Genomic DNA, 144,179 nt, shown 5'->3' with positions numbered 1-144,179 from the left:
CTGTCCATCACCAGGACTTACTGATGAATCACTGAGTAAAAAAATATATATATATAGGCTGGTTTCATACTAGGAGTACCTAGACAGAGAAAATTAATGGAAATAGCACAATTGTCCAACACTTCACCCAGATTCATTCCCTTCTATTTCTCTCACCTCTCAGAGCAAATGTGCTTACCACGCCCCAGCAGCATGGTGTCCATTCCTAGGGTAGGGCCGCAGCATCTGTGACTGCCCACCCGAGTCCCAGAGTGTCAGACGACTGCTGAACCACAGCAGCTTGCTCTCTCTCTCATTTCCTTGCCCCTACCCAAGTGGCAGATTTCTCTGTGATTCTCCTCACTCATTCAAGCTAGTTTAATCCCATGGTCCAGTACCCCAAATAACACCACACTGTTAACATATCTGTCCACAGCCTGCTAGGTGCAGCATGGAAGCCTCTGAGGTCTGACTTCCATCTCTGCAGGAAAGATGAGCCACCTCCCCTCTTAGCATTATGGACGTATGATCGGTGTCACGTATGGTCTCCAACCAGAACTCTACCTAGAGATCTGCATGCTTGGTGGAGGGTCTGGGGTACATGGCCAGGGCTCCAGGGTGCATGGGATGCATGGTCACATATTCTGACAGTTGGTCCCTCTGAATTCCAAGCTCCAGGTGCCTGTCTTCATGAGAATTTACAATACCAGCTTCCCCCCTCAGAAAATGTGTCCCCTTTCCTCCCAAGTGTCCTATTATAGGACCATAGAAGTAGAGGAAAAGGGTGTCTATCTAGTCTAGTGATAATCCCAGGGGCTGATTTCAGGAAGTTTGTCAACCTTAAAATAACTTATTTTCCCCATCACTAGCTCACAAGTGCTATGAACTGGGGTGGGGGCGGGGGAGAGGTGCAAAGAAGAAGGAGGTAGTCAATTAATCAGTAATGGAAAAGTGCTAAAGTAAGCTTCTTTTGCTGCACAAACTGATATTTACCTAAGTACCTTTCCCCAGCAGCCACAGGAAGAACTGTTGCTATCTTAAAAGAGAGAAAAGGACCCAAGTGTTCTGGTTATAGGATGAAAAGGAGAAATCATGTGGGGAGGGGGGGGAGAGGGGACGGAAACATAAACCCAATGGAACATACTGAGTACTCGCTGCATAGTCTGGAGCAGAAGATAGAGCCACCTACGCATCATAAACCTGTAGTTTATAAGAGGAAGGATTTGCAGACCAACCAGTAACTAAGTAGAGCTGCTTGGCCAATGCAAGCAGCTGACTTCTGTGTGTTACAGAGTCATCCATGCAGCGGGGCCCATGCCCAAGAATGCTGTATGAGTCCCTCCAGTGCAGTGGGACACAAGTTCCATGAAATACCTGAAATAATATCTGGAAAGATCCACACTGACCTGTGACTGCAGTTACCTTTGGGAGTGAAGCTGAGAAGATAGGAATAGAGATGGGTGATTAATGGGAACATTAACCTATAATACTTTTATTTTGCAAAGAGAATGTATTCATTTATCATGTGTAATTTTAAAAATACATTAAAATATGTTACCAAAAAACAGTAGGAGGAGCATGAGCATAAGTTGCACACCTAGGTTCAGGTGTCAGCTCTATTTATAGTTTACTAGTGTCCAGCTTTGGGTAAGTCACTAAAATGCTTGAGTCTCGGTTTCCTTGTCTGTAAAACGGAAGCATTAAAACCTAATAACAGGGTTGTTGTGTTGACTGAGATTGTAATAGGATGTACTTGAAATTCAGTTGGTCCTAAATAAATGAGAAAATAGATTATTGCTGAGACCAGAGGTAATGCAGGTTTGTGAGGATGGTGGCAAACAAGACGAAAAAGGAGAAAGATAGGGGAAACATTTCAAAGACATTGACAGAAAATAAGACGATTTGCCCACAAAGCTGAGGCTTACAACCCGAAGCCTCCTTCCCTGCACCCCTCACCGTCCCCGGCCGTCCTTTTGTTCTGCTTTTCTCCTCCCAGGAGGCCAGAATGTTGCTGTTGTTTGAGAATATCAAGGACAAGGTAGAAAAGATTATGGCAGTCCTGCCATCTCTAAGAGACTATATCTTGGAACATATTTCTACCTAATATTATAGGGTACAGAGGTTTGTGGAATTTTACTTATATTGTTGCCTTTGCTAAATATTTTGGATCCTGTTTATAATTTATCTGATATTTTGAACAGAAGCAAGCTCTCAATTATAATGCTGGGTTTATTTTTGTAATGGTGTCTTGATAGGAAATTATAATCCATTTAACCATACACCATGACACATCATCGTTTCCAAAGGGAATATTTGTGTCAACAGAAGAAGCCTGTTGTATACATTTTTAAACAATCACACTCAATCTATTGGAGGGATGGATGGATGGGCAAATAGGTAACTAAATGAATAAATGTTCTTACTATCTATTATTAGGTATAATTCACAGGCGACACCTAGGAAATTAAGTGGCAGGTGTATGTCTTTTGGCAATTAAGGATGTTGGACATTGTCCCTATTCTAATAATAGGCCTATGGGTGGGTCTGAATCTTGTGTTGTAAGCACACTTCCCCAAGGGCTTATTGACGCTTTCATTAGACTCTCCACTTTCTCTCTAGTGACACATTTGAACAACATGGTGCCCTTGCTGATAGAGGCCAACGACCACGCTGATGTCTGTAATAACAAAAAAAATCTCTGGTGGTAGATGCATTTCCTTGGTCCCTCTTTTCTTAGGGATTATGACATGTATAGGTTGCTACTCAAGAGTCAGAGTATAGGCCAGCCAGTGTGGTTCAGTGGTTGAGCATCAACCCATGAACCAAGAGGTCAACAGTTCAATTCCTGGTCAGGGCACGTGCAGGAGGCAGCCAATAGATGTTTCTCTCTCATCAATGTTTCTATCCCTCTCCCTTCCTCTTTCTCTAAAATAAATAAAACATTTTTTAAAGATAGCTCTCTCTCCAGGGAGTAAGCCAGTGCCTTTCTCTCCCCCTGTCCCTGCTCCCCTCCCCCTGCTCTTCCCCTCCCCGCTCCAGCTCCAGAAAAAAGAGTTAAAGTGTTTTTTCTTTTTTCACAATATCCCATAAATGAATAAACAAACAAATAAACAAATATAGAAGTGCAGATACCATACACACTTTGCACCGCTTACAAAGTCAGTAAAAATTTTAAGGTATTAAGAGCAGTGACACATTGTCAGTATTTCTAGGAGGAAATTTTCAATCTAGAAGGACTTTTTAAAGCAGTTTTCTATTTTTCCCTAACAAATTAACATAATAAAATAGCTGTTGTTTTATTATTTAAGTATTCCCAAATGATATATAAAGCCCAATTGACAAAAGCGAATTCTAATATCCAGGCTGAGAAACTCCATGGCATACGCTTCCTCTCTTCCCCATTCAGCAGAAGATCTCCATTGTCAACACTACCCTGTGATCCTTGCTTTAGTGGCCACTTCCTGCAGCTGCCACGTGGCTGATTAGAAGGGGCAAAGGCCTGTGGTGACAAACCCCGAGGGCATTACTCCAACCCTTTAGGAAACGGAAGGAAATGCTTGGGATTCTAACTAGAGACCTGGGAACCACTAATAGATAGTTCCAGCAGCCTTCAAGAGAAGAGGGTATGTCTGGGAGCAGCTCATCCCTTCATGTGTCATATTCCACACTCTCCGTGAGTGTCCTCCTTCCACTTCAGAATAGTCTCTGTGCTTTATTGTTTGTCTCAATTACAAATCTGAGTGTTCAACCAGGACCCCATTATTAACAGCTAAGAATTTCCCCTGTGCATTGGGCCTATTATGCCACCAGGATGGAGTTAAATTCTGGGAACTCAAGGCAAATAAGGTAAAATCTTGTCCTAAAAGTGTTTGAAACAGTCAATTTGATACTCCCCACTGCCTCATATTTTTCTTTATTTTTTTCTTCCTTCCTTCCTCCTTTTTGAGTTTTTCATCATATAGCCCAGGGGTGCAGAGTGCAGTCTCTGAGTCCACACTAGATTGAAATCCTAACTCTACTTTTTTTTAGTATGTGATTTAGACAAGTTATTCAACATCACTGGGCCTCAGTTTCCTTATCTGCAAAGTAGGGGAAATGATAGCTCTTGCTTTGTAGAGGTGCTTAGAAGATGTTAAACGAATAGGACATGTTAGCTATTATTAATGATACATCATTTTCTCTTGTACTGTCAACAGTGGCATTATCTTGTCTTTCATCTCCATAAAAAATTACAACTGAGATCAGAAAGGCAACACTGGAACTGTCAATCAATGTCAGAAGGTAGCTGAAACATATTAATTGGAGTTCTCATTATTGCTTTAATTAATAGAGAAGTTGAATGTTTCTTTATACATTTATCACCCCTTGTGTTAGGGGGGTACTCAGAGTCCCTGGATGTGGGTGTTCCTTATCATACATTTGGGGGCATCCAGGCAACTTCATTTTGTCTTTTTTAGAGAAAAGGAAGTTTGCATTTTCTTTGAAAATGGAATTACTTTCATTGTTCCCTCTGATTAAAAGGGGTTAGTCATTTTCAGTACAAAATTTTGGGAAAATTATAGCCAATTACAGTAAAGTATAGCCAAGAAAAAAAAATCACTGAAAATCTCAACTGAAATAACAACTGGGAGCATTTTCATATATATCCCTCATATATATGTGTGAATTTTTATGCACATATTTTTAATAAAATAGTAAAGATAAAAGTTAACAATGGTGAGAACTTATCTTAGGCCAGACACTATTCCATAAAGTGCTATACATGTACTACCTTAATTTTCACAATAACCCTGTGAGATGGGCTACCAATAGTATTTCATTTTACAACAAAAGAGACCAAGCCACAGAAGAAAATACTGTAAGTAAAATGCCAGATCAGAGTACTCACTTTTTAATACTTTTAATGTTTGGTGCCAAGTTGCCCTCCAGAGACCTCCATCCATTAGGGTATGAGAGTGTTTCCCCCACACTTTTGCCAAAACTGATAAAATTTTCATCAGTCTGAGAAGTGAAAATATCATTGTTTTTTCACATTTCTATTTCTTTGATTAGTAGTTGAATATTTATTACTTAATTACCTTTTATAATACTTTTAAAATAGCCTTATCCTGCTTTTTTCTAATGGAGTTTTTAAATTTCTCTTATTATAATTTTGATTTGTGTATTAAAATTAACCTTTTTATGTCTGATATTAGATGTTGAACATTTTCCTTAGTATTTAATGAACTTGTCAAAGAAGGGTTCTTTTTTCTCCTTCTCGATACCAAAATTATATATTTCCTTAAAAAAAAAACTACGATTTTTATGCAACCACTGTGATGGGGAACATAAGACATTTTTGGGTGCTAGCAATCTGAATTTGTTCCAGTAACCTGCCTTCTACTGCACACTCTTGCTAGCCGATAATTAACTCCATTTGTAAAAGAATGTAGGAGACTAGCAGCCAGTCTCTGTACCTAGTTAATCAGTGTCCAAATGCACATTTCTGATAGCCTATAATGAAGTCACTGTCCCTTCCCTAATTATCTGGTTTTGCAAGAGCTATTTACCTAAACACTCCCAATTTACCTGGGCCATAAACCAAGGATGTAACAGCTTAACTAGAGGGAGGTCATTGGCACCATGCAGGACGGACATTAGATACAATCTGAATTAACCATTCTAACTGACTCAAGGCGGGCTGTGAGAGTCCAGCACAGAAGCTTGGTAGTTAGGAAACAAACTCAGAAATAAATAAAAGGAAAGTCTCATTGTCTAAGTTGTTCAGGATCTGGATCTTAGAGTCCCCTGAACCAGCAGCGCTGCTTTGAATAAAGGCTTTTCGTGAACCTCCCGAGTGTTCAACTGTCGTCTTCCATGCCAATTCCATAACACCTGTTAGGTCTGATCAAATAATTGAATTGATACCCCCTACCCTGGGAACTGACCTTAGGCCACTTCACAATGGACATTCCACTTGCTTAGACCACATTGCACCTGCTAAGTCCATTATCACTCCCCTCTGGAGTTTCCCAGAATCTGGACCTGCACAGAGAATTCTCCGCCCAGAAAAACCTTACTTAGAGTCCTTTAAAAACCTCTGACGCCCCGTCTTTGGGTGCTGGCGCCATTTTGGAGCTCAGCCCATCTGGTATCCAGATGACCCGATATAAATTTATAATTCCTTACCACTTTGGCCTCGTGCGTTCCTCCTTCGGCGATCCTAACAACCACCACTTTATGGATACCAATAATGCAAAGAAGACATTCTCTAACCCAACCAGAAAAAAAAAAAAAAAAAAAAAAAGGAAAAAACAAAAAACTACTAAGCTGAAAACTTGGGTTTATAATAGCTTTAAAGACAGGGAAAGGGCATTTACCAGACTAATAGAGAAACGACTTCACAGATGAGTGGGAGGTTGAGATATTGCATGACTTGGCCAGAGTCACAGTAGAGGCAGAGAGGTTACAGGAGTCTCCCGGCTCCATGCTCCATTGTCCCATCAGACTCCACTTAAAACACACAAATTGAAAGATAAATCAGAACTGCAAGAGGGTGACTAAAAAAATTGAGATGTGGGGTGCGCTTCTGGGTGTGGGCCTGGTGTGAGAGCACTGGTGGCTCACCCAGGCAGCCAGCCCTGCCCTGGCTCCTCTTTCTCAGTCGGAGCTCCCCTCCCGCCCTGAGCAGTGGTCTGGGCCCACTGAGCCACATTTATCTTTCTTCCTCCTCTCCTCACCACCCCAGCCCACTACCACTAAGCTGGCTGAGATAAGCACAGGCCGCCACAAGGAAAGACAAGCTGCCCTTCTGTGGGAGGTCCGCAGCGAGAGCACCAGAAGTTCATTCCACTTAATTACCGGGAGGAATTCTCCAGGATTGCTTTGACACTATTCCCAGAACCAATAAGCAGGAACCTTTCATTTGCATGCAACGTGAAGATGCAAAAACAAATAACTGTGGTATTGTATTTTAACAGCTTAAACAGTTCTGTTTGTTAGTTTACACAGATGAATGGCTTTCTAGAAATACACAGAAGAGCACTCCAGGGCCTGACAAACACATAACAATGACAGCTGCAAAGTCACAGAGGAAATACCATTTAGGCGGCATTTGTTAATGAGTTGTATTTTGGGAGAGAAAGAAAAAAAGTTGTAAAAATAATGAAAGGGCTGCCGAAACCGGTTTGGCTCAGTGGATAGAGCGTCAGCCTGAGGACTGAAGGGTCCCGGGTTCGATTCCGGTCAAGGGCATGTACCTTGGTTGCGGGCACATCCCCAGTGGGAGGTGTGCAGGAGGCAGCTGATCGATGTTTCTCTCTCATCGATGTTTCTAGCTCTCTATCCCTCTCCCTTCCTCTCTGTAAAATATCAATAAAATATATTTAAAAAAATAAAATAAAATAATGAAAGGCAAAGCCAAAATAAAAACCTCCTCCTTATCTAATTTATTTTATAAACTAACCGCTGGGTTAATTGTTTGAAATATGATCTAGTTGGCAACAGCAAGTAGCAGATTTTAGCATTTAATAAGGGAAGGCTCTGTCTCAGGACTTTTTTTTACTTCACTAAATAAAAACCATACCCACGAGGTACTGTTATATTGTAAATTAGAAGATGCCTTAATCAATAAGCCAAATTTATTTGGAGTCCTGTTCATTTTGCTAGCGCTAGTGGGCCCAGAGGAAATCTTGCTTCTCAAATTCTGGGGCCTAATATGGTGGAAGTCTTTTCTATTTATATGTTTTTCAGCTCTTTGTTTTCCAAATTTGGAATGAGACTTCCCGACCTTCTGAGAAAAAGGCCTGTGTGCTGGGACAGGGCGGTGAGACCATATCTAAAGGCCTGGCCTGGGGCCAGCACTGACAACTCTGTCTGGGGCATAGTTTATGGCCTCTCTGGACTGGGGAGTAGTTTTATTTTTCCCTATTATTTAAGCAAGCAAACGTTTACAGAAGCCAGAATAGCAGGGTTAAATTTTAAACAGCAGTTTTTACCCACAATGGAGGTTATTATGCTTCAGTAATTTTTCAATTGTGTGAATATAACATTTGCTTTTTCTTTCATAAAGATATGTGTTAACAATGAGATAAATACATATGCCTAACAGTCATATCTAGAAAGGAGAATTTCTACAAATAGGCAGGTGAGTTTTGCAATTCCAGGGAATTCCATCATCCTTACTCTGTTCATGTCTAACTACCTACCACAAAAGCAGTGCTGAAAAATATGAAACTAATTTTCAAATATTTTCTTCAATTTTAAAGTTATTCAAAACAAGTTAACAAAAGAGTTTCATGAACTTTGAATTCAAGCAAAGATTCTTTTGTTTTGTTAATCCTCACTCAAGGATATTTTTCCATTGATTTTTTTTAAAGAATAATTTTTTAAATTTCTTTATTGATTAAGGTATTATATATGTGTCCTTATCCCCCCATTGCCCCCTTCCCACCCCCACCCCCCCACTCATGCCCTCACCTCCCTGGTGTCTGTGTCCATTGGTTAGGCTTATATGAATGCATACAAGTCCCTTGGTTGATCTCTCCCCTTACCCCCACCCTCCCCTACCTTCCTTCTGAGGTTTGACAGTCTGACCGATGCTTCTCTGACTCTGGATCTGTTTTTGTTCATCAGTTTATGTTGTTCATTATATTCCATAAATGAGTGAGATCATGTGATATTTATCTTTCTCTGACTTGCTTATTTCACTTAGCATAATGCTCTCCAGTTCCATCCATGCTATTGCAAATGGTAAGAATTCATTCTTTTTTACTGCAGCGTAGTATTCCATTGTGTAGATGTATCACAGTTTTTTAATCTACTCATCTGCTGATGGGCACTTAGGCTGTTTCCAAATCTTAGCTATGGTGAATTGTGCCACTATGAACATAGGGTTGCATATATCCTTTCTGATTGGTGTTTCTAGTTTCTTGGGATATATTCCTAGAAGTGGGATCACTGGGTCAAATGGGAGCTCCATTTTTAGTTTCTTGAGGAAACTCCATACTGTTTTCCACAGTGGCTGCACAAGTCTGCATTCCCACCAGCAGTGCATGAGGGTTCCTTTTTCTCCACATCCTCACCAACGCTTTTGTTGATTTGTTGATGATTGCCATTCTGACAGGTGTGAGATGGTACCGCACTGTCGTTTTGATTTGCATCTCTTGGATAATTAGTGACTTTGAGCATGTTTTCATATGTCTCTTGGCCTTCCTTCTGTCTTCTTTCGAAAAGTATTTAAGTCCGTTGCCCATTTTTTGATTGGGTTGTTTATCTTCCTTTTGTTAAGTTGTATGAGTTCCCTGTAAATGTTGGAGATTAAACCCTTATCAGTGATAACATTGGCAAATATGTTCTCCCATACAGTGGGCTTTCTTGTTGTTTTGTTGATGGTTTCTTTTGCTATACAGAAGTTTTTATTTTGATGTAGTCCATTTGTTTAGTTTCTCTTTAGTTTCCATTGCCCTAGGAGCAGTATCAGTGAAGAAATTGTTTCGGCATATGTCTGAGACTTTGCTGCCTGTGGATTCCTCTTGTATTTTTATGCTTTCCCATCTTATGTTTAAGTCCTTGATCCATTTTGAGTTTATTTTTGTGTATGGTGTAAGTTGGTGGTCTAGTTTCATTTTTTAGCATGTATCTGTCCAATTTTCCCAACACCATTTGTTGAAGAGACTGTCTTGACTCCATTGTATGTTCATGCCTCCTTTGTCAAATATTAATTGAGCATAGTAATTTGGTTCGACTTCTGGGTTCTCTATAGTACTGGAAGTACTAGGCATTGCGATTAGACAAGAACCATGGTCGGCAAACTGCGGCTCGCGAGCCACATGCGGCTCTTTGGCCCCTTGAGTGTGGCTCTTCCACAAAATACTACGGCCTGGGCGAGTCTATTTTGAAGAAGTGGCGTTAGAAGAAGTTTAAGTTTAAAAAATTGGCTCTCAAAAATAAATTTCAATCGTTGTACTGTTGATATTTGGCTCTGTTGACTAATGAGTTTGCTGACCACTGGACAAGAAGAAGAAATAAAAGGCATCCAAATTGGAAGAGAAGAAGTAAAACTGTCCTTATTCGCAGATGACATGATACTGTACATAGAAAACCCTAAAGACTCCATCAAAAAATTATTAGACTTAATAAATGAATTTGGCAATGTAGCAGGATACAAAATTAACACCAAGAAATCAATGGCATTTTTATATACCAATAGTGAACTTACAGAAAGAGAGACTAAAAAAGCAATCCCATTTACCATCACACCAAAAAATTAAGATACCTATGAATAAACTTAACTAAGGAGGTAAAAGACCTATATGTGAAAAACTACAGGACACTGAAAAAAGAGATAGAGGAAGACATAAACAGATGGAAGAACATACCGTGTTCATGGATTGGTAGAATCAACATCATTAAAATGTCCATACTACCCAAAGCAATCTATAGGTTCAATGCACTCCCCATTAAAATACCAACGGCATATTTCACAGACCTAGAAAGAACTCTCCAAAAATTCACCTGGAACAAAAAAAGACCCCGAATAGCTGCAGCAATCCTGAGAAAGAAGAACAAAGTAGGTGGGATCTCAATACCAGATATCACGCTGTATTACAAAGCCACTGTTCTCAAAACAGCCTGGAACTGGCACAAGAACGGACATATAGACCAATGGAATAGAATAAAGAATCATTCTTTATTGTTGAAAGTATTACATATGTCCCCTTTTTTCCCCCATTGACTCCTTCCAGCCAGCCCCAGGCCCTCATGGCCCCATTGTCTGTGGCCATGGGGCCATGAATATATGCTTACAAGGTTCTTGGTTGATTACTACCCCCCTCCCGATCCCTCATGGAACACAGTCCATTGATTTTTAAAGAGAGTGGAAGGGAGCAGGAGAGAGAGAGAGAAAGAGAGAGAGAGAGAGGGAGAGAGAGAGAGAGAAACATGGATGTGAAAGAGATACATCAATTTGTTTCCTCCAGCTCCTGCCCCGACCCAGGCCAAGGATTAAACCTGCCCCACGTACATGCCCTTGACCAGAATCAAACACGGACCCTTCAGTCCTGGAGCTGATGCTCTATCCGCTGAGCCAAACCAGCTAGGGCTTAAGCAAAGATTTTTAAAATTAATTGTATTTCTTTCTTTTCATCTATTCATTCAAAGATGGTTTTTAAAAATTAGCTTAACTGCTTTTCCACCTTAACAAGCTAATCTTAACATGGATAATTTTTAATTTTGTTGATAATAGTGTAATCCTGATAGCAAACATGTCCTGAATTTATACAGACCTATCAATTTAATCTGTCTTATCAAATTAATAGACTGATCAGAGAGATAGCCTATTTCTGAATGACACTCAAAATGTTCATGTTTATTACACACAAAATACAGACCCTTGGTAGTTTTGAAAGTGCTGAGAGTATACTCTGGTTGAAAGATAACTGAACTGTGTTATCCCAGGTCTGTGGACATTTGTATTTAATTTGAGGAGAGTACGGTAAGCAACATCTGCTGCTAAAACAGTGCTAATGACAGAAACCAGTGACACAGAGTCAACCTGCCCACTATTTATCCTAAATACTCTTATTCTCCCAAACTGTCTTTCCTATCTTCTCATCTTGACCTGTTTTATAAACCTCACATTCTAGTTTTAATTCCTTTCTTAACTGAAACCCTGAATAAAATTCAGCTTATCCAATACACACAAGTCAATAACCCTGGGTTCTAAAACCGTGTGCTCGTGCTGATGAGTCAGTGTCTAATTTATAACGCAGAGGGGCAGCCACAGCCAAACCTGAATTAACTCCGTTGTGTCCTTTCAGTGCTTCCCTGGTTTCCTACTTGACTGGTGCTGCCTTCTTCCTGCTCACTGCCCTCCCTACACCCTTCTCCCAACCTTGTCATCCCAAACCTTCAAAAAGACTTGCTTTGGTTTTGTACCAACTTTTTCATTTTGAGAACCTATCCAAATGGTCCTCAAAATGGGCACAGGTAGTTTTATGGAAATCAATCCCAAGAGCCTCAGCATCTATATGGGTTTTCCCCAAAAACCATTTTACCTGAGAAAGAGTCTGTGGTCCAGGTGTTCTGTTGGTTTTCTGTTTCCATCTCCCCTTACACAGGCACCTCTGTCACCTAAAAAAGTGAAGGCACATCAGGACTCATCACTTAGGACAGTGGTCGGCAAACTATGGCTCTGTTGACTAATGAGTTTGCCGACCACTGACCTAGACTCTCAATTCCAATAATTACAGGCTGTTGTTCCTTGTGATTAAGCCCCTATCCCAGTGGTTAGTCAACAGAGCGGCAAACCGCGGCTCGCGAGCCGCATGTGGACTTAAAACTGACTTAGGACTTAAAACCCTCTGAGGCATCCAAGATAGAATCAATTTTAAATAGTGGGGCTGGTGTTGGTATTGAGACCATGAATGACTCTAATGACTGGCTAACAAGTCCTTCTGCAAGTCAAGTGGCTTCTGGTTCTTTTTTTTTTTAAGAGCTGATAAAACATTAGAAATAATTTTTCATCATAGATTACTATGTAACTTTGTTAGAATGTATCTTGGAGAAGCAAATGGCCTTCCTACACCATTAAAACTCTTTCCATTAATTACCATCTACTTATTTAGTGAATAAAATTTCTCAACACATCTATAAAAAGGACAAATATTAATAATGAGAATTGGATCTAAAATTGTCTTTTCTAACCATAATTAATATTCATCAATGAATACATGAAATAACTTTTAAATACCTCATCTATCTCATTAAGAAATTCAGTTCTAATATAATAGTATTTTTATATTTAGTAACATATTAACATTCCTAGCATAATGATGCTGAGGACCCACTGAGTACTAATAATAATTGTAATGATAATTTGATTCCAAAGAAAAATCTTTAAACACTTGTGCCACACCAGCACAGCCAGGTTCAGTGAGCCTGAGAGTGGGCAGTGAAGGATTAAGAAAAGACAAGAGAAGAAAGCTGGGGCTAGGTGGGACGCTGTCCTCTCTGATGGAGAGGCAGCGCCACGGCCTGCAAACCGAATCTTTATTTTATAGCCAGATTCCACGAGGCAAAGTAAGGGCATGGTCAAGATGTTTACAACATTCTAGTGGGTTTCTAATTTACTCAATTACATGCACATGATCAAGCTTTGTTTACTTGCTGCACCTCAGGCAACCTGTATCACTTAGCCACGTGGGATCACAGGTTCAGACCATAACCTGTCCAAACACTGTAGCTGCTCTCCACAAACACTTAGGTCCTGTAGTAAAAAAATTAATTTCAACTGGTATGCATATTATGTTTCAGAAAAATAATTCAAACTTTCAAGCATAGAAAACACTGGGATAAAATTTCTATAGGGGAATGGAATAGAAATATTATTTCAAAGAGGTTATGGGAAGAAGAGGATGATATAAAATTTCCCCCTCATGTTTGCCCATGTCTTCCTTATTATTATGGGATTTAGGCTCTGTTGACTACATTAATAATTACATACCAATTTTATTTTAAATAAAATAAAAGTGGAAATTACATCATTTACAACTACACAAACTCAAGTTCAAAGTTTTTAGATATCAACCTACACACGTGCAAAGAATCAAAGAATACATAGCTTTTGAAAATTATCTTTGAGGAGATATAAGCAAAAAAGTTTGAAGACTACTGGTCTACCACATTCTACTCTACACCTTTTAACCCCCTCCCTGAGTCCCCCCCCCCCCACCCCAGCATTACCATCCAGAATGTTCTGCTTTCAGCTATGGTGCAGTGGTCAAGAGCATATGCTTTGGAGTTAGGAGGACCTATGCATAATAATGGGGGCTAGAGTGAGGCAGGCAAGGAACCCAGGGGGCAAAACTTGAGACACTCCCAGGTTCATTCAAGCACCAACCTGCTCTTGCACAAACCTGAGAGTTTGCCTCCTTAAATTTTGCCCTCTAGGAGCCTCTCTTGCCTCACCCTGGTATTTTCCACTTATTATTGAGTGATCTCAATAAATTATTTAGCTTCTCTGTGCCTCAGTGTCCCCAATAATAAACAGGGAAAATAACACTGCTTTACAGAGTTGCACTAGGATTGAAGTAGAGAACAGGCAAAGTATTTAGCAAAGTGCTGCCTGTTATCACCAATCAATAAATGTCTCTGCTATATTCCGACACTGATAAACCAATTCATAACGAGGTGATAATCACTGAAAGGCTTAAAGGATTATCGTTCCCAGATGGTCTGATTTTAGAGACTGACATGTGCCCTCTCTGGGCTCAGGACTGTCTCTGTTTTTCAAAACAAACCTGAAAAGGACTTGGGCTTGGCCTTCCCTCTGCAATAAGCATAGATATAAGCACTTAGTCCGCATAATACTTTAAAGATAATATAATATAACCTAACCACATGGTCTCCAAAATGTCATTATTAGTGAAAATATTAAAATGTGCAGGGAGGGTTGGTTTCCACACGGGTGCGATGGATAATTTTGTGGTAAGCCTAGTGAAGATTTGGTAAGTCTCCTTTCATCCCCTGCCTGTCTTCGTCCACTTGTGCTGTCTGAACAAAAAATACCACAGACCAGGTGGCTTACAAAGAGTAGACATTTATTTCTCACGGTTCTGGAGGCTGGGAAGTGCAAGATCAAGGCACCAGCAGATTCCGTGTCTTCCTTATTATTATGGGAAAGCCTGCTTCCTTGTTCACAGACTGCATCTTCTTGGTGGAAGGGGACAAGGGAGCTCTCTGGGGTCTCTTTAGTAAGGGCACTAATCTCATTCATGAGGGCTGCACCTCATGACATAAACACCTTCCAAAGCCCCCACCTCCTCATACCATCACATCAGGCATTAGGTTTCAACATATAAATTCTGGGGGACACATACTCTCAGACCCTCGCACTGCCCACTGTTAGGGTCTGCCTGCAGGACCTGGTTCCTCCCTCAACATCTGGTTACCAACACTGAGTGTGAATTATGCAGGACACAGTTCTGGGGCTGGATAGGATGCAGAGGTGAGTAAGCACAACCCTCACCTTTGATTAGCTTAAAATTGAAAGGCTGTATTTTATTTCTTCTCTTTGCTGATTATTTTCTAGCCTTGCAACACCAAAACTGATATTTTTGTTTGTTTGCAAACAAACAATAATATACGGAGTCATGCCGAGAGTCACAGAGATACTAAATGTTCACTCAAATATTTATTCATCAATAAATTTGGACTGCCTGGTGTATGCCAGGCAACTGTGTGGCTGCAGAGGCTGCAGCAGAAACAAAGTATATTAAAAAATCCCTGCTCTCAAGATATATTTTTTTGAGGGAGAGAAGTGAGATAAAGGAGGTGTCTCTCTTAATAAATTAAAGCACAAACCCTTAAGGTTCAGGAAGCCAGGGACAACCCAGCCTCCCTCTTCAGCTAGCTGTACCTAATGCTCCATTTATATTATTGTTTACAGATGGCTCTGTAGATATTCTCCTGGAGGATATATAAATTACCTGAGGAAATCACACCAAATGAGCGACATAATCTGAGGACAACATGGGAAAAGTCCATAAATAAGCATAGGTATGAATGTAGCTACTGAGAGCTGTGGGACCAAAGTGTGGTCAGAGGAGCAGGACGAAGAGGCAGGGAAGGCCTCTTCGAGGGAGTGGAACTTGGACCGATGTGGGATAAAAACTGACAGGGAAGATCGTATAACTAAAAACCTCCACTGCTACCTTGCCCAATCCTAGTTGCTCCCTCTCCATTATCTTCTCCCCTGTACATTATCTCCATATCAGCAGCCACCACAGCAGGTGACTGGGGGCCTGGCCACAGCCTCTGATGCATTGATGGTTGTGTTTAATAGAAAGAAAGAAAAAGAATTTGAAGAGATCTTAACTCTGTAGAAAAAATTAGGCTTTGGGTGATCACCCTTTCATTCCCATTTTATTGGTAAAACACCCACTGAAAATAAAGCAATAGTAAATAGCAACTCTAAGGGGCTTTCGTTCACCTAGGCAAAGTGAATTTTTGTAATTGTAAGGTAGCTGTTTAGTACAGATATTGATTTCCACAAAAGGTACAAAATTTCTTCAGTATTGCATGTTTCCACCCCCCCACCCAATAACTGTTTTTTAACTCAATGATTTTCCTTTGTCATGAGATCATGGGATAAATATTCTTTTCCTTTTAAGTTGATCTAGACTTTGATGTAGAATAACAATGAAGAGGCTTATTAATAAAGACAAGTTTCACCATTTGCCTCTGTATTGTTATCTTCTATACTTATGTTTCTGAGGAAAAGAGATGAGGTCAAAAACATAACTAGCACTTACTTGACTTCAAAGGAACAAAATCTTTGTTTCTGTGAGATTGGTGGGCCGCTGCTCAGCAGTGATTTCATTCTAATGGACACTCTGTGTTCTGTTTTGCAATTTACATATGAATTCCAAATATTTTGCTTTGATGCATTTCCAAAGAAAGGGTCAGACAAACGTCTTTTTTTTTTTCTTTTAAGGGTAATATTAACATCTCATTCTATACCACTTCTCCAGCTGCCTCACTGAATTTTTTAAGTCATCACCTTTGTTCTATCCGTGGAGGTTTAGTGGAGCGGGGAGGTTAGAACAAGATGAAGATGTTTTCATCAGAGGAGAATTGTTCCAGGATGAAAAGCTCTCAGGAATATGTAATGTGTTTCAGAGGAATTAAGGAGGAAAAAGCAAAGGTAGGGAGGAATCTGATGCTGTGGGTGTCAGACCCACTAGAGAGACTGCTCACACATGACATGTTTCAGATCATTTGACACGGTCATGCAAGCAACAGAAAGTTATATGGTTTTTAGTCTTCAGGTAGCAGTGAAATGACAATGTGGGTGGATCAGGAGAAAAATGAACTTCTCATTTTTTTTATTAAAATTACTTTTGAGCTAGTTCTATCTAGACTGTGGAGGAGTTGATAAGCCACCAAGTTCAAACACACATATACTTCCCTCCACCTCCACAGCCACAGCACAGTTTTCTGCAGACTTGCTCTGGCCAACTCATCACTCACTCACATTGCACTCACGGAGGGACTGGTGCATGTGCTATGCCCTAGGAAAACAGATGAAAGAACACATTTCCTGCCTCTCATGTAAATGTCAGACAGGTAGACAAATAATCACAACACAGAGCGGGAAGTCTACTGGTATGAGCAGAATGCTATGAGCCAGGTACCCAACCCAACTGGGGATGAGGTATGGAGGGTGGAAGCCTTCCCAGAGGGTCTGACAGTTGGCTGTATTTTGAAATATGGACAGAAATTGTTCAGGGAAGAGGAAGGACATTCCTGACAATCCCAGCTGCATAATTCCAGGACAAAGAGATGGGATGGAGCCCTAGCTGGTTTGGCTCAGTGGGTAGAAAGTCAACCTGCGGACTGAAGGGTCCCGGGTTTGATCCTGGCAAGAGCACATGCCCTCAGTAGGTGGGCGCGCAGGAGGCAGTCGATCAATGATTCTGGCTCATCGTTGATGTTTCTATCTCTCTCTCCCTCTCCCTGCCTCTCTGAAATCAATAAAAATATATATTTTTTAAAAAGCAAAGCTAGCCCTGACCGGTTTGGCTCAGTGGATAGAGCTTTGACCTGCAGACTGAAGGGTCCCAGGTTCGATTTCGGTCAAGGGCATGTACCTTGGTTGCAGGCACATCCCCAGTAGGGGGTGTGCAGGAGGCAGCTGATTGATGTTTCTCTCATCGATGTTTCTCTTTATCCCTCTCTGTAAAAAATCAATAAAAGATATTAAAATAAAATACTTTAAAAAATAAAAAGCAAAGCTAAATGGAAAAATATCCTTGGGTGAGGATTAAAATTTTTTTTTAAACATATGGAATGGAAAAGTTAAGTTTGGAAAAGAAAGCAGGGGCAATCACAAATGTCTTTGAGGCTATACCAGTGGTCAGCAAACTCATTAGTCAACAGAGCCAAATATCAACAGTACAACGATTGAAATTTCTTTTGAGAGCCAAATTTTTTAAACTTAAACTTCTTCTAACGCCACTTCTTCAAAATAGACTCGCCCAGGCCGTGGTATTTTGTGGAAGAGCCACACTCAAGGGGCCAAAGAGCCGCATGTGGCTCGCCGCTCTGTTGACTAATGAGTTTGCCGACCACTGGGCTATACTAACAGTTTGAACTTCATTCTGAAGTAGATGGGATTACTAGGATTTTTAAGAAGGGAAAAACCAGATTCACATTCACAGCATCAGTAATGGGCCTCAGGTGTCACCTCCTATCTAAATGACTCAGATCAGGAAAACCAACAAGGATAAAAGCAGGGCAAGAGCAATGGGCATGAAGACAAAGAAACACACGTGACTCAAGAGTATTTGTAAGAAAGAAGTATACCAAATGTGTTGATGGATTGAATGCCAGTATAGAGTGAGATGTGAGGCAAAAGCATAGATGGTACAATCCAGGGCTCAGGAATAAGGGACCTCATTAAGGAGGAGGAAGTAGAGGAAGTGGCAGTAGTAGGCACAGTTGATTGAGATGAGTTTAATCAATGGAAACATCCCATGGGCAATTAATATAGGGATCTAATACTCAGGAGCCAGGGCAGGGTAGAAAGATACACTAGGATACCATTCAAGGGGTAGGAGAAGTCACAGCTGGGGATGAGATGGTCGAGGAGAGACAGGGAGCCCTGGGGAATACCTGCATTTAAGGGACACTGAGAAAGAGACTGAGAAGAAAGGGCAGTTGGACAGAATTAAAACCTTAAGAGCCACGTAAACGTAAAGGAGAGGAATGTTTTTTAGAGGCAGAGTGATCAAATGCCACCGAAAAGTTATATGATCTAGCTAAAGAACGGACTTGGGTTTTGAAACCATGACATCCTTGAAGATCTCAGTGAAGAGTTTGAATGAAGTGGTCGGAGGATAACCCAGATCTCAGGAACTGAAGACTAAATGGGAGAAGGGAAAGCAGAAACAGCAGCACACACTCGAATTTCAGGAGGCTTGACATCGAAGCAAGTAGAAGGGACAGAAAATAGAAGGTCAAAGGCGTGTGTGTGTGTGTGTGTGTGTGTGTGTGTGTGAGAGAGAGAGAGAGAGAGAGAGAGAGAGAGAGAGAGAGAGAGAGAGAGAGAGGATCTTGAGCTTTGCTTTAAGAATGTGCCATCTCCTTTAATTTCCTGCCTGGTGAGAACTCTAGTACAATTCTCAGGTTTGAAATAAAAGAAGACTGGTGCAGGAATTCATAAAACAGTTACCACATGTCAGAAGCTTTATGTATTTTTTTCTCTTTTATCACCCCAGCAGTTTTACAACATGGACATTATTATGTTGTCTCCCTTTGAACTCATGAGGAAACTGAGTCAGAAAGGTTGACAGCATGTAAACAATAGAGCTAGAATTTGGTTCCAGATCTATTGAATGTAACGCCCGGAGGCTGGGAGTGAGAGGGTCAGCCACTCTCTAGTAGTTTCACCTCTAGAAGCCTGTAGTGTTCCTCGTGAAAAGAAAGCTTTGGACTTGCTTAATTCTCTCTGGTGCACTTCGCAGTCCAAACCCAAGTGTTCCAATTAAGGAGCAAACGATTGGTAAGCAAACCATGTGAAAATCTATCTATTTATTTTCTTGCCACCTTAACTCCCATCAACACACCTGAGCACACAATTCTATTATTTTCAAACTCTATTTTAAGTATAGGAGGAATCAGATTAGTTTTAGCACCTTAATGGCTGGCTCAGCGCGATGAAGGCCCATTACACTAAACACAAATGCGCTTCCCAGCTAATTTCAGAAGACCTAGTTTGGTAAGGAGATCTTTCTCCTTTATACCAGGTTGCTTAATACATATTTTTAAATTTTAACTGATATGTAATATACATTCACAATGTGTACAACCCCTACGTATTTAGCTTGCTGAATTTTTACCATCCATGTAATCAGCACCCAGATGGTTGACTCTTTTTGAAAATTATTTGCTCTTTGTTTTCACAGTTATAAAGCTTACTTGGTAATTCAACTCTACCTCACAGTGAATTGAGAAGGGCTAGCTAATTATAGCTTTAACTGTAAAACACTTTGACAAACTTGAAGTAGAGAGCTGCTTAAATTGATTATACTGTCACATGGTTCCTACTTGAAGTATTTCACCTGAGAGAATGTCAAACTGTCCTCATTAACAGATCATGAGAGAGAGATGTTTGAAATTCAATTTAAGGGAGACTTGTGAATTTTTTTTTCAGCTCTTATTTATTTTATTTTTTCAGTGATCATGATAAATGAGAGACTAGAGCAAAGCCAAACAGCTATAAGTTTCAAATAAACATTTTTTAAAATATACTATACATTAGTTATAAAATACAATGTTTTAATGTCAGAATTTACCTTTCAAAAATAAATACATCAAAATTAAAGACAAGTTGAATTTTAAGAAATTATTAATCTCTTGCCAAACTAATCTTATTAGCATAGGCTATAATGTAAAATAATAGCTAAGATAATTAGTTATTATTCTGTATGTAATTATTCTAATTACATCAGTGCTCTGTGCTATTTTATTTTTATTTTATTTATTAAGGTATTACATATGTGTCCTTATCCCCCTAGTGCTCCCCCCAGTCATGCCCTCCCCCCCCTGGTGTCCGTGTCCACTGGTTAGGCTTATATGCATGCATACAAGTCCTTTGGTTGACTTCTCCCTCTTACCTCCACCCTTCCCTACCTTCCCTCTGAGGTTTGAAGGTCTGATCAATGGAGACTTGTGAATTCTTTAAACTACTGACAGATTGTAACCTGAAATTTTCCTATTTACATTCTCTGAGTCAGCCTCCTTCCCTTCCCATAACTCTTTCTACATTCCTTCTGTAGCAATGGGAAATTTTGTGCTTGAAAGTAACGGTGGTCACCAAAACCTCCATGTATTACACGTTTGTCATATGATTGACTATCCCTGCTTCTCAGCCTCAATTCCTAGTTTGCAAGCATTGTTAATGATGCTTTGTACAAAGCAACATTCAGATTCCAACCTTCTCCAGACATGGGCCATCTTTCAGAGTCTCATCTTATTCTAGGTCATTTCTAATCTGAAAGACCATGGTTTAAAACGGTTCAAGTGCCTGGCCAGTCTGGCTCAGAAGTTGAGCATCAACCTATGAACCAGGAGGTCACAGTCCAATTCCCAGTCAGGGGAATGCACAGGTTGCGGGCTCGATCCCCAATGTGGGGTGTGCAGGAGGCAGCGGGTCAATGATTCTCTATCATCATTGATGTTTCTATCTCCCTCTCCCTCTCCCTTCCTCTCTGAAATCAATAAAAATCTATTTTAAAAAAACTAAAACAGTTCAAGTGGACTCATCTCAATGTAGGAGTGAGTAGGAAAGCTGCTGCCTCTTTTGAGGATTATGTTTCTACTTCTGCAAGGGGAAGTGGGCGGGGTGGGGGGGAGAGAACCTTCTATGTAACAAGGACTTTGATGGTGAAAGAAGAGCAAGAAAAAATGAAGAGCAAGAAAAAAAGTTGACTAAAATGTGCAAGATTTTGATCCCAGAAGGTCTATATGTTACTCCACAATGACACGAACCAAAGAATAATAATGCCTCTTGTAGCACGTGAAAGGTATCTCATTAATATGACCTGTATTTACTCATGCTTTGTGTCCAGTCATTCCAGCATGGCTGGGAATTGCTGAAATCATTGCTCTCCTTTCCAATAATTATTTTAATAAATCTAGTCGTTGTATATCATTTCTGGGAAATGAGTTTTTTTTCTACTTACTGCAAGATCTGGTTCACAATCTAGATTTGTACTAGCTGTATGTAGACAGACAGTTTCACTCCCAAATTATATACTTCCAATCTTCCAGGCTTAGAGACTTACCAAGAGAGTAAAATTTAGCCCAGCTTTGGTGGTTACTAACTTTATTCTGTTTTGGAGCAAACATCTATAGTTTGCAAATTAAAGGTCTGTGTTTTGTTTTTGTTTGTTTATTTTTTTGCTTTTGGCATGGGCTTTTGGTACTACTTAATTTTGTTTTGTCATAAAAGTTGTATAAATTCAAAAATTCTCTTTTGAAACTTAAACCAATGTTGCAGATAATAGACAAATCAGCCATTTGATAAGGTTGAGTATCACTCAGAGAGAGAAACACCTTTTCTTTGATAATTCTAATAATAGCTTTACGTGAAGACGAATCATAATCCATCTTAGAAAAGGTAAGGCTTTTTCCCCAGGAGCAGCTAACAAAACCATCACAAATGCTTCCCTACAAATTGTTTCAAATTATATTCTTATTATTGGCTTTTCTCAATTTGTACAGTCTCTGGAAAACATCATTTTACATATCTGACAATGAAAATTATTCTCTCAGCAAAATGCAGCACCCCTGTTAAGCAAATCCATAAGAATGACATGAATAGAAGGAAATGAAAAAGATTCTTGGGATGACTGTAAATGAACACTATAGGGATTTCATTGACCTTCTCAGAGAAGATAGTCTGTATACTACTTAAATAGTGGTATTTATTAAGTATTTCACATGCAAAATGTGAATATATCTATTTTGCTAATTAAGATGTCTTTTCAACACAAGTAGGTAATTACCTAGTAGGTATATTGCACTTCTGTGTTGTATATTAGAAGTGCTCTATCAGAAGCAATTTTAGCCTGCTTCGGAATGTTTGTTAATTAAAAGATTTGGAGATTTAAATGGAATACCTCCAGCTTTGGGAAAAATCCTCGAAGTTGAGCCAATGAAAACTACAGCTCTTACTGTTCATCCAGAACTAACAGCATGTTCGAGCAGGCATTTGAATGCACCCTCAGCCATACAGAAGTAGCCCCACGGAATAGGCCACTTTTAGAAAGCCGTCTTTACTGCCCTTCCAGGGCTGGACTCTTCCTACTTGTCCAGCTTAGCTAGTCTCCCCAAGGATCTTTTTTCTGAATCTAAAAACAAAACAAAGCTTTTTTCTCTAACTGTCCAGCTTACCTGACAATGACTTGCCCAGGTTTGAGGATAACATAATTTGCAAGTAACAGATTAATGGTCAACATAATAAAAAGAGAAGGAGAATTAACTGAATATCCATTTTAATATTTTGACAACAATATAATAGCAGGAAATTCAGGAGGGATTTTCAATACATCATCTTTTTTCAAGGCCTACTATTAAAGGGCCAGTGAATTCCTTTATTATGAATGTTTCTTTGATTTTCATGAAGAGTGAGTTTTTGAAATTTAGCTTTAAAAAATAGTTTCAATAAGCCAAAACCCATTTCAAGTGCACCAGAACAGATTCATGCATTGAGCAAGCACTTACTAAATGACTACTAGGTGCTAGAAATCAGTTATGAGGAGCATAAAGATGAACAAATATAAATAAAGCTACAACACAGGACGTTAACAGGTGTTGAAGTAGACCCTTCTAGGCTAGGTTTGAGGAAGTTGGACAGGCTCCTCACATATGGTAACTTTCTACCTAAATGAACTGTATTTCAAATACTTCTGTAGAGCAAAACATTTATTTCTTTTGTTAGTGTCATTGACACATATTAAGCTTTAAAAAATTACCTGAGGAATACTCATCATTGTTAAAATAAAACAAAAAACCTTATTCCTGAAGCTCTTTGATTACCCCAATTTTTAAGGAGAAAAACTGAGGCCACCCTGCCTAATAATGGGGACCTGCTGCCACACACATATTCATGGCTTACAGTTCTTTATACAACCCTTTATCTTCCTGCTAACACAACTGGAGGACTTGCTAATTAAATCTGGTTTCTATTTCAGCAATTAGTCAACTGTCTTCTAAAGGGAAAAAAAACTGCCTTATTTTTCTTATTGAAACATTAAACTTAAGAATACGCCTAGATCCAGAACTTCTATTGGAGTCTAATATAATTCCTCCCATCATGTGCACTTTTCCCCTTGCATTGAGTCTGTGACTACATATTTTCTTTTTATCATTGTGTTTTAATCTGAGGTTCCCTTGACTTTGACAGATTGTGTTTGCACCGGATACATACCCCACAGCACTGGTGCCCCTACAATGTACCTTAGACTTCTTCAGGGTCACTGATTCACTCCCAACACCAGCAAACTCTTCAGTTGTCCTTAAAAATGATTCCTTTCTCAACAGTAAGAAAACAAACAACCCCATTAAAAAATGGCCCAAATATCTTAATCGACACCTTACCAAAGAAGATATACAGATGGAAAATAAGCATATGAAAAGATGCTCTGCATCAAATGTCAAAAGGGAAATACAAATTAAAACAACAATATGATACCACTACACACCTATTATAATGGCCAAAATGCAACATAGACAATTCAGCAGTTCATTATCAAACTAAACATATTCTTACCACACAATTCAGCAATCACACTCCTTGGTATTTACCCAGCGAGGTTGAAAACTTGGTTCCATACAAAAACCTGCAGGCAGGTTATTATAACCTCTTTATTCATAACTAGAGGCCCAGTGCACGAAATTCGTGCACTGCAGGGGCGGGGCCCTCAGCCCGGCCTGCACCCTCTCACAGTCCAGGACCCCCTGTGGGGAGCGGGCCTAAGCTGGCAGTCAGACATCCCTCTCACAGTCTGGGACCCTTCGCTTCTTACTGCCTGCCTGCTCACTGCTCCTTACCCTTGGCTTGCTGCTCCTTAGCCCTGCCGTGGAGGTGGGAGAGGCTCCTGCCACTGCCGTGGTGCTCACCAGCTGTGAGCCCGGCTTCTCCTGCATTGAGCATCTGTCCCCTGGTGGTCAGTGCACATCATAGTGACCAGTCGTTCTGGTCGTTCCCACCATAACGGTCACTTAGGTTTTTATTATATAGATTGGCAAAACTTGGAAGCAACCAAAATGTCCTTCAGTGGGTGAATGGATAAATTGTGGTGCATCCAGGTAATGGAATACCATTCAAAACTAAAAAATGCATTATCAAGCCATGAAAAGACTTGAAAACTTACATGTATATTACTAAGTAAAAGAAGGCAATCTAAAAGTTACCTGCTATATGATTTTAACTATATGACATTCAGGAAAAGACAAACTATGGAGACAGTAAAAAGATCAGTAGTTGCCATGGGTGGAGGTAGGGAATGAGAGGGAAAGGGATGAATAATAAGAGCACAGAGGATTTTTTGGGCAGTGAACATAACCTGTATGATACCATAATAATGGATAGATATTATTAGATATTTATTCAAACTCAGAATGTATAACACCAAAAGTAAACCCTAATGTAATCTATGTACTTTGGGTAATAATGATGTGTCAATATAGGCTGTAACAAATGTACCATCTGGTGGGGGGTAGTGGGAGCAGCTATGCCTGTGTGGGGGCAGGATGAATATAGAAAAATCTCTGTACCTTCCTCTCAATTTTGCTGTGAACCTCAAATTGCCCTAAAAAGTAGGATTTTGTTTTGTTTTGTTTTGTTTTGTTTTTTAGACAAGGGGGATACCTCCCTGGTTTCTGCTCATTCACCCTCTGCTATGGCTCCTTCTCCTCTCACTCGTTTCACTTTCTTGCTATCTCTTTTGCTTAATGTTATCTTTGGATATTGATCAGCTCCTCTAAGATAACTCAATGCTAACCTAGTAGCTGCTAACTGTTCTGTTCAGACCCACATTTCCCCAAGTTCTGCATGACTGGTAACCCAGGATGTCCCCTATTACGGGGCCCTGTTAGGGAAAATGCTGGCCTCCACTGGGCTCAGTCTAGTCATTTCCTAATTATTAGTTATATTGATTACCACACCCAGAGGGATGACAGAAATCCTGGCTCAGATATTAACTCCACAATACAGAACAAATTTGTTCACCTGCCAGGAGCTCTTTCAAATTCTGTTCAAAAGATTAAAGAAAGGCCAGGACAATTTCACCCTTTATTTTTTGTCTGACCTATTTTCTCCCTTCCCTGTCTGAATTGTTAACAATGTTCTATATTATTTTTCAAGACAAGCATCCTAGCCAAAAAAAAAAAATTTCTTTATGAACATTTTTATTGGATTGAGCTACAGCAAGTCTCCTAAAATTTGACTGCACTGAGCCTTGGGGCGCCAAGTGTGCTTGGCCAAGCTCTCCTTACTGAGTAGACTTCCTAACAGCCTGCACCGAGCCATCCTGCCTCCCTGCCTTTGCAGAGACTGCACAGCTGATCCCTTATCCAGCAGATTCAATTTACAGCATTTTATTTTACAAGAATGGCACTATAGGGAAATCAGGCTAACCTATCAGGCCATCTTAAAAGGACGTTATAACCCAATGTAGTTTCCAATTGAATGAGAAAACTGAAGTTGTGCTTTGATTTCACGACTTGGCTTTCTTTTGCCAATCAGCAAGTACTATTGAGTGGTAAACAATGTTGGAGGCACAGCATTGGGCAGGGGGAAGTAGGAAAGCAGATAAGGCAGTGGAATGCCTGCCTCTGTGTGGTGAACTGTCCAGGCTACTATCTCCCTTTCTGCAATCATCTCTCCATATGGTTATGGAATTAGAGGGGATGATATTTGCTTACAAAGTCATTCATCAAATACAAAAGGTAGTACCATCCTATGATTACAGCAGTGCTCTGGAAGGCTTAAGTAATACTAGGCAAAGTTAATTTCCTTTTATACTATTGCAATGACAGTAAGTGCCTACAGAAATGGCCGCTTACCAAGTCGATAATAACATTTATAAAATATATTGCAGATTTTGGAAGACAGCCACTAGGTGAATTGCAAACGTAAACCTCTTCCCTATTTGCCTACCCAATTCATTTGAAAATTGAACATCATTTCTTAAAAATAGGGACCTAACAATTGGAACTGGGTTGCTTATTATGGGGTGCTTTAAGGGTAACTGGGCACAGAAATTGTTGATTAGAAAGAATGGTAGCCCTCTGGAGAATTGGGCAATCAGTGTGAAAGCATTCCACACACAGCCAGGAATTTTGAATTTCAGTCATGACCTGTGTAACTCCTACTCAGCCAAGGTAAGGGTTCTCTCCAGCAGAGATTTATAACTGGTGGCATTTTATTAAATCACACAATAGATTAACACCCTATTGCATGGAAAGCCGGCCCCAAGAGCAACAGCACCTCTCATTTATTGAAAGATCTTGATACAAGGGAACACACACACACACACACACACACACACCACATATGAATGAAGCCAAATAGCCAAATATGAAGCGAGAAGTTTAGGCCACTGTCCAGATATCTCTAAATTAGGTACTGTGCATCAAGGTACAAAAACATCAAGATGAATGGGAGTTTAAAATTTTTCAACCTGGTGTTTTGGCATGAAATGTTTAGAATCAAAGGTTCTCTCTTCCATCACATCAAAAGAAAAGGTTGATCTAGAGGCAGGAATGGATCAAACACATTTGGAATTACATCACGTGGAGGGACAATATCAAAGGCATGCCCTTTGCTAATAAGTAATGATTCTTTCTGTTGCATCAAGTTTATTTCATGGATTATTTTCAAAATATATCACTGAGGTGACTCTATTATTACAATCTTGCAAGCTTCAAAGATCTACCAAATCATTTTATGATAAAGAAGGGACTTGAGAAAAATGATGGTTTCTATCCTTTTCTTTTCGTTCTTTCTTTTTTTTTTTTTTAATCATCACCCGAGGCTATTTTTCCATTGGTTTTTAGAGAGAGTGGAAAGAGAGAGGGAAAAACAGAGAGAAATATCTATGTGCGAAACACATCAATTGGGCTGGGGAGGAGCCTGCAACTGAGGTACATCAGTGCCCTTGACCAGAATAGAACCCAGGACCCTTCACTCCTCAGTCCAACGCTCTATCCACTGAGCCAAACTGACTAGGGCTATCCTTTTTTTGTGTGTGTTCTAAAATATTTTCTGCAGTGAAATAAAAGAAACAAATGACAAATGGATGTTATTAAGACAGCTAGTGAATTTATTGATTTTGCTTTTTTTAATATAGTTTATATATTCAATGGACTCTCAGCATAAACCACAAACTAGTTTTTGAGTTCTGCTATAGAATATTGTTATTCATTGAAACTCAATCAGCTGTTAATGAAATAAGTGAAAAGGCTGAATAATCATAGCTTACTCTTATATAGAGTACTGTCCTTTTAACAGCTCTGTAAATTAAAGGTAAAATTATGTAGCTGTACAGGGAGTACAGAGCCTTGGGCATTTCTGATCACTAGCTTGGTATAGGTCGGGATGAGGGAGGGAAAGAGTAGAAGAAAGAGGGCAGGAAGAGGCCCTCAAAATCACTCTTTCTCTGGTGTATGTTTTGATCTGAATACTAGCTAAGCTACCAAAATACAAAAAGCCCCAAGTACAACAGCTCAACACAAAAAGCTCATTCTCTCTCACAAGAGTCTGAAAGTAGGGATGGGGCTGGAATGGTAGAAAGCCTCACTCCCCAGTTTCTTCAGGGCCCCAGGTTCCTTTTACTTTTTACAAACAGTTTTATTAAGATACTAGAGGCCCGGTGCACAAAATTTGTGCACTGGGGGTGGGGGGTCCCCTCAGCCCAGCCTGCACCCTCTTCCAGTCTGGGACCCCTGGGGGGATGTCTGCCTGCCAGCTTAGGCCCACTCCCCATGAGGATCAGGCCTAAGCTGGCAGTCAAACATCCCTCTTGCAGTCCGGGACCCCTCGTTCCTTACTGCCAGCCTGCTTCTTGCTCCTTACCACTTGGCTCACTGCTCCTTAGCGCTGCCACAGAGGTGGAGAGGCTCCCGCCACCGCCGCTGTGCTTGCCAGCCGTGAGCTGGGCTTCTGGCTGAGCAGCGCTCCCCCTGTGGGAGCACACTGACCACCAGGGGGCAGCTCCTGCATTGAACATCTGCCCCCTGGTGGCCAGTGCACATCATAGCAACTGGTCATTCTGGTCATTCTGCCATAATGGTCGCTTAGGCTTTTATTATATAGATAATTTATATACCACACAATTCATTCCTTTAAAGTGTACAATTCAGTGGACTGTGGTACATTATATTATCAGTTTTAAAAATTGGTGTAAAATACGTTGGTATGGACTGAATGTGTCCCCCTGAATTTTGTATGTTGAGACCTAACTCCTAATGAGGTAGTGCTTGAAAGTGGGGCTTTTGGAAGGAGATTCAATTTGGATGAGGTCATGGTGGTGGAGGCCAATGTAAGGGAAGGAAAAGCCCAGAGCTTTCTCTTGGCCATGTAAGGACATAGTGAGAAGGTAACTATAAGACAGGAAGTGGGTCCTTAACCAGAACCCAACCTTGCTGGCACCCTGATCTTGGACTTCCAGCCTCCAGGCCTATGAGAAATAAATGTTTGTTGTTTAAGCCACCTCCATAGAATTTAGTTATGGCAGCCTGAGCAGACTAAGACATTTATACAACATAAATTTTCCATTTTAACCATTTTAAGTGTACAATTCAATAGCACTAATTATATTCACAATATTATGCAATCATAACTGCCATTTCCAAGACTTTTTTATCGACAAGCAAGTTTTTTTAAACAAGTGATATATGGGCCTTGTCCACATCTGTTCCATTTGCCTTCCATTGGCTGCAGCCACCTACAGGAGACTTGGGAGTGTAGCCTGAGGTCAGAAGCCAGGTGCCGGCTGCAGAACATGCACTCTAGTGCTAAAAGGAGGACGGGAGAAGGTATGCCTGGGGAAAACTGCAGTGCCCACCAAATATATGTGCCTAAAAATCTCTCGTACTCACTTTGGGTTGCTATAACAAAATACCACAGACTGTGTGGCTTACATATAACAGACATTTATTTCTCACAAACCCGGAGTCTGGAAATCCAAGGTCAAGGTGCCAGCAGATCCCAGGCCTGGTGAGGGCCAGCTTCCTGGTTTTCAGATGATCATCTTCTTTTTGTATCCTCATGTGGCAGAGAGCAGAGGGAAGAGGCAAGCCCACAGGTCTCGTCATGTAAAGGGAACTAACTCCATTTATGGGGGCTTCCCCCTCATAACCTATTACCTCCCAAAGGCACCATCATCAAATACCATCACTTTGGGGGTTAGGATTTCAACATATGAATTTTGGGGGGAATACAAACATCCTATCTAGGAACTGGTGAAGACGTCTGCTCTTTTGCTTTATAGAACAGTATGATCACCCCTCCAGTTATTTCTTGAGTAAAATATTGAAAAAATAAGGAACTGGGGGGCTTAAATCTACAGTAAGGGTGACTTCGGGAAAGGGGACTATTCTGAGTAGGAGGGGGGCCCACCACATAGCAGCAGCCAGGGTCCAAGGAGAGAGAGAAAAGCTCAGAGACTCCTAGAGCAGGACTTGATATGGACTTTCAAGAAAAAACATATGCAACTTGAGTCTTACCAAAGTATCTTTGCACTTCATTGGCTATGACCAGGTCCCATGACTATGCCTGAACTAATTGAGTTTCCAATTGGAGGAAACCCTTTGATTGGATTGGCTGGAGTCAAACACTGATGGTAGAAGGATGGAGTCAACACCATCAGAACACATGAACTCAGAAATGGGGAGGGGATAGTTCCCCATAGGGGGTCTGGGACTCCATTTTACTAGTTGTGCATCCTGCTATTCTATGTTCTACTCTATTCTGTTCACAGGCTCTATTCTGAACCCTGCCATTTTATCTCGGGAGCAGGACAACACAGATACAGAGAGGAATACACGCAGAATCAGGCATACTTGTTATGTATGTAAGGGGTGGGGCCCAGGGGCAGAGAGTGGCCAGGGAGAGGGAACAGTTTCAGCAGATACTGTGATGAAGTCCAGCCTGGCTGACCTGAAATGATATCTAGAGATGGAGGCAACAGGTGAGTCAGGTCAGCAGTCATCACTAGAGGTTAACATGAAACCTATGGGTATCATAGCAGGTAGTTGGAACATGGTAAAAAAAAAAAATCCAGAAGATATTTCTGTTATGCAGAAATGTAGCACCCCAAGACAGAGAAGCGGGGGGTATACTAATGACAACCGCCATGGCACACCCAGCTCAGTGTGCATTGGCTCCTGCTCACAATGCACTGGACTCAAAAGTTGCCCACACTCACAGGCATATGTCACCATGCTCGATGCAGGAGTGGCCACCACTGAGCATGAGATGTGAGAGGGCAGGAGTTACAAGAAGGGCCAGTAGCTTTGGGTGCTTGTATTTCCTTTTGGAAATTTCCTTAGGAATGTCTAGCTTCCCTTCACAACTTTTGTCTTTACAGAAATCAAGCTGGCTTTTCAAAAGTGTTCAATCAGGACTTCTAGTTTCAGCTTCACCATGCAATGAGCTTAGAAGTTGTTACTCCCATTCTTACAAGAAGAAAAAGATAAACAGAAAATCAGCAACTTTTCTAGGACCTACCAGAGAAAGGGGCAACATTCCCTCCCCTTGCCCCCCACCACCTCTGCCAAATCTGGATAGACAGGTGAATCCAGAAAGTTACAGCAAGACCTCCTTACCTGGGGCAGAAGCCACCAGAGCTATACATTGGTATAAACACTTAAATGGCAGATTTGATAAATTTCTGGAGGCTGAATATGGACTATCACGAGAGTGAGAAACTCCTGGGAAAGCCCACTTTTTCACAGAATGACTTCCAGGAAACCTTGGCATTCTGGGAAAGAGTCATCATTATGAAATACTAGACGCCCGGTGCACAAATTTGTGCACAGGCAGGTTCCTGCTGGCCCATGACAACTGGGCTGGGCTGGCTGCGGGGAGGAGCCTCGGGCAGTTGGCTGGCTGGCCCCGGTCACTGGTTGAACTCCCGGTCGAGGGGACAATTTGCATATTAGTCTTTTATTATATAGGATACTGAGAGGGTTCTCCATGAGAAGAACTACTCTCTAGGGCAGGGGTCCTCAAGCTTTTTAAACAGGGGGCCAGTTCACTGTCCCTCAGACCATTGTAGGGCTGGACTATAGTTTAAAAAAAAAACTATGAACAAATTCCTATGCACACTGTGGGCCCGGGACGAGTCGGCTGCTAAGCAGGACAGGCAGTGGCATCCGGCGGGCTGGATAAATGTCCTCGGTGGGCCGGATGTGGCCCGCGGGCTGTAGTTTGAGGACCCCTGTTCTAGGGGAAAAGACTTCCCAGGGCCTTATCCCACCCTGGGGAAAGGGCATTTCTCCCACTCTATACCCCTCTGGCTTTCCTGTCTCATCTAAGGGGAGAAAAAGGCTAAGAAACACTTGTGAACGTCACAGCCCAGGGACACAGGCTAAAAGACTGAGAAATAATAATATATTGTAGAACCCTTCCCCTCCCCTACTCCCAGCACACCAACAAAGCTCCAGTAGAGTGGCCCACCCCCCCTTCATGTGGCCCCGCCCCCCCTTCATGGGCCCACTTACAGCCGTTCATCCGGCTCCACCAGCTTGTTCACGTGGTCCTGCCCCCTGTTCATGTGGCCACACACCGCCAATCATGCGACCCCACCCCCTAGATCAGAAGCCCAATTCCAGCAGAAGTCGTGGCCCCAACCCCTTGTTCAAGTGCCCTCTTACCCCTGACCACGTGGCCCCACCCCCTTGAGACCTCAGTTGGTCTGTTTCTGGGGTGCCATCTCCCTGGTTGGCTGTCTGGCCCTGCTCTCCCCACCTGTCAACAGTCCCTTTGCCAAAGTTGTTTGCAGAAAATGGTTTGTGCGTGCCCTCTCTTTCCTGCTGGGTCTGTGACAGCTGGGATTGACAAGGAGACAGGACAGCAAAGTCCTGTCCAGAGTCCATGCAAGAGGTCCAGAAGGGACTGTGCAGTCCCTGCATGGCTGGGGGAGAGAAGGGTGGTGAGGCAGGGGTGTTGACTAGGAAGCGGAATGCCCTCAGGGCAAGTGCTGCACACACACAATCACCCCACACTCCTGGGAGGAGCAGTTGTGGCCCATTGTCCAAGTGACAGCTACTGCAGCTCAGAGAGGGCAAGTGACTTCCTCCAGAGCACAGAGCAGTTAAGGGCAGAGCTAAAAATAGAACCGAGTGGATTACAGCTCAAGGAGATGCAGGGTAACCAACCAAACAGGAGTTCTTAAAGAGGCCCAAACTTCTTGGTTCTGTTTCTCTGGAAAACTCTGATACAGTGCCTGGACACATTTGTTGACAGGGAGGAGTTAATCTTTTCACAGTAAATACAAAGCCCCAATTTTAATGAAAAGGGATTTTTTTTTTCAGTGAAAGATAATCATTCTATCCATTTACCTGACAGTGGTATTAACAAATATATATACTTCATTCAACTTTGCTGCTTTTCACTAATTCTCATTAATTAATTTCATTAAATAACATAAATGCTTATTCTCAAAGAAGTCATTATAACCCTAGCCAACCATTTCTAACTGCAGTCATATGAGGGCTCCTACATCTTAACCATCTTCTAGAGGTGCCTATGGAAATGAACAATTGCCATGAAAACTAGTAAACCAGGACCAATCACAAACTACAATCACACTTGCTCACCTGCTTGTCGAGCCAAACGGATGGAGCTAAAACTCCATTTCTGCCTCTGCTTTTTGTTTTGTTTAGATTTTGGAAAATAAAGAAAAATATAGGATGCCACCATGTGAGAGTCTCGGGTACATACTGGCTTTTAGTGTCTAAGTCCCTCTCCTGGATGGGGCTGACCGGAAGACTCTGCTATTGCGTCTCAAACTCCACTTTAACTGAAGTCAGCTGTGGATGGCTTTCATTCTGCAGCATGAGGCAGTATTTTATTTTACTTTATAATGGTTTTCTTGGCTGGAAAACGAGAGTGTTTTTGTTGTGTTAACCCAAACCAACATGCTAATTTTGGAAGTTCCCAAGGGAGTGGCCCCTACATACCAGATGCTAGACACCACGCATTGAAGGCAAACACAAGCTACACAGCAACAATAGAACAGCAATGTGTCTCCAACAAGTTTCTAACAATATGTCTTTTAGCAGATAGACTCAGACTTTATTTCAACAAATGTAAGATAGAAAAATATCAAGTGAATATAGCAGTTGCTCTTTCTGTAACAAGGTTTGGAATGTGCAATGCGATTTGCAAGGACTAGCTTAATAGGAAGGTTTTACTTCTGTTTGGGCTTCTTAATGCTGAATTCTATTTCAGCCATTGCATTTGCTTGAAAGAATATTGGACACAGTAAAACTGGTATTTAAAAAGGTCATGGCATTCAATAATAAATATTACAAAGCAGTGAACCAAAACAACTTTTAAAATATTTTTTAGTAATTACTAAAAGTCAACATTAAACTTGATGATTAAAGCTAAGAACTCATATTTTCAAAATAGCTTTGACATTTCTTACCAACGTAGAATAGAATAGTAGAACTCTTATTTTTTATAAACAAGTAAATTAGAGTAAACATGATATTTCAGACGACTATAAACCGTAAACATCAATTCAGTGTATTTATATATCTTTTCAATAATATACTCTTTGCCCAACTGGCCATAAAAAACTGTAGTTCTATCATCAAAAATGTGCCCTTGGATGTAATCTTTGAGCTGATTACCTGATGCCATCATGTCTACACTCCATCTTTGAAGGGGGTGGTTGAGGGACTGAGTACATGCAGATATTTGGTTATGGTTATAATGTCAAAAAAAAATGTGCCAAGAGTCTGCAGCTGAACCCGCTGTCTTATTTTGTTAAGCACCTTCATATTCTTTTGTCTTTGTTATGCCTCAGGTAAACTGACGCTAAATAATTCACACAGGTGCTCATTTTGTTGCTGTCAGTCTGGTTCAGATTCTTTCTTTGCTTCCCTTCCCCGCTCCTCAAAGAATAAAACTGGGCAGCCCCTCATTAAAATATGTTGTCTCTAACATATGAAATAAGTATCTATGTACATATATACATACATGCGTTTCCTTTTCAAGGACTGGGTAACTCCTCATTTTCTATCAAATAATCCTTCTTCATATACTTGGTTCCCCTGACTAGCCTCCACACTACTAGGTAAGCATCCTTCAGTGACCTCCTGCTGGCTTCTTCAGGGCTGTCTGCAATCTGCCAGGTACTAGCCGCCAGCGGGACTCCTCTGGGGCTGCCCCTCACCCCTTGCCCCCTTTGCTGAGCGGAGCCACCTGCTACCTTTCCACCTTCTGCCCCGCCAGCTACCTCCTCCGGCAGCTCCTCCATGACAAAAGGCAGCTGGTCTCCACCTGGCTGCGCCTCCTCCCCCTGCGGCTGCGTCTCCAGGTCCTCGTAGTTGCTTTGCTTTCTGGTCTCCAAGAATTTGACCACACAGTAAATGATGGAACCCAGGGTGTTCACCACGACGCCGGCAATGAAGAGGGAGGTGGGCGCCACGTCGCTGAAGGCCACCATGCCCACCGTGATGGTGGCGATGCTCTTCACCACGCCCACGAAGCTGGTGGTCACGGCCGAGTTGATGTAGGTGCAGTGCAGCGTGGTGAAGTTCATGGCGCAGCCGATCAGGACGCAGGCCACGAAGATGCAGACCATCGTGGGGTCCTTCCAGCCGGGGAAGGCCCAGACTTGGATCGCGTCGGTGCTGGCGAAGGAGAGGACGACCAGCAGCGGGGTGGCGGAGATGGCGATGGCGTACTGCGCGGTGAGCGGCCCGTGCTGGGTGTCCGCGCTCGCCTTCTGGATGAGCACCAGGTAGGCGGCGTGCACCAGCACCGCCAGCACGCCCGTCACGTAGCCCATGGGGTCGCCCGTCAGGTCGCCGGCTCCTGAGGCGCAGGAAGAGGGCCGCAGAGCCAGGAGAGAGAAAGACAAGACACCAGGTTGGCGCGGGTGGCTCTCTACGGGGGAGACGCGTCGGGTTGGAAAGCAGACGGGGTTCCTGCCCCACCTCTGCCCATGGGTATAAAATGGTCAGTGCCCAATGCGGGGCAGGAGGAGAGGCGCCTTCCCTGCCACGTCCCCAGGGCATCATGTCTATCTCCGTCCCCGACAGAGGTCCCGGAGAGGCAGATGCCCTCGGGTAGGCGGTGGCGCTGAGCCGACGCGGAGGTGGCCAGGTGTTTGGTATCCTTGCCCTCCGTGGGGTGCCAGAGGGAAAGGGATCCCCAACTAGTAGCTTCTAACTCCCGCGGGCTGGGCGCGGGGCAAAGAAAGGCCCTCTCACCCCAAAAGCTTTCCCACTCCCGCCGGCTCCCGTCTCATTCAGTCGGCCAAGCCCACGCGGTCTCAACGCAGCCCCTTCTGCCCCGCGCCCGCAGCCCCCCGCGCGGCGCCGCCGGAGCCCTCCAACTAGCCCGGGCGGCCCAGGCTTCGCTGCCATCGCCCCCACCCCCACTCCAGCCCCGCGTGACCCAAGGAAGTTCACGGCCCCCTCCTTCCGGCGTGGTCTGGGATTCCAGCTCCGGGCTCAGGCGGCTCTCCCACCCCTCCCGGAGGAAGGAAGGGGTGAAGGGGGACGGGGTGGCGGGAAGGACGATACGGGGTGAGGCAGGGGCGGGGGTCGAAAGCCAGGACGGGGGGTGGGAGCTCTGAAAGGGGAGGCCGGAGCTCTGGGGAAGGCTCCTCTGGGTCTCAGAAGTCGCGCTTTTGAGCCGAGCGACACGTTCCAACTCTCCGCCTGTCTCAGTCGCCCCATCTGGAAGTGAGGACGCGGCACTAGTCATCCCTGCGGTCTCTGCCCGAGGGATGGGGTGGGGTGGGGTGGGATGGGGTCGGCGCGCGTCCGCTCACCTGCCAGAGCAGCGCCGCAGGTGGTGATGAGCACGGCGGCGAGCACCCCCGGCGAGGGCGCGCCGTTCTTGAGCACCAGGACGCCGATGAGCATGGTGACCAGGGGCAGGCAGCGCTTGAAGACCACGTACATGGGCAGGCTGAGGCCGCGCAGCGACCAGAGCGTGAGGCTGGACTGCAGCGTGGAGAGCACTGTGACCCCCGCGAAGGAGCGCGCCAGGCTCAGGCCGAAGGGGGGCACCGCGATCAGCCCGAGGCGCCGCAGCAGCTCCAGGCTCAGCGCCGCCGTGGAGCTGGTCAGGCACTGCACCAGGGTCAGGAAGGAGAACTGGTAGCGGCTGAGGAGGAACTTGAGGAGGATGTTGAGGGAGCCCGAGAAGACCCCGTGCGCGATGGCCACCGAGATGCCCAGCAGGCGGCCCCGGCACAGCTGCCGCATCGCGCCCGCTCCGCCGCACCCGGCGGTGGAGGACCTGCGGGAGGAGAGCGGGGAGGAGAGCCGGGAGGAGCGCGGCGAGGGCGGCGCGGGTACCAGCCCAGCGCCGTGGGCGAAGGGCAGGGGGCCCCGCGGCAGGGGGCGCCGGCTCCGCCGCGGAGGGCAGCTCCAGCCAGGCGTCCTCGCGGCTCGGTGGCTCCGCGTCCGACTGCCCGTACTCGGCAGTGACGGGGGCGGAGGACTCCGAAAAGTGGCAGGGTGGGGGGGCTGGTCTGAGAGGAGTGGCGGGAATCCTAGCGACAGCAGTTCGTAAGTAGGTGACGAGCTGCAATGGGTTGTGTCCCGCGCGGGTTCACCATCAGGGAGAACACTGAGGCTGGAAACCCGGGCAGCTGCCACCGCAAGCGGACGGGACCCGCGCCCCTCCGGCACCCAGCGCCCACGCCAGCGGGCTCTCAGGGTGCTGTCCCCTCTCCCCCAGCAGGGTCAGCTGTTCCGGCTTGCCCCTTCTTCCCTGCTCCGAGTCAAGGGGGATCCTGGCACAGCTAAAGATTTTAGAGACCACAGCGCCCCAGGGTCCAACACCCGTTATTAGCTGCAACAAGTGACAGCGCCCCAGCCTCCTTGCCCCACCCCACCCCCCACCCCCCCGCGCTGCATGGCTTTCCCCCCACGGTCCCTGCCCGCGCAGCCGCGGGATCTTGTCCCGCTGCCGACCAGGGAGGTCTGTGCCAGCGGGCGGCGGAATTCCCTGATGCTCTAGATTCGGGCGCTGACGCCCCGACATTGAAGGAACCCGAGGCCCAGGACGCCGCGCCAGCATGCTTTAGGACGGGAAGGCTGGCCCCGTCCGGTCCCCGGCACCCCGCACCCTGAGCGCGCGCCTTCCAGGGAGGGACCTGGAATTACGCGCACGGCTCTGGGGGGGGGGGGGGGGGAAGCTTCCGGGGTCGCAGTGGCCTCGCGCGGCTGTGGAGCCTGGGGCGGGGGCGGGGGCAAGTGTTCCGAGTGGAGCAAAGACGTGATATTAGAGAAAGAGCAGAAACTAAGTCTGTGGAGAGAGTAGCTGTATGGGTTCCAGAGGAGCGCCTGGGCGCCGGTGCCCCAGGGGTGGGCTGCGAGCGACTGACCGCGCCGGGGAGTGGGGTGGGTGGGCGCGGAGGTGGGAAGGAACGGCGTGGCGGGCTGGAACTGGGACCGTGACCCAGCTGAGAGCAGGTGTTAGCTTTCTGTGGATCCCGGGAACCCTCTGCAGCCTGCGGGCTGTGGTGAGCCGCTCTTGGTGAGCAGGACAACCCCCACCTCCTATCCACTGGGCCAGCACCTCCGTGTCCCGCAGGACTTGGGAACTGTTTACTTCCCACTCGGCTAAGAGAAAAAGAAAACTCTTATGTTCTGAAGCGCCAGACTTCTGTGACCCTTTTATCTGAACTTCCGTCCCTGGAAAGTAACGCCCGGATCCCATCATTCGCTCACACGAGGTCACGGTTAAGAGCCAGACACAGTTTAGTTGTCGCGCTCCTTGGACATGGTCAGGGTTTGGGTGCCAGGGAGAGAGCTCGAGATGCGCTCACCTCTGCTTTCGTTCCTTTCTCTAATCCAGCCACACCGCCCGCCCCTCCCTCCCCTTGGCCCCCCGCAGGCGCATCCCAAACTCCTAACGTTTAAATCCATCTCTCTGGTGGTTCTTTTTTGTCCTCCATATTTCCACCTTTGTGCCGAACGCGACTCTGCCAGCCCAGATGGAAACCGCGATTACCACCGCAGCAGAAAAATAAGTTACATCTGGGAAAATTACATCTGGGATTGGCAGCATCACGGGTCCAGCTTTATAGGTGCTGGGAGCTCACTTTGGTGAGAGAGAATTGGCTCTCAAACTAACCTCCAGCGCCCTTGCTGAGCGCCTAGGAGGGAACCTCTCTGCCTCGGACAGGTGGGCATTCAAGAAAATGCGAATGACCCACCACTATGCCAACTTTCCAGGAATAACACTGGAAAGCATTATGGGAAACCCGTGCTCCCTGGTGCCCCAGGGAACGCTTGGTTTTGTTAACAGCTCTGGTTACATGGCTATTTCAAGGACTCTGCTTTTTTTTAAGTGACACTGTTCCTTCTTTAGGAGATAATGAAGTCTGAAGCAACAGTTCAAATTATGTGTGTGTGTAAGCATATATTCAAATACACTCAGAAAAGAAAAAACTCTCTGAAAATTAACTTTTAAAGCCATCAGCAAATAACAGATCTCTGCTTTTGGGGAGCATTGCAATTAAAGGATGGCTGCTTTAAACCATCTTAAGTGAACACAATAAAGAATTGTCTGCACAGACCTAGTTTTGGAATGATTCATTTCTGCCAGCAATTATAACTGCTTCCATTTGTGATATGAACATTAGGTAAAAGATTTGGGGCTGATTCAGCTCTCTTACCCTTCTCATTTAGGCAAGAGTATTTAGCTTAGTATTTGAAGCCTACATTGGCATGAAACAGAGTACATTTTCTCTACTTTATTGCATATAATTCTTTTCCATTAGGGCTCTCATTTTAAAAAATTAACACCATCTCCCACACCAGTTACTAGATAGGATCCCAAAGAAAAATGAGAGAAATAAGAATATTGTGTTTAGCAAGATAATTGAACAAGAATGGGGATCTGAAGGTCAAAAAGCTATCAAGGTAGCAAGGATTCAAGCTCTATTATCTTTGGAGCTACTCAATAAATATTGGAGGCATGCACAAACTCATTCAACAAACATACAGAGCAAGTATGTTGTGTGCTATGCAGTATTAGCTACAGAGGATTCAACGATGAGCACTCATCCTAGTCCTTAAGATTCACAGGTGGAGGTGAAGCAGCACAAAGAGGCTCATGCAACAGGGGGGTCTTGTGGCAGAAACCGGAGAGCACTGAGGAGGGCGATACAGTCCAGCTCCACAGGGGTATCAGTAAGGCCCCCTGCAGAAGGAAACAGGGTCTTATTTCATTCTTTTTAACAAAAAAATAACATGTGCTCCTTATAGCATATAAAAGGAAAACAAACTTTATAAATAAGTGAACACTTTTTTTAATGAACATGCTGTTTTCAATATCCCCCATCCCCAACCCCACACCAATCCCACTACACAGAGCTGGCTAATGTTACGAGTTTGGTGTGAGCCATTCAATTATTTCTTGTATATATATTTATACATAAATCCCCTTTAAAAAATAAAATTAAAGTACAATACACATTTGCATATACTTTGCTATTTTTAAAGGCAGAGTGTGGTAACCACCCTCCAAGATAATCCCCAAAGATCTGCTTCCTGTTATTCACATCCTTGGTTAACCCCTTGCACATTGTACCAGGGTTGGTCTGTATAACCAACAGAATACAGCAGAAGTGATGGTGTCACTCCTGAGATTAGGTTATAAAGAACTGAGGCATTCATCTTGGACTTTTTTTTCCTCTCAGAAGACAGCTTTATTCTTTTTTTTAATTATTGTTTGAAGTATTACAAATAGTAGCACATGTCTCCTTTTTTTCCCCCCATTGACCTCCCCCCAGCCTCCTCTACCCCCCAGTACATGCCTTTACCTGCCCCTCCCTCCCCCCGCCCCAGTGTCTTGTATCCATTGGTTATGCTTATATGCATGCGTACAAGTCCTTCCGTTGATCTCTTACAGCCCACCCCCAACCTCCCCTGCCTTCCTGCTGTAGTTTGACAGTCTGTTCAATGCTTCTTTGCCTCTATATCTATTTTTTCCCCATTTCTTTCCTTTAAAAAATCTTGCCTCTGCAGATAGAAATAAACATATAATAACAAAAAATGTTTGAGTCCCAATTTCAATGTCCAACAGTTCTGAGTCCCTGTTTCAATGTCAAACAGTTCCTTATGAGTACATGTCAGCAATGATATCTGGATGGTGGGCACATGGTGGCAATGCAGGTCCGACCCTCTCTGGTTTGGTCCTAGGCAACCTGCTGCGACGCACAGCTGCTGACTGCTAGCGTGGCAAGGCGTCGTCAGCGTCTTCCATCTCTGGACTGTTTCTCCTCTTGTCTTCGTGGTTGGAGCAGACCTGTCAATTCCTCTCTGTTGTAGGAATCCACATGGTCTTGGAGTTGTTTTTTGAAAATATACAAACATATTCTCGACCAAAAGTTAATAAAGGAATCTTTTCTATATAATTGATTTGGGATCCTTTTTATTTTTGCCCAAACGATTTTCCTTTGTCTTATTTAGACATCATGTGTGTTTTTCATGGGTGTCTTGCTGTTAGCATTACAAATGAAAATTAATTTTGTAAAGTAAAAATTTTCTAGATGTAATTTACTTATAGGATATTTTTCCTTACATGATATTACCCTACTATCCCCGCTTTTTTTGATTAATGGAGGCTTTTGTAAATTTTATAATGCAGTCTTGATAACTTTAAATTTTAATTTTTTGCACAAAAATATGACTGCTTTAGGTTCATTGCATGTTCAGGAATTTTACCATGAGATGGACTACCAATAGAAATTTTAGTTACCACTTTAGGAACAGCTTTTTGTCCAGTACAATTAAATTTTCTTGAATATTCACTTATTTCAATTAGCCTACTTAAATTAATCTGAAAACTTGATTATTATTTTACTGTCAAATTTAATACTCTACCAACAATCTTAGTTTACCCTGAAAATATTAGTGGAAAGGATTTATTTGCATTCTTGAGTAGGCCCTGAGCATTCCTGGTGCTAGGCTGGATTTAGATATAGGGCAGCTGCTGTCAGCCAAGTCTCTGTCTGTTATCTGGGTCCCAATCTGAGCTGGGCCAAGTCACTGTCTGTCACCTGTGTCCCGATCTGAGCTGGGTGTGGGAAGCAAAGCAGCCATGGGGGCAGGAGACCTCCCTCAGATGGGGTGAGGGTTTTTTTTTTTTTTCTTGTATCACTCATTCTGGGAGAAGCCAGATGCCATGTTGCCGGGACACTCAGCCAATGGAGGGTCCCACAGGGTAAGTATGTGAGGCCTGCTGACAACCATGTGAGTGACTTTGAAAGCTGATTCTTTAGCCCCAGTTGAACTTCAGATGTCTGTAGACCCAGGTGACAGCTTATCTGCAATGTCATGAGAAAACCTTAGCCAGAACAACTCAGCTAAGCCACTACTGGATTCCTGACCTATAGAAACTGTAAGATAAAGAAATGTTTAAGGGGCTAAATTTTGGAATGATTTGTTATATAGAAATAGATAACTATATACCTATCAATAGGAATGTATTTTTCCATGTCAGGCAACATAGTTCTACCTTATACTTTTAAATGACTGCTCTATAGTATAACCTTTCTTCTGTAGACAGGTATCTAGGTTTTACCAAACAAAGATGTAGTGAATATTTTTGGAAATTTGTACTTATGTACTTCTGTAATTATTTGTAGGGGTAGAGTGGGGAATGAGAGGAGGAAGGGAGGGCAGCAGAGGCAGGGAATCCTAAAAATGGAACTGTTGGGTCACCTGGTAATTTTAAATTTTATATCACATTGCCTTGCAAACAAGTATATAACAGTGCTTTTACTTTAACCACTATTGATATTATCAGTATTTTACATTTGCCAAACTGATAAAATGGGATTTTAATTTGCATTTCTTGGTCAGCAGTAAAAGTCTGAGTATTTCTTTGAAGTTATTAGACATTTGCATTTCTACATATGTGAATCGTTTGTTGATAAAAGTGGGCAATCTTCTTAGTGACTGTGAAGAGCTCTTTATCAATTCTACATAACCATTAGCTACACTGCAAATATATTCTTCCAATATGTCTTCTGTCTTTAAGCTTTGCTAATGGTGTATGTGAATATTTTAATTTTTGTATGTTGTCAATCTTTTTCTTTAGTCATTTCACATGACTTTCAAATAATGGGTAAGAATTTGCCAAACCAAAAAACAAGACAATCCAAGCACATGGACTGCCTTGAGCAAAGAGAGAAATGGAAACCTGCATCATTTACACAAGGAGTTTGTGAGCATGCTGGAGTTGCTGAAGCAGTGTGTGACAATGTGGAGAGAAGCGATGCTGCAGAGAGGGGCAGGGGCTGGCCCTGAAGGACCTTAGCTGTCTGCTTAGTGAGCTTGAACTTTCTCTTCTGTAAGAAGAGAATGGTTTGACACTGAAATTGGGGTAATCAGATTGCATTTTAGAGATCAGTCTCTGGCAGCTCTGTTGAAGAGGATGGCTCTGAGGGGACAGAACGAGAAACAGATGCATCACTTAGGAAACTGCTTCGATCGCCTAGAGAAGAACTAATGGTGGCCTGAACTGGGGCAGTGGTGGTTGAATGGTGGGGAAAAGACAGAATGGAGAAGTATTTAGGGGGCTAAAGAGACAGGACTTAGTGACCTATTTGATGTGTCTTGAAGTGGAGAAGTGGGAAAAAGGAAAGGAACAAAGATGGTATTTAGGTCTTTAGCTTGAGTACCCAGGTGGACAGTATTGGCAAAAGAAAAAGCATGTGCAGGAAAAGCTGGTTTAGAGAGCAAGGTGAGTTTGGTTGGAAGAACATGAGTGCAAAGGTTGTGGGAGGCCCAGGTGGGGAAGGCAGGGGATACAGATTTGGAAGTACCCAGTAATAGATGGAAGTAAAAAAATGTTTAAGTAGATTATTTCATTCAAAAAGAGGCCTGTTAAGTAAGAAATGAATGAGTTCATTTTTGGAAAAGCCAAGTCATAATAGCTAAGTTTTGCAGTTTAAAAATGCCGAAGCAGGTGACAGACCTTGGGAAAGTCATTCCAGACCCAGGGTCAGCTTCTTAGCTCTTTCATCTTGGAAACACAACTTTGTCAGTTCTCTCAGGAATGATCAGGATCTAGTCACCCGAGGTCCACATCTTTACTGCTTCTCAGTGGGCCAATTTCTGCTATTCTGAGGAAAAGGAGGCCATGTGGCAGAACCATAGGTTTGGATCCAGTTATAGTAGATTTCAAATTCCAGCTCCACACTTCCTGGGTATTATGACTCCCGAGAGCCATCATTTCCTTGTCTGGAAAACTGGCAGGGCTTCCTTGCAGGGATGTTATGAAGACGAAAAGGGATAACATACAGAAAGCATCTCACATAGTGCCCAGATCACAGAAATGCTCCGGGACCCATGTTCCCTTTCCCTGCACTCACTCTGGAGTGCTGTGCTGTCACTGCAGGTGCAAGAGGAACTTGGGGAGGCAGACAGGGTGAAAGCTAAGAGCTCAGTAGCCAGAAAACAAATGCATTTTCCCAGCCTGGAGGGAATGACTCTTGTCCTCTTAAAATTCAGAAGCTGCTTGTCTTGTGGACTACCAAGAATTCAAAAATCTTGCCCATTCTCTTTTCAGAGAGAATCCAAGCTCCTTTCCTTTTAGTTTCCCAATCTAGTTTTTCCAATCCCATCTCTAGGGAACCCACTGGGCAAATGTTCACTCACACTCGTTTATATGGAGAGTCTCCAAAAACCTGAGTTAAGTATTATGAAGTTAGTATTCTAAACATCTCTAACATGTTATAGAGGGGGAAAATAAATATTTAGAAAGATGTTAGTTTCTAAATCACAAATATTTGTCTCAAAAGATACACAGTAGATTATTTTAATAAAAGTTTCTTGTAAAAGGAAATTAAGTAATTTCAATTAATATAAGTATGATCTGGGTTAGGTATTTGTACAGGTCTATTATAAATTCTGCTGACACAGACAACACCCACAGTGAACCTGCTCTTAGTGAACTGCACTTGGTGTGATGCCATTAGTTCCTGTGGAGGGAAGCAACAAGAAACAGCTCTATGAATCTCACCGTCGTGACAGCTCTAAGGCTGTTTGAGCGCCTGGTTCCTTACCATATATTCATGTTAAGCAGTGTCCTCTTTACGGGGCTTCTCGAAAACAATTAGTATTGATTTGTCTAAGCACTAAAAAGAGCTGTACTTTCCCTGAGTCCTTTCATTCATTTAACGGATATTGAGCACCGTCTATGTGCTAGGCACGATGCTAGGCCAAGCCCGGGACTAGGACAAAGTTCTTGCCCTCAGGCCTTGGGTACTGAACTGTGTACTTGACCAGGCTTCCCATTTATGCTGCCAGTTGCAACTTTCTAGGACTCTGAGACATATATTTTCAAGCCCTGCTCCTGGTTCTACTTTGTCTCCTTTTGTTCTGTTTTTTTATGTGATCTCATTTTTTCCTTTACTTTGTAAGCTGCCTTAACTTTTTTCTGGAATAAGTAAAGAAAGATATGTAAATTAGACAATATGCATATATTTTAATTTATTTTGGTTCTGATTACTACAACTGTATTTTGCTCTTTAAAAATCCTCAAAAGCTTGTTAAAAATTGAATGACAATTTTTGCCATTTATAACACATTTTTTAAATTTTATATAAAAATATAAATGTTATGCAAAGTTGTTTGCTTTACTACTTTTTCCCTTTTAACCTACTTTTTTACAGGTCATCAACACCTAGAGATTTTTCAAGGACACTTAGGGAGGTAGTGAGGAAGTTTTACATCATTATTTAGGGTTTGTTTCCAGGGTAATTGCTTGAAACCATAGTAGGATCTAAGACATTTTGCCCAGTAACCAGTTGCTGTTTTTTTCTTTTTTAAACATTTGCTAGTAGAGAAGTAGGAAGAGAGAAATATCTAAAAAGATTTGCAGAACTATAAAAAAAGAAAAGCTCAATTCACAGCATTCCATATTCTTAAAGCATGGAAACAATCCTTGAGAGAACTATTCGGTCTATGTGTCAAGCACATAGTAGATGCATAATAAATAACTGCTAAATAAATTAAATCTGCATTAGAGCCCTGCTACTAAAGCAAGATATAGCTACCTTATATATAGTATTGTATTCATATGTACACTATATTAGAAAAGGCAATCTTGTTGGGAATGTCATAAAATGGTAAGTGATCAAGAGATGCAATTTATTTTTATCAACAGCAGTGATTATATTTCACATCAAAAATGACAAATTCAAAATAAAATATATCCCTACCTATATAACCTATATGAATCAAATTTCATCCATTTTATAACACAGAGTTTACATTTTAACATACTGTAAGATATACCATAACATCAATTATTCCTTAGAATTTTAAGAAATATGGCTTATGTGTCAGGCTTAAAGGGTGAGCCAAAGTCTGTATTAGCTGCCTCTAAACTGATTCAGGGTAAGTTTTTAACATTTGAAATCTGAATAGCATATAAAAGCATAATGACTATGTTATCAATAGTTAATTTATTTCCTGGTAAGTAGTTCTTCAGCCAATGTTCTTTGTTTCTGACCAGAGTAGTGTGTCTCAAGCAGGCACAGTAAGGCAAACAGGATCGTATATCTTTATTGTTTCATCCCAAGCACAGTCAGCCACCTAGAAAACAAGAAGAAAGTAAGAGGAAACATAATTTATAGAAATTCAAAACTGATAGCAAAAGCCTAAGTCATTTAGAGAGTAGCAGATCATCCAACAGTAAACATATCTTTACACATGGTATGTTTTTGATCGAAGGTCTATTTTACCTTTCGAAGACACACTCAGGGATTGTTTCCAATGGACTAAAGTTGCCTGTAAGGATTTTCCCCTCCCCCACCACAGAGCTACGTAATTCCCTATACCTCCTGAGATAAATGTTGGAAAGATGTACTCCTCAACTGTGAACAAAGGCACTGTGCTAGGTATTGTGGGAATGGAATGGAGATAAAGCATAGCTCTGGACTTCAAAGAATAGCTCGTTCAAGACTGAAAGTGATAAATACTCTAATAGAGACTTTCCTAGGAGGAACTATTTTAATCCAACTGTGAAGTCAGAAGACTTCACAAATGCCTGGGCATTCACACTGGCCCTCTTTTGGGGCAGACCTGAGAGACAAGGACATTCAAATCCAAAAAGCCATATTAAAACATGAAGGGAAGACAGTCCATGGTGCTTAGGAACTGTGTGTTAAAAACTTGGTGAATGTAATAATGTGTCAGGGTATAAGATTAATATATAAAATCAATTGTATTTCTATATACTAGTAGAAAAAAAGTTAAAAATAAATTTAAAAATCTATGTAAAATAGCACCAAATAACAAAATACTTAATAACACATTTAACAAAAGACATACAAATTCTCCACATTAAAAACTAAAACATTGCTGAGAGAAATTTTAAAAGGTCTAAATGGGGAAATATATATACATACACACACACACACACACACACACACACACACACACACCATATTTATGGGTTCAGTATTGTTAAGAACTTAATTCTCCCCCAAAGTAATTTATAATTCATAATCCTAGCAGGCTTTTTAATAAAAATGAACAAGGTGATTTTTAAAGTTATGTAGAAATGCAGAGGGAGAAACCAAGATGGTGGCATAAGGTACACACCTGTACATGCTGCCTCTCACAACCACTGAAGGGAGCGGTTATAGGGTTAAGCATCAGACTGACCTGCTGGGAAAGCCGCAAACTAGTCCCAGCTTAGAGGTCACAGCCCTCTTAGCATAATTAAGCTTGATCTTGTGACTGCTCCCTAGATCTTTCCTGGAACAAGTGAAATTTACAGAACATTGTAAATTACCTTGTTTACCTCTGACTATAAAATAAACCATCAGCTTGCAGTCTGGATCTGTTCTGTGGTCTCAGTCACACACAGAAGATCCACCTAGACCCAGCTTATTCTCTTTATCTGTCTTTTCTTCAGCCTTCGCCGGCCCTCCCTCAGGCTCGCAGAACCCTTGGCTGTGCTGGCGCGGCACAAGTGGTGCCCAACACGGGGCTGAATTCGGCCCAAGTGGCACTTAATGTGGACCTGAGTGTGAGGGAACTGCAATTGTCAGGTGAAAGGAGGACCCAAGGCGTGTGCATGCAGTAAGTAAGGTAGGGGTGTAGTACTAGCTAGGTGTAAAACATGGGAAATTCAGGATCGCAGGGAAAGAATGTATGCGTACCCATGCTTAAGGCTATGCTCCAAGCAAGGGGCTGTTCTGTGAGGTATGAACAGCTTTTCGATTTTTTGGATTTTGTGAGTAAAACCTGCCCACGGTTTTCTGAGGAAGAAAAGGTAAATATAGAGGCATGGGAGAAGGTAGGAAAACAACTTCACGATCATTATATAGCTGAAGGTCCAGAGGAAATGCCTGCCTCTACTTTCAGTCTGTGGTCCCTGATTCGGGACTGCCTAGAGCCCACTCCAGAAGGGGAGTAGAGGAATGTGGCAGGGGAATCAAGAGAGATGGGGGAAGGTTGCCAAAGGCTTCCGACTCCACCATCAGCATCTCCACTGCCTCCTCCAGTCCCTGGGGCTACAGCTCCTGTGGGAGAGAGCCCTCCGGACAATGCGCTTTCTCCCAAATATGAGCAAGGATTGGAGGAAGCAAAGGAACAGCGCAGATGGGTTAGGGATGATGGGGATGGAAATATGCTAAAGTATTGCCTCAGGGCATGGCCAACAGTGGTACCTTATGTCAGGATTTTGTGGTTGTAACCATACATCCTATAAGGAAAAAATATCCCGAGGCTTCTATTATTCATTATATAGATGACATTCTCTTAGCTCATAAAAATGAAACGCATCTAAATAATATCTATATAGATTTGCAGGATTCCCTGCATTGTGGATTATGCATAGCACCCGAAAAAGTTCAAAGGACATTTCCTTTTTCTTATCTTGGCAGCATTAATGAGGGGAAAACAATAAAACCTCAGAAAATTCAAATTTGGACTGACACTTTACTTACATTAAATGACTTCCAAAAATTATTAGGTAATAGTGGAAAGAGCAAATCGTACTCTTAAAATGCAATTACTAAAACAGAAAGGGGGAGACAAATGTTATGTGTCACCTCAAAACAAACTCAGTCATGTTCTTTATAGTTTACATTTTTTGAATTGCGATGCAGAGGGTCATACAGCAGCCAAAAGGCATCGGGCCTCCTGTACAACAGCCTCCACGGGGTTAGCTTGATGGAAGGATGCACAAACTGGACAATGGTTTGGACCAGATCCAGTAATGATGTGGGGAAGAAGTTGTGTTTGTATCTTCCCAGAAGGAGCAGCGCAGCCAATTTGGGTGCCAGAGCATTATGTACGTCACCACAATGGACCCAGAGAAGCTCCTTGTTCCATTGTTCAAAAGACTGAGAGTTGCCCCGATGACAACAAAGCAGAAAAGGAAGATGACGAAGGCTATACAAAAGACCGAGGTGCCAACATGGGGTCAGCTGAAGAATTTAACAACTGAGGCCCAGCTGATGGCAGAAAAGCAAGAAGTGGAAGCTACTTCCTCAATCATGTTTCTGGCCACGCTAGCATTGGTTAGCTGCCAGTCTTCTGCAAACTCTTGTGCAGCCAAGTCCAAGGACTCTTGAGTAAATCAGCAAAAGAAACTTTCATTTAGTAGAAAAATGTTACTGTAGTTTGATTTCTCTATTATTGTTGTGTTGCATTGGCACTGTTTTATTAATAGCCATGTCTGGGTTTTGCATTGGCATTGTTTTGTTACTGGGTTTTGCATTGGCATTGTTTTGTTAATATTTTAATAGTCAGAACTTTGTTCTTCAGGTTTAAGTTTTACTTCCATTATTAATAGCTTAAAATTAAAAGAAGGGCGAGATGTAAGGAGCGGTTATAGGGTTAAGCCTCAGACTGACCTGCTGGCAAAGCCGCAAACAAGTCCCAGCTTAAAGGGCACAGCCCTCTTAGCATAATTAAGCTTGATCTTGTGACTGCTCCCTAGATCTTTCCTGGGTAGCAAATGGGCTGTGGGAGGTGCAGCAAGTGCTGCCAAAACAAGTGAAACTTACAAGAATATTGTAAATTACCTTGTTTACCTCTGACTATAAAATAAACCATCAGCTTGCAGTCTGGATCTGTTCTGTGGTCTCAGTCACACACAGAAGATCCACCTAGACCCAGCTTATTCTCTTTGTCTGTCTTTTCTTCATCCTTCGCCAGACCTCCCTCAGGCTCGCAGAACCCTTGGCTGTGCTGGCGCGGCACAAACCACACCAAAACTACAACTGAAAGACAAAACGACTATCACCCAGAACCACGGGAAAGCTGGTGGAGTAGAAGTTCTACAACTAGAAGGAAAGAAAGAAGCTCATTGAGACTGTGTAGGAGGTGCAGAGGCTCAGAAAAGCAGAGGTACAGAGGTGCGTGCAAATCAGGCTGGCGACTGGGTGCGCTGTCTTTTCCAATTGGAAGGGAGATACAAGCTCCCAACTCCTCTGAACTCCAGTTTCGGGTGAGACTCTGGGGACCCAGACTCATACGGGGAGAAAGTGGACTGTCTGGCATCGGGTCGGAAAGTGAGGGTGGCTTTCTTGCAGAGGTGTGCACAGGAATCATTGTCTACTGGCAGGGGCGTGGGATGCGGGATGCGGAAACGCGGAGACCCAGAGAGGGCTGACTGGCAGCCATCGCTGTTTGCCACACCCTAGTGATTCCCTGAGACCCCACCCCACCCAATTTACAAACCCGCTGAGCTGTGCGCAGCGGCTTTTGCATATGAATGGTTTACCCTTTCTCAGCTTAAGCTAACAAATTGCAAATGGGTAAGACAGCTCCAAAACTTTCAAACCGCAAGCAAAGAGGAAAAATCTGCAGATCTCCCTGTAGCTCCTGCTGGGTGGCCTCAGACAGTAGCTGAGTTGAACCTCCTTGGAGATCCAGGAACCAGTGTACCTAGAGGTCAGTGTGAGACGACACCAGATTTCAACTCCTCACATCCGTAAGTGACACACTCAAGAGGCAGACTCAGTGAGCACCAAAGCCCCACTGAAGCAAGTCCTGCCCCATAAGGGTGTCTCCAGCACAGCAGTTCTTCCCATTATAGACAGCTGATCCTCACAGCCAATTGGCCTGGAGGTCAATTCCTTCCAGTGTACCAACAGCAATCAAGACTTAACTACAACAAGACTGTGCACTCAGCCCACAAAGAGGTGCACCAAGAATGTCTACCTTAGGTGATTGGGGAGGCTGAGCCACTGGGCCCTATAGTCACCTACCACACAAAGCCACTCCATCAACACAGGGAAGCAACCAAAATGCAGAGACAAAGAAACGTGTCACGAATGAAAGAAATGGAGGAAAGCAAACTACTGGCTATAGAGTTCAAAACCACATTTATAAGGTTACTCAAGAATCTTCTAGAAACCGCCAAGAAACTTAGTGAGACCTCTGAGGAACTTAGTGAGACCTTCAAGGATCTTATGAGAATGCCAAACAAATGGAAAAAGACCAGTCAGAAATTAAGCATACACTGTCTGAAATAAAGAATAATATACAGAAATCCAATAGTAGACTAGAGGACCCCAAGAATCAAACCAAAGATTTGAAATACAAAGAAGCAAAAAAACACCCAACCGGAAAAACAAAAAGAAAAAAGAATCCAAAAATATGAAGATAGTGTAAGGAGCCTCTGGGACAACTTTAAGCGTACCAACATCCGAATTATGGGGGTGCCAGAAGAAGAGAGAGAGAAAAATATTGAAAACCTATTAGAAGAAATAATGACAGAAAACTTTCCCTACCTGATGAAAGAAATAGACTTACAAGTCCAGGAAGCGCAGAGAACCCCAAACAAAAGGAATCCAAAGAGGACCACACCAAGACACATCATAATTAAAATGCCAAGGGCAAAAGACAAAGAGAGAATCTTGAAAGCACAAGAGAAAAACAGTTAGTTACCTACAAGGGAGTACCCATACGACTGTCAGCTGATTTCTCAACAGAAACTATGCAGGCCAGAAGGGAGTGGCAAGAAATATTCAAAGTGATGAACAGCAAGAACCTACAACCAAGATTACTCTACCCAGCAAAGCTATCATTCAGAATTGAAGGTCAGATAAAGAGCTTCACAGACAAGAAAAAGCTAAAGGAGTTCATCACCACCAAACCAGGATTATATGAAATGCTGAAGGGTATTCTTTAAGAAGAGAAGAAGAAAAAGGTAAAGATAAGAAGTATGAACAACAAAGTGACAACAAATACATATCTATCAACAAGTGAATCTAAAAATCAAGTGAATAAAAAATCTTATGAACAGAATAAACTGGTGAATATAATAGAATCAGGAGCATAGAAAGGGAATGGACTGACAATTCTCAGGGGGAAGGGGGCGTGAGGGGTGTGGGAAGAGATTGGACAAAAATCTTACACCTATGGATGAGGACAGTGGTGGGGGGTAAGGGCATGGGGTGGGGGAGAATCAGGTGGAGGGGAGCTATGGGGGGGAAAAGAGGAACATCTGTAATAATCTGAACAATAAAGATTTATTTAAAAAATGCAAAGGACTTAGAATAGCCAAAAGATTCTTGAAAAGTAACAAGAAAGGTGTACTTATACTACCCTTCTCAAGACTTACTACAGTAATCAAGACAGTGCAACAATGATATAAGGATATACAAGTAGATCAAAGAAATAGAACAGAATTCAGGAATAAACCCTACACTTGGCCAACCGCTTTTCAACAAATGTGCCAAAACAACTCAAAGGGCAAAAAAATGTATTTTCAACAAATGGTGCTAGAATTGGAGATCCATATGGGAAAAAATGAACCTCAACTCCAACTTTACACCATAAATAAAAATTAATTTGAGGTGGATGGACCATAGTCCTAAATATATAAAATAAAGATACAAAGCTTATAGAAGAAAACATAGAAGAATATATTCTCAATCTAAAAGTATGTTAAGATTTCTTAAGACAGCACACAGAAAGCTATAACCAAAAATTTTGATAACTTAGACTCAATCAAAAGTAAATCTTTCGCTCACCAAAAGATAATGTTTAGAAAATGAATAGGTAAGCCACAGAGTGGTAGAAAATATTCACAAAACGAACTGACAAATATCTAGACTATATGATGAACTACTATAACTCAATAATCCAAAGACAACCCTATTAGAAATGGGCAAGAGACTTTCTAGTAGTTATAATACTCAGCTATACTTATTTACTGCACGCGTGTCTCAGCTCTTTGAGGGCATGGACTATGTCTTTCTATAACATAACAATGTCTCAATAAATAATATCTCACAGAATGTATTTTATAGGTTAAGACCTCACAGATTAACTTTTTCTCATGGTCACGCTAGAACCTACATTTGTTGAATCTGTCTTCTAAAATAGTACCTCATAAAAGGCAAGCTAACATTCATTATTTGCCTAATCCTGCAGTTAGGATTATATCCTGAAGTTTTAAGTACTTATGCCATGGACCACAAAGATCATTATATAATTTACCCCTATTTCATATATGTTTATTTTTTCAAATGCTGGGCTTCTCTATATATTAAGTGTCAACTATTATGGAGAAGAGAACCAGAGAAGAAAGACTTAGGTTTCTAATATAAAATATTCATAAAATTATGTTTCTGAATCCTTATTCAGCACTCTTCAGTCCAGCTTCTTATTTACTCAGAACTTATAACTAACAAATATCAAGGCCACTGAATCAGTAAATGTACATAACTCTACACTTATATTAATTAGTAATACAAGAAAGACCTAAAAATGAACTGTGAATAGAGTCATTAAAATGAATGCAAATAATATTTCTCCATTAATTAATTATTAATTAATTAAACTCCATCAAATTCTAAACATTTTTAAAAGCTTACAATAAAAATAACGATAAGGTAAGAATAAAAGCACTTTACTAAACTAACAAAGAGTCTCCAGCTTCTCCAAGGTAGGCACTGTAGCAACCATATGGTAAGAAAAGATGACCTTGTGGTCCTCAGGGGTAGGAGGAGGGCTCTCATTAATTACCATCAACCAAATGGCCTCTGGAGGCACTGCTTCCCACTTCATTCTATGACTGAGACTAAGCACAGGGCTTCTTTTCTTCTTCATGTCCTTTTCTATGCATCTGAGACCAGCCTGAAAGGCATTTATTTTTTTATTTTTTTAAAAATATATTTTATTGATTTTTTACAGGGAAGAAGGGAGAAGGATAGAGAGTTAGAAACATCGATGAGAGAGAAACATCGATCAGCTGCCTCCTGCACACCCCCTACTGGGTATGTGCCTGCAACCAAGGTACATGCCCTTGACTGGAATTGAACCTGGGCCGAAACCAGTTTGGCTCAGTGGATAGAGCGTCGGCCTGCGGATTGAAGGGTCCTAGGTTCAATTCCGGTCAAGGGCATGTACCTTGGTTGCAGGCACATACCCAGTAGGGGGTGTGCAGGAGGCAGCTGATCGATGTTTCTCTCTCATCGATGTTTCTAACTCTCTATCCTTCTCCCTTCCTCTCTGTAAAAAAAAAATCAATAAAATATATTTAAAAAAAAAAAAAAAAAGAACCTGGGACCCTTGACTCCGCAGGCCGACGCTCTATCCACTGAGCCAAACCGGTTAGGGCCTGAAAGGCATTTAAAAAAGACTTTGCTAACCTTTATTAAAGGTTAACACAAACAAACAAACAAACAAATAAATAAATAAGGAAAGTGAATAACATGGAAATAAATAATCTGCTTTGCAGGATGAGATCCACTCATTCATTAACTTGTCAAACAAAGAAAGGAATCTTGCTTAGCTCCTATCCTGCTTCTTCAAGACAAAAGCCACCTTTCCTTCCCATCCCCAGGAATACTCTCCTGGCCATGAAGACTCCTTCAAGGCCAGACTCGGGATAGCGATAATGGGGTATCTGCTTTCTCATCTACCGAAGATCCTCTTTCTCAGTTTCAGTCTCCTACAGGAGGACTCAGTTCTTTGCCCATTACCTTGCTGTCAGGAAAAACTGTAAAAGGTTGTAATCAGCAGAAAAGATTGCGAGGTGTTCTTTCAGTGGAATGCTGGCATTGTGCTATGGCCCCACAGGGTTACCTGATTCTATAGGGGTCTATGCCTTTCTCTGTCTTTGACGGGATTATTTTACAACTCTGAAAGCTATAGAAAACTGATAGTAATCAAATGATTCTCATCCATTAAAGTTGCAAAGGAATGTCCTATGAAGATGTAATTGATGTCTTTCTTGCTCCCCAAGAGATGATTCCAAACATGACATTTTATTGCCCTGTGGATATTGGCCAGTTTTGTACCTATTACTTCATTTCAGCATTCAGTGACTACCTCTATGTATCTGTTCCTTTGAGCTAGTTGTAAAATCTTTCACAAGTTACATAAAATCTTTGATACATGTTCACATTATACTTGTATGAGTCATGATTGCCATTTTGAAAGTTATCCTTTAGCATGGCCACATGCAGGGATATAACTTATTTGCCTCAACAGGGTAACAATTATTTCCATGGAATATAATAACCCTTGCTCTCTCATAGGAGCTAGCACAGTAACAGAAAAGCCATTTCATTAAAAGAACAAACATGAAATGTACAGATGGGGCAGATAATTATACTGGAAAAAGAGCCTAAGAATAATGGCTAAAATTAGACATGAAATTGAGCTCTACACCTCCTGGCAGCAAAGGTAAAAACATCAAACAATAATATAAGATATGCAAGTATCATACTTTACTGCTTCATCAAGGGAGATCAAGTTTTTTCTAGCACTTGACTATAAGAGAAACATAATATTCTTCCATCACAAAAATCATTCGTTGCCAAAAGAGTGGTTTTATAAAATATACAAAATCATTCTTTATATGGCAGGCTTTCTACTTAAACACATGAGAAAATTGTATTAATAATTTAAATTATGGTTAATAAAAATATTTTTATTTTATTTAAGATTTGAACCTTGTTCAGTTTTAAATGGGCTGAAGTGGTCTATAGATTAACCCACAGGCCAAATAAAATATAGATTTTTAAAAAATCTGTTCTAAAGGGATCAAAATCATATTACAGAGTTGTGCATATTACATTTGCATAATAAATTAGGCTCTATGCTGTATGAAAATGAAGCAGAAAATGAAAGCATGCTGGGTAATATAGTTTCTGTCTTCTAACAATATTCACATATGGATGTAAACACTTTTGTACCACTAAACCTGAATAGGACTTGTTTTTTTTAGAGTCGGTGATTATATATCTTGATTAAATCTGTATTTGTTGTGATTTGTATACAGTAAACTTTTAGTATATGCTTATTGAATGAATGAATTAATAAATCAATGGAGCCATGCATGAGCATTGGTTTCCCTCCTCCAAAGATTGTATTGAGTAGAACCTCACACATGGTAAAGAACATCAAGCCTGGTGTGAGGTAAAAAATCTGGGTAAAGGCAACAAGTTTCATGGGATTTGAGGGATATATGGAATATCTGAGTGTCATGAATATTATTTAGAGAGGCTTCACAGGGAGCTTATGTCTCAGGAGCTGTTTTTCAAGTATTTCTTTGCGCTACAAAGCTACTTAAAACATACTTCATATGTACATACTTATATTCATCCATTTATTCAACACATATTCATTGAGCACCTCCTCTATGTCAGAAGTATGCTGAGGATACTACAGTAAACAAGATCTGGAGTCCAGCAGAGGGATGGATCAGTAAACAGACACCTCGGATGTAGAGTGATATGGACAACGATTGGGGAATTATGGGGTCCAGTAGATGTGTAGCCAAATGTGAGCCAAGTACATGCTTTCAAGAAGAAATCTGACCTAAACTGTCACTCAAAGGAAGATAGACCTTAGCCAAAGAGTGTTTATTGTTGTTACTGTGTGGGGTGTGGGGACTTGAAGGAGAGATGGAAAGTATTCTGGGAAGTGGTATAAATAAGAATAAATGCAGAACTAAAAGTTCTAGCTTTAAGGCAACTAAATTGCATTATACCTCCTCTGATAAAATTCTTAATCTTTTGAGAGAGGCCTTTTTCCTGACTCCTGTCTGACTCCCTTCTAGGGTTTCTGAAGGCTGGCTGCCAACACCTCTCGGGTTTGACCTACTTCCTGACGGTGAGTGTGCATGTGGACTCCACAGGGTAGGGACCTCCGGGCTCTACCTCTTCTGCCCAAGGATATTCCAGTGGAAAATGTATTTCTTACCCGGCAAGCCCCCACCCTAGTACATTTCATCCCTATGGCCTAGGAATTTCCTTTAATCTGAGTTCACAATGCAAATCTTTTCATTAAAACTCAGAATCAAAATTATTGACATTATAGGAAAAATTATTTGTCAAAATGTTGTATTTCTTTAATGAATTAAAACCTTGAAGATATAATCCATCTTCATTATATTTTTTAAAGCTGCTATCTTCTAGGGTAGTGAAAAATAACTAAAAGAACAGGGCAAGATTTCATATAAGTTCTATTTTTAGTTATTTCATTTTCACTTTTAACAGCAAAATAGATATTTCTAAATTTTCATAATATGCACACTAATTTTTTTTTGCTACTATCCTAATACGTCAATTTCTTTAAAATATACAATAAAGCATTCTTGGAAAACTGAATAAATATTTGTTATCTATCAAAATAGCCTAATAATTTCTAAAAAGAGTTATAGCATATATATCATGAAATTATCACATGGAATACTTGAGAGCAACTGTATTAAACAAATATTTCAGCATTTCCTATTTACAAAGTAATAGACTAGATTCTACAGTAGACCGGAGAATACTAAAGAAATCCAGTCAATAAGTGGTTTATAATAAAAATTTATCATTGGTGGATCAGATAAGACTTGCCATAGAACATCCTCAATAACAATGGTCCTATAAATGCAAAATTTGGAAGAGGAAACATAATGAAAACACCAGATTTTAAATACATGTGTAACTTACAAAATTTACATTAATTTTATCAATTCTCTCTATTTTATCAAAATGTTTACACATGCCTCTGATAATGTAATTTATTTCAAATGATTAAATATGGCTATTAATCTAACAAAGAATTCCTACGGACTCATTAAGAGATTTACTTTATTGACAAATTTTCCATTTCCTATCTATCATTATATTCTGTTCTCTCAATTTTGTGGACAACTGCTTTTGCCCTTGGGAAACTTGTTTAATTTACTATAATTATTTCTATGACATATGGCCTCTTTAGCAAAAATGAACCAGAGAAATAGGCAGAAGGATATAGAAAGAATGAAAAAAACAACAATTAACAGTCAATTTTAAATTCTGAAAAAGCAGCCCAGTCATTATGCTGCATTGTACTACATCATAGGCTGAAGTAAGAACATGTTTTACTTACTCAATTAGCTTACAGTAGGAAGTAACTACAGAGAAGAACATGGTTTATTATGTCATTATTCACTCATTCATTCATTTAATACTTATTTTATTTATGTATAATATATGTAACATATATAATATATACTATATTATAACATGTAATATATATACACTTTGAATAATTATAAAGGCAGTGTTTATTAAAACACATTTCCTTTTCAAAATTGAGCTATCAGCTGTTAAAGTGTGTATACATTTTGGGGGGTATATTGTGTGGGTGTGTATATATATATATATATATATATATATATATATATATAAGGTAGCTTGCATTAATCTACTATGCATCTTCTGACACATAATGGACACTCATATATTTACTGAAGCAAAAAGGAAAGGAATGAAGGAAGAGAACTTATTCTGACTTTGAAAGGCAGAAACAATTTGTATAGGCAAAAGTTGGGGAGAGCAAGAAAAACTGGCAAAAACAACAAATAATAAAATATAATTGGTATGTAATAGAAGGATTACATAGAATGATGAGAAATATAATTAGAAAACATACAGATTATATTGAATCTTGAAATCAAGATTAAAAATTCACACTCTACCCTGAAGGTAATGGGCAGACTCTTTAAGGTTTCTGAGATGACATGAAGATGACAATTTAGTTTTATCTATTTGTAAATTAAAACTTTTATGTAACCAGTATAGTTAATGGTCACATTAAGTAAAGAGCATCACAGGAGTGGCTTACCATGAGTTTGTAATATTTGTGTTAGACGAGAAAGACCTATAAAATGGGATCAATAAGGAAATAAATGTATTTTATTGCAGGAACATAATATATCTGTTCTTTTATTCTTTTTTTTTAAAGGTCCCTTTGTAAAGTTATATAATTTTCTTTATCTGTGCCTGCACATTTTAAAATTTGTAGTCCTCTATGTATCTCACACACACACACACAGTTGTTGCCATGTAAAGGTAATTTTCCCATTTTATTTTCTAACTGATGATTATGAATATCTACATAGTATTCATATGAGGGCAGTATTCATTTTTATATATTTATTTTTACTGAACTTACTGAACTCTTTTTACTTTTTAAATGTTTTTTATTGATTTTTATAGAGAGAGGGAGAGATAGAAACATCGATGAGAGAGAAAGATCGATTGGCTGACTCTTTCCTGCATACACCCTATTGGGGATAGAGCCTTCCCATTGGTTCAATCGCAAATTGAACCAACGACCTTATGGTTCATGAGTGAATGCTCAATCACTGAACCACACCAGCGGGCTCTTTTTATTTATAATGGGTTTAAAGTCACAATCATATGAAGTACAAATAATCATAAACTTTCCTACATTTAAAAATATTTATATTCTATTTTGTTTTTTTCTATTACTAATTGGCTATGATTTTTAGAACCATATTGATTAACAGTGATGATAGTAGTAATTCTCATCTTGTTCCTGATGTCTTTAATGGAGCCATTGATATATTTCAGGTCAATGACTAACAAAATCAAATTTGCATTATGAAAAGCTGTCCCCTGAAGCAGTGTTGAAAATCAATGTAATGAAGAAAAGAATTTAGAGATTGGTTAGGAGATTACTGAAGTACTCCATGGCAGAGGTACTAAATAAATGCTTATCGAAGGTCCAGATTTCAGAGGTACTGGTAAGAGAGAATTTATAAGCTTAACGTCCAATGAATTTAAGGGTATAGAAAGACAAGAAAACTAGGACGACTTCCCAGGTCACTGGTCAGGCCTCAGCATACAATCAATTAACCAAGTTAGAAATACTGGAGAAAAGCAAGACATCTCTTCAGATCATATAATAAAGGCAATTTGATAAATGGGTCAAGCATCACTAGCATATAATTAAATGACCGTTTCAAGGGGAAGTTGCAGTATCTAATAATGTAAGACAACAAAAATTCAAGAGGAAGTTCTAGATGTGTAATAATGGGAGAGAAACAGAATTTACTGGTCGAGAGTGACATCAAATGAGCTTTAAAAACAGAGGAAAAAACTCACTGAAGATCTAAAAAACAGTGAATAATTATGGAAACAAAGACCTGGATGAGGAAGCCATTGAGAAAATTAGGAACCCACTGAAAAGGGGGAAAATAGAGATAGAACATAAATATTTTGAAACAATAGAAATAGAAGAACATATTCATCCTTGGTTATTTTTTTTTTTAATATATTTTATTGATTTTTTACAGAGAGGAAGGAAGAGGGATAGAGAGTTAGAAACATCGATGAGAGAGAAACATCGATTAGCTGCCTCTTGCACACCTCCTATTGGGGATGTGCCCGCAACCAAGTTACGTGCCGTTGACCGGAATCGAACCTGGGACCTTTCAGTTCGCAGGCTGACGCTCTATCCACTGAGCCAAACCGGTTTTGGCCATCCTTGGTTATTTTTATAGTAAAGTAGGAGGTAAGTCAAATTTAATGACCCTATAGAAAGTTGAGAAAAGATACTGTGGAGAATGGACTAGAAAATGAAAAAGACTTTAAAGGTAAGTTGAGTAGGATCAAGAGCCCAAATATAGTGTTTTGGAAAAGTAGTTCATAGCGTGCCAAGTCAACATTTTTGTTTGGTTTTTAGAAGCCATGCTCCATAGTCTAGAGAAGGAAATGAGTAGAGAGTGGATGATTTAGGAATGGGAGCTCAGAGGCAGAGGTACCAAAGGCTCAGATGTCAATCATCCTGAAAGCGCTCACTGCAGGGCTGTACACAGAGTGCAGAGGGCAGTAGACACAGGCTAGGCGCACCCATCTTAGGAGCACGCCAAGATCCTACAGAGCTGGATCTGGGGAATGTTTCATGGCTGGCAGAAAACAAGCACTTGTTATATAATTTTCAGCTAAATATTATACAATTATTAAAGCACCAGAAAGGAAATAGCAGAGACTGCTGCCTGAGGACAGTGGATGCTTCTGGTACATGTTTTTCCAATGCTAAAGGTAGTCTATGTGACACATGCAGAAAATACCACCTCAGATCAAAAGTGCAAGGACACAGATATACTAATTGCCAATAATGCCAGTCCTCTTCTAAAACCTCATTTCCAACCTTATACTGAGAAATTTAAAGTATTTTACCCACTGCCAACCTCTAAACCTGGTATCTAAGATTGTCAGAATAGGGATTTGAATCAAAACATAAGGTGAATTTTAAATAATGAATATTTTCACTAAAACATCAACAAAGCCAAAGATACATTTTAAACTACATCTAAAGAACTTGTTTAAATCAAATCTAAGCATCTTCCACCAAACAAAATGAAAGCATACAAAATTTCTTCTACCCTATTTTAAGGGTACTTACTGTAAGGATACCTAGCATGGATGGACTAGGACAGTGGTCGGCAAACTGCGGCTCGCGAGCCACATGCGGCTCTTTGGCCCCTTGAGTGTGGCTCTTCCACAAAATACCACGGCCTGGGTGAGTCTATTTTGAAGAAGTGGCATTAGAAGAAGTTTAAGTTTAAAAAATTTGGCTCTCAAAAGAAATTTCAATCGTTGTACTGTTGATATTTGGCTCTGTTGACTAATGAGTTTGCCAACCACTGGACTAGGATATTCATTCATCAATGATTATGTTTACCAAGGATTTTGGGAGTCCCAGAAGAAAAATTCTTATGTGTAGTGTAACTACAACAATGAAAAATATGCACAAATACAGAGCAGTTACCTTTGGGGAGAAGGGAGAGGGTGAGATTTTGGAGGAATATTGAGAGGACTCCTGGGATGCTGGTAGTGTCCTATATCTTAACCTGAGTGATGAATACATGGGCATGGGCATTCTTGATAACTTATTGAGCTGTACACTAAAAATATGTGTATTTTCCAGTATAAGTGTTATACTTTAATTTAAAAACTTCTTTAAAAAGGACTGAAATGAAATATTAATATGTTATAACTGATTCTTTACAGAGTGGTAGAAATCTTGTTTCGTTCTTTTACATGTAATTTCCCAATTTCATCATGGGAAAAGAGATACATTTTATTGAACATACATGTGATATCTTGGAATGAATTATTTATACTTTAAAGAAAAATAATTATCTTCCAAAAGAAATGTGTACAGATATGTAAACCTGTACCCAGTTTATAAATACTAGACTAATATCAATGAGCATTTGAAAAAGCAGAGTTGATACTACAGATCACGAAGTCAAGAATTCTAAAAATACATTCATACAGGAAATCCCAATTATATAAATGGGTGTATTGAAGGTCGAGAATCATAAAGCTAAAAACATAGAAAAAGAGTATCCAATTTAGAAATAATAAGGATGAGAAAAGGGAAAATGCCAAGACTGTACAAATCATGATCAGAGGGGGGAAAAATCAAAGAAAACTTTTTTGAAGTGAAAGGTAACTTCAGCCTGGTTAACAAGTGAGGGCACAAAGAATTTCTCAGCAATTCTCCTTAAAGAATGACCCCAGACACTTATTTGTCAAGTTTTAAACTTTTAAAGACAAGATCTTACATTCTGTCAAGAAGAAAGGTATAATATTCTTGGGTCTCATCTTTCAGATCTCTAAGAAGGGAGAAGCTAAAAAGAATTATAAATACAAGAATTCAGATAAATCTTCTTTTAAGAGAGATAATATATTAAGACACAGAGACCCTAAGGTAACGTCAGCAAAGTCCTACAGCTATTAAGTTCACCCTAAGAGACAACACATTTTTTAAAGGTACTTACTTTCTTAGAGGTGAGAGAAATATATATATATATATATATATATATATATATATATATATATATATATATATATATATTATTGCTTTCAGAGAGGAAGGGAGAGAGAGAGATGGGAACATCAATGATGAGAGAAAATCAATGATTGGAGATCTCCTGCATGCCCCCAACTGGGGATCGAGCAACCTGGGCTTGTGCCTTGACCAGGAATTAACCGTGACCTCTTGGTTCATAGGTGTACACTCAACCACTGAGCCATGCCAGCTGGTGAGAAAGATACTTTTTAAGGAAATAAACTATGAAGAAACGGTGAAATAAATTAACATGCAATCAGCAAACTTGACCACATACTCTGAGAATAAAGGATAAATATGTCAAAAATAAATTAAGCTACCAACTATACCAGCAAAAAATTAATGTGGTATATTTTCAATGGCTACAAATTTTTTGTGGCTATTCCCATCAGGACATGGAGTCTCTTTCTCACTCCTTGAATCTGATTAGCCTTGTGACTTGCTTGAAGGGATGTTGTGTGATTTCAAAGCCTAGCCCTGCAGATTCCTTGCGGCTTTTACTCTCACCTTCTTGGAAATCTATTGGAAATCTACAACAGCCAAGTGAAGAAGCTTGGGCTCATCGGGAGGCACAGGGCTCAGAAGACCACCAGCACTGTACCCTACACATGTGAATGAGGCCATCTAAGACCACCCAGCCGGAGTTAAGCCACCAGATGATTGGGGCCACATGAGTGACCCCAGGTGAGAACAGAGAAGTGCTTGGCTTAGCCCATCCCAAATTACTGATTCACAGAGCTATGGGGAAAGGAAATTGTTGTTTAAGCTATTAACTTGTGGGGAGTTTATTATATAGCAAGAGATAATAAACTGAAATGAAATAAGTGAGAGAAAAATAGGGAGTTGCACCAACAATTTGATTCTTATCTACCCTAGGAAGAAAGAACGTTAATGTTTCCTGGTAAAAACAAAAGTTATTAATATAAACAATACAAATGTTTGTGTTAAATGTGTCAATGTTAGGTATGTGAAAAAATATTGGTTGAAATCTTAGTTAGAAAGGGAAGAAAGTTTAAGGTCCAAAACAGAATATAAATACAATGGAGGGGGGAAAAAGGAAACACTGAAACAAATGTAACATTTAGTCAATAATCTAAACACTCCATTTTTTAAAACATGACATGTCAACAAATATGTTTCCTTAAATTCTAATGTTGAATAATCTACCATAAATAAGGAAGAATTTCTTTCATTTTCAAATACTATCCATGCCCCCTGCCATTGCTGCATCTGTAACATACTGTTACCTTTGCCTGTTATGATCTTTCTTCCTTTTGTCTCTTCATACTACAGTTAATGCCTACTCATCAGATCTCAGGTGACACTCACTTCCTTACAAATTTCTTAAGTAGGTCAAATGTCTATCCTGATTATGAACTCTTGAGGAACAATGTACTTCTCCTTCATAGGGTTGTTACAACTGTCATTTACATTCATTTCTTGAGATTATCTGATATAACAGTGGATTAAATGCTCTATGAAGGCAGGGCCCACATTTATTTTCATTCTCTACTGAATCTCCAGTGCCTGGCACAAGGTCTGGCATATGAAAATGTCTATGGGAAGAATACATAAATGAGAGGGAGTGGTCTTATTTCTTATGTCCCTTCTAACCCCAAAATTCTGGCGCACTATGAATTAACTCAGTGGAGACTTCTGGCACAGTTGAACTGTACATTATGCTGGTGAACCTGCTGGTTATGTAGAGCTTGAAGACCCTGCTTTTCCACTCTTATTTCTCTCAATAGCAACTATTTCCTTAGTACAAGTGAAATTTGGTTGTTGAACAGGAAGAGATGGGTGACAGTCACCAGATTTACACAAATACATGACCTTGTAATACATTCTCTTATCTGAGAATACATAAAATCTAATCAGTAAGTCCTCCGAAACAAAGTTGCTTTTAATAAGGTGGTCTATGTGGAGGATTTAGAAAACATTTGGCACCTCTCAGACATGGGTGAGGAACTGCCAGGACCAAGGAAGTCGAGGAGGCATATGTGTTGCCTCAGGCCACAGTCTGGGACTCATGGAACAGAGGGTAACAGAAATATATGAGAGGAAAGTATTTACTTAGGGTTCTTTGTTTGGAATGGTCATGTTTCAATATGTACAGCTTTTTTCTTAACTAGGAGAGCAAACAGGTATGAATATTTTATTAAAAATCATCTATAATAGATTTATGTCTCAGAAAAAAAACTAGTTCATTGGAAGCACATTGTATTTACATGAAAGGTAATGCCATTTGACCCAGCACTCTTTCAGTCTCTTCTCTTCTTAGTTGCTATGAAGTCATTTTACAATTATTTTAATGTTAATGAGACTATTCTAATATCTTACGAGAATATTTTAAGCTCAGAATTATGGCTTAAATTCCTAAAATAAAAAAAACCTGTATTCATTTAAATTTAAGAACACAGCAATGAGAAATGGGATGTTTTTGTCCAAATTCTAAAATTTGTCATAAAAACATAGTTTCTTAGTCATACTCTAGAATTTCCACATATTATATTGTTTCATTGACATGTTAGTGTTTTCACACAGTCTGTTTTAAAGTGCATTATCATTCAACATATTCTAGTGTTTCTGATCTGGGTTTCCAAAACTGAAACAGCTTTTTAAAAAGTCCTAAATATTTAAACTCTCAAGTCCTCAAGAAAATAAAACGTGGGAATTTTAAAGTTTATTGATTAAAAGAGTAGCTATTCTCCTTTACTTTGTCCCCCATCGGAAGCCTCTCTTTTAATACAGTTTCTGGTGACAGTCCCGAGAGGGAAATGACTTGCCCATCATCTCACATGCTTATGGGACAGCTGAAATGAGGACCACACACTCTCGACTCCCACCAACCTCTGGGGATGACAATCCTTCCCCATTCCATTCTTCTCTTGCCACCCTTTCCACTGTGAGCCTTAAGCATGAAAAGCATATACTTGTGGGGACGGTTCCTTTTCCTCTCAGAAAAGTCAGTCTTTCAAGAGGAGAGAGGCATGTCAAGTTTCTGGACACCTCTCTTTCCCTAGGGTTTCAAATGCTCCAGCTTTACAGCAAGAGATATCAGGATGATTAAGTAAATGTACTTTGCTCTTGCCTAAAGGCAGCAATTTTGTTCAGAAAAGCCACACATAGAGCTATTTGTGAACTGTACGGGAAGAAAAAACCCCCAGGAGATCGCAGCCATTACCTGAGTAGGGCTCTGAAGACTTAAATCTAAACCACAGGTAAACTCTGTATGATGGTCCACTATTTCAAGAAGAGGGTCAGGCTTTGAAAAGTTCCAGAATCTGTGAATATAAACAAAAAAAGTAATTCAAGTACTAAAACTACCAAAAAATTTACCTAAGAAAAAGATATTTAACATAGCAAAGATTTTATCAGAATAGGCCCAACCAATTAATAAATGCAAAGCTCCATTGCTGACCCACATTAAAAAATCAAATAAAGAAAAAAAATGCACTCCATTCTATTATATAACAAATGGAATTAGTAACCAATCTACCCTGTAAACAATGATTATATTCCCATTAGTATACCTTGTAGGGTGAAACTTCACAAGTTTTAGTTAATTTTTTTTTATATTGCACATGGACATTTCAGATGAGAGACATCAGGCTTTCTTTCTTTCTTTTTTCTTTTTTTTTAGCAATTTCTAAAAGCATTCACTGCTGTAAAATAAGAATATTGGAATACATGCACTCTAACATTTTGTGATTTTAAATACTACTTCATTTCTGACATGAAAAGATCTTAGGTTTAATTTACATTTCAATAGCAATTCAAATTCTTAAAAAAGAATCTGTTCTCTTATAAAAATATCTCTGTAATTCTGAAACTATCTTTTTCTTTTTTTCTGAAGCACAGCCCTTCTTATAGATTCCATGTCAATGTAATTCTCAAGTCAAGAAAAACGGAAATGTGTTTTCCTGGGCCAATATTAAGTATTCTATTTATGCTCTATAGACGGGGAGTGGTAATATTTACCATGATATATCTGATTTCTACTGTTCAGAGAAGAGTTTGGCCCTATTTTCAATACACAAAATTGCACCTTATTTGTAAAGCTTTATTTGCTCATCCTCTTTCTTATTCTAAACACACCATAAAAAATGGCATATTCAGAATCATAGAGTCATACTCCAATTCAGCCTCTCTAATGATGCACAACATAGAACACATTGAAGGCTTAGCAGATCTCTTTGTAAGAGAGTAAATACACAAAACCAGCAGTCAGTTTGTTTAACCTGGCGGTATTATTTTCCTAATAAATACAGAGTTGGTCTTATTAAGTCTGAAAAGGATTGTTGCTATGGATAATCTACTGTGTGGTACCAGAGAAACAATGAATAAATAGCTCATTTATCAGATTACTGAAATCTGCAAAATAGTTAAGGAGAGTGACTTTACTTTTGAAAATCTGCCCATTCAAACAAATGAGGGAGCAAGCTAAGCTGCAGTCCTTCTCAGAAATCATAATAATGGTCTCTACTGTCTTTGTATATTTGTTCCTTTGGGTCTAGAGACAGTGAATTTTACTGCAATCTAATTTTCTAGATCTTGATAATGTTTATATAAGCAAAAGTAAATATGTAACTGTATAATTTCATTTCTAAAATATGGTTATATACTGATTTGCAATATCTGAAACAATAATCAAATGATTTTGTATATACCCACTATAATCCAAAAAGTATTCAAAAGTTTTAAAAATATGTATTTAATATGGAAAAAAAACTGAGTTAAAGGAAAAGTAAGGGTGGGAGAGTAAATTCAAATCTGTAATTTTATAAACAAAATTATATTCCATAAAGTTGTGTATTGCTTGGCAGGGGAGGACCTCTCAAGATGCTAAGCTTTCCAATAGCCAAAGGAAAAAGGGAGACACAAGAGATCCCTCAATTCATAATGTCTACAACCAAATTGCTCTTGGAACTCAGAAGGAAATTCACCCTTGGGAGTCCACGGAACAGAAATGCAATGCTTATGTAATGAACTCCCTGAACATTTCTTAGGGAAACACAGAAATGCTGTTTCATGGGCTGCTACTCATGAGTCACCCCAAAGAGCAGTTTGGTGGGATCATTCTATGGGGAGGTCAATTAAATCCAGGTAATCAGCTCTCTGACTTCATTTGGGACTTAGATTTTATTTTAGTAAAATTGGTAGGGTAAATGCTCTTTAGACAAATCATAAAAACTGGTTTCCTTCTGAACTATTTAAGGACTAGAGGCCCGGTGCACGCAATTCGTGCACGGGAGGGGGGGACCTCAGCCCGGCCTGCACTCTCTCGCAATCTGGGACCCCTCAAGGGATGTCAGACATTCCTCTCATAATCTGGGACTGCTGGCTCCTAACGGCTGGCCTGCCTGCCTCATCACCCCTAACCACTCGCCTGCGTCATCGCCCCTAACTGCCCACCTGCCTGCCTGCCTGATCGACCCTAACCACTTTGCCTGCCTGCCTGACCGCCCCTAACTACTCTCCTGCCTGCCTGATTGCCCCTAACCACTTTGCCTGCCTGCTCATCTCCCCTAACCACTCACCTGCCTGTCTCATCGCCCCTAACCACTCTACCTGCCTGCCTGCCTGCCTGATCGCTTCTAACCACTCTGCCTGCCTGCCTGATCGCCCCTTACTGTCTCTGCCTCAGCCCCCGCTGCCATGGCTTTGTCCAGAAGGACATCCGGAAGGTCGTTCGGCTGTCCGGTCTAATTAGCATATTATGCTTTTATTATTGTAAATAAAAAGCAATAAGGATTCATTTATATCCTCCTGACCTGTTCCTGAAATGCAGTTTTGTTGTTATTTTCTTATTTAAACCTGTTAAAGATAAGGCTGCACTGAGGACAAGACAGGTGAGCCTTATGAAAATTAGGATGCTTAATAAGGGCACATGTGTGAAGCCATCCAATTTTAGCTTCAAAGTGTGGAAAGAGAAGTTGCACATGCAGGAGGGCAGGGAGTAAACTCAATTTAAATTTGTCTAATATGTAGCTTCATGGGCAGTCCAGGCTATAATTCCACACTATAGTCACACCCATCATAATTTTAACCTGGGAAAAACTATCAATACTTATTTATTTGCATTTTGCAAAGAACTCATCAAATAAAATACATGCTAAATATGAGCATAACCAATGGACACAGACTGAGGGGGGGCAGAAGGAGGGCATATGCTGGGTGGTGGGGACGGCTAGGGTGAGGTCAATGGGGGAAAAAGGAGACTTATGTAATACTTTTAACAATAAAGAATTAAAAACAAAAAACAAGACCCATATGGGCTGTCTACAAGAGACCCACCTCAGAGGGAAAGACACACAGAGACTAAAAATAAAGGAATGGAAAAAGATATTTCATGCAATGGAAATGAAAAAAAAAAAAAAAAAAGCTGGGGCAGCAATACTTACATTGGACAAAAGAGACTTCAAGAAGTATAGAGCTTCAGGTTTAGAAGATGAGAAAAGTTCTGGAGATGAAGAGTGGTGATGGTTGCAAAAAAAATGTAAATGTTCTAATGATAGTGAACTGTATACTTAAAAATTGGTCAAAATGGTAAATTTCATGTTATGTATATTTTTCTACAACTGAAAAAAGCTAAATTAAAAAACAAAAAAATATATATGCTAAAACTCTAAGGATACTATTTGGTGAAGGGAAAGTTAATTTAGAGAATGACATACAAGCACGATTTTTTATTACACCATTTCACAGCTCTGACAAATTACGTAATACACAAAGTAAATATATGTGGTGCAAACATTATGAGAGGTTCATTTCCAGCAGAATGGCTGACTAGGAACCTATGTCAATATTCTTCCTAAAAACAATTAAACTTGCTAGATAAACTGTGAAAACCACTACCACAGAACTTCATAAAAGCATCAGTGAGGAACACTCAAGTAAAAACTAGAGTGGTGTCTGAAACCCAGCGCAGTAAATGGAACAGTGAAGGCAGCTTTTGCCCTGAGAGAATTTGCTAAATAGGGAGAATCTAAGCTTCTATATTTTTAACCTCAAGGAGATCAGGAGCCAGTAAAATAAGAAAAATTCAATATTTATATTTATTTATAATTTTAATATATTTTTCGGTAAATTGAAATATCTAATCAAAAGTATCAAGTCAAATACAGTAAAGTGCACAAATTAAATAGCTGAGAAAATCAAAAGTTAATGTCTATAAACTTTATTTTTAAATCATAAAACAAATCATAATAACAAAAGGAAAATAAATGTATTTATTTTACATTTATTCATTTCCACACTTTATTTATTTATTTTTTAAATAAATCTTTATTCAGATTATTACAATTGTTTCTCCTTTTTCCCCCCATAGCTCCCCTCCACCCGGTTCTCACCCCACCTTCTGCCCTTACCTCCCCCCCACTGTCCTCATCCATAGGTGTATGATTTTTGTCCAGTCTCTTCCTGAACCCCCCATACCCCTTTCCCCCTCAGAATTATCAGTCCACTCCCTTTCTATGCCCCCGATTCTATTATATTCACCAGATTATTCTGTTCCTCAGGTTTTTAATTCACTTGATTTTTAGGTTCACTTGTTGATAGATATGTATTTGTTGTTCATAATTTTTATCTTTACCTTTTTCTTCTTCTTGCTCTTCTTAAAGAATACCCTTCAGCATTTCATATAATACTGGTTTGGTGGTGATGAACTGCTTTAGCTTTTTCTTATCTGTGAAGCTCTTCATCTGCCCTTCAATTCTGAATAATAGCTTCGCTGGGTAGAGTAATCTTGGTTGTAGGTTCTTGCTATTCATCACATTGAAAATTTCTTGCCACTCCCGTCTGGCCTGCATAGTTTCTGTTGAGAAATCAGCTGACAAGTCGTATGGGTGCTCCCTTGTAGGTAATTAACTGTTTTTCTCTTGCTGCTTTTAATATTCTTTGTCTTTTGCTCTTGGCATTTTAATTATGATGTGTCTTGGTGTGGTCCTCTTTGGATTCCTTTTGTTTAGGGTTCTCTGCGCTTCCTGGACTTGTAAGTCTATTTCTTTCACCAGGTGGGGGAAGTTTTCGGTCATTATTTCTTCAAATAGGTTTTTAGTATCTTGCTCTCTCTCTTCTTCTGGCACCCCCATAATTCTGATGTTGGTACGCTTGAAGTTATCCCAGAGGCTTCTTACACTATCTTCAACTTTTTGGATTTTTTTTTTGCTTTTTGCTTTTTCAGTTGAGTGTTTTTTGCTTCTTTGTATTTCAATTCTTTGACTTGATTCTTGTGTTCCTCTAGTCTGTTGTTGGGTCTCTGTATAATATTTTTTTATTTCAGTCAGTGTATGTTTAATTTCTAGTTGGTCCTTTTTCATATCTTCGAGGGTCTCGTTATATTTATCGGCCTTTTCTAGGATATTCTTGAAAAGCCTTATAACCGTGGTTTTGAATTCTATATCCAGTCGTTTGTTTTCCTCCATTTCTTTCGTTTGTGATATGTTTCTTTGATGCCGCATTTTCACTGCTTCCCTGAGTTGGTAGGGTAGATTTGTGTGCTAGGTTTCCTATATGGCCCAGTGGGTCAGCCTCCCCAGTTAACCTGAGGTGGACACTCTTGGTGCACCCCTTTGTGGACTGTGTGTACAGCCTTGTTGTAATTAAGTCTTGATTGTTGTTGGTATCACTGGGAGGAATTGACCTCCAGGCCAGTTGGCTGTAAGGATCAGCTGTGTCTATGCTGGGAGAAGTTCGGTGCTGGAGACAGCCTTATAGGATTAGACTTGCCAAATTGCAATAGCCTCTGTGCTCAGCTTGGATGGGGTGGAGTCTCAGGGCGGAGCAGACAGTCTTGGCTTCCAGTCAGCCTTGCCCTTGCGCGCGTGCGCGCCTGCAGACCTCTGCCTTCCCCGCTCCCGAGTCTCCGCCCGAGAGTCCAGACTCCCCCCACAAGAGCGTGGGTCCCCAGGGGCTCGCCTGGAACTGGGGTCCAGTGCAGTCAGAACTGGGGCTCAGTGCAGTCAGGAGCCTCCGACTCCCTTCCACTAGGGAAAGCCTGTGGCAACCTCCACAGCCTTTGTGCACACTGGCACGTGCGCGCCTTCAGACCTCTGCCTTCCCCAGCTCCCGAGTCTCTACCCCAGAGTTCAGACTCCCCCCGTAAGAGCATGGGTCCCCAAGGGCTCGCCCGGAACTGGGGTTCAGTGCAGTCAGAACTGGGGTTCAGTGCAGTCGGGGGCTTCCTTCCCCCTTTCCGCCAGAGAAAGTCAGCCAGGCTCTCAGCCGCCCTTCCTCTCTGCGCGCACAAAGACCCTTTGCCATACCTCCAATTCTCTGTGAGCTTTTCTCTTTCCTTCTAGTTGTAGAATTTTCACTCAGCCAGCTTTCCTGTGGTTCTGGATGGTGTCTATTCTGTCTTTTAGTTGTAGTTTTGAAATTGTTGTGCAGGGCAGCAGTTTAGGTGCTTACCTATGCCGCCATCTTGGTTTCTCTCCCATTTCCACACTTTAAATGGCAACCAGTGTCAACAGTTTGATGTATATAGTTCAAGATTTTTCTATGTATCATCATTCAATTCCACCAGGAAGGGGTGAGATGTAAGGAGAAAGTGGCAGGAAGAAAGTGAGCGTTTCACCAGGTTTCCTCACGTTTGCAAATAGGGAACTGACAAGGTCTCTCTTCGCAATCTTTTTCTGGACTCAAGGGTCCTATAAGTTCTATATATCTGAGGGCCTTCATGTGCCTATCATACAAATAAAATGAGCTCCTTTTTATTGGGAGAAGTCAGGCTACATAGGTCATTAAACAGTCAAATAAGGCACATCATTTTTAAATGATGGTATTTTGTTACAGCATATATACTACTTGGTGCCTTTTTGTCTCTTTGCTGATGAAATCACTGACTAAGTTCTATCATGGGAAGTAAATACACTGGACAGGCTTCCAATGATTAAAAATATTACAGAACTGTAGGAACATTTTTCATTTAAATTGGAGAGGTAGAGAGAAAAATTCATCATAGTACAATGTCTTGGTTAAATCCTTTTTTGCCTTCTGACTCACAATTCTTTAGCAAAGCAAGTATGTAGCACTGTGTTAAATAAAGCATCAAAACGATTTCAAAAATGAAGCTAAAATCACTTTTTTACTTTACTCAAATGTAATTTGAAATCTCTGTACAAACACTTTTAAAATTTAGCCAGTACATGAATTCAGTAGAAGGTTTAAAATATTTTTCAGTTTCCTTTCCTATTCACAACCTACATGTTAGTAATTCTTCATGAGTCTTTCCTAACTATAAGAGTTGGGGAAAAGTTTTGGCTACTTTGCAATGCCTTACATGTGCCTTAACTTTAGTTGTGTTTTTAAAATTTTTAAGCGAATTGCAATATTATAATTATCTCTATTTGCATTGCTTGGCTATGTAGCATTCTCTAGTAGTGAGCAAAAAATGTCACAACTGCTTGTTTTCTCATTTAATTACTCATTCATACAACAATTTATGAGTGCTAAAATGTGCCTGGTACTGTGCTAATAAGCACCAAAAGCAAGAGACACGTGGCCGCAGCCCTCTGCAGCTCCTAATTCCATGAGATAGATAGACATTAAAAAACAAAACAAAAAAACACAACAAAAACACAAATGTAACTGCAATTGACAGCTGCCCCCCAAAACAACGCAGGATGATGTAAGAATGTTGTCCTGAAGAAGTGACACTGAGCTGAAGGTTGAGTTCACCAGGTGGAGGACAAAGATAGCAGCTTGTCCCTTGTGAGCAAGGAGCCTGATGGTTTGTGACTGAGAGGGCCCATTGGACTGGGGCAAGAGAAGAGGAGAGTGTTACACAAGGCAATCAGGACCAGATCACAGAGGTCTTGTAGGCCATGTGAAGAATTGGGAATTTTTCTCTTAAGTGTAAATACACACACACACACCAGTGAGAGTTTTAAGCAGAAGGTTTATACACTCCGTTTTGCCTTCTTAAAATTTTTTTTAAATAAACTACTTTTTTATTTTAGCACAAAATTCATGCACTGGGGGAGGGGGAGGGTCCCTCAGCCCAGCCTGCACCCTCTCACAGTATGGGACTGCTCACTCCTTTCTGCCCACCTGCTCACTGCTCCTTACTGCTTGGCTTGCTGCTCCTTAGCGCTGCTGTGGAGGCCAGTGAGGCTCCCGCCACGCCGCTGCGCTCACCAGCCATGAGCCCGGCTTCTGGCTGAGCAACACTCCCCTGTGGGAGTGCACTGACCACCAGGGAGCAGCTCCTGCATTGAATGTCTTCCCCCTGGTGGTCAGTGCGCATCATATCAACCGGTCAATCTGGTTGTTCCGCTGTAACGGTTGCTTAGGCTTTTATGTATACTGTAGATAGTTTCAAATTTGCAGAAGAACTGTGAAGATAGTACAGAGAGTTCCCTTACAGTATGACCACATGTAGTATAGTTAGTTTTGACTTTTAAAGGTATCTCTGGCCACTGAGAGAAGAATGGATTTGAGGGCTCAAGAGTGGATATGTGGCTACCAGTGGTCTAAAAAGAGATGATAGCAGCTTGGATTTCAGGTGGTACAGTGATGATAAGGAAAGGTTGATGGATGGATTAGATATATTTAAGCAGAAAAAATTAATAGGATAAAAGAAATCAAAATGATTAATGGAACAGAAGATACCAAGAAAGATGTATTTGTTTATTTACTATTTAAATTATTTATTCATCTATCTATTTTCCTCTAAAAGTCACTAAGTTCCTTACACTCAAGGACAGTATCCTATTCTTTGTATTTCTTGCATGTATAAAAGTATCTGACACATGGATAGTCCAAGAATGTTTCATGAGTGAACAAAAAAATAAATAAGCATATTAAAGACAAGATAAACAAATAACAAAGGCCAACCTCACAAGTACGATAACTTTTAAATCACCTATAGGCCTGGTTCTCAAATGATGGACCAAGGCTCATTATATCAGATATTCAGAAAAGACACATTTCTCAGGTTTGCTGAGAAATTTTTTCTTAAAAAATTCTGATTGAGTAGATCAGTATGAAATCCAGAAACCTCTTCCCAAGAAATGCTGATAGGCTTGGAAATACCATGGAAAGCAGTACTTCTCACCCTTATATCAACATACATACAGATTAGATAAATTCCCATTAGAAACAATAGTGATTTCAGGAAGAAGGGGAGGGGAGAGAAAAAGGCAGTGGTTCTCAACCTTGATAGTATTTTAAAAAATACTGATGTGTGAATGCTCCCCAAGAAATTCTAATTGGCCTAGAGTACATCATGGGAATTGGAAGGTGCAAACATTCTCCGGGTGAAGGTAATATGCAGCCAAGGTTGGGAAGCTCTGACCTGGGTAGGGGGCATTACCCATTTATTGAGAATCACTTATCTAAACAGCAGTTTTCAAACCTAAGTTTGCATCAGAATCACCCGAAGAGCTTGCTGAGCATGAATACAGACATCTGGAGTGTGGCTGGAGAACTTACTTTAGAAACAAGTTCCCAGGTGATGCTCACGTTGCTGGTCCTAAGGCCAAACTTTCAGAACCACTGATCCAGACAGTTGTTACTGGTTAGAATTATTACTTCATTGTGGCTCTAACCACTAATGAAGGCAAAACTTTGGGAAGGGACAAATACATTAGAAGCAAAAGACAGGCAAATAGTTTCACAGGAAAAGTAACACTATTATCTCATATAATTTAACTTAGCAGACTAGGATAAAAAGCTGCTGAACAAACAAGTATTAGTGTTAGCTCCAGCTTCCCAATAATGAAGAACAAAGATGATCCAAAACTAAGGTTTTCACATTACCCAATCCATCCTCAGCAAGAAAGGCTTTGACAGTGTGCATAGTCTTCCCTATTATCTTATACTAGAGGCCCGATGCACAAAAATTCATGCAAGAGTAGGCCTTCCTTCCCTCGGCTGCTGGCACCAGCTTCCCTCCTGCACCCAGGACCCGTGCTTCCCTCCTCTGGTCACCCGAAGGCACCCGGGACCTGGGCTTGCTTCCCTCGGGCCGCCTGCAGGCACCCAGGACCCAGGATGTCTTCCTTCGGGTTGCCCGTAGGCACCTGGGACACGGGCTGGCTTCCCTTGGGCTGCCTACAGGCACCTGGGACCCGAGCTGGTTTCCCTCCGGCCCCGGCTTTGTCAGGAAGGACATCTGGAATGACATCTGGTCTAATTAGCATATTACCCTTTTATTATTATAGATTGCTTTAGATAAATGTAAAAATTTTTTCAAGGTAAGATATAAAGGGTATACAGTAGTCCACACCTATCAGCAGTTTAAGTAACCCACAGCCAATTGTGATCATATAATATTAAATGGAAAATTCCAGAAATAAACAATTCATATGTTTTTAGTTGTACATCCAAGTAGCGTGATATCTCATACTTTCTCCAGTCTGTCCCACTCAGGAGTGAATCATCCCTTTGTCCAGTGTATCCACACAGTTTATGCTCCCCATCCATTAGTCATTTAGTAGCCCTCTAGGTTATCAGATCCACTGTTGCTTATGTTCAAGTAACCTTCATTTTAGTTAATAATGGCCCCAAAGTGCAAGAGTAGTGATGCTGGCAATTCGGATATGTCAAAAAGAAGTCATAAAGTGCTTTATTTAAGTAAAAAGATATGTATGCATAGGAAACAACGTAAGTTATATATACTAGGGTTCAGTACTAGCCAAGGTTTCAGGCATCCACTAGGGGTCTTGGAATGTATCCCCAATGGTTAAGGGGGGGACTACTGTAATCATTCTCATTTCAGAGATGAGGATAATTGCTCAAGGAAATTAAGCAATCCACGGTGACATAGCAAATAAATGGCAGCCCCAAAGCACAGACTCTACTGGCATCATGTCCAGTACTTTTTCTACTGAAAGATGCTGCCATTCATTTTTTTTTCTAGACCTGGGCCATGATAGTGAATCTAGAATATAGACGGCAGGATCTGGGATTCTTTGGGGAGCTTTGATTAACAACCTGAAAGTTCAAATGGACCTGGACCAAGTCAGGCTTTCCCCTCGCTCCTCAAACTACATAGAAAGTTCCATAAGCCAAAGTCCATGCCAAAATCCCATTAGTGTGCCAACTTACATTCAAAACCAATACCCTAAGGAAATTATGATTAGAATAAATATGCACTCCTATAGCAAGGAGTTCAGAAATTATCCCTTCTCTGCTCTATTTTTTTTATATGCACTTACTACATCCTCTCATCTACTTTGCTGTCTCCTCCTAACTTAGGTATCACTCCAGTGATTGGCTCTTTTTGTAACCTCAGAGATTTCTATCCTTTAAAAGTGAATTCCCTCTGAGTATAACATATGGAATCACGGGCTTATTACTTTACCATCTGTATTGCTTTCGGAGGGGATTAAAAATAGAAATTGTGAGCAAGCAAATTTTGTAAAGGGCTAAACTTTCATTTATTAACTCAAAAATATTTATTGAATGTTAATGCTCATTTATTTGCATGATCGGATTGAAAAGGTGCTTGTGTTTTGGAACGGGTAATAACAAACAAAGTTTAAAATAGAAAAACACTAATTGCCTGAATATATGATTAATTTTGAAGAATTACCGAACAATTTTCAAAGATGACTTTCAGAACACTCAATTGCAAATACCCAGAAACCATACCATATTTATAAACTTTCAAGGTTAAATATAATAAAATTCTAAACATAAGTTTGTCCAGCAAAATGAATTATTCAGATTTCAATTAAAATTTTAATTAGATCAGTACTGTGGAGGGGCTGACTCCACTTCATCACAATAAACATAAAGTCCAGGAACCATGTACCACAAAGCCTAGAGTACCTTTGACAAATTAAAGAAAACCATTAGCTGATGGCAGGCTTGTTCTGGGGGAGTTTATGGCTGTGATCCACAAGGATGCAGGATGGCTTTCTGAAGGATGTCACATCTCAACAAAAAGAGATGAAGGGGAAAAAAAACTCCCATGGAGTTGGCTTACTGGCACAAAATGAAGAACCATGAAATTTTTTTCCAATAAAGTCTCAAACAAATATCTGACAATAAACAATATGGTAAGAATTTACTCATGCAATAGTATAATTATCTCAGGCATGAAAATGGTCTATGTACATCTGAACTGTAACTGGCACCAAAACGTGGCTACCTAGAGCAAAATATCATTTCACAAAGTTCAGAGGATAATGTGATCAGATGAGATTTAAGTTCCACACCTAAATGTGAACAACATTAAACTTAGAGCAGCAACCTGCCTTTGCTTTGGTCTTGATTAGCAATGTTACCATGAAATACTTAATGTTCTCATCTCTGCAGCTGAGCATTTATGAATAAAACCACTCGGGGTATCAGGTTGTGAAATGTCAGCACAGCGCACAAGGACCTCTTATTGTACAACTCTCTCCTCATTAGAAGATGGATACAGTGGTGGGGAGAAGAAGACAGCATTAACTAAGGTGGAGAAAGAAAATCAGACACAAAGCAGAATAAACAAGTCTGTTTACTTTCTGGTGATTGGACATGAAAGCTTGGGGAGAAAAAAAGATCAGTCTATAGAAAGAAGAAGGACTGATGAAGCAGGAACTCAGGGTAAAGCAGTTCCAGTACCTGCCTAGGCCCTGCTGCACTACTGCCCTGGGCGAAGGGAGCCCAGAGCCTAAGAAACATTTTCCATTTTTTATTTAAGCTAGCTCAAGATGGTTTCTGTTTCACACGGGAGTGTACACAGGTGTGCTCACACATGTCCTAAAATTATAATGAAGAAAGATACGGGACTCTGCTGAATTTTATTTAAGATGAAAATAGATTAATAATCATGATTTCATTCTCTGTATGGTTCATTTCATTAGGTCAAATCTTGAAAAATTCAATATTAGAATATTTATTTAGTGTTGCCACACTCTAGGTTGGAGTTTCAGGACAGGCCTAAAGGATGAATTATTTATCCCTGCGTTCTTAGGGGACAAAGTAAACTACTAACAACCGACAGGTAATACCCAGTTGATCTAAATAAATAGGCTCACTATGTGTGTAAATAACTAGGAGAGGGAAACACTGAGGTTCTACTCAAGTGCCTTTTTCTTAAAAACTATACTTGCACAGATCTGCGTCCACTAATTCTACAGGCTTATAACAAAGAACAGCAGCTTCGAGCCGTGCCCCCTCTATCTTTCACCTCAGAGGCATTCACTTTAAATTCTCTTAGCTGTTTCTTCTGATTTTTTACTCTGTATTTTGGAGTAATATGCTCAGAGAATTCACTGATTATGTTCATTTTCAGATATTATCTTTTTACTTCCTACTATGGAAGATGAGGCAAAGCAATATCTACATTAGGAAATATATACAACAAAACCCACAGTTGCCTTATTGAAACTGCACAGAGAATCTTTAAAAAATTATAATGCAAATTAACTGACAAACTCCATAAATTTTCTGTTGGGACTAATCAGCACAATTCAAAGTTCAAAGCAGTGACTTACATGGCATTAACCTCAGGCTTAACATTCCTCATTCCTTTTAGATCTATTTCTTCATGTGCTTGCATTAGGGTGTGAATTAGACACAGATTTGGTTTGATTCTTAAAGAACACTGTTAGTACTAAATAATTCTGAAAACATTCTGCAATTATAAATCAAGGTACTTAAAATCAAATGTCTTACAAGAAGAAAAAAAAAAGTCTTACAAGTTTCTTTCTAATTAATGCATATTGTTTCAATATATAGGAAATTATTTTCATTTTTCACCTGGCATTTAACTTGCAAAATTACGCTTCACTTCATCAAAAGATCTTTCCAGTATTGCAATAATCATCACAAGAATTTTCTAATTTAAACAAGTCAAATGGAAAAACTCTTTTGGAACATATTTTAAAAAAACCCAACATAATAAACTCAGGAGTTAATGCTTCATACATACAAATATCTTAAACATTAGGTATATGAAGCTCATAGGGATTTATCAGTAAATCACATATTACAATTAGTTGTGGAAAAATAATAACTATCTGTAACTTTAGTTAACAATCAGGATACCAATACAATGGTTCCAAATTTATTAAATACTAAAATGTTGCAATCTAGTCAATACTGATTTAAACAATAGAACAGCAAGTTTTCTCCGTGAAAAATACCATTTTCTTATCCCAACAGGACTTTGCACTTTAATTCAGTTTTAGTGATGACTACTTTAAATACAAAGTGAAAACCATATTAAAATATAATCATTTGCAGGCTTTTAAAAAATAAATATTTTTATTGATTTCAGAGAGGAAGGGAGAGGGAGAAAGAGAAACACCAATGATGAGAGAGAATCATTGATCGGCTGCCTCCTGTATGCCCCACACTGGGGATTGAGCCTGCAAGCCTGGCATGTGCTCTGACGGGGAAATGAACCATGACCTTCTGGTTCATAGGTCGATGCTCAACCATTGAGCCATGCCGGCTGGGCCATTTGCAGACTTTTATAGTCAGTGACCAAAGACTATCAACATTTTTTATGTAATTTAAATTCACTCACATTTATAAACAAATGTATTTAGTATATCCATGTCTCAGATGCTAGGGACAAAACAATGAAACAGACAAGTCCTACCCTGTAATCAGGCAATGTGTTTTATTAAATATATTCAGTACAAAAATATCCTTATAAGAATTAAACAAATATGTGAAGGCATATATTCTCATTCTTAAAAAGAAAACTAAAGACAACTACATTAAGATGCTTTCCTATTATCAGTAGTGAAGTCTGGTGAACCTCTGCCAAAAAGCAAAAACTGTGATGAGTTACAAAGACATTTATTTCTAAGTACGGAATATTAAATCACTCTTTGATCATTTTAAGATTCACAGTTCCTGCAAATAGTATCATATCATTAATCACATAATTTCTGGTGATTTGATAAACAAATATAAAGGAATTACAACAACTATCTTAAAAAATGAGGTAAAATGATCATTTGAAGCTGCATATGAGCTCACCTTCAGCCACATTTCTTATCTATTTACTTTGACTGACCTTTTTTTTGTGGGTAAGGGGGACTAGGTAAAGTTGAAATGAAAGGTTTGAGACAGAGTACATATTCAGCTATACTATCTGTTTACTCTGCCTGACCTTTTTTTATGGGGAAGGGGAAGAAAGAGAATTATCTGCTCCTGAGAATCTCTATGCTAATAAACATAAGGATCAAAAAAGTCCATCAACCATACCAAAGTTAAGACACTTACTACATAAAGGCAAATCCCACGAGAGTGAATGTGACAAAGATAAAAGGTATTTCTGTATCTGCTGCTTTGTTAAGAGTCTATGTGTACTACAATCCAATTAAAGACCACTTTCCTGTTAATGCAATATAATAAAGCTATCTATCTTATACTATAGGCCTGGTGCACAAAATTCATGCCCTGGGTAGGGGGGGGGGTGTCCCTCAGCCCAGCCTGCACCCTCTCCAATCTGGGACCCCTCGGGGGATGTCAGAGGCAGTTGGACATCCCTCTCACAATCCAGGACTGCTGGCTCCCAACCCTCGCCTGCCTGCCTTCCTGATTGCCCCTAACCGTTTCTGCCTGCCAGCCTGATCACCCCCTAACCACTCCCCTGCCAGCCTGATCAACACCAAACTGCTCCCCTGCAGGCCCTATCGCCCCCAACTGGCCTCCCCTGCAGGCCTGGTCACCCCCAACTGCCCTCCCCTGCAGGCCTGGTCGCCCCTAACTGCCCTCCCCTGCAGGCCTGGTCCCCCCCAACTGCCCTCCCCTGCTGGCCTAGTCACCCACAACTACCCTTCCCTGCCAGCCATCTTGTGGCAGCCATCTTTAATCACATGGGGGCGGCCATATTGTGCGAGGGCGTGAGGGTCAATTTGCATATTACCTCTTCATTATGTAGGATTACAATTAAACATTAAATGTCACATTTATTAGAAGGTATTAATAAGAAATGTTTTAAGTATCTTATTTTACAGCTGACTTTCTCCAATGTTTCTATTTTGAAAATGACTAACCAACAGAAAAACTGAAAGAATAGTACGATAATGGGATGTCCAACACCCATATACTCTTCATCTAGATTTACCAATTGTTAAAAATTTGGCATATTTCCTTTATTTTTCTCTCTCTGCACATACACACATAAAATAATATTATTGCTGAACCACTTCAAAATAAATTGCAAACACCATCAAGAGTATGTATGTATGTATGTATGTATAGTAATATGGTACTAAGTATAAAATTTGAGGAACATACATGTGAATGAAAAAAAGAATGAAACTTGAGTGCTCAAAATGGCCAAGCACTATGTGAACAGCCTACATAGATTGATTTCTAAACCTCATAACAATATGTTTTATGAGTGAGGAAACAACAGCTCAGGGAGATTTAGTGACTTTATAAGAGATTAAATATAAAACAATAGCTAGTAATGGTATATCCAAGATTTTAAACTATACCTCTTTTTCTATTACATCGTGCTATCTTCCTCAGAAATAATTTCTAACAAATATGTAGATAAAATATAATAGTTTAAAAGAAAATACAGGTTGAATTGAAGTAGAAATGGTCACATGGTTATGGATTTGAATAAAAAGGCATATTCAACTTTGCATAGTACATCTCCTGTTCTGGTTCGTGCTGCACTACATGCACAAGGTATGCTTCCCCCACCTCACCTTGACAGGGCAATAAGAACTCCCATTCACAAAGCTCCTTAGTAGCTTTAAGCACATAATTATCCTATCTAATAAAAGAGTAATATGCAAATTAACCATCACTCCGCTACACCCACAAGCCATGCCCACAAGCCATGCCCACAAGCCAATCAGGAGCGAATATGCAAATAAACCAAACCAAGATGGCTGCAGCCACAGAGAGCAGGAGGGAGGCTTGGGTTTCCCCGGCAATGGAGGAAGCCAAGCTTTCCGCCTGCCCTTGTTGGCCTAGGCCTCCACTCAATGCTACAAAGTTTCAATGATAGAAGATAAATATAGCCCAACAGAAATGGCGGCAGCCACGGAGCTGGAAAGAGCAGGAGGCTAGGGTTGCCCCCGGTGATGGAGGAAGCCAAGCTTTCCGCACATCCTGGCCGGCCCAGGCCTTGCTTAAGGCTACAAAGTTTCAATTATAGAAGATACATAAATCCCAATAGAAATGGCTGCCGCCACGGAGCAAGCAGAAGGCTTGGCTCTGCTCCAGGCTACAAAGTTTCAATTGTAGAAGATAAATAAACCCCAGATACCAGGGCCTCTGCTTGGGTTGCCAGGGGGCGTGGCCGGCCTGCAAACCACCACAGGCCCCTCGCCCAGGCCGCCCCACACCCCAAGGGAACCCCCACTCTGATCCAGGACACCCTTCAGGGCAAACCAGCTGTCCCCCACCCATGCACAAGGCCTCTATCCTATCTAATAAAAGAGTAATATGCAGATTGACCATCACTCCAAAACACAAGATAGCTGCCCCCATGTGGTCAAAGATCCTGCCCCCATGTGGACACAAGATGGCCACCACAAGATGGCCAGCAGGGGAGGGCAGTTGGGAGGGACCAGGCCTGCAGGGGAGGGCAGTTAGGGGTGACCAGGCCTGCACGGGAGGGCAGTTAGGGGAAAACAGGCTGGCAGGGGATCAGTTAGCCATCAATCAGGCTGGCAGGGGAGTGGATAGGGGGTGATCAGGCTGGCAGGCAGAAGCAGTTAGGGGCAATCAGGAAGGCAGGCAGGCGAGCAGTTGGGAGTCAGCAGTCCTGGATTGTGAGAGGGATGTTCGACTGCCCGTTTAGGCCCGATCCCACCGGGATCAGGCTTAAACGGGCAGTCGGACATCCCTCGAGGGGTCCCAGATTGGAGAGGGTGCAGGCTGGGCTGAGGGACACACACCCCCGTGCACGAAATTCGTGCACCGGGCCTCTAGTCTTCTTATAGTTATGCCCGGAAAGGCATAAATAATGGCTATCTTAACTCTCCCTATGGTACTAATGTTTTAAATTAGGAAACATACTATTAATATTATCATTTAAAATATCTGTTACTAGAGGCCTGGTGCATGAATTTGTACACCAGTGGGGTCCTCAGCCTGGCCTGTGGGATCGGGCTGAAACTGGCTCTCTGACATCCCCTGAGGGGTCCCGGATGGCAAGAGGGTGCAGGCCAGTCCAAGGGACCCCACCGGTGCACGATTGGGGCCAGAGAGGAACGTGGGAAATTGGCCAGCCAGGGTGAGACTGTGGGAGGGCTCCAGGGAGTGTCCGACCCATCTCACTCAGTCCCAATTGGCCAGACCCCAGCAGCAACCTACCAGTTGGAGCATCTGCCCCCTGGTGGTCAGTGCACGTCATAGCAACTGGTCAACCAGTCAACTGTCTGCCCCCTGGTGGTCAGTGCACATCATACCGAGCAGTTGAGCGGCCTGAGCATATCATTTGCATATAATGCTTTGATTGGTTGAACAGATGACCGGATGACCGAACACTTAGCATATTAGGCTTTTATTATATAGGATTTCTTTGAGCACTTATTATGTGCCAAGAGCATTTCCAGATACTTTCATTTAATCCTCTGAACATCTCCAAAAGATAGGTATCATTTCCTGTATTGCATGACTAGCAAATGGAGGAGCCAGACTTTCACCTCAAATCTGACTGACTCAAAGATCCATATGTTCACTCCATCACACAGTGGATTTCTAACCCACAAAACTTTCCTATATGGCTCCAGAAGCAAGGCATGGGGAGGAACAGGGCTGATTCTAGATAACCTCCTATCTCTACTTTGTACTTCTCTCTTACCTCCCTGTTAATTTGGAATTTTATTAAATTATACTTTGAGTAGATGTTTAGAAAAAGCTATTCTATTATAACTTGCACTTAAATATTTCTTTTGAATAAAATAGTTACCAGGTCTTGGTCCTAGATTGTCTAATCTCCCTCCCAAAATCTTAGGGTTATATAATTTCAAGTTATATTACTTTCTTTTTTAGGAATATATCCCATATGTAACTTGGGAATCAAATATAATGTTTTAATAATATAGTTATATAATTCATTTAACAACATATATGATATGTATTTACTATGGTAATATTGTATGTACTTAGGAATCTGACTTTTGAGAGGAACAATAACCCAAACAGAGAGCCCAAAAATATAGGAAAGTGTGTATATGTGATAAATGGCTATTTTTAAGTCTTAAATTTTATTAAGTGAGCAGAGTAAAACTTGTACACAGAAAAGCATAACATGATAGCTGGAAGTGAAGAAGTATAGGGAAAAGATAAAAAGTGAAAGAGCTGGGCCAGTGTGGCTTAGTGGATTGAGTGTTGTCCCATGCATTAAGAGTTTGCTGGCTGATTCCTGGTCAGGGCATATGTTCGGGTTGCAGGCTCAATCCCCAGTGGGGGGCGTGCAGAATTCAGCTGATTAATGTTTCTCTCTCATTAATACTTCTATCTCCCTCTCTCTTGGAAAAAGATGAATAAAAACATACATTTTTTTATGCTTATGAGTAAGGAAAATAACGATTCGGGGTAATGCCCGAATTCTCACTGCTAATGTGAGACGAATTTTTGAGCCCGTAAAGGTTGCCCCTAAGGTGACCTGCCTACTTTGCGGGACGCCTGGGAGTTTCGATCTGCCCGAAAACAAAGCAAACAAACAAACAAAAATAATTTTTTTTTTTAACTGAAAGAAAAAAACTGTAAAGTAAACTTTCTGGGGACCACAGTTCCTTAGGACAGTCCTGTATTACACAGAACATTTTAATAGCTGATACAAGGCCAGCTGTGGTCAGAAGTTACAATTTTGTTAAGGAAGATTTAACGTGGTGTTCCTAAATTATAACTCAATTAAAGAAGATTAAAAAAATTATGATAAGGACATGAAATCCCACACATCAGTAATCTATTTAAAATTCTGGTTATATCTTTCTAAACATTTTTCAATAAATGTTTATACATATGTGTATGTTTATACATGTGTACAAGTGTGTATTATCCTATCCTATATAATAAAAACCTAATATGCTAAGTGTCCAGTCGTCCTTTCAACCAATCAAGGCATAATATACTAATGATATGCTAAGGCCGCTCAATCACTTGCTATAACATGCACTGACCACCAGGGGGCAGACGCTCTGACTGGTAAATTAGCTTGCTGCTGGGGTCTGGCTGATTGGGACTGAGCGAGGCAGGCCGGACACACCCTGGAGCCCTCCTGTGGTCCCTCCCCGGCTGGCCAACCTACCGCGTCCCTCCCCGGCCCCGATTGTGCACCGGTGGGGTCCCTCAGCCTGGCCTGCACCCTCTCACAATCCAGGACCCCTCAGGGGATGTCGGAGAGCCAGTTTCGGCCTGATCCCGCAGGCCAGGCTGAGGGACCCCACTGGTACATGAATTCGTGCACCGGGCCTCATAGTGTGTGTGTGTGTGTGTGTGTGTGTGTGTGTGTGTGTGTGTGTGTATGTTAATAATAACAAAATATTGCCTTTAATCTATATAATCACTTCAGAATTGAAGTATTCCACATGTGACTCTTGACAATGATGGATGCATAAAAGTTTATGTGTCATAATTTTTATCTTAATATGGATTTAAAAACATTTTGAAATTATAATATATGTATATAATTTCAAAATGTTTTTAAATGTATATGATTTCAAAATGTTTTTAAATGTATATGATTTCAAAATGTTTTTAAATGTATATGATTTCAAAATGTTTTTAAATCCATATTAAGTTAAAAATTATGACACATAAACTTTTATGCATCCATCATTGTCAAGAGTCACATGTGGAATACTTCAATTCTGAAGTGATTATATAGATTAAAGGCAATATTTTGTTATTAACTTAGTCTCTATGGAGAACATGCTTACATAATAGGGGAAAAACAGAAATACATAAAGTCCCTAGGATTAAAGAAGTTTCCAATTATCAAGTAACATAAAAAGACTTAGACATAGAAGATCTAAGTTCAAGTCTAGCTCTATTCCTTGCCAGCTATGTGACATCAGCCAGCCCTTCCACCTCACTGAGTCAACTGTCTTCTAGATAAAGCAAGCACCCCCACAATAGTGTGTGTGGATTAAAAGAAATATTTTATGAGAAAATACTTTGTAAACTATACACGGCTAATCAAAAATAAGAATTTAAATAACAGATATAATGTAGAAGAATTTTAAGCATAATAAAGAATTGTCTTCTCTTAGACCTATCCCATTCAATGTTCCTACTGCCTGAAATCCAATTCAATAGGGGTCCTATTAGAGGAAGGGGAGTCAATGTTATGGCCATGGTAGGATTTTATGCCTGGTGTCCGCCCTCAATGCCAGTAGTGTCTCCCACCATGCCACAAAACTTCTTTCTCTAAACTCATCTCCTTTTGGTTTATTCACTCTTACAGATTGAATTGTCAGTAAGTTAATGACTTTTGAATCCACATTTACAGCCCTTTCCTCCAGCCAATGATCTAGCTCCACAGTTTCAATCTGGAAACACTTTGGGTGGATGGAAAACAACTGTTAATTTTTCTACTTTTCTGCCACATTGCCATTATTTAACTCCCATGCTAAAAATTCTATAATAACTCTTTAGTATTTTATATATACTATTTTAAAAAACAAAACGTGGTGATGGTATTGTTTTAACTGAGAGCTGGAAGCCTCAGTGTGATGTTTCCTGGTTTGTCTCTCTGCTTTTATTAGATCAGTCAAAAAAAAAAGTTAAAGCATGTAATTTCTCTCAAGGCATTGTCATTTATTCTAGTAGAAGTACAATATACACAAACAAAGTTATATAGCTTCTCCCATATAAAATACTGACTCTGAAGGAGAGAGGAATTCTGGGTAGTTGAGGCAATGAGGTTATGTAAGTCTAAAATTCTTAGTGTATCCTCACAAACACCAATACAGAACAACAAAAAGAACAATTAAAACTACACAAAACTCAGATCTTTAACACATCCAAACTTCTAATTACATTGTAAAAAGAAAAAGACAAACAGAATACCAATGAGCTATCTCCCATGTTTCAGCTGCAAGCCTCTGAGGACAATGAGGGCAGTTGAGGGAAAAAAAAACTGAACAGAGAAGAGAGAAGCAGAGACATAAGGTCTTCATTTATTAAAAAATAAAAAACTCATATCAAAATAAAATGGATACAATAATTCAAACAATTCACCTGACAAAAGATTCACTCCAAGAAAACAGACAGCAAAGTAGAAGAAAACTAGAATATAACATCCTAAACTGAATTAAACATCTTTAAACAAGCACTTAGAGACATCAAAAAAAGAAAAAAGCCTTGATCAATGTAGTATAAGAGGAATTTCATCTTTGTCCCTGCTTCCTGATACCGGGCTCCTAAAACCCTTGGAATTTCCTGAATGACAGAAGAGTATTTTGTTATTTATAAGGAGCCTCCTTTGAGCAAACCAGAGTTTTTGCTAATGAGGTGATTTAGGATGGAGCCCCTATATAACCTCTGGAAGGGGCTGGTCACCAGAAAGACCAAGTGCTTACAGGGCTAGAACTTTAAACCCCACCCACCAACCTCCAGGGAAGGGGATGGGGGCTGAAAATTAAGCTCTATAAAAACTCCTGAACAATAAGATCTGATGAGAGGAAACCAAGATGGCGGCATAAGGTATACACCTGTACGTGCTGCCTCTCACAACCACACCAAAACTACAACTAAAAGATAAAATGTCTATCACCCAGAACCACGGGAAAGCTGGCTGAGTAGAAGTTCTACAACTAGAAGGAAAGAGAAAAGAGCATTGAGACGTGCACAAGCACAGAAAAGCTGAGGTACGGAGGCGCACAAATCGGGCTGGCGGCTGGCGACTGGGTGTGCTGTTTTTTTCAACCCAAAGGGAGACACGAGCTCCCGATTACTCTGAACTCCAGTTTTTGGCGAGACTCTGGGGACCCAGACTCCTACAGAGAAAAGCTGGACTGTCTGCCATCGGGTTGGAAAGTGAGGGTGGCTTTCCTGCAAAAGTGTGCGCAGGAATCATTGTTTACTGTGCTGGGGCGCAGGACACGGGGAGGCGGAAACTCAGAGACACAGACAGCTGATTGGCAGCCATTGCTGTTTGCCACGCCCTAGCCTAGTGATTCCCTGAGACCCCACCCCGCACAAGTTACAAACCCACCCAAGCTCTGCACAGCGGCTTCTGCATATAAATGGCCTGCCCTATTGCAGCTTAACCTAACAAACTGCAGCTCTGTTCAGACAGTTCCAAAACCTCCAAACCCCAAGCAAAGAGGAGAAATCTGCAGATCTCGCTGTAGCTCCTGCTGGATGGCCTCTAACCTGCACCCCATTGGAGATCCAGAAGCCAGTGTACCTAGTTGTCAGTGTGAGACAACACCAGATTTCAACTCCTCACATCCCTAAATGACACATTCAAGAGGCAGACTCAGTGAGCACAAAAGCCCCACTGAAACAAGTCCTGCCCCATAAGGGTGTCTCCAGCGCAGCAGTTCTTCCATTATAGACACAGCGGGGCCTCACAGCCAATTGGCCTGGAGGTCAATTCCTCCCAGTGTACCAACAGCAATCAAGGCTTAACTACAACAAGACTGTGCACTCAGCCCACAAAGGGGTGCACCAAGAGTGTCCACCTCAGGTGATAGGGAAGGCTGAACCACTGGGCCTTATAGGTCACCTACCACAGAAAACCACCCCATCAACACAGGGAAGCAGCAAAATGCGGAGACAAAGAAACATGTCATGAATGAAAGAAATGGAGGAAAGCAAACTATTGGACATAGAGTTCAAAACCACATTTATAAGGTTACTCAAGAATCTTCTAAAAACCTCTGAGGAACTTAGTGAGACCTTTAAGGATCTTAATGAAAATGCCAAAAAAATGGAAAAGGACCAGTCAGAAATTAAGCATACACTGTCTGAAATAAAGAATATACAGAAATTTAACAGTAGACCAAAGGACCCCAAAAATCAAACCAAAGATGTGAAATATGAGGAAACAAAAAACACCCAACCAGAAAAAAAAAGAAAGAAAGAAAAAAGAATCCAAAAACATGAAGATAGTGTAAGGAGCCTCTGGGACAACTTCAAGCGTACCACCATCCGAATTATGGGAGTGCCAGAAGAAGAGAGAGAGAAAAATATTGAAAACCTATTAGAAGAAATAATGTCAGAAAACTTTCCCTACCTGGTGAAAGAAATAGACTTACAAGTCCAGGAAGTGCAGAGAACCCCAAACAAGAGGAATCCAAAGAGGACCACACCAAGACACATCATAATTAAAATGCCAAGGGGAAAAGACAAAGAGAGAATCTTGAAAGCAGCAAGAGAAAAACAGTTAGTTACCTACAAGGGAGTACCCATACGACTGTCAGCTGATTTCTCAACAGAAACTATGCAGGCCAGAAGGGAGTGGCAAGAAATATTCAAAGTGATGAACAGCAAGAACCTACAACCAAGATTACTCTACCCAGCAAAGCTATCATTCAGAATTGAAGGTCAGATAAAGAGCTTCACAGACAAGAAAAAGCTAAAGGAGTTCATCACCACCAAACCAGGATTATATGAAATGCTGAAGGGTATTCTTTAAGAAGAGGAAGAAGAAGAAAAAGGTAAAGATAAAAATTATGAACAACAAAATCACAACAAATACATATCTATCAACAAGTGAATCTAAAAATCAAGTGAATAAAAAATCTGAACAACAGAATGGACTAGGGAATATAATAGAATCAGGGACATAGAAAGGGAATGGACTGACAATTCTCAGGGGGAAGTGGGTGTGAGGGGTGCGGGAAGAGATTAGACAAAAATCTTACACCTATGGATGAAGACAGTGGCGGGGGGTAAGGGCATGGGGTGGGGTGGGGAATCAGGTGGAAGGGAGCTATGGGGGAAAAAAGAGGAACATCTGTAATAAATCTGAACAATAAAGATTTATTTGAAAAAAAAAATCTGATGAGCTTCAAGACTGGTGAACACAACCACAAGCTGGGAGAGTGGTTCACCCCAGTTTCTGTACTTGGGACCTTCACGAACTCTCCCTATGTACTTCTTCATCTGTCTATCTTTATCCTTTATAACATTTTAAAAATAACTGGTAAAAGTAAAAGCCATTCTAAAAAATTATCAAATCTGAGTAGGGGCTCATGGGAACCTTCAATTTATAGTTGGTAGGTCATAAGTACAAGTGACAACTTGAACTTTTGATTGACATCGGAAATGGGGCAGTCGTATGAAACTAAGCCCTTAATCTGCAGGATCTGGTATTATCTCAGAACTGAGGTAAATTTATAGGATACCCAGTTGGTGTCTGCTGAGAACTGAAGAATTGCTTGGTGGGGGAAAACCCCACACACATTTGGTCTCAAGACTACTGACAGTAGAGGAGAAAAATAGTTTTTCCCTTATAATCAGGAATTGCAAAAACAAAGAAAAGAAGTGGGCAAAACAGAAAGAAGTGAAATAGAGATGAATAAACATAAGAAAGAAATAGAGGGGGAAAGGCAAAATTATATCAGAAATGAAGACAAAAATTACATAGTGCCCAAAGAATACATTACCATAACATAATAACGGCTCTGAAAACAGCAGAAAAACAACCAAGAGAATGAAAATGAGATTTTTTTTAAATTAAAAAGTAAAAAGCATCAGAGAGAAAGCATTTGATATAGAAGACAGCAAAAAGAGATTCAATTTATATTGAGAGCCCCTGCAAACGATAAAACATTGTCTCAGAACTAGTATTTCAAATTATAATCCAAAAAAACCTTTTGGAAATAAAAGAAGACCTGAAGCTACATTATTTAAAGAACCCACTGAACTCTTTAACCTGTAGCATGCAAATGGAACTGAACAAAAGATCAAATAACTCACAAGGACAAGACCATTAACTGCCATCAAAATTCTCAAAAACAACATAAAACAAGGCCAAAATGAGGAAGCATTTTCAAAAAGCTGCAGGAAAGAAATGTAAATTTAGTTTATGTTCAGTTAAGCTATCCTTTAAGTATCCAGGTCATAGAGAAACAGTTTTAAACATACAAGGGCTCCTAATCATCAGCCCTTCTTGAGGAATCTACTAGAAGAAAATTCACCAAACCAAGAGATGATGGGGAAATTTCAGCAAAAAAATTGGTGATGAGTATTTAATATATTTAGTTATATATCTAAAAGCAAAACAAAGGTGGAAATAAGAGTAGAAGTGTACTATATAATATGATGGTGCTATATGTTATATATTGCATGTTCTGACAAAGTATAAATAAAACAACTCAAAATTTGATGCAGAAGGGAAAGTGGAAAATAAGGAAAGTAGAGTAAATGCCTTGGTTATATATGCAATCAATAGAAGTTAAAGTAAATACAATTAAAAACTCACAAACCAGTGGCAAATTGTCAAATGTGCCCAGCTCACATTTTTTTATATTAGTAAGGTAAATACATTATGCTCCTAAAAATTGCAAAGATGCAAATGCTACTTGGTATGTCACAATGAAACTTATCCAAAACTACTGTACCTTACAGTAAAGTCATAGGAGCAAGAGGCCAGCACAGAAGAATGAAATGGTGAAAACTAGAAAACAAAACATTTTTTTGAAGTTAGCTCTAATTATAACATGCTTAATAAATTAAAATCTAGTCAGGGCTGTCACTAAAAATTATGCTTTTCTGAACCTTATATGCTTTAATTCAAGGCAGAAATATTGTAGCCTTTTATGTACAATATCATCTACAGGAAAAACACTTAAATTTAAAATAGTATATTTTACGTAAGTAATAACTTACTTTCATAAGCTGCCCTTTGCAATGACATTTCTTTATTGTCTTTCTCACCAGTACTTTAATACTTACATATATATAATAACCAGATTTGCCAACTTTCTAGTTTGCAAAATACTTTCACTACATTACCCTATTTCATTCTCAGAAGCACTGTGAACAAAAATTCAAAATACCTTCAACTACTAAAACCTGTGTGCCAGGGCACTGTGTCTCATATGTTAAGTTGCAGCCAATAAAATTTAAAATAATAATTTAATTGAAATTTTAGATTTTTGAAATAGGAATAGCATAATTATCTTATTGAAAAGATCAATAACCCCAGCTGGTATGGCTCAGTAGTTCAGCATTGACCTATGAACCAGGAGGTCACGGTTCGATTCCCAGTCAGGGCATATGCCTGGGTTGTGGGCTCAATCCCCAGTAGGGGGCATGCAGGAGGCAGCCGATCAATGTTTCTCTCTCATCATTGATGTTTCTAGCTCTCTCTCCCTCTCCCTTCCTGTCTGAAACCAGTAAAAATATTTTTTCTTAAAAGAAAAGATCAATAAAGTACATTTTACCTTCAGTGTAAAAAACAAAGAATGAAATTCAAAGATGTGACTTAGTAAGATGTTTTCCACAGTGAATTAGCAAAGCCTACCTAAATAGAAGCTGGAAAACTAAATTCCGGCTGTTATAAGCAGGCAAATTTCTTAGGAGCAGCAGAAAAAATTTATCTCATCCTCTGCTGTTTACAGAGTGGAAAATTTTTTATACCTCAAATGTTTGTGAACATTCATATATACTATCATGTTAAACAAAAGAAAAAAAGTAACCATTTTGCTATATGAGTTTCAACAAAGTAAAGAGACCATCTCACTGAATAGGAAATTATGAAGCATATAATACTAAAAGTAATTACTATAGTTAAAAAATATTAAAAGAAATAGTACTATGAGTGGGGATAACAGAATAAAAAAATTATTTAACTCTAAGTATGAATTGGCTACAATGTCCCAATTCATTCAATAATTATTCAAATATTTTACCTAATATTAGCTTTCAATGTTCACTGTAACTAGTTGGATAACAAAAACATTCATAAAAAAGAATAAATAACTCCAACCCATAAGCACCTTTTATATTTCATTGATTATATTTTATTCTATGTATAAAAAGAAAAAATATAAACTTACTTTCACTCTCCTGATAGCATAGGTGTGACCAAGCAGTTCAAACACTGGTTGTCGAACATTCCTCAAGTCCCAGCCCCTCAAACTACAATCAACTGCCCCCGTCACCAGCAAATTCTGAAAGCAATGCAGAGAAAAATAAACTGTGACAACTTTTCAATTAAGTAGTGTCCAGGCTCTTCTATTAGAAACAATATCTATTTTCGGATCATTATTTAATCAGAAACCAGGAGTCACTCTAGAGAAGTTATATGATAAGTATAGAAAGGAATAAAAATATACATCAGAAAAGCAAAAATTAGTCTGACTTGAGAGAAAAAGAACTCCATATGCTTTTAGCATGTATGGAACACTACAAGCTACAGAAAAAGGCATAGTTCCAAATAGCATTGTAGATTTTCCAATCCACCTTTAGTAATATTAGTAAGTAAAAATCATATCTGACAATGAACCAACCTTTCTCTTCAGCATGCCCTGGGGGTTTGCTGGGCATTAAAAGGCAAAAGTTCTGTTAATTTAGGAATATTTGAAACCAAAGGTATAAATTAAATCTTTACATATTTTTCTAAATCTAAATCAATCATTGTTCCCAACTCCCACAGGCCAAGTCTTAATATGATATCTAAACATATCAGAAAATCTATGCAAATAATGATAAGCCTGCAACTTCTGCTTTTTACAAACTCAAGTGGATCCAGAGTTCCTGGCTGAATAGGCCAAGTGCCGAGTTCACACTCAGCCCTATCCCACATCAACCAGAGCAATAACTCATTGTCTGAATGTGTTGGGCTTCAGTATAAGCCAGCCGTGGGCAAACTACGGCCCGTGGGCCAGATCCGGCCCCATCGGCTGTTCTATCCGGCCCGCGGAGCCGAAAGAGCAGAGGGTTCTCTTGCTCTCCCCTCCGCTCCTTTACTTTGAATTTATATTAGTTCACACAAACACTCCATCCATGCTTTTGTTCCGGCCCTCCGGTCCAGTTTAAGAACCGATTGTGGCCCTTGAGTCAAAAAGTTTGCCCACCCCTGGCTATAAGCTCATTTAAAGATAAGTTTCAATGTTTAAAAAGAAAATTTAAAGCAATCTCAAGTGTCAATGGGCATCTTTTTTAGAATTCCCAAATATATAGTTCACAATTTCATTTTCCTATATGAAAAATTCATTGAGAATAAGCTGTAATTATCAGCACTGAAATTTTTTTATTTTGATCAAGTATTACTATTGAATAGGTACTGTATTTTCTTTTAATCTATTTTATTTCTTTTTGTTTAAAAAACTCTGCCAATATAATGTTCTCTTAATTTTTATTCATTAATTTAACACAGGGGAAAATAAGGCATATGTTTTTCTTCTTTGTCACAGCAACAGACCACTTCAGGTATATAAATATATATATGTCAGTACATATTTGATCCATTACTATTTCTAATTCATATGTTTCTGTGGTTAACTGAAGCGTTACAAGAAGTTTCAAATGGACACTGCTATCTTAAGAAGCATGAAGCTTGGTTACGCTTATAAGGGAAGATAAAACAGAAAATATTAAAAACTGGTGGAATGTTAAATTAAAAATCAACCTACAAATAGTTCAGCAGCCTGAGTAGCAAATGAACAAGGATGGAAAGCAAAAGTTGACACAAATTGGCAGGGTTAAGAGCAATAAAGAAAAAAAAAATCACATAAATTGTGAAGCAGTTTCCGAAACAAACAAGTAAAGCTGCACTGTTGAACTTTGAGAATTCCTGTTTCTTATTCTGCCTGTTTTATGTGCACTTAAACCCAATTAATGCTAATGCAGGTCACTTGCAATCATCAATTAGAAGTGAAAGGGACTAAATTTAACTTAATGGTCTACAAACACTATCAAATCCACATAAACAAAGACAAAATAAAACCTAGAACATTTCACCATTAGGAAGGGCTGGGCAGATCAGGACAGAGCCAGACAGGGTACCTCATTGTATTTACACCAGTCGCAACTCAAAACTTCTGCCTGATGTGCTGGAACCACAATTCTGACTCCTGCTGCCTTCACGTCCCAAATCCTCAGAGTCTGATCACCTGGTGAAAGAGGAAGACTTGATCACTGTGCATCACACCACCTGCATGCTCAATGACATGTATTCATGATGGTAAGTCATGGGAAACACACTGCTTTCTGAGAGGATACTGCCATCTGTTTATCACATAAATACACATATTGTTTTTAACTATAATAATGCACCATAAGACCTACTAAAACTGATGAACTACAACAAATAACACACCATGACAATGTTTTTTAGATGTATTCAAATTGGAAAAATGTGAATCTCACACTGGGAAAAGCACAGTGCTGACCAAACACACATCTGTGCTTTTCTCTTTAGGAAAAGATCCCCAAAACCCTTGCTTCTATTAAATAAAGTTAGTGCCCTGTATCAGCACATGCTACAAGAAGCAAAACAGTAACAATCTTACTATTGAACGTAGGCAAAGTCTACCAAGCCAAAATGGAGAATTTTTAAATCTTAGTTTTTATGTTTACCACATTTTAATCAGCCATCCAGAGAGATTTTTTCTCCTTGGAAAAAATCAAGTTGAAAAATTTTAAGAATTATACTTTGCATTATTACAAATATGGTTTACATTGCTTAGCTGCACAAAGTTGCCCCTGATTAAATGTTTTATATGCTGAGGAGAAACCAAGATGGCGGCAAAGGTAAACACCTGAACTGCTGCCTTGCACAACAACTTCAAAACTACAACTAAAAGACAAAACGGATATCATCCAGAACCACAGGAAGGCTGGCTGAGTGGAAATTCTACAACTAGAAGGGAAGAAAAAAGCACACTGAGACTCAAAGGAGCTGTGGAAGTAAAGTGCAGAGGTACAGAGGCGTGCGCGCGTGCAGAGAGGGCTGGCAACTGAGTACGTGGCTGCCTTTTTCAACCCACAGGGAAACACAAGCTCCTGACTGCTCTGAACTCCAGTTCCAGGCGAGACTCTGGGGACCCAGACTCATATGGGGAGAAACTGGACTGTCTAACAGCGGGCGGAACTCGAGGGCGGCTTTCTCTCAGAGGTGCTTGCAGCAATTACCAAGGGACACTGAGACCCGCTGGCCTCTTAGGGCAGGGCTGACGGGAAGACATTGCTGTTTGCTCCGCCCTGAGACTCTGCCCCATCCAAGCTGTGCACAGAGGCTTTTGCATATGAATGGCCTGGTCCTTTGAAATCTAAACTTACTTAACAAACTGCAGCTGAGTCAGAGAGACCCAGAACATCCAAAAGAAGGCCCAAGGCCCCACAGCAGCTTGCACTGCTTCACAGCTGGGCCTCATCTGGGCACCTCCAAAACCCAAACAAAGAAGAGGAATCTGCAGATCTCTCCATAGCTCCTGCTGGGTGGCCTCAGGCAGAGGCTAAATTAGCACCTCCTTAGAGATTCAAGAGCCAGTGTACCCAGGGGTCAGAGTAGGACCATCCATATTTCAACTCCTCAGATCCATAACGGACATAGTCAGAGGGCAGACTCAGTGAGCACCAAAGCCCCACTGAAGCAAGTCTTGCCTCATAAGGGTGTCTCCAGCACAGAAGTTCCCCATCGTAGACACAGCTGATCCTCACAGCCAATTGGCCTGGAGGTCAATTCCTCCCAGTGATACCAACAACAATTAAGGCTTAACTACAACAAGACTGTGCACACAGCCCACAAAGGGGTGCACTAAGAGTGTCCACCTCAGGTAACTGGGGAGGCTGAACCACTGGGCCCTATAGGACACCTAGCACACAAAGCCACTCTATCAACTCAGGGAAGCAGCCAAAATGCAGAGACAAAGAAACAGGTCACAAATGACAGAAATAGAGGAAACCAAATAACTGGATATAGAGTTCAAAACCATGGTTATAAGGTTTTTCAACAATTTTCTAGAAAAGGCCGATAAATTTAGTGAGACCCTCGAGGATATGAAAAAGGACCAACTAAAAATTAAGCATACACTGACTGAAATAAAGAATAATATACAGAGATCCAACAGCAGACTAGATGATAAAAAGAATCAAGTCAAAGATTTGAAATACAAAGAAGCAAAAAACACCCAACAGGAAAAGCAAAAAGAAAATAGAATCCAAAAATTTGAGGAGTGTAAGGAGCCTCTGGGACAACCTCAAGCTACCAACATCCGAATTATGGGGGTGGCAGAAGAAGAGAGCAAGATACTATTTGAAGAAATAATGACAGAAAACTTCCCCCACCTGGTGAAAGAAATAGACTTACAAGTCCAGGAAGCGCACAGAACCCCAAACAAAAGGAATCCAAAGAGGACCACACCAAGACACATCATAATTAAAATGCCAAGAGCAAAAGACAAAGAGAGAATATTAAAAGCAGCAAGAGAAAAACAGTTAGTTACCTACAAGGGAGCACCCATACGATTGTCAGCTGATTTCTCAACAGAAACTATGCAGGCCAGACGGGAATGGCAAGAAATATTCAAAGTGATGAATAGCAAGAACCTACAACCAAGATTATTCTACCCAGCAAAGTTATCATTCAGAATTGAAGGTCAGATAAAGAGCTTCACAGACAAGAAAAAGCTAAAGGAGTTCATCACCGCCACACCAGGATTATATGAAATGCTGAACGGTATTCTTTTAAGAACATGAAGAAGAAGGTAAAGATAAAAATTATGAATAACAAATACATATCTATCGACAACTGAATCTAAAAATCAAGTGAATAAAAAAATCTTATGAACAGAATAAACTGGTGAATATAATAGAATCAGGAGCATAGAAAGGGAGTGGACTGATAATTCTCAGGGGGAAAGGGGTGTGGGGGTGCAGGAAGAGACTGGACAAAATTCATACATCTATGGATGAGGACAATGGGTGGGGTAAGGGCAGAGGGTGGGGTGGGAACCAGGTCGAGGGGAGCTATGGGGGGAAAAAGGAGTAACAATTGTAATAATCTGAACAATAAATATTTATTTAAAACACACACACACAAAAAAATGTTTTATATGCTGTTTACCTTGAATTTTTGTAAACTATGAGAAAACAACAAAATGCCCAGATGAATAAATCCCAGAATAAATTAATATATATAGCTACATCAAAAGTAAATTACAATTACTGATCATGAGAGAAAGCTAGTTCATACTGATGATAAGATTGTGGTCTATGGGATGGTGGCAGTCAAGGTCTTGAATTCCATTAGTGGTTGTGCGACCCTGCACAAGTTATATAATATCTCTGAGAATGATTCCTCATTGCTAAAAAAGAAACAATGCTTATATGCAGGGTTGTACAAGAATTTAGTGTAATAAAAGTTTCTGCAAAGCACCTATCATGACTGCTAGTACAGAGTAGATATTTTAATAAATGGCATATAAAAGTGCTAAATCTTTAAATTATTCTTTACTTACCTACATATATGTTCCTATATTTCAGATTCTTAATCAGATCATTTAGCTAAATTTAGCTATTTTAGATAAATTTTTCCTGATTTCCTTGGATGTTAAGAAAGTTAAGTATTAAATTGTTGGTAGTAATGAAATGTGGAGGTTGCAGGTCTGCAACTGATAGAAGCTGACCAGACAGGTCCAAGCAAGGTCTGTAGGCAAAGGAGATCACTCCTTCATCACTCCCTCCTGATCATCTTGGAGGAAGTGATGAAGTTCCCTTGGAGCTTCAGTCTCTAAAAGCCTAGTCACAGACAAAAACATTGGATTCTGCATGAGGCTTCCACCAAAACACAGAAAGTGCCTAAATGGTGTTCACCAGCTTTCAAACATTTTATATTAGGGCTGAAACTATAAAGTCTGCTATAACTATTAAGCTCTCTGAACTTGAGTTCACCCTAAAAATTACATTATATGGTATGAACGATTTAAGGTGACAAAATATTACAATGAATGTTGACTAGGAGATTAAGAAATAACCGTTATTCTAGCAACAATATGGATGAATCCCACAAATAATGTTGAGCAAAAGAAACCAGACACAAAAGGCAATGTTAATCTATGCTATTAGGAGGCAGCACAGTGGTCACCCTGAGTGAGGTGCGGGGGCAGTAATGACTGGAAGATATGAGGAGGGCCTCTGGAAACATTCTGTTTCTTGATCTGGTTGCTGGTACATAGATGTGTTCGTTGTGAAAATCTATCGCCTTGTACACTTAAGATTCTGCACTGTTCTGTATGTGTATTATCTATATATATAAAAGCCTAAGCAACCATTAAGGAGGAATGACCGGAATGACTAGAATAACCGGTTGCTATGACACGCATTGGGCAGGCAGACAAGTGAGCAGTTAGGGGCGAGCAGGCAGGCAGGCGAGCGGTTAGGGGTGAGCAGTCCAGATTGCGAGAGGGATGTCCAACTGCCTATTGGGATTGGGCCTCAGCAGGCAGTTGGACATCCCCTGAGGGGTCCTGGATTGCGGAAGGTGCATGCCGGGCTGAGGGACACCTCCCCATGCACGAATTTCATGCACCGGGCCTCTAGTACTCCAATAAAGACCAAACAAAACAACAACAAAGGCTGGGTAGTTGGTTATTCTAAACTTCTCTGGGACAATATTTTGGTTCCTCACTATCATACCCAAGCAACATTTTTTTTTTTAACAAGTGCCATGGCTTGACCCCTCTTGCAGTTAATTTAAAGGGCACCAAAAAGTGAGAATTGCTCTGCAGGACCTAAGAATTCACTTCCTTGACAGTCGCTCCTGCTGCACACATTTGACACTTCATCCTCATTTGTTGGTTTTCCAGGTAAGGAGAGACTTTCTGGCCAAATGGCACAATGACTCGCTCAACTCTTTGAGCCACGAGGACACCTATAATTGCTGTTTTTAAATTATATTTTCTCGAAAACTGGCCTTTCATTGTCAGCTGAATATTCATCAGGGCCCTGTAATGGTGCCATAGACCCACCTGAATTACCAGCTTCTCTTATCAGTTGCAGATCTGCCACTGGCAGCAGAACCAATGAATGGAAGTGCACAGTGAGGAACAGGAAGCACTGGCTGCTACTATATCTAAATTTCAAATTGCAGCAGATAAAAGGAAGTTGTGTAGAAAGAATGAGTGTAAAGGTTGAGTCTGAAACAGTGAAGTGAACTGAGTAGTAAAATGATGTATATTGGGCCCAAATAATTTAATTTAATTGAAATACCAGATGCCTATCAGATATCATGTGACTTTTTCTTAGAGTAGAATGAGGTTTTCTTAACTACTAGACCCAACATATTCACACATGGCTATCATTTATGCAATTATATGGGGTCTGTAAGAGCAGTAACTTAGTTTTCATGGTTCACAAGAAAGTTTACTTCACATTAATCCTCTTCCCACAATGAGCTCAAATATTCTTCCCTTCTAGCTCATATAATTTAGAAATATAAATTCTGTACTAATATGACTACCATGAACTAGACAAAATGCAGCGTCCTTAGAGAACTCTGCTATGGAAGGTAAATCTAGATCTAAATCTCTAACAAATCCCCCTTTTTGGCCTGTCTTAATTTAGCTAATGATAAATTTAGTTCTAGATTTGCATACAACTTTGAAGGTTACGAAATCTTTGAGTAAATTTTTTAAAGGAACGTATTTCATACCACACAGGTCTAGTGCTTAATTTTCATCAAAACCCCTCAGATCTATTTTAAGCCTTCAATGAGCAGCATTTTAGTGACCATTGGCCCCATAGAATCCATCTACTTCCACCTAATCAGGATTCGACTCTTTCCATTCTCAGTATACTAGTATGTAGTTTGGGCACCACTCTTTCCCATTTCCCATTTCCAACTGCAGGAACTAAGCCGGGCAGAAGCCAACTAACACATTACACACCCCTCTCCAACCACAGAGACCCTTCAGAGACAATGAGAGAAAACAAAACTTTCCTGGATGTCTGAGAACATCTCACTTTTTCCTACGGCGCAGAAACCAAAAAGGATGTGGGGGTTAAAACTACTGCCATAAAAAAATAAAAATAAAAATAAAAAAATTTTTTAAATAAAACTACTGCCATTTTGCTATCACGTGGTACCTGATACTGAAACCAACTGAGCAGAAGACAGAAGAAAAATGAGGACAAGAACATCCTTCGAACCCTATATCTAGTCATCTATACTAATAAAAGCCTAGGTGGTCCTCACATGCGACGTCATCACAAGATGGCTGCCACAAGATGGCCGCATGCACAGCAGAGGTGGTACCCAGCAGCTGCTTTGCATGGTAAGGCCTGGGGATCCCATGGCTCTGCAGCGCGGAGGAGGCTGGTCCTGGCGTCTCCACCGCCTCGTGCAGAGGAGGCCGATTGGGCTGGCAGGGGAGGGCAGTTGGGGGCAAATAAGGCCTGCAGGTGAGGGCAGTTGGGGGCAATCGGGCCGGCAGGGAAGGGCAGCTGGGGGCGATCAGGCCGGCAGAGGAGGGCTGTTGGGGGCCATTGGGCCAGCAGGGGAGTGCAGTTGGGGGCGATCAAGCCGGCAGGGGAGCAGTTAGGTGTCAATCAGGCCAGCAGGGGAGCAGTCAGGGGGTGATCAGGCTGGCAGGCAGAAGCAGTTAGGGGCAATCATGCAGGCAAGCAGGTGAGCCATTAGGAGCCAGTGGTCCTGGATTGTGAGAGGGATATCCAACTTGCCAGCAGTCAGACATCCCCTGAGGGGTCCCAGATTGGAGAGGGTGCAGGCCAGGCTGAGGGACACCCCCAGTGCACAAATTTCATGCACCGGGCCTCTAGTGTCTCTATAAAGCCAGTTCTAATTCTGGACTTTAAAACTATGTGAGCAAATAAATTATCTTCTTCCTTAACTAGTTTGGGTCAGAATTTTTTTTCAATTTCAACAAAACAAGTCCTGGCCCTAGCCAGTTTGGCTCAGTGGATAGAGCATTGGCCTGCAGACTGAAAGGTCCGGGTTAGATTCCGGTCAAGGGCACGTGCCCGGGTTGTGAGCTTGATCCCCAGTAAGGCGGTGTGCAGGAGGCAGCCAATCAATGATTCTCTCTCATCACTGATATTTCTATCTCTCTCTCCCTCTCTCTTCCTCTCCGATATCAATAAAAATATATTTTAAAAAAACAAGTCCTGGTTGATATGACCACTATTTATATTCATTTCTAATATAACACATGAAAATAATGTCATTAAACAGATGACCTTTTTTTCTACTAAAGCTAATGGATCACTGTTGATAAAAGACTGTTTTTATACACTATCTATTTACAACATACAGATACTTTTAAATGTTAAGTTTTATGATTATACTGTTAATATTTTACATACAACAAATCTTTTTCTGCTATTCAGTCTCACACTGAATACTCTATATGTAATATCCAGAGTCAATATTACGTATACCATGCTACACAAAAGGCCAATGAAACAAGTGGTGTGTGTGACTCAGTTCAAATAAAGGGATAATATACACAATTCTGCTTGACATTTAAATAAATGCAGCTGTGTTAGTTCATGATTTTGTCACTGTCAGATTTTGCATTTGGTCATGGGCATAAAAAGAAGAACGATTAAAATAAACTGGAGACAATTTTAGAACTTAAATAATAATATAAATTAACAAAATTATATACAATAATAAGATAAAAGAATTTTTAAAAAATATGTTAGTAGTTCAGGGAGTTTTACTTACTAACACTTTTCCAAATATGTAAAATTGCACTCATTATTAATTCTAGTTATTATGAATGATGACAATCAGAGCTCCTAGCGGACATGTCTTCATGGTTTTACCCTTGAAGCATGTTTCAGTTCATTGAAAGTGGATCTATTCTATACCATTAATTCCATTCAGGGTTTGAAATGTCTCCTTTGGAACTGTAGGATATAAAGCTAAAGGGCATGCCTTCTCTAAGAAAATGATGCTAATGTAAATTTGATTCACATCTTCATTAAAAATTTAATTGTACTAATACTCTCTGTATTAGAGCTTTTTACTAGTAGTAAAATTATAAAAATTATGTATAACCATTACACTGAACTGTGGTCATCTTACAGATGTGATTCACTATAAACATGAAACTCATTAGCATTTACAATAAATTAAAGCACAAAAGATGATTAACTCAAGTTATATATGTAGGTTAAAGAGTTAATTCAAATTAAATGTATCAGTATTGCTATCATTTACTTAATACACAACTGGCCTTTTGACTAGCTGCACAACAGAAAGATAAAAGATGAAAGAAGGAATTTAAGCTTGGAAAAGGTAATGTGACAAGAAAAAATATATTATTCTTCCCATCCCAAAAGCCTTGATGTACCTCTTTCTCTACTTTAAAATTATTTTAATAAATTTAAATATATAATGTAAATGTATATATAATTCACAATATATAATTGATGGATATTCTTTTCCATCAAGCTTATCAAAACTATGGTCCAAAAACTCTTTCTGAATGGTGGTATGATTTACTCAATTCAGCTATTATACTGTATTAAGATTACTAAGAAATCTCTACAATCAAAAACTGTTTTCTAAAATCAATGTTTTCAATGGGGAAAAAGAATTTGGAATCTGGGACAGGAGAATTCCTGACTCATAGTCACAAAGTTATTTTCCTATGCAATTTCAACAACAAAGGTTTTATAGCTATAAGCATATAAAACCTAACATCACTAAGCAAATTCAGCCTTTGAAAGTATCTGACGTTTTCCTCAAGAATATTCCCCATATATTTTTTAAATCTTTTGTACCATATATTCTGGAGTGAGCAAAAGAATTTTTATGGAGAAACACAAGAAAATGTTAATAATGGTTAAATAAAGGGGAGAGGGAGGGAAGGCTTTTACTTTTTATTTGGCATGTTTCTGTGTTGTTTGAATTTCCTCACTGTAGGTACACGGTTGGAATAGGAATTATCTGGAATACCACTTTTTTCTTCATAAATTTATTTTTTGAAAGTTATAAAAGTAAAAAATAAAAACTGATCATCTTACTTAGTCAATCACCACAATATTTATGATTAATTAGCACATGTTACATAGTCTTATAACTGTTCCTCCAACTTAGCAACCTTTGTTCTGATAAACAAACCAAAGATAAAACTATTTAAGCGAAGCAGCTCAGGGGCTAGTAAAAACAGCTAGACTGGTTCCTAATTTTGAAAGATTTATAACCAGTTGTAATCTGCCTAAGAGAAATTATATTTGTTCCTTAATAGTGCATTCTATCTAATTCACACTACTAAAAGTCTTGGTGTAGCAGATATTATAATATCACTAAGAACTGGTATTCCATATTCTTAACCACATGAACTCTAACTCCGAATGCCTTTCAATGAACTCCTTCCTCTCTGTGGAGCACAGTTCTCTCTCTAACCACAGGCAGAAGGGGTTGCTCTTTCGTTTCAGCTTCTTCCCCTGTCACCCTCTGGAGGACCCTGACACTGAACTTGTTCATGTAAAATCAGGAGAGCACAAGAGAGAGGCTAGACTGGTGGGAAGAAAAGGTAAATGATGGAAGTACAAGAGCGGTGAGGGCAGAGTTGAAGGGGTGTGAGAAGACTGAGGCAAGTGGCCCGGGGAAAGGAGCTCCAGAGCAGCTAGAAATGAGTGAAGACCCAGACAGCTATTTAAACCGCCATTAGGCAGGTGGATTGCGCTGCTGTAAATGGCACTGCAGAGAACCTGGGCAATGTGTCTCTTCAACTTAAAAGTTAGACTGTTCAGATTTAACATTATTTATTAATTGGCCCACAAAACACATTTGTAAATCTTTATGCAAACAGTACAAAGTGTAATTATTAAAGTTAACAAAATAATTTTTCTCTATAAAAAATAGAGACATAAATATAAGTATCTACTTCACCTTAAAATTGCTAACATCAATCAAAAGCAAAGCAACAGGCAGAAAAAAGATCATACCAAAACCTATCCTTGCTGTGGCTTAGTGGCAATGAATTACAGAGAATACCCCTAAAAGGAGGGTAAACATCAAAGAGGGACTAATGCCAAAGCCTTCACTTGCTCTTTGTCCCACACCTCTAACCTCACCAAAAAGAAACATGTAAGTCAAATGGTTAGAATCATCAAAAAGTAATCCAGGTTGGTAAAGAATGAAACAGTCTAAAGAGCACAAAAAATCGTGGGGTTTTTTTTTGTTGTGTTATTTCCTCGGAATCTAAGGTACACAGCGCCACCTATTGGGGAAAGCAAGACCACCATTCACTACAAGTAAGACTTTAGGTAAACATGGAATTATTTACCTGAGGCTGAAGCAAAGCAACCAGGGATGTGGGGAGACCAGATTGTGCTATAAATGACACTTTCATGGCCTCTAAAGGTGCATAAAGACTTGCCAACATTTGGATCCCACTATAAATAAATGAACAGATCAATTACTTAGCAGGTAAATTCAAATGTATGCTTTCACATATATAATATATTTTATATATATATATATATATATATATATATATATATATATATATATTCACACACACATACGATATACATATGTGTCTCAAGGACTTTTTAAAAATATATTTTTACATAAATCAAGATGGCATTTAAGGGGCCAAAATAATCAATGTTGAGCTGATTATTAGTTTACAGCCAAAAGATTAGAAAATATTAATTTTAATAAATGCTTTCATACATTTTTTGAAAATAAAATTAGCTGCCTAATTTAAAAGCTACATAAAAATATTCTAGAATAGAAAAAAGCAGTGGAAGCTTTGGGGAAAGGAATATTTGTTTTTAAATACAGTAATATCAACATACCAGTTTGACGGTTTGATCCCATGAACCAGATACCACAAGGTGTTCGCCTCTGGTTTGGCTCCAATCAACACTATATACCTATAAACATTTAAAAGTGTTATTTAGAAAGCAAAAGAGCATCAAGTTCAATATTATATTTTATCTCTTTATAACAGTGATAGCCAGCTAGAACAACTAATTTACTTTGTTGAAACATCAAGTCTACAAATCTTAACACAGTGTCTGAGAAATAGAAAGTTACCTTGTTCACTCCTCCAGACTTATTCCTTACAGATTCTACTTTAATAAAATTCTACAGAATATTTCCAAATCTCCTTCACTAAAACAAATTATACATATTTTTAAACCTACCACAAGTCACTGTTTGCAGCACCCTGAGGAAATGTCAAAGTAGATCAGAAAGCCATCTAAAAAAGCTTGCTGGGTCAATGTTTATCGTAAAACATTAAAATTCAATTACTATCACTAGTTGGCCTTTCTTAGAAAAAGCTTATAGGAACCAGGTGATCCTTTCAGATCTCTTGGTAAACAGCTTTAGTTATCCAATGCTGCTATTCTAATCCATGCTTCACTGCTTTCAGTGAACCATTTCAAACAAACTATTCGGAAAAAATTTCATTGTCATTTTATACAATAGATTATATACAGATCACTACTATAAGTAAGTTCAGCAGAATACTTGCATAATTATACTTTATGAAAGTAGTCCCGACATGGATCTGAATATGTCATTAAATGTGATCAGCAGGTTATTTTAAATATAAAAACTCTACCATATTTATGTAAGAAGTATGAGTGTTTGGGGTTTGTAGTGGTTTAAGTATGGGTTACCTGTTCTCAGCTGCCTACTGCTAAGATGAGCATGTTGGAGCCTGAGTAAAACCAAAAAATTAGTAATTCTGATCCTATCTTTATTTTCCAGTAGAACTGATACTTTGTTAATCATAGATTTTTGCATTAATTTTTACTTTTTTTAATTACTGCACTAAGACATTATTTATTTTGACTAGTGAGTTTTTGGGGGGCTCCTTTAAATTATGTACTCAAGGTGAGTGCCTCATCCAGCTTGCCCTAGTCTTGGCCCTGCTGCTGCCCACATCCATGCAAAAGAGAAAAGAGCAATTGTAACACTACAGAAACCACAAACCAATAACAGAGAGCAGCTCATAAAGCATACAGAAGGGGCAGCAGAAACCAAAGACTGCTACAGCCATCTGTTAATTATGGGTGGAAAGGCAGGTTTGGAAGCAATCACTGAAGATTTTGAGAGCTGAAGAGTTTGATTTTATCTTCTAGTCCAGGGCTCAACAAATATCTTCTGTTAAGGACCTAATAAATATTATAGGCTTTCTGGACCATTTGTTCTCTGTCAAAACTATTAAACTCAGTCTTGTAGAGAACAAAAGTAGCCATAGATAATATTTAATGAGTGGGCATGGCTGTGTTCCAATAAAACTTTATTTCAAATCAGACAGTGGGTTGGGTTTAGCCTTGGTCCAAGTATAGTAGTTTGGCAACCCCTGCACTGGCTGATGTGAACAGTGAAAAATAACTATAAAAACAAATCTTTATTGAGCACCTACTGCATGCGGGATGTTTCCATAAACACGTTGTGTATTTTATCTCATTTAATCTTCATGTCTATGGAGTAGATAATATGTCAAAGAGGTTTAATTCCCAAAGCTAGAGCTGAAATCTGAACCTGGGCGGCCTAATTGTAGAGCCCACACTTAATCACTTTGTTAGGCCATCTCTACCGCATGCTGCTCCAGTGCACTGTTGAACTGGAACTTCTTCGTGACAATGAGCTGTGATATTAAGGAAATAAAACACTACCCTTATTGGTATCACCCTTCACTAGAGCTACATTTGGGCTCAGACTTATTTTATTTTGTTTTCATGAACTAGACATATCCAAGAACGTAAAAGTCCCTGCCCACCTGGTTAACTCCTGCTCAAATGTCAACTCTTGGCCCGATGATGTCCTTCATGACATAAGCTTCCCCTGATGCACCGTCAATGATTTAAATGCTTCCTTCTGTGCATTCCAACAGCACCTACTACTGATTCAGCATTTACCATACTTTACTAATATTCATGTTAAATAACTGCCATACCTGCTAGATTTTGAAAGACCCCTCTAAGTAAAATCTTAAGAGGTACATCTTATACATCTATGCTCATTGCAATATAACTCAATAAATGTGAATTAAAATAATTAAACCAACCAAATTTATGTTCACAATCTGTAACTTTGCTTTAAGTAGGTATAAAGAGCTATTGATTTCATTTTAAAAGATAACTGAATACAACTAAAAACTAACATCATGAGCTCACACTCCACTGCCTCTATCCATTTCCAGCCTGATGCAGGACTTAAAACCCTATGACCCCTCAACTTTTAAAACTGCAAGAGACTCCATAGGCTCAGAGAGAACCCAGCCCTGATGATATAAAAAGCTGGAGGCAAGAAAACTATGCTGATGGCAGTGTCCTGCCAGCTGACTTATCTGTCACACAACATGGCAAGCATTAGGGCTCTAGGACAAAACTAAGGATAGGCACACATGATGAGGTTAAAAATGGATTAATAAAGAAGGAAATAAAGGTGACTCAATCATTAACCAGTTTATTTGCTTTACTGTGTTTAAAGTATTAGGACATGGGGAAGTAATTGACAGTACAAGTCAGGATACTGTGTTTTAAAAAAAGAACTATAGACATAAGTATAAAAGTGGTGCTGGGGTGGAAAATTCAGCTTGATGCCAGAAGAGAAGGATTCAAGCAGGGCCTTGAGGGCCGGCTACAATGTTAATAGCAGGAAGCAGAGGTGCAAACACTGACCAGAAAGTCCCCCAAAGATATATATGGGCACAGAAAGCACCAAGATATTAGGACTAGTGAACGCTGCATAATGCCAAGGTTTTGTGCCTGGGGACTGTCAGTGATGCTGGCTTGAACCAACTGGAAGACTGGAGGAAGGAAGATAAGGTGTAATTTTAGACATACCAGTTTGAGGTGACAGCAAGATAGTCAAGTGGAAATGTCTAGTAAGACGCTGGAAAAAGTTTATAGCCATAAGGATGTTTGGGATAAGGTCCACTATCCCAACCTTAAGTCAACTCACTAATCTATTCAACAAGTATTTATTAAGCACCTACTACACTGAGTGGCTAGATTATTATGATCTCTGAATGCATAACAATCTGACCACTCAGTGTACTTCTCTTGAGTACCTCACTTATTTGATATCAAAGATACTATAAATCGTGCACCTGATCAGTTTTTCCCTTTGCACTGGCTGATAGAAAGCTCAGGGCAAATAGGTGGTTGATCTCCAGCAAAAGTCTAGAATACTTTTGGTACCCATTTGAGATACAAATACACTGAGTGGCCTGATTATTATGCGTTCAGAGATCATAATAATCTGGCCACTCAGTGTATATACAAGGCACAAATTGAAGGGTGGGGGTACAATGTAAGACAAGATAGATGAAGTCCCAGCCCTCATGGATATTATATTTTAGCGGGGAAAACAGGCTGTAAATAAATAAATAAATAATCTTTTTAAAAATTACAAAGCCAAGTAAGGAGACTAGAAAACAATGACAAGGGCAGGAGGTCACTTCTCAATAGTGGCCAGGGAAGACGGCTCTGAGCAAAGAACTCTGTGCAGTAAAAGAGAAAACTGCAGATTTGAAAAGAAAGGCTTTCAGTAGAAGAACAGGGAAAGGCCCTGAAGCATAAAACAAGTGTGTCATGTTTGAGGAACAGCAAGGTCAAATAGAAGGGACAAGAACCCAAAGGGCCATGGTTACGGGTTTATATGTAATTTCTCTTAAGCAGCTACACCCATCAACTACCAGTTAGATTATAGCATTCTTCTAACTGATCTCCCCATTCATTTTTGCTCACCTCCAATCTGTTATCTACATTGCATAAAAAATTACCTTTGTAAGACACACTTAATGTCGCCCCCCGCCCCTGTACAAAGCCCTTCAGTCATTTCATCCTATATAGTTCCTGCAATTTACAATCCTCACTCTACACTGAGATGTATCCATGCTACTTACTATACTACTGAAAGATAAAAGCATGCAAAACTACACATGACTAGGGATTCATACATATGTGGTAAAACTAAAAGAAAAAATACATAAATAGAAAATTCAGGAAATTCAGGATAGTGGTTGCTCCTGGGAAGAAAGGAGGAAGGAAAAGAATAGGATAGAAAAAAAAAAAAGAAGACAGAAGGACAGTAACCAGGGGCTCCACGGTATCAGTAAGGTTTTATTTCTTCAGCTAGGTGATGAATATACAAGTGTTCATCATACATTTTTTACATATTTTTATATGCATATAATATTTCAGAGTAAATTATTTTCAATCTTCAATGTCTTTCCACTGACCTTAACATAAGGACCAAAATGCTCACTGCTCTGGGCACATAGGCTCAATCCTTCCCCTTCCAGCATGCACTTCCCTTTGCTGCTAACCCTGTTCCTTTGACCTCTCCACCTAATTAGCCAATTCCTACTCTCCTGTCAGACTCAAGGACGTCCTCTTCCCCAGACCAGACCCTCCACTCTTGAAGCACTCTGCATATTCACAGCACTGGCCACATTACAACTTAGATAACCAGCAGCTTAGGACTCTCTCCCCAGAGGGGCAAGGACTCCAGAAGGGTAAGGACCCTGCCTGGCTGGTTCATCTTCCCCAGGAGGCCTTTGCACACAGTAGAGTTAAAGTTTTTGGAATGAATGAAGGGGCAGAGAAACAAATCTGAATGGAAAACACATCTCCCAATAGTCCACTCTTCCACCTTTTCCCTATTCCCAATTCCCCCTCCTCTACCACTCAAACAGTGCACATGGCAAATGGTCAAAGTATAAAAAGGAAGAGAAATACGCAGCTCTGCTTTAAAAGCAGGGTCCTCTGAAGGCCTATCTTACGAAATTGCTCTTGGCAATGGTGAAGAAAATTAATTTAAAAATTGGAAAAAGAAAAAAACACAGAACAATATTTTGTGCTACTTTATGAAACCTAAACCTCATCAAAATCAGTTTGAGAGGACAAATTTTATTATTGAAACTAAGTCCCAAAGAGCTCATTTTAAATCTACTGTACAATATTGCCCTTTTAAAAGTTGGCTTATTTAATTAAAAATCATCAAAGAAAAACTGTCTGGAATGTTCACACTTATCTGTATCAATACAAAGGAAAGGAACACTGATTTTTAATTACTGAGTAGAAAGGGCTACATGCTTCTTCTCATGTGAAATGAATTTTTTAATCTTTCATGACAGTAAGTTTTTAATGTGCATACAAGTAAAGAAAACAGAATAATAAATTCCTGGGTATCTGTCATTTACCTTCTATAATTATTGACATTTAGCCTATCTTGTTTTATCCCATTACTGACTAATTGACTACTGGAGTATTTTAACATCAGACAATTTCACTCATAAATACTTCAGAAGATAAGGATGGTTTTCTTTTTTATATATGCACAAAGCCATTTTCAAACCCAACAAGATGAACAAAAGTTCCTTAATATCATCTAATACTGTCCATTTTCATATTACCCCAATTGTCTTAAAAATGTCTTTTTACAGTTCATTTGAATCAGGTTCCAAATAAAACCCATATTTTACATTTAGGTGCTATGTCTCTGAGGTCTCTTCTAATCTAGGAAAGTCCTCTTCCCCACCTTGCTTTGCCTGTTCCCCTCTTCCCAGGACATTTATTTCTTGAAGAAACAAAGTTAATGGTCCTATAGCATCTTTACATTCTGGACTTGGCTAATTGTTTCCTCATGGTGGTGTTTAACTTTTCTTCTACCTTTCCTATTTCCTTTAAATTGAAGTTAGATCTAGAGGCTTCATTAGATTCAGTTCAATCTTTTCTTTAGCTTCCTATTGTATTAGAAGGTATATAATTTCTGGTTGACCCACTTGTAGTGATCCTAAAATTGTTCAGAAGATGTATCAGTCTTAAATTAATGGTTTCAGCATCCATGCATAACCCTTGCTTAGAATCGTTTCTTTAGGGGCTACTAAATGGTGATGTTATTCCTCCTGCATTTTTTAGCTAGAATTCTGTTATAAGAAATTTTCCACATCAACTGTTTACCCCACAATAAAATTCATATAGGAAAGGCAGGATAAATGCCTTCGTTCCTTACCTTTATTTATCAATATTCAGAATGAGGCAGTTATCCTCATAATCTTCAATGGTGACCAGTCAGGGTTTTGTTTTTTTGTTTTTATGAGTGAAAATATACATATAAGTGTGTCTATGTGTGTGTATAGTATTTCAATCCATTGCTATCATTCCTTTTGGTGTTCAAATTGCCCCATCATAATCAATGAAAGCCTCTTCAGGTTGTATTTTCTAACCTTTTGACAGGATCTCAGTGGCCTTTCATAACTTCCTGACCAACCATCTCTATGTGCCACAACATTATTTCTTGTCTTTCTCACAATTATTAGTAAATATCAAACTACACCAAGCAGGGTGATGAAGAGAGACAGGGAGGAAGGGAAGAAGGGAGGGAGGGAGGAAGAGAGGGAGGAGATATCTCTTTGGTTGACAAATCTGTTATTGATAGTTTTAAATATAAATACATTTCTAAAGAGAACAAAATGGTGTTAAATGCATGAGTTGTGCCCTAACTGGTTTGGCTCAGTGGACAGAGCATTAGCCTGTGGACTCAAGGGTCCCAGGTTCGATTCTGGTCAAGGGCATGTACCTTGGTTGAGGGCACATACCCAATAGGGAGTGTGCAGGAGGCAACTGATCAATATTTCTCTCTCATCGATGTTTCTAACTCTCTACCCTCTCCCTTCCTCTCCTCTCTGCAAAAAAATAATAAAACATATTTCAAAAAATGCATGAGTTGTCACTCTGCATTAATAGTTTTTTGAGTACCTATCATTATAAGCTTATCAACTACTATCATTATCAAAGAGGTAAATAATTGACTCTTTTTTAAAATAAGGCACATTTTTACTATGAAATGTATAGTTAAATACATTTTCTCCACAACATACTACTTGTTGGATACTTATTTCAAAAATACGTTTTGTAAGCAATGATAAAAAAAACTTTAAATGGATCAAATATCTTTTAAGTTTTCAGCAAATTGATAAGCCTTGCCATTTGACAGTGAAGACACATTTTAACTATTTTTAAGAATGGTAATAAGCACACTGATAAGTAGATATTGAAATAAACATTGTCTATGTCATCTTTACTAGTAAAGCGAGTTTGAACTCGCTTTCCATAGCACAGTGCTGTAAGTCATGAAGTAGAGAAACAAAGATAAAACTCCTAATTACCCTCTTTTTTCTCCTCGCTGAACCTTTTAAAATTTTCCTATTCTTCCACTCCTATTATATATTCAGCAGCAGTCTAAGCTAACAGCATTTTATGGGGCCCAAAAGACACAACGGCCTCTGCAGCAGCCAGTTAACATAGAGAAGAACTTGATTTCTGCTTTGATGCTAAATTTAGAAGCCATGCAAAGGATTAATGTCCATGATTTTCTTTCATTTCACCAAGACCTTTATTCCTCAAGATCTAAAATATATCTAGATCTTGGATTTCTCCTTTCCTTCAGTACCTACTTATCTGACTATCTGAAAATTCATTGTTGGACATTTTTCAGACAGTCACTGAGTGGTAAAATGAGTAACTGGAAGATTGCTAACTTGTTTCATGCCTTTACAACCCTACTGTAATAAGAGCAAATAATAATAATAGCTCATATTTATTTAGTGCTGGCTCTGTTCTAAGCACTCACAACAAACCTAAGACACCCACTATTGTCCTCGTTTGCAAATGAAGAAACTAGGTTTAGGGAAAGTAACTTGCCCAAGGTCACACAGCAGGAAAGTTATAGAGCCAGGATTCAAAACCATACTGTTCATCATTCTAAACTCTCTCCCAGGGGGGAAAATGACCCATTGTGTGCTATTCTACTGTATAACAAAGTTTCTCTGAACACATTGGTGGGAAAAAATAGGCATCAGCTGTGATCATTCACTTACTAATTTATTCAACAAATTTTTATTAGCTCCTCAAAACTCTCCTTTGATTTTAAATCCTTTTAAGTGTCTCTGCATATTTGGTATAAGAGACAAACTTCAAATAAATGCTGTGCTTCTCTTTAATGGAAAAATGCCAAATATTTGGTATTCTAATACTGAGTTTTAAGTTGATCATCAGAAATTCTTTCTCTTAATAACCTCATGGAGGATGACCTTCATGAGATTTCTACAGTTCTCTATTCAGCACCCTGCTTGGTGTAATTTAAGTTTTATAAACAACTAGAGGCCCGGTGCACAAATTCGTGAACCAGTGGGGTCCCTCGGCCTGGCCTGCAGGGATCGGGCCGAAACCAGCTCTCCGACATCCCGAGGGGTCCAGGATTGTGAGAGGGTACAGGCCAGGCTGAGGCACCTCACCAGCGCACAATCGGGGCCAGGGAGGGATGCAGGAGGTTGGCCAGCCGTGGAGAGGCCACGGGAGGGCTCCAGGGCATGTCCGTCCCATCTCACTCAATCCCGATAGGCCAGACTCCAGCAGCAAGCTAACCTACCAGTCACAGCGTCTGCCCCCTGGTGGTCAGTGCATATCATAGTGAGTGGTCGACCAGTCGACTGACTGCCCCCTGGTGGTCAGTGCACGTCATAGTGAGCAATTGAGCATCCTCAGCATATCATTAGCATATTACACTTTGATTAGTTGAATGGACTACTGCACAACTGGACACTTAGCATATTAGACTTTTATTATATAGGAGGATTGTGAGAAAGACAAAAAGTAATGTTGTGGCACATAGAGATGGTTAGCTCACACAACCCCAACTTTGTCCTTCAGGAAAAACTCTGTCCCTTCCTCATCTGAAGGGTGAATCTCATTTAGGTGAAAGCAGGAGTGGTATAGAGATAGAACTGGGCATGTGATGCTCTTCTAGCCACTGAGAAATAAGAAGTACTGCTGTAGGGCTTTAGGAAAGTCCCAAGATAAGGACATCCACTTTTTTTGCTCTTTGACCTCACAGGGTGATGAGATAATAGTTGGAACTATAAAAAGAAGAAGTAGTAAAGAAACCCGCTAAGGATTGGAAGATGGCAACCGGCAGGAAGGTAGGGAGGGAGAGAGTGTGAGAGAACAAGCGAACCATAGAGGAGAGTGTAGACGAGTGTGGTGTGCGTGTGTATGAGCTAGGGACAGTTAGATTCTGCAGGTCCTCCAAGGGGCTGCCAAACTAGGCAGTCTTAGACGGCGGAGCCCCGTGCATGAAACGGACACTTCTGGGTGGCCAGTGCAGGCACAGAGACCACACCATCTAGAGAAGCAGAGCTGCTTGAGACTAGGATCCTGGCCACAGCACCACCCAGTCACATCTCAGATGCAAACCAGGACCCTGCAGCCACTGGGGACAGAGAACTGCGACCACAGCTTCAGACCAACAGACAACAAGAATCCAGACTTCCCAGCCGCAGATTTCTGTGAGTCAAAGAGCCTATCCCACTCCCCGCAGGATCACGGATAGCACCATAGTAACTGATAGGCCTGCCCCTCACTCGGGCCGCAGCACCCCTACGGGAATTTGAGCTTGGGAGCACGCACACGGACTGCAGTGCTGCTACGGGAATTTGAGCCTGCACACGCACAGAGACTGAAATTTGCTCCCCGCAACGCAATTCGGTGACCAAACCTGAAGCTCAACAGGGCGGCAGTGCCACCTGATTTCAATTCTGGGGGAGCGCATACGGAAGTCTGTTTTCTACAGCGCACACGGAAGTCTGTTTTCCGCAGCGCAGGCATGCCACAGTGCTACTGTGCAACCCAGTCCCCCATGGTGACCGGGACCCAGATTCTCCCGGAAAGAGGCAGCACTGAGCACCACTGACTTGACTCTGTTTCTTACCATGTGCGCCTGGGATCCCTAACTCACAGCGCATTCACACTAAGAGCCAGTGACCCCAATTCTTGGTGCATGCGCACACGGGGACCCTGATTCTCAGCGAGAAGCCGCACAAGGAAACAGAGACTCTGATACTCAATTCTTGGTGCAGACAAAGGGAAACTCTGACTCCTGGCACGCGCCAAGGGACTCATTTTCAGCACACGCCAACAGCGCAGTGCAGGCAGGGTCCAAGAATCTAGGTGCGCACACAAGACCACACTGAACACTGGTAACATTGACCCTGGACGACCCTGGTTCCCACCAACCCACGGCAGCCACACGTCCTAGTGTCGGAGCACTTCAGTGACACTCAGGTGGTGCGAAGCTCCCACAGCACACGGCCCAGGTCCACGCAACTCGAAGTTTGAACCTTCTGGTGATAGTCAAAATGGGAGATGACACAATCCCCAGAGGAAAGAAAATGAGGAGTTGCCAAGAAAGGAAATTACTGAAATTGAAGCATGCAACATGACCGAAAAAGAATTAAGAGTAATGGTCATGGAATTCATACATTGGATGGATGAGAAAATCAACAACCTATGCAAGAATCAGGAAGAAATGAAAAGTGATATAGCTACAATCAAAAACACCATGGAAAGTTTCAACAGTAGACTAGAAGAAGCAGAGGACCGAATTAGTGAGTTAGAAGATCAGGTACAAAAACAAGCCCAATCTGAACAGCAAATGGAAAAAAAAATTAAAAAGCAGGAGGAAAGCCTAAGGGAACTTTGGGACAACATGAAATGAAGTAACATACGTATAATAGGGCTGCGAGAAGGACAAGAAGAGCAGCAAGGATTAGAAAATCTATTTGAAGAAATAATGACAGAAAACTTCCCGGATATGGGGAAGAAAAAAGTTACACAAGTACAGAGAGTCCCAAGCAGGATTAATCCCAAAAGACCCACACCAAGACACGTCATAATTTCAACGACAAAGAGAGAATCTTAAAGGTGGCAAGAGAAAAACAGAAGGTTACATACAAAGGATCCCCCATCAGATTATCATATGATTTCTCAACAGAAACACATCAAGTTAGAAGGGAATGGAAGGAGGTATACAAAGTGTTGCAAAGCAAAGGACTGAATCCAAGAATACTCTACCACCAAGACTATCAATCAAAATTGAAGGGGAAATCAGGAGCTTCGCAGACAAAAAAAGGCTAAGGGAATTTATCACCACCAAACCAGCAATGCAAGAAATGCTAAAGGGAATACTGTAAAAAGAAGAAATAAAAAGGTAAGAAGGAACACAGACACAAAAATAGATATGACTACAAACAAGTACCTTTCAGTAATAACTTTAAATGTAAACAGACTAAAGGCTCCAATCAAAAGACATCGAGTGGCTGAATGGATAAAAAAAACACGACCCACATATATGCTGTCTTCAAGAGACCCACCTTAGAACAAGGGACTCACACAGATTGAAGGTGAAGGGATGGAAAAATATCTTTCAGGCAAATGGAAATGAAAAAAAAGCTGGGGTAGCAATACTTATATCTGACAAAATAGACATCAAAGTGAAGGCCATAACAAGAGATAAGGAAGGCCACTTCATAATACTAAAGGGATGGATACAACAACAGGATATAACCCTGATAAACATATATGCACCCAACGCAGGAGCATGAAATACATAACAAAACACCTGGAAGATATCAAGAGAGAGATCGACAACAATACAATCATAGTAGGGGACTTCAATACACCACTGACATCACTGGATAAATCCTCTAGATTAGTGGTCGGCAAACTCATTAGTCAACAGAGCCAAATATCAACAGAACAACGATTGAAATTTCTTTTGAGAGCCAAATTTTTTAAACCTAAACTTCTTCTAACACCACTTCTTCAAAATAGACTCGCCCAGGCCGTGGTATTTTGTGGAAGAGCCACACTCAAGAGGCCAAAGAGCTGCATGTGGCTCGCGAGCCGCAGTTTGCCAACCACAGGTCTAGACAAAAAATCAGCAAAGACACAGCAATCCTAAATGACTCACTAGATCGGATGGACTTAACTGACATCTTCAGAACATTGCATCCCAAAGCCACAAAATACACGTTCTTCTCAAGTGCACATGGGACATTTTCAAAAACAGACCACATATTGGGTCACAAGCAAAGACTCCCCAAATTCAAGAAGACTGAAATCATACCAAGCATCTTCTCAGACCACAATGCCATAAAATTAGAAATAAATTACAATAAAAACAATCCAAAAATCTCAAACACTTGGAAGCTGAATAGCATGCTATTAAATAATGACTGGGTTACCAATGACATCAAAGAAGAAATTAAAAGCATCCTGGAAACTAATGACAACAAAAACACAACAATCCAAAATCTATGGGACACAATGAAAGCAGTCCTGAGAGAAAAGTTCATAGCTCTACAGGCCTACCTAAAAAAGCAAGAATAAAATGGTAGTAAATCATCTAACTCTACAACTCAAAGAATTAGAAAGAGAGCAACAAGAAAAGCTCAGAGTGAGCAGAAGGAAGGAGATAAAGATCAGAGCAGAAATAAATGACATAGAGACCAAAAAAAACAATACAAAAGATCAATGAAACCAAGAGCTGGTTCTTTGAAAGGATAAACAAGATTGATGAACCTCTAGCCAGGCTCACCAAGAAGCAAAGAGAGAGGACTCAAATAAACAAAAACAGAAATGAGAGAGGCAAAATAACAACAGACCCTACAGAAATACAAAGGATCATTAAAAAATACTATGAACAACTCTACTCCAAAAAACTAGACAACCTGGAGGAAATGGACATATTCTTAGAAAAAACAACCTTCCAAAACTCAATCAGGAAGATTCTAAAAATCTCAATAGGCCGATAACTATGGATGAAATTGAAGCAGTCATCAAAAAGCTCCCAGCAAACAAAAGCCCGGGGCCAGACCGCTTAACAGGGGATTTATACCAAACATTAAAGGAAGAACTAAAACCTATCCTCCTCAGACTATTCCAAAACATTTAAGAGAAAGGAGCACTTCCAAACTCATTCTATGAAGCCAGCATCACCCGAATACCAAAACCAGATAAAGACAACACAATGAAAGAGAATTATAGGCCAATAGCCCTCATGAACATAGATGCCAAAATCCTCAACAAAATTCTAGCAAATTGGATCCAGCAATACATCAGAAAGATCATACAGCATGACCAAGTAGGATTTATCCCAGGGATGCAAGGATGGTACAATATCCGCAAATCAATAAACGTGACATAAACAAATTGAGAGATAAAAATCACATAATCATTTCAATTGACGCAGAAAAAGCATTTGACAAAATCCAATACCCCTTCTTGATAAAAACGCTCAGCAAGGTGAGAATAGAAGGATCATACCTCAACATAATAAAAGCCATATATGAAAAACCCACAGCCAACATCATACTCAATGGACAAAAACAAAAACCATTTCCCCTAAGAACAGGAACAAGACAGGGATGCCCACTCTTACCACTTCTGTTCAACATAGTACTGGAAGTACTAGCCATTGTGATCAGACAAGAAGAAGAAGTAAAAGGCATCCAAATTGGAAAAGAAGAAGTAAAACTGTCCTTATTCGCAGATGACGTGATATTGTACATAGAAAACCCTAAAGATTCCATCAAAAAATTTTTAGACTTAATAAATGAATTTGGCAATGTAGCAGGATACAAAATTAATGCCAAGAAATCTATGGCATTTCTTTACACCAATAGTGAACTTATAGAAAGAGAGACTAAAAAAAGCAATCCCATTTACCATCACACCAAAAAAATTAAGATACCTCGGAATAAACTTAACTTAGGAGATAAAAGACCTATACACGGAAAACTACAGGACACTGAAAAAAGAGATAAAGGAAGACATAAACAGATGGAAGAACATACCGTGTTCATGGATTGGTAGAATCAACATCATCACAATGTCCATACTACCCAAAGCAATCTACAGATTCAATGCAATCCCCATTAAAATATCAACAGCATATTTCACAGACCTACAACGAACTTTCCAAAAATTCATATGGAACAAAAAAAGACCCCAAATAGCTGCAGCAATCCTGAGAAAGAAGAACAAAGTAGGTGGGATCTCAATACCAGATATCACGCTGTATTACAAAGCCACTGTTCTTAAAACAGCCTGGTACTGGCACAAGAACAGACATATAGATCAATGGAATAGAATAGAGAACCCAGAAATCGACCCAAACCACTATGCCCAATTAATATTTGACAAAGGAGGCATGAACATAAAATGGAGTCAAGACAGTCTCTTCAACAAATGGTGTTGGGAAAACTGGACAGATACATGCAAAAAAATGAAACTAGACCACCAACTTACACCATACACAAAAGTAAGCTCAAAATGGATCAAGGACTTAAACATAAGATGGGAAACCATAAAAATACTAGAGGAATCCACAGGCAGCGAAATCTCAGACATATGCCGAAGAAACTTCTTCACCAATACTGCTCCTAGGGCAATGGAAACTAAAGAGAAAATAAACAAATGGGACTACATCAAAATAAAAAGCTTTTGCACAGCAAAGGAAACCATTAACAAAACAACAAGAAACCCCACTGTATGGGAGAACATATTTGCCAATGTCATCACTGATAAGTGTTTAATCTCCAACATTTACGGGGAACTCATACAACTTAACAAAAGGAAGATAAACAATCCAATCAAAAAATGGGCAAAGGACCTAAATAGACACTTTTCAAAGGAGGACAGAAGGAAGGCCAAGAGACATATGAAAACATGCTCAAAGTCACTAATTATCAGAGAGATGCAAATCAAAACAATAATGCGGTATCATCTCACACCTGTCAGAATGGCTATCATCAACAAATCCACAACGACAAGTGTTGGCCACGATGCGGAGAAAAAGGAACTCTTTTGCACTGCAGGTCGGAGTGCAGACTGGTGCAGCCACTGTGGAGAACAGTATGGAGTTTCCTCAAAAAACTAAAAATGGAACTCTCATTTGACCCAGTGATCCCACTTCTAAGAATATATCCCAAGAAACTAGAAACACGAATCAGAAAGGATATATGCACCCCTATGTTCATAGCAGCACAATTTACCATAGCTAAGATTTGGCAACAGCCTAAATGCCCATCAGCAGATGAGTAGATTAAAAAACTGTGGTACATCTACACAATGGAATACTACGCTGTATTGAACCCCTTTCATGTCCTGCGTGGTTCAGGGTTCAGGTTCAGGGTTCAGGTTCAGGGTTCGGGCTCTGGAGGAGGCCGCACACTAATGAAAGTGACTAGAAAATATTAATTTGGAAATATTGGGGGCCAGGCGGGAGCCCAACTCAAGGGAAAGGACTTTGCTTTGCTCTGGCCTAGCAATCCCTTTTATTAAGACTACTAGAGGCCCGGTGCACGAAATTCGTGCATGGGGGGGGAGGGAGTGTCCCTCAGCCCAGCCTGCACCCTCTCCAATCTGGGACCCCTCGAGGGATGTCCGACTGCCCAGTGGGATCAGGCCTAAACGGGCAGTCGGACATCCCTCTCACAATCCAGGACTGCTGGCTCCCAAGTGCTCTCCTGCTTGCCTTCCTGATTGCCCCTAACTGCTTCTGCCTGCCAGCCTGATCATCCCCTAACCACTCCCCTGCCAGCCTGATTGATGCCTAACTGCTCCCCTGCCAGCCTGTTTGCCCCTAACTGCCCTCCCCTGCAGGCCTGGTCACCCCTAACTGCCCTCCCCTGCACACCTGGTACCCCCCAACTGCTCTCCCCTGCAGGCCTGGGTCCCCCCCAACTGCCCTTCCCTGCAGACCCAGTCACCCCCAACTTCCCTCCTCTGCCAGCCGGGTCACCCCTAACTGCCCTCCCCTGCAGGCTTGATCGCCCCCAAGTGCCCTTCCTTGGAGGCCTGGTTCCTCCCAAATGCCCTCCCCTGCTGGCCTGATAGCCCCCAACTGCCCTCCCTTGCAGGCCTGGGTCCTCCCAACTGCCCTCCCCTGCTGGCCATCTCGTGGTGGCCATCTTGTGTCCACATGGGGGCAGCCATCTTGTGTGTTGGAGTGATGGTCAATCTGCATATTACTCTTTTATTAGATAGGATAGAGGCCTGGTGCATGGGTGGGGACCAGCTGGTTTTCCCTGAAGGGTGACCTGGATCAGGGTGGAGGTTCCCTTGGGGCGTGGGGTGGCCTGGGTGAGGGGCCTATGGTGGTTTGCAGGCTGGCCACACCCCCTGGCGACCCAGGCAGAGGCCCTGGTATCTGGGATTTATTTATCTTCTACAATTGAAACTTTGTAGCCTGGAGTGGAGCCAAGCCTTCTGCTCGCTCCATGGCAGCAGCCATTTCTGTTGGGATTTATGTATCTTCTATAATTGAAAGTTTGTAGCCTTAAGCGGAAGCCAAAGCAGGCCATGGCTGCTGAAGCTTGGCTTCCTCCAGCTGCCGCCATTTCTGTTGGGATTTATTTATCTTCTATAATTGAAACTTTGTAGCATTGAGTGGAGGCCTGGGCCAGCAAGGGCAGGTGGAAAGCTTGGCTTCCTCCATTGCCAGGGAAACCCAAGCCTCCCTCCTGCTCTCTGTGGCTGCAGCCATCTTGGTTGGGTTTATTTGCATATTCCCTCCTGATTGGCTGGTGGGCGTGACTGGTGGGTGTAGCTTGTTGGTGTAGCAGAGGTAAGGTCAATTTGCATATTACTCTTTTATTAGATAGGATGGGATCCACCCATAGCTCTAGGCAGGCAATTTTAGTAATAGCCAATCAGCAAGGATTCACATAAGATTAAAAGGAAGAGGTTGCTTTAGCTATCATTGTCTCAACTAGACAGTGGGTGGTTGGCTCTGACCTTTCAGAGCTTCAAGGTTGACCAGCCTTCCGAGTTCCTTGTCCACACCTCTCTGCTAGTGAGGACAATGGGCGGTTTCCAACACTATGCTGCAGTAAAAAAGAAGGAGTTCTTATCATTTGCAACAGCATGGATGGAACTGGAGAGCATTATGCTAAGTGAAATAAGCCAGTCAGAGAAAGATAAATACCACATGATCTCACTCATTTGTGGAATATAATGAACAACATAAACTGATGAACAAAAACAGATCCAGAGACAAAGAAGCATCAATCAGACTGCCAAACCTCAGAGGGAAGATAGGGGAGGGTGGGGGAAAGGAGGAGAGATCAACCAAAGGACTTGTATGCATGAATATAAGCCTAACCAATGGACACGAACACCAGTGGGGTGAGGGCATGACTGGGGGGGGGGGCGGTTAATGGAGGGATGAGGACACATATGTAATACCTTAATCAATAAAGAAATTTAAAAAAAAAAAAGAAACCCGCTAAGGATAAAAGAGTGGAAAGACAGAAGGAACTTGAGTATTTGATGGCACTGTCAAGCTTTGAATTAACCAAGCTTAGACCCATTCCACCTCCATATGCTTGGTTATGTGGAATAATAAACTCTGATTATTGCATGAGTTTTTTTGTTCAGTTTTTTATTATACTAACAGCCAAGGCATCCTAACTGATACAAATGATTTTCAAAAACTGCATTTGAAAAGAAAATGAGGACAGACAATCTAAAATAATAGTCTGACAAAAAACAAACAACAAAGTATGTCCTCAGTTAAAAAAAAACTAAGTTACATAATTATAGGATGATGTATAACAGCAGTTCAAATAACAAAGATTGAGGTACTTTAGTAACAGATTCAAAATAGCCCAACACTATTACATGGCTGAAGAAAATATACAGCCAGGTTAGGTAATATTATTAGAATTAGAGGCTCAAGATTATGTTGGCAAATTCTTATAAAGCCCAGCACTGATCAACACATTTATGGAATAAATTAGGTATAGAATATTAAAAGCAACACTAAATAACAGGAGAATATGCAAAGGAGTTTACCAGGAGGGTGACAAATGTAGAGACCATGTAATCTGAGGACAGGCTGAAGGAATTACAAGTGCACAGTCTGGAAAAGAGAAGACTAAAGGGGACATGATGACTATTTTCAAGGGTTCTCCTGGAAAAGGGAGATTGGACTTAATCTTATCACTTCACAGAAAGGCATTAGAAGCAACAGTTGGTTGCCATGGAGAACAGATCTGGGCCTAAGAGAGCAGTTTCTAACAATCTAAAAGTCAGGTTAGTTATGTGAGACAGTGAAATTCAATTTCACAGAAATGAAGCAAAGACTGAGAGACCATCATGAGGAACATTCTAGAATAGTATTTTCCAGAAGGTAGCATGCACAGGGTAGGGCAAAGCAGGTTTACAGTTGTGAGTACATGAAACACAGTTTATTCTTAAATTATTATTTATTAATTGCTGCATTATTTTCCATACAAACAACTATAAACCTACTTTTGCTCCATTCTGCAGTACACACACCACTGGCTGTATGAGATGATTTTAACTGGTACACAGACTTTATTTTATGCATTACATGTTTATTTTAACATATGTTATAATTTAATAAGTATATATACTAAATTAGCTATCAATCCCATGGTTTCATGAATATAACTATTTTAGGATGAGTGAAATAACATAAAGCTCATTTAAAGAAAAACATTAAGTGATATAGCCTACTTAACATAATTAGGTATTTTATGACCCATTAGTTACAGCCCTAGAATTTATATAAATAAACAATATACAGCACCAAAGATTTAATAAAAAGAAAATAAAACTTTTGAGAGAAAAAATATTTAAAAAAAATTTTTTTTAATTAATTCTCCTATATAATAAAAGCCTAATATGCAAATCGACTGAACAGCGGAACGACCAGCAGAATGACTGGTCCCTGTGACATGCACTTACCACCAGGGGGCAGATGCTCAAAGCAGGAGCTTCCTCTAGCCTGCAGGCCCCAGGCCAGCCAAGGCAAGTATCAGAAGGGCCACTCCCCACTCCGATCGCCTGGCCAATCACCCCGCAGAGGGAGGTGACTGGTGGTGGCAGCAGGCTAAGGCCGGCGAGCAGGTGGCGCCAGGCCATCCAAGGCAGGTGCCAGCAGGGGCCCCTCCGATCACCCCACTGGTTGCCCCACAGATTGGCCCTGATTGCCAGCCAGGCGTAGGGACCCTTCCTGTGCACGAATTTCATGCACCGGGCCTCTAGTAAGTAGTATAAGAATATGGCAAAAATCATGAAGGTACCACAAAAATGTCTGCATTTTGGACATCCTGCTCTGTGGAAATTCTTGCATTGAATATCCTGAAACTAAAGTTCTTCTTTACCAAAGTTGTCTTAATTTTCAGTGATAATATGATAATTTATAACTACCCTTATTCAAAGAGCCTTCATAATAAAATAGAAAAACTATAATTTTTCATTATTTTCAGTCACAATTTTAGAAACACTAATTTTTAACAGCTATAGCTACAAAATAATGTCTGGAATCCTCATAATGAATCTTTTATCACAACAGACTAATATTTTTGCATCTGATAAGCATTTACTAAATAAAGGTTTCTATGGGCCAGGCCCTGTGTAGACACAAATTTTAAAGTAAATTTGCAAGTTTTCATTTGAAGGATCTATTGCTACCTCGAGAAAAATTTTTAGACATTTAAAGTAAAACATCTTGGGCAGGGGGTGGGGCGGGGGGGAGAGGTAAGAGATCAACCGAAGGACTTGTATGCATGCATATAAGCATAACCAATGGACGCAAGACACTGGGAGGGGGGTGAGGGCATGTACCGTGCAGGTAGGGGAGGCTGGGGGAAGGTCAATTGGGGGGGAAAAAAGGAAACATATGTACTACTATTTGTAATACTTTAAACAATAAAAAAAAAAAAGTAAAGCATCAAAAGAGAATATCTTTCCCATCATGTTTATTAAAAACATAGATATATTTTAATATGACTTAAGAAGATCAAACTATTTTTTATGCTACACACTGACACATGAACCAGATTTAGATTTAAAATCTCTTCAGTAATTGATGTTCTTGCTCCAATATATTCTGAAAATTCTCAGGAATCCTACGGAAGACCTAAAGGTAATCTTTCGATGTCTTTGTGAAAAGTCCGCCTACCTCTATCTTGAGGCAGATTATGGCAGGCATATTCCTACAGCATGAAGACAGTGATGGGCCTCTCTGGAGGAACTGGTGCCACAGTATGCTTACTATTGGAGGTATTTTTACTTATTAATGAGAAGCCTGACTTCTTCTTCTTTCCTAGCTTTTTTGGCCAAGAGGTAGTTTAAGTCTGAATAATCAAATAATAAGTGACTTATAACATGTAGGACCAACACCAAAGCTTAAACTTCTTATCCCCTGAAGACATTTCCCCAAGTTTGCATCCCCAAACGTGTTTCACCCAAAGAAAAACCATAGGCCCAAGAAGACGCCCTTCCTACCTCCTGAGTGTGTTCCTTGTAGACCTGCAGTGGCCCTGTGGGTTTGGCAGTGTCCCAGAGCTGCAGCGAGCCATCCCCACTACAAGTGACCAGGACATGTTCATTGTTCTCACTCCAGGTCACATCAAACAAACCATCGTTCCAGTCAAAGCTATACCAGGAAAAATTACAACGAAACATCTAGTTATATAGGCAGTTGAACGTCAAATAAAAATAACGTTACAGTTTTTTTTTAAGTTTCTCACATTTTAACACATATTATCTCAACCTGATCTTCACAACAATGAGAAATAAGTAGAACTGGTACTTGTCATATGCAGAAACAAGTTCGAAGAGGTTAAAAGAATAGCCGAATTCATACAGCTAGAAAACTGTAAAGCTTTATTAAAATTAGGTCTGCCCGCTAGTAATACAGCACTATTTACATCAGGGCATGCTGCCATACTTGGGTGCTCACTGTTTTTTGTGGTTCAGAGGCAGGATTAGCAAGCACTTTAAGATACTAATTTAGAGCAATAATTTCAATGTCTCCCATAAATCTTTCACATGAGCTATGAGCAGGTAGTTATTTTCTGACAGCATTTCCTTTTCTTTCTCTACCTTGACTGCTCTGATGGAGGTGTTGAGTCCAACATACAGAAAAGACGTGCATGGAAAGACAGGAAAGATATCTATAAAATGGGTAATAGCTTCTGAATGAGTGAAGCTAAACAACATTAAGAAGAGAGCAAAGATACAAATGTCACACAGCAGTAGACTAACTAGTTCATTTTTTTTTTTTTTTTTTAGTTTTATAATTCCTAAATGGACACTAAAAGACAAAAGCTGTAGAAGAAAAATGACAGTCAAACTTAATGGCAAAAATAAGTTCTATACTACGGAAATGCTGACGTTTCTTTTATTCTGCAAATTTAAAAAAACTTTATGGATAAAGAATATTCAAAACCTAATTCTGTTAAGGCTTTAGTAGCAAAAGAGAATACATATAAGTTAATAATAATATAAGAGTAATATGGTAATTAACCGTCACTCCACAACGCCCACAGCCAATCAGGAGGGACAAAGATGGCGGCGGCCACAGAGCCAGCTGGGAGGGAGGCTTGGGTCGCCCCTGGCGACAGAGGAAGCCAAGATTCCCACCTGCCCTGGCCAGCTGCTGAAGGAGGGGCCTGTGGGCTGCGGCCACGGAGCTAGCCTGAGCACACAAGAGGCTTGGGTCACCCAGGCCGGCCGCTGAGGGAGGGGCCTGCAAACACCGCTCAGCCCCTTACCCAGGCTGGCCATGCCACCATCAGGGTGAGGGTCCCCACTGGGGGTGTGACCAGACTGCAAACAGCTATCAGCCCCTCACCCAGGCTGGCCAGGCACCCCAGCAGGGACTCCCACCCTGAAGGGGGTGTGGCCAGCCTGAAAATGGCCCTCAGACCCTCACCCCATGGGGGCGTGGCTGGCCTGAAAACTGCCCCAGCCTCTCACCCAGGCCGCCCCGCCCCCCAAGGGAACCCCCACCCTGATCCAGGACACCCTTCAGGGCAAACCAGCCAGCCCCCACCTGTGCACCAGGCCTCTATCTATAATAAAAGGGTAATATGCTAATTAGACTGGGAGACCTTCCAGGAGACATTCTGGACATTCTTCTGGACAAAGCCATGGTGACGGGGCCAAGGAAGAGGAGGTTAGGGGCCAAGAGGGTAGGGCAGTTATGGGTGATCAGGCCAGGATGGGACAACAGTTGTAGGTGATCAGTCCAGTGGGGGGGGGGGGGGGAGGCCGTTGGGGGTGATCAGGCCAGAAGGGGGGCAGTTTGGGGCGAGCAGGCCGGCGGGGAGGGCAGTTGGGGGCGAGCAGGCCATCAGTGGGGGTCAGTTAGGGGTGATCAGGCCGGTGGCGGGGGCAGTTGGGGTGAGCAGGCTGGCAGGGGGGAAGTTGGGGGCAAGCAGACCAACAGAGAGGGCAGGCCAGCAGGCAGAGTGGTTAGGAGCAATCATGCAGGCAGGCAGGTGAGAGGTTAGGAGCCAGCCCTCCCAGATTGCTAGAGGGATGTCCGACTGCCGGTTTAGGCCCGATCCCGATGTGGGATCGGGCCTAAACCGGCAGTCGGACATCCCCCAAGGGGTCCCAGATTGGAGAGGGTGCAGGCCGGGCTGAGGGAAAACCCCCCTCCATGCATGAATTTTGTGCACTGGGCCACTAGTAAGTTAATAATTAAAGAACCATCTTACCTTCTAAAAATCCTAAGCCCAGATTCATCTTGATCCAATATTAGCAGAGTTCCACATCCTAAGGGAAAAAAAAGGTGAGGTCATGCTGTTGAACCCACCACGGGACCATTTAGGTCAAGGAGGGATCAAGCACCGAGTACCTAACTTTACTACCATGAATTTCTGCCTAAAGTTATTGAGACCATGTTTACAAAATAATGGGTTTGTGTTCTCCATTTGTCTTTCTATATTGTGCTTCAATCACTAAGTATTAAATTTATCATCTCACTTATGCTTGGAATCCCGATAGCCCTAACAGAGGAGATATTTGAGTTCATATTCTGTGGCCAGGCAAGTACCAAGCACACAAACGTCCTAGATAGGTATTACCATCATCCCTATTTGCAGGTGATTAAACCTCTGGCTTACAGACCTGCACGCCTCTGCTCCTACTACATCACACTGCCTTGCCAATAGATCTCAAATGCATTAAACATGGGATTTTAAGACAAAATAGCTGGTGGAATTTACCACAAACTTGGTGGTAAAGGGCTGAACAGAATACATGTTATAACCGAAGATTAATTATTTTTGTTAAGGGACCAGCATATTTTAAAAGGTATATTTGTTTTAGGAACTGGGGAGGGGACTCTTTTATTTAAACCTGACTGATTTTTTAAAATATTAACTCCTTTAAAGTTTTTGTAAAGGTTTTAATTTAAAATATCACATACTCATGGGTCTTCAACTTAACTGATGGGCAATTATTGTAAATCTAAATGTGCAAGCTCTAAGAGCTAATGGTGAAAATATAAGAAAGCAAATATTTCCTCCGAGTTTTTGGAAATCACAGTATTTTTTTCATGTGTGGGACCAAACAAAAACTACTACAGGAAGCTGACATTATGTAGGGACTTGTTTCATAGATTTTCGATGTGTAAATAATAGCTAGGATATGAATTAAGAGAAAAAAAATTATGACTGAAACCCTGCATTTCAATCTAGTCCATGACAATTAACTTAAACCCCAAATAAGTGCTTGCAAATAAATGTATGTATTCCTGCTGAGACAACAAACAGTGAGGGCAGAACTTAATAAATTTCATAATGGCAATTGCGAGGCAACTTCAAACGCAGGCTCAGGGGCATCAATTTACCACTGACGGCCGAATGCTGACTGCGGGGAACGGGGACGAACGAACAGGCACTGGGGTGACCCTGCGGACGGTTTTCCAAGTGCTGTGGTGGGTCCGACCGGGTCAGAGGGGCCACAAGGCTAAACACACACTTCCTAGGGGCAGCGTGTGCATGGGGGAGAAAGGGTGTCAGATGGCTGCGGAATCGGTGCGCTCTTAAGGAACAAGGACGCGGGCCACTAGGCATCTTCCATATGCTATTTCCGCGCCGTAACCGGGGGGGGGGGGGGGGGGGGGGAGAAATTGACACCAACTCCACACACTGGACAAAGGAGGGTGCAGGGCCCATCGGTTCCTCTGCTCCCCCTGGCGTTCAGTTGTGGCGCCGTCTGCTGTCGGAAGTGCTTCCCGACGAGCAGGAGGAGCGGACTTGGCTGGAACCCGCCCCCGCCCCGGCGGCGGGGCCCGGCCTCACCCGCGATTCCGTAGTGCTGCGCGGCGGCGCAGGCCAGGCGGCCGGGCAGGTACGGGGAGAACTCGGCGGCGTAGCCGTGGCGGCCCGGCACCCGCAGCGTCCGCACCGATCCGCCGTGCGCCGCGCTCATCCCGCCCGCGCCTGGGGACCGCGCCTCCCGGCCGCTGGCGCCGAGGGGAATCCCAGGCGGACTAGCCCAGAATTTGGTGAGCCGGCGGACGAGGCGGAAGTAAAGACACCTGATGTCCTGAATGCTGGGTTTCTATTGGTCGTAAATGAAAGGGCATTGACGCCAACGGAATTCATTTTTGTTTTGGGCAAAACAAACTAATTCGCGCCACCTGTAACGAACTGGATAAAACAGGGCAGTGTCGGTTAGGTGACAACTTTAAATTTTGCATATCAGCCTCCATTGCGGGGCTATCTGGTTTTTATTAATGCATTGAGCTTTTGAAATTCTGGCATCAGGAAATGTCCCTCATTATTATAAAATGAGACAAGCGACAGTAAACTCTGAAACCATGCAGCTAGTCCAAAAAGCAATGGAGAACTGTGTTGCCCAAGGTACCTTGAAGTAATATTAAATCAGGTGGAGTGAAGCTAAGTAAAAAAGGCATTAACTTAAAAAGAAATCTCACTTCATGTATTGTATAGTAAGTGCTCAGATGCAGGGCTAATTCAGGAAAACTAAGGCTTATTCACTCATTCATTCAAACATTTACTAACCGTGTATTATGTGGAAGGCGACCATATATAACTTATCTGGCAAACAAGACACTTTGAGAATGAAAGAGGGTGCAGTTAATAATAAGCGAGGGGAACAGACACACACCTCGTTGTGTAGTCAGTTTAACTAAACACCAAGTGCAGGGCTAGGCACTTGGGATTCAAAAGCAATAACATATACTCCATGCCCTCAAGAGATAAGTCTAGTAAACATGTCATCAGTTAAATGTAACCAAAATAATATGGGTGCTAGGAGAAATATATATGGGGTAAAGAAATATATATGGGGTATTTTTTTTTTAAATTAAATTGTCAGTGCTGGAGGATAGGGGACAAGGGTCAGAAAGGAGGTAATGTTTATGGTGAGTAAATGATGGTGATGTTTCCTTTAAATAGACAAGGAGATAGAGGTCACTGCAGGAGCAGGAATAACATGAACAAACCAAGAAACCTAAAACAGTATGACTGTGACTGCCAGGACTCAGCCTAACCACATGGAAAGGGGATGGTGAAGAGTATTGGGAGGGATTAGAGTGTTGTACTGGGGCTGGATCATGAAGAACTGTGTGCCATACCAAGGGAACTGGATTTCTACTGTAATTTAAACAATATAGGACCATAGGAGTTTTCTAACATGAGAAATTTAATTACTGAGTTTTCATTTTAAAAGATCTGGGCAACACTAATCTGGAGGACAGTGATTAGAAATTGGAGATCGATTAAAAGGCTTTAGCAATAGTTCAAGCAAAAGATAAGATTTGAGACAAAGATAATGGGAATGTAAAGTAAGTGTCAGATGAGATTTTAGGGCAATAACTCATAAAAAAAGACATGTAACAGGGAGGAACCAAAATGACTTCCATATTTTTTACTTACATGCCTGGATGGATGTAGGGCCTCCTCACTGAAATCAGGACTATGGGAAGAGGAATAGGTTTGGGGGAAAAATAAGCCTCGGTTTTAACATATTGAATGTGAATTTCATATTGGACATACCAGTCAGGAGCTAAGGGAGTTCTTATTTGCATGTAAAATATATGTGAGCCATGAAAAGGATTGCCCTCACTCAGGAAGAGAGTGATATGAAAAGTGAAAAGGGCCAAAGACAGAAAATACCAGATGTAAGATGTGACAGAGGAAGAGGAGCTAGGGAAGGATTGGGAATCCTATTAATTAATTATACTGGTCAAGAATACAGCTGTAGTTGGGAGAATTTGCATATAACCCTATCATACATATTTAAATGGATAGATTGAGAGTGGGTACTCGTTGGGAAAACAACTCGGCAGAGTGCTTAAGAAAATAAGATAAAACATCTATTACATTGTCGGGCATATAGTAGGCATGCAAAAAATATGACAACCATTGCTATTATAGCAGGAAAGAATTTTCTAGCACAGACCCAAGTATTCAAGTAGAGGATTTCTTTATTTTCTTGAACAAACTTAAATCTCCATCCCCCTAGACCGTTAGAAAATTCAAGCTCATCAAATTTGGGGTTTCCTGGCTTCCCTAGGGTCACACCAGAATCTGACACTGGAATGCAAAGTTTACAACAGTAGGATCATCAGCACCTGAAACGGTGCCTGGCAAACAGTGAAGAAGAGTCTCTCTCACCTTCTGTCTGTTAGGGTCACCATAGACATCTCCCTGTGCAAGTCTGAATTATCGTGTGAATGCGCATTTCCATGCCATGCTTGAAGCCAAGCAGGGCCCAGGTCTCTTTACTGAGATGGGCTCCCACTAACCGGGAGCAGGGTGGAGATGGGGATAGGGAGGGGGTGAAGGCCATGAAATCATTCCCACCAAGGGGCAGGGCCAGGTTGCTGGCCCTTCTCCAGGCTGGAGACACTTTCCCACTGATTTTTCACTGCCATCACATGGTCATCTCTTGCCACCCTCTTCTTAAGGACACATCAAAACTCTGTTCAGTGAATTTAAAGACTGTCAGCAGCTTCCATGCTAGTACATCAAGTGGCCTGAGGCCAGGAATCACAGAGGAGCTGGCTATCTAATTGGAATAGGGAAAGGAAAAAAAACTCCAGTACAGCAAAATGCAAATCAATACCAAACCAATTGCCCTGGCATACTGTTAATGAAGAAAAGGAATAAAACAGCAATTAGTCATTAATTAATAACAATTGACAGTAAAAACATAGATGTTTAGAAACTAACAGAATGTTACATATGCTTCCTCTCACTCCTAACCCACACAAGCCCCAGACTCTTAGCATACTCCCTCCCTGAGATGCGACATGGGTGCCTCACCACCCAAGCAGTATTCCTCATATTTCATATCCCTATCTCTGAATCTCATTGTGTAATTTTTATAATGCAGATTCTTAGGACACACCATGGATATATTCATTCAAAATCCCAGGGCCTGGAAACCTGCGTTTTCACAAGCTCTTCTGAGCAATTCTCATTCGTTGGCTAAAGCATGGAGAAGAAAAACACATTTGAGAAGTGCTCAGCACTGACAAGGACTTGAACAGTGGAAGCAAACACTGGGGGCAGAAGGAGAAAGACTGCAGGCAGAGCAAGCTGGAGTTCATAAGGTGTTCAGGAAGGGATATCATTCCTAAAGTATTGACATCGTATGTGACCTACGAATTACACAGCATCTCCTCCTGAACCTAGAGGAGACCACCAGAACTGAATTACTCCCATAGCAAAATGGAACCAGGCTCACATTTAATTCTTACCATGGACTTTATAGATGGCATCTGAGAGTTGGATTTTAGCTATCTACTTCATTCGTATTAAAACATAAATATACAAAAAGTCAGACTTAATTCAACCCTCTCTGGAGTTTCTATTTGAGGGGGACACTTTGTATGTGTGTTTTCATGTCCTTTGCACTTGGGTAAACCTGAGATCCAGTGTCACTTCCTTCACAGCCCCAAGTGCTGTGTTTTCAAAGGTGGCACAAGACTTGTGAGCTTCTGAATCAGGGTCCACATGAAGGCTGCAGTCACTTTGTTTTTCAGACATGGACAACTTGAATTCCAATTTAAACTGCATTATCCTAACTGAATAAACACAGAGTGGGAGCCCTGACGTTCTTTAAATGCACAGTAACCGAGAGAGACCAAAGAGGCAGCAGCTGGCTGGCCATAAATGCCTACACCTGCAAACGAAAAGGAAACATACACCGGTCCCCAAACTTTCCTTCTAGGACCGTGGTCGTCAAACTGCGGCTCACAAGCCACATGCGGCTCTTTGGCCCCTTGAGTGTGGCTCTTCCAGAAAATACCACGGCCTGGGTGAGTCTATTTTGAAGAAGTGGCATTAGAAGAAGTTTAAGTTTAAAAAATTTGGCTCTCAAAAGAAATTTCAATCGTTGTACTGTTGATATTTGGCTCTGTTGACTAATGAGTTTGCCAACCACTGTTCTAGGAGTAGCCACTACATATGAAAAGGCGTGGGAAGGATGCAACAAATGTGACCATTTTATTTAGTTTAATAAGCACAGTGAAACCTTCAACATTAGTTTGGAATTAAATAAATATTCATAAGCTGAATAAATGTTTTAATTTATTTAACACATAATGGCAGAGCCTGGAATACCTTACTGTGCCAGAGAGTAAGGAAGTGCACACACAAAATTACACAGATTGTATAAAGAACATATACAGATTGTATTAAGATTACACAGATTGTTTAAAGGCGCCTGCTAGAGGGGAGCTCACCCTGAACACATCTGGACCAATTAAAATATTGTTAAGTGTAGATTATAACCTACTGAATAAAGCAAATGTGGTAAAAACGGTTAAAAAGTTTATTCTTAAATAAATTGAAAAGTTTTAGAATTTAGTTTCATTCTCCACTACCCTTCTGAACAAAACTTTCAAGAAGCTCAAAAAGAAAGTAAAATCTTACCTCCCCCATCTCACTAGCATGGATTGCCTACAGAATTCTTCTGAAAGATTCTTTTGTTCCCTACACCCACTGACTTTTCTGGGTGTTCTTAATGCTGCCCCCTACACAGGAAAAGTCCTTACCTTCTTATCCCACACACCACCTCTGTCCTCTTTCAAATACTCCCTCAGGATGGAATACTTCCAGAAATTTCACCTCATCTCTAAAATTTAACTTCCAAATTTGAAAAGAGCATGCGTCTAATAAAGTTTGTAGGAATTGTAATTGCTTTTCTTATTTTTCCCTTCTTTGGGGGGTTATAGCAGTCATATTCTTTCCTGACAAATTTAGTGAATGAAATACTTAAAAAGTAAGTATGAGTAAGTATGTGCTTTGTGTTTTGGGGCACTTTGCTTTACCATTTTTTACTTTATATTCTCATGTGCACAATAAGTGTGATATAGTCTGATCCTTTTTATCTCTTAATTAACATCATGACCCCAAAACTTGTTATAAAGAAAGACATGTTATTATAACTGAAGGTTATTTTTATTCAAAATAAGACCATCAGGTGGTAGCCACACTTTATCTCAAATCTTGCGTTCTATATTTCATAGACAACAGAATAATGTTTCCTTTTAGTGGTGACTTGATTTTGGGTAGCATCATAATCCAAAGTTTAATTCAGAAAGTAAATGTTGTGCCCAGTCAGGTTAGCTGAGTGGCTGAGCATTGAACTATAAACCAGGAGGTCACAGTTCGATTCCTGGTCAGGGCATATGCCTAGATTGTGGGCTCGATCCCCAGTGTGGGGCATGCAGGAGGCAACCAATCAATGATTCTCTCTCATCATTTATGTTTTCATTTCTCTTTCTCTCTCCCTTCCTCTCCTGTTTAAAAATATTTTTTAAAACAGGAAATAAATGTGCTAAAAATCATGCTCCTTGAGAAGTAGGAAGTTAATGATGCCACAAAATTAAAAGAGAAGTAAAAGGACCTTGAGTTGGCTTTCTTTAAAGTCTTACTACTTGTTTTTAAGATCTTCATCCAAATATTAAGAATATGCAGAAGCTACCTCATATGTATGTTTTATCATTTAAAAATTAATATGTGCACATGATTTAAAAGTTATTCAAAGAGTGTACAGTGAGAAGTAGTGTTCTTCTCACTCTAGATCCTTAATTTTTCTGTCCACCTCTTCAGAGAGAAGTTTACTGTTTACTGAAAAAAAAATCAAAGTGAAGAAGTGCTTATAATATGCCACTAATTTTATTTTCAAATGTGTGTACAGTAGTCCCCCTTAACTGCAGAGAGGATTTACGTTCCAGGACCTCCAGTGGATGCCTGAAAATGTGGGTAGTACCAAACCCTATATATATTTTCTGGTATACCTAACTATGATAAAGGTTAATTTATAAATTAGGCACAGTAAGAAATTAACAACAAATAATAATAAATTAGAACAAGTATAACCATATCTATCTATATATATATAAAAACCTAAGTGACCGTTCGACCATGTGACTGTTTGACCATTTGACCAGTAGCTATGAAGCACACTGATCACCAGGGGGCATATGCTCAATGCACAGGCATGGAAACATGGAACAGACTGATAAATCGCAGAGGGAAGAGGGAAGGGATGAGGGCAGGAAGAGATTAACCAAAGATCTTCGTGCACTGGTGGGGTCCCTTGGCCTGACCTGCAGGGATTAGCCGAAACCGGCTCTCCAACATCCCCTGAGAGGTCCCAGATTGCGAAAGGGTACAGGCCAGGCCAAGGGACCCCACCGGTGCACGAATCCTTGCACCAGGCCTCTAGTCCTATATAATAAAAGGCCAATATGCAAATCGACCAAACAGCAGAACGACTGGTCACTATGACACAGACTGCCCACTAGGAGGGCAGACGCTCAATGCTGGAGCTGCCGCCCTGGTGGTCAGTGCGCTCCCACAGGGGAGGGGTGCTCAGCCAGAAGCCGGGCTCACGGCTGGCAAGTGCAGCAGTGGTGGTGGGAGCCTCTTCCATCTCTGCAGCAGCACTAAGCCATCAGTTGAACATCCCCCTAGGGCTCCCGGACTGCAAGAAGGTGCAGGCTGGGCTGAGGGACCCTCCCCCCCCCCCCCCCCCCCCCACCGAGTGCACGATTTTCTAGTACTATAATAAAAGTTATGTGAATGTAGTCTCTCTCTCTTAGGACAATTGAAAAAGGTGTTATTGCTTTTGTTGATATATAGGCCTGTCTTCAATTAAAAATATCTCAAAGACAATGATTAATCTAGCAGTTAAATAAAATTCTGTGGCAGTTGAACTTAATCGGCTTCATTTTGCAAATTAGGAAACTCAGGCCAAAAGAATGGAAGTCAGCTCCTTCCAAGACTGAGCCAGAACTGAGTTTAGTCCAGGCGCCCACTGATTTAGAGGCACAGGTCTTTCCCTGGGGCCACAGGACGTGGTGTCCCTAAGCAGCTAAGGATTTAGGGACACCCAGGATCTTTCCTGAACTGAAAGCAGGACCTCTCAGAGAAGGCTCTTTTCTTGCTTATGTAAGAGTTCAGCAGAGATCTTTTTTTTTTTTTTTAATATATTTTATTGATTTTTTACAGAGAGGAAGGGAGAGGGATAGAGAGTTAGAAACATCAATGAGAGAGAAACATCGATCAGCTGCCTCCTGCATACCCCCTACTGGGGATGTGCCCGCAACCAAGGTACATGCCCTCTACCGGAATCGAACCTGGGACCCTTCAGTCCGCAGGCCGGCACTCTATCCACTGAGCCAAACCGGCTAAGGCCAGCAGAGATCTTTTTTATTATTATTATTAATTTTAAATACATTAAGAAACTTGCAGATTATTTTGAGAACGAAGAATAAGGGATTACACTAAATGAAATGAATGACAGCATGTAACCCACACTCCTTAAACACTACCTGTCTAAATGGGATAATCAGCACTCTAAATTTTTAAGGATGGGCAGAAGCTAAATACTTAAAGTTAGAATTTATACATGTGATTTTTTTTTAAAGATCATGTACAACAACCCCAGAAGTACTACATGTATTTGACAATTCCTCCACTTGATGCTCTAAAATTTTTTCTTATACGTCTATCCATCCATCCATCCATCCATCCATCTATAGATACACACAGATATCTGTGACACTGTTGCCTAACCAGTATCCATTCTCCTTTTCTTCTCTGATAAGGAAGAAAATTCCTAAATTTTGGTTGCATATATGTGCCCAGGTTTAAAGCTTGTTTCCAGCCTCCCTCGCAGATATCCTGGCTGGAATACAACAGCCATCTTCTGATCATGAGGTGACCCTGAGGATGGAAGCTACGAGATAAGGCTGAGAAAGAAGACATGGTGAAGGAGTCACCACTGGACCCCTGGACTGAATAAATCTGCACTTACTTTACATGAGAGAAAAAATTGTATCTTTTCTGAACCTCAATTACTTTGGATTTTTATTATGTATAGTATCTTGAATATATGTTTCATTGAGCCAGGAATCTCTGCCTGTTATGCTCACTGATATATCCCAAGAACCTGATACAGGCATTCAGGAAATATTGTCATTGAGTGAATGCAGCATTATACAAGCCTAAACTCTCGCTTTATTTTTTTGTAGTGCCATAAAGGTAAACTGAAAAAATTCTGAAGATTTTTTTTCTATGCAAAAAGAGGTTAATATAATATTGAAGTGAGCAAACATGAGGCAGCTGGAACGTTGGCAAAGAGTGATGCAGGAGGATTTACCCAATCTAAGCTAAAAATAGTGTGGTCTCTCTGGGAAGGACAGAGGCTGGTTCCAGCTGGGTAAACTGCTTATGGTGATCCTGACCACAGAAAAAAATTCTGAGGGGCTCTGAGATAGTAGCCACTCCTTACCTAGCAATGCATGACTCTAGCATTGTAAACTATTTTATTCCACTGGCAAAGTTTTCTAGAATTAAAAAAATTTAACATATAAATAAATCAACCACATTCCTATACTGGATTGGGGCAATTTTGAAGTGAAGTCCAGGTCTAATTTGTTTGTGTCTCCAGAATCTTAAAGAATTCTCAAAATACAGTAAACCTTCCATAAATGTTTAACAACTTGAGTTGAATTGGAAGATCAAAGAATAGGAGACATGAAATATTTCTTCTCTTCTCTTATCCCTTCCTACCCTCCCCACATCTGACTTTCCAAGTGGAGTCCAGGTTTGCTAGGGGTGTCGATGGAAGTAAAGTTAAGAATTGTGTGAAATTCCATTACTGGAAATTTATTCCCTGTGAATTTTTTAATTGATTACTCAGAGTCCTCTTTTAAATGCAATTAGGCTAGAGGACAAAGAATTCTGAGTTTTTATCTCAATTTGCCCTTTACTTCTGAATTCCATACTTACCCTAGATTTTTGTTACTTCTTATGTAAAACTAGAGGCCTGGTGCACGGGATTCGTGCACTGGGGGGAGGGGAGGGCCATGGCCTGCGGGGATCGGCCCGCTGTGGGAGTGCCGCTCATCCCGGTCAGCTGAGTGCTGTAGACCCGCCTTCTGAGCAGCTGCTCCCTGGTCCGGCATCTTCCGTGGAGCCGGAGCACTCGCCTCTCCAGGGGACCTGGTTGGGGCCGGGCCCAGGAATAGCAGCACTGAGAGGCAGCGGAGTAGGCCTCAGCCCTACAGTGGCCAGGAACCTGTCTCCCAGCCTCCGGGGTCAGCTCGGTGAGTCTGGTGGCGGTGCTGCACAGCCTGTGGGTGTCTCGAGGAGGTGGCAGGGAGTGAGGAGGAGGAGCCTGGGGCAAGGAGGCAATGATTGCAGCCCAGGTTCCTGCCCGTCGGCCCAGGCTTCTCAGTGGGAGCAGCCACTCATTCTGGCCAGCTGAGCGGTGCTCCCACTGTGGTAGCACACTGACCACCAGGGGTAAGCTCCTGCGTTGAGTGTCTACCCTCTGGTGGTCAGTGCGCGTCATAGCGACTGGTCGACCAGTCGTTCTGGTCGTTCCGCTGTTTGGTCGCTGGGTTTTTATTATATAGGATGGGCAAGTTTTAACTAGATCAATCATTTCTAGGTAAGAGGACTTGAAGACTGTAATAAGTTTACATAAACTAATCTAAATATTGCAAAGCCAAATAGGAATTGTACATTTATAATCCTGCAGCAGAGGCCAGCCTAGAATTCTACTTTCTTTGTTTTCAGACTGAAATTATATGAATGTAGTGTGGTTACACTCATTCTCTGATGTTGATATTAACTTCTGATTAACTGCTTATGAAATCATAGCATTTCTGGGGCTCATGGAGGCAAAAAAAAAAAAAAATTTGAAAAGTTTTATAGGTATCAGGTTGCTCTCTAAGACACTGCAGAGCCAGGAAAGGCTAAGGCATAGAATTGCTGTCATCATGCACTCCTTACTGTGATTCTTTTTTAAAGCTTTATTGGGGTATAACAGATATATAGGAAATAGATATACAGGCTTTGATATATGTATACATTGTGAAATAATCCCCACAATTAAACTAGTTAACACATTCATCAACTCACATAATTACCTGTTTACATGTGTGCAATGGGAATACTTAAGATCTATCCTCTTAGCAAATTTCTAGTATACAATGCAATATTGTTAATATAGTCACCATGCTGTACATTACATCACTGGAACTTATTCATCTTGCATTACTAAAACTTTGTGTACATTGACCAACATTTCCCTATCTCCTGCCCCCAACCCCTGGCAATTGCCATTCTACTTCTATGAGTTCAATAATTTTAGATTCCACGTATGAGCAAGATCATAGAGTATTTGCCATTCTGTGTCTGTTTCCCCCCCCCCCAACCCCGCTCCCCTCCCCCACTTGGCATAGTGTTTCAAATTACGGTATTTCCTTCTTTTTTAAAGCTAAACAATATTCCCTTATTGTGACTTTTAGAAGTCTTGAAGAAGAGGGAAGCTTCCAGGGCATTCAAAGCCCAGCAGAGGGATCATTTTCATCACTTAGAACATTAGCAACACTTAGGAAGTGCTCCCTTTATTGTTATAATAGGCTTGTTACTATCTGTCCTCATCATTTGGGGGTACTTGGCTTTTCTCAACTGAGGCAGAAACTGTTTTTATCAAAACATTTATTAAACCTCAGAGTTGTGTAATTTATAAACTTGGCCACTGCTGTGGAACACCATTCGACTAAATTAATGTAAGTGGGCATGGCTAGATATCAGGCTTCTGTAAGAATCTACAATTATATTTAAAATGTTTTGTTTTTGTAACTGCTATTGTGACACTCATACAGACTCTAATGGCAAATATTTACCAACCCAAATTGTTTTAGAAACTAGTTTATCTTTCTCACGGAGATGGACAGGAAGTAAAATAATTTAAATATATGGTCTTTCTATCCAGGTGAGTCATTATCTTAGGTAAATAGACAGATTACTATGCTTAAGTTTCTTTATGGTAGTCATGGAAAAGAATTCCAGAAAAAGATGGGTAATTTTTTTTTTCCTTTTAGTTCTGCATAGCCTTGTGCTGGGCACATAGTAAGCCTTTAATTGATGTTTGCTAGAGGGTAACATCACCATCATCCTAACACTTTAAGCATTATCTTCAAATATGTAATGGGTAGTTGGACAGATGTACTTACAGGCCCTTCAATTTCCAAGTCTATAATTGTGGGCTAATTTTCTACAACAGTCATTCCATATCACTTGTTTTTTTAGTTATACTTTCCTGTTAAAAGTTTTAGAATCTCATGGGAACGTAAAATGGTAGAGCCAGTGTGGAAAGCAGTATAGCAGTTCTTTAAAAAAAATTAAAATAAAATAAACATAGAATTACTGTATAATACAGCAATTTTAATTCTGAGTATATTCCAAAAAGGATTGAAAACAGTAACTGAAACAGATGTTTCTACACCCATGTTCATAACAGCATTATTCTCAATAGCCAAAAGGTAGAACCAAAACAAGTGTTCATTGACAGATGAATGGATCAACAAAATTGTGGTATATACATATAATGGAATGTAATTCAGCCTTAAATACGAAGGAAATGCTGACACATTCTACAACATGAATGAACCTCAAGGTATTATGTTAAGCGAAATAAACCAACCACAAAAGGACAAATATTGTATGATTCTACTTATGTGAGGTACTTAGAGTAGTCAAATTCGTAAGACAGAAAGTGGAATGGTGATTATCAGGGGCTGGGTGGAGGGACCAACGAGGAGCTATTGTTTAGTGGATATGGAATTTCAATGTGAGAAAGTGGAAAAGTTCTGGGATGGATAACAGTGATGGTTGCACAACAATGCAAATATACTTAATGCCACTGAATTGTACACTTAAAGATAGTTGAAATGGTAAATTTTATGGTCTGTATATTTTGCCACAATAAAAAAAAATAAGCTTTTGAGTCTTAAATAAATGTACTGTGCTTCTAAGTAGAGAGACAAAAATCTATGTGTGACTGGTATAATTTGAACATAGTAGAAAATGCAATTAATCATTCTCATGGTCTTCTGAAAAGACAGGGCTGTTAAGAACACAATCCTCAGAGCAGAGATGTAGCACTGAACGTAAGCCTCATGCTTTTTACTTGTGTGATGATAACTAGTTGTCCACTTTAAGCTCTTAGGCAGTATTATGGCACATGCACTCAGGGCCCCTTGATTATCCTTTAGATAAATGGGATAAATGGGTAGAATTGTCCCATAAGTGGATATTGGCTCCAATGGATAAATGGTTGGATAAATGGGTGCTCTTCTGTAGGCTCAACTGAACAAAACAACATGGGGTATAATGAATTGGCCCCCTCAAATCTCCATAATGATAATATCTGCCGCCAAGGGTTGTTGTGAAAACTAAATGAGGTGACATATATCACTCACTGTAAGCTCTCAGTTGGTATAGATTATTATTTTAGTTATGCTTTCTAGCTTGGCTTAAGTATTAAATTTAGTTCTTTAAGGCAGGAAATTTAACCATCTAGTTCCCATTTTACTCTTAATTCTTTCCCTTAACCTCTTTCACTATCCCATAGAAATGAAGGTTGCCCAATACTGCTAGGACATTGCTAATTTTAAACTCATGTACTCCCCAATATAATTTAGAAAAATTATGAAACTCACATATTTTAAGTTGCCCTCTAAAAAGTTTTCTCATAAGCTCAAATAGATGCAAATGATGTAATTTTAAGCTTATGGAAGATTTCATTTTAAAATTAAAAGTATTTTATCAATTTAAATGTTTCCAATAGATTCTAAAAGTAATAGGCATCTGGCACTCACAATCACTGTATTACTTACCTAGTGCTTTGTAATCAACTGTCCACTCTGATGAAAACAAACATTTGCTTTCTCACTTTTTCTAGGTCCGATTATTCAAGATCTCTCACAAGATTGAGGTCAAGGGGTTCGTCTCATCTGAAGACTAAGAATAATCCACTTCCAAGTTCACTCACATACATGTTGGCAGGATTCAGTTCCTTCTGAGCTGTTAAACTGAGGGGCTGGCTCTATGCTGGCCAATGGCCACATGGGGCTCTCCATAGGGCAGTTTACAACATGACACCTGGCCTCCCTCAGAAAGACAGAGCGTGAAATAGAGAGAGAGTGGAGAGAGAGAGAGAGAGAGAGAGCGAGCAAAAGAGGATGAGCAAGACAGATTTCACATTCTTTTTGTAACCTAGTCTTGGAAGTTGCATCCCATCACTTTTGCTGTGTTAGAAGCAAGTCATTAGGTCAGGCCCACCCTCAAGGGGATGGGTTTACTCAGGGCATGAATTCCAGGGGGCAGAGGTCATTGTGGTCCACCTTGTAGAGGCTGCCTATCACTATTTTCAATTTTTAAAAATACATGAGCAAGATCATCTTTAACTATTAGGAAACCTATCATTTCTTTTTCTCCTTGAACTCCATTCCACTATTCTTCTCTGAATCTTGTTCTAATGTAATATATACTTACACTTGGAATTATTTT

General features: G+C 40.5%; 2 protein-coding genes across 3 annotated transcripts; both read right to left on the bottom strand.

The window, feature by feature from the left end:
• Positions 1 to 33,811: 33,811 nt before the first annotated feature.
• On the bottom strand, positions 33,812 to 36,984 carry SLC35D3 (solute carrier family 35 member D3; the record flags this gene model as incomplete). The annotated part of the gene is made up of 2 exons (XM_080665537.1): positions 33,812 to 35,581; positions 36,546 to 36,984. The coding sequence occupies 2 exons, from the start codon at positions 36,982 to 36,984 to the stop codon at positions 34,755 to 34,757; spliced, it is 1,266 nt and encodes a 421-aa protein (XP_080521663.1). The 3' UTR covers positions 33,812 to 34,754.
• An 8,149-nt stretch (positions 36,985 to 45,133) lies between these two features.
• On the bottom strand, positions 45,134 to 130,860 carry PEX7 (peroxisomal biogenesis factor 7). Of its 2 annotated transcripts, XM_080666334.1 has the most exons (10): positions 130,626 to 130,860; positions 129,036 to 129,093; positions 126,814 to 126,964; positions 106,483 to 106,560; positions 105,966 to 106,074; positions 95,710 to 95,816; positions 93,759 to 93,872; positions 92,319 to 92,374; positions 66,056 to 66,155; positions 45,134 to 46,341 (listed from the first exon to the last, which is right to left on the bottom strand). In XM_080666334.1, the coding sequence occupies exons 1-10, from the start codon at positions 130,753 to 130,755 to the stop codon at positions 46,273 to 46,275; spliced, it is 972 nt and encodes a 323-aa protein (XP_080522460.1). In that variant the 5' UTR covers positions 130,756 to 130,860; the 3' UTR covers positions 45,134 to 46,272. The 2 variants fall into 2 exon arrangements, with proteins under 2 accessions (XP_080522460.1, XP_080522461.1); XM_080666335.1 differs by lacking the exon at positions 66,056 to 66,155 and having other exon boundaries at positions 45,212 to 46,341; positions 130,626 to 130,834.
• Positions 130,861 to 144,179: the final 13,319 nt, after the last annotated feature.

This window comes from Plecotus auritus (assembly GCF_963455305.1).
Source record: "Plecotus auritus genome assembly, chromosome: 4".
NCBI classification, from domain to species: Eukaryota; Metazoa; Chordata; class Mammalia; order Chiroptera; family Vespertilionidae; genus Plecotus; species Plecotus auritus.
Note: the sequence above shows the minus strand (reverse complement) of the source record. Positions and strands in the feature narration are given on the sequence as shown.

Bases quoted from the DNA above. Each gene is read 5' to 3' on its own strand.
- PEX7 (XM_080666334.1), bottom strand. From the start codon at position 130,755: ATGAGCGCGGCGCACGGCGGATCGGTGCGGACGCTGCGGGTGCCGGGC. The intron at 126,965-129,035 runs GTAAGATGGTTC...TTCCTGGTATAG, and splicing joins GGGCTTAGGATTTTTAGAAG to CTTTGACTGGAACGATGGTT. The intron at 106,561-126,813 runs GTAGGAAGGGCG...AAATGTTTATAG, and splicing joins ACAAGGAACACACTCAGGAG to GTATATAGTGTTGATTGGAG.